The sequence below is a fragment of the Diuraphis noxia genome, unplaced genomic scaffold, assembly GCF_037042655.1.
Source record: "Diuraphis noxia isolate RWA-SAM2 unplaced genomic scaffold, SU_Dnox_SAM2 contig0004, whole genome shotgun sequence".
Taxonomy (NCBI): domain Eukaryota; kingdom Metazoa; phylum Arthropoda; class Insecta; order Hemiptera; family Aphididae; genus Diuraphis; species Diuraphis noxia.
The window spans coordinates 41287254-41392628 of record NW_028301714.1 but is presented as its reverse complement, the minus strand read 5'-3'; the positions used below and the strand labels follow the sequence as shown (position 1 = coordinate 41392628).

The 105375-nt window shown below is 28.6% G+C and overlaps 4 protein-coding genes across 6 annotated transcripts; 2 read left to right on the top strand and 2 right to left on the bottom strand.

Annotated features, from left to right (window-relative positions):
* Positions 1–3856: 3856 nt before the first annotated feature.
* LOC107167397 (uncharacterized) lies at positions 3857–13201 on the bottom strand. The gene is made up of 6 exons (XM_015516422.2): positions 12888–13201; positions 10204–10332; positions 9195–9402; positions 8379–9124; positions 7975–8305; positions 3857–7914 (listed from the first exon to the last, which is right to left on the bottom strand). Exons 4-6 carry the CDS (start codon positions 9103–9105, stop codon positions 7833–7835), a joined length of 1140 nt encoding a protein of 379 aa, XP_015371908.1. The 5' UTR covers positions 9106–9124; positions 9195–9402; positions 10204–10332; positions 12888–13201; the 3' UTR covers positions 3857–7832.
* A 15192-nt stretch (positions 13202–28393) lies between these two features.
* Positions 28394–73124, top strand: LOC149056068 (uncharacterized). 2 transcript variants are annotated; one of them, XR_016191595.1, is made up of 3 exons: positions 28394–28488; positions 31657–31772; positions 71548–73124. XR_016191595.1 is itself a non-coding variant. In XM_089226995.1 (3 exons), the coding sequence occupies exons 2-3, from the start codon at positions 31659–31661 to the stop codon at positions 71916–71918; spliced, it is 447 nt and encodes a 148-aa protein (XP_089083121.1). In that variant the 5' UTR covers positions 28394–28488; positions 31657–31658; the 3' UTR covers positions 71919–73124. The 2 variants fall into 2 exon arrangements, 1 of the variants encoding a protein (XP_089083121.1); XM_089226995.1 differs by having other exon boundaries at positions 71586–73124.
* A 10940-nt stretch (positions 73125–84064) lies between these two features.
* LOC107169083 (very-long-chain (3R)-3-hydroxyacyl-CoA dehydratase hpo-8-like) lies at positions 84065–86784 on the top strand. Of its 2 annotated transcripts, none has more exons than XM_089227309.1 (5): positions 84065–84592; positions 84650–84767; positions 85662–85888; positions 85968–86146; positions 86527–86784. In XM_089227309.1, exons 1-5 carry the CDS (start codon positions 84534–84536, stop codon positions 86616–86618), a joined length of 675 nt encoding a protein of 224 aa, XP_089083435.1. In that variant the 5' UTR covers positions 84065–84533; the 3' UTR covers positions 86619–86784. The 2 variants fall into 2 exon arrangements, with proteins under 2 accessions (XP_089083435.1, XP_089083434.1); XM_089227308.1 differs by having other exon boundaries at positions 84070–84573.
* A 1975-nt stretch (positions 86785–88759) lies between these two features.
* Positions 88760–93137, bottom strand: LOC107169082 (myotubularin-related protein 9). Its single transcript, XM_089227480.1, has 8 exons — positions 92931–93137; positions 92646–92806; positions 92187–92334; positions 91981–92120; positions 91422–91547; positions 90449–90939; positions 89961–90378; positions 88760–89807 (listed from the first exon to the last, which is right to left on the bottom strand). Exons 2-8 carry the CDS (start codon positions 92790–92792, stop codon positions 89646–89648), a joined length of 1632 nt encoding a protein of 543 aa, XP_089083606.1. The 5' UTR covers positions 92793–92806; positions 92931–93137; the 3' UTR covers positions 88760–89645.
* Positions 93138–105375: the final 12238 nt, after the last annotated feature.

The window sequence follows — 105375 nt, the reverse complement described above, 5'->3', positions numbered from 1 at the left end:
ACCTAAAATTATCAAATCAATGGTAAATTGCACTTACCTACTAAAAAAAAAAATGCATTTCTTAATTTAAAATTAGGACATAACTATCAATTAGTTAAAACTAATACTAGCTGTGTAATTAAGTTTTAACAAACTATCTACATATAATTAATAAATATTTTTACATTCCCTACCTAAATGAAAGAAAACATGTCGAAAACAAGATTTTATCACTAATATCTACCAAATGTTGAAACAAAAAGTAGAAAAATTAAAATCTCCCCCCCCCCCTCCCCTTAATAAATAGCTGCTGAAGCCCTAGCATATGTCTACGCGATTTAATCATTGTAGTCGTAAATATTTCAAAAAAACGCAAATTATAGGTTAAAGTAAAGTAATTTTCCGTATAAATCACTGATTTACATATATTTAGGTACAGTATAAAAGTAAATGGTCAATTCTATAAGTTACACTAACTTAAAGTGATATTCGTCATTCGCATCCTTTCCATTTATCTATAATTATACACGTTAAACGATGAATGCATCATGAATATATTATTTATTATTTTTTTTCCTCATCATTTAGATCATTGACCTGTGCTGTAGGTGTCTAAATCGTGGCAAATCGATTAGGAAACCCTGACAACCTGTATAAGACAATTCAAAGATCTATTGTTATACCTAAATAATAAGCTCATTTTATTGCATCCGGTGAAATTACCCCGGTAACACTCCAACACAGGAATCGTGAAAAGGAAGCAGGATATATGTTTTTACTTATTATATTCAATTAACATAATCATGTATTATACACGCGTCATTAAACAGCTACGTTTTACTTACGATTGATGGGACAAGTATAGAAATTGCGACAGTAAATACGTGAGATTTATAATAAGTATGCAACGATTCTTTGGATACAAGAACAAGGCAGGAAATACGATTATGTTTTGTGTGTTCATGATAATTATAAATGACTAAATATTAAATAATTATTAGCCGTTGCTCATTAGTTATTCGTTTAGGTACTACTATAATTAGTAATTACCTACGTCTTAAGTACTGGCAATTGACTATTGGTATTATTTTTATATTGTTTGTCAAATATTGTATGATATACATTATACTTGCATGATTTTTTTAATATTCGAATAATTCAAGCTCCCAATATGTGCAGTGTCTTACACTAGTGTTTATTAAATTTTGAATTGAAGTTGAAACACAAGTAATTCCTCAGTCTCCCGACGTCGTTTAGTAAAGTATAAAAATATTGAACTAACAATTTAAAATTATGTGGTGATTTGCTATACTATCCCTCTAAAATAATTGATAAACGTGTTGGTGGATAATGGAGCTAAGCCATTCCAAGTATAAATGTATAAATTATAATAAACGCTGTATACTCGCGACGATTAAGAAATAAATACTATGACAAAAAAACATTTGATTCGTTATGACTAGGGCTGGAATTTTGATGCAAAGCTATCCTTTTTCCTGGTGTTTTGAAACATTGATCCGTAAGTCTTAAATGTGTTTTGAGTGATAAAGAATTATTTTAAAGTATCTTTTTTTTAGACAGGCCATCATGTTGACAAAGAAGTGGACGTACCGGGATCCAGTGTTGTTAGAAGGGGGGGGGGATACAGTTCCTTTACTAAAGAAGGTGCGATACCTAGGACTTTATCTTGATCTACACTTAACCTTAAGTGGACACTTTAAGACCGTCTCGGGTAAGGCGTCCAAGGCAGCTTTGACTATAGGGCGACTTATGCCTAACTTTGGAGAGTCCTCCCAATCCAAGAGAGCGCTGCTAATGTCTTTGATCAACAGCAGACTGCTGTGCGCCTCATCGACATGAGCAAAAAGAGCAATAAAGTACCTACGCTATTTAACAAAACTTTATAATTCTAGTTCAGAGATTGGCGACTCTCAGAGTGACGAGGGAGTACCGCTTCGTTTCTGCTGCGACAGCTTTATTCCTCGCGGGAACTCTTCCAAGCGTTCTTTTTGCTTTGGAACACAAGAGTTCGGGGCAAAATGGATGACCCAGATAAAGTGAGCAGTGAGCACTAAGGATGAAATCCAAGAGGAAGAGCGAGACATCCTGCTTGCTGCCAATGGTCCATTAGATGGAGAGACGTTAGGAACGCAGCCTGGACGCGAAGATCCTTCCGGACCTAATAAAATGGGTGAGAAGACGTCCCAAAGATATCACGTTACGCACGCTCTTATGGGACATGGGTGCTTCAGGAACTATTTGAACCGGAGGAATCATGCCCCTGATGCGGCTTGCCTCTATTGTCAGCACAAGCACCTGACGAATACTACTGAACACACCATATTTTACTGTCCCCAGTAGGAACCGATGCGGCTTGAGGAGAACGGGTTCATAAGCAGCTAAATATCACTCCAACTAGTTTCCAAAGGACATACAGGACCTGCTGTGTCGTCCCAATTTGCATGAACGACTGAATACTGACTGTCTCTCAACGTGGGCCTTCAATGAAATGTTTGAAGACATTCTTAGCTACAAATAACAATATGAGAGGCTGAGACCGAAGCAAGAGCTGCTCAAAACGACGAGCTCCCTCCGGAAAATTAGCAGAACGGGATTCCAGGCTGGCGGGTGAGTGCTACACCGGTATAAGATTGTATTATATATTAATATAATTCATTTTTGGCATTTTAAATGTACTTAAATAAATGAAATGAAATGAAAATTACGCGCAATCGGACCACTTTAAACACAAGAAACAAACACGACTAATGTATGATTCACGAAAACCTACTCAATAAAAAATTACAACTTGACAGTAGAGTGTAAAATTGTACCAATATTGTACAGGAATATTTTTGGTTTCTATTAACCAGCACATAAATCATGTTTTGAATTCTCAGGCTTTTAGCTAAAAAAAAATTTTTTTTCAACAAGTTTATAGATACAACGAAATACAAAAACACTACATCGTGCGAAAAATGTAATGTGCAGCATAAATCTCCGTCAATTTGGATTTCTCCAAATTGCTTAATTATTTTTATATTTTTATCTAGTTAAAATATGATTCTTTCTTTTAAAATCCTCGTCAATCTTGCTCTATGGTTGCTCATTCAGAATTCAGATTATATACTGTTAAAGATTTATCATTTAACTTTAAATATGGCTTGAAAATTACATTTGAAAATAACAAATATTGTGCATTATTCAAATACATATTTAATAGCTTCAGATTTTAATTTTAAAAATTAGCATTTGATTCAACTTGCAAAATTACACTAATGTCATATCCTCAAAAATGTTATAAAATCACGTATTATTAAAATTACTTTAGTAATACGTGATTTTACTCTTAAGATTACTCATAATTTTTCAAAAATGATTTTACATTAAAGCGCTTTATCTATGTTACACATGGATTTGAACGAGAAAAACAGATGTTTCATCCTCTTAAACATAAATATTGCAAACCCCATTTTTCAAAACAAGGTAGACGTGGTTAGGTACTAACTTAAATATACCGATTTTTGTAACTTAAGAAATATTCTTTTAAATTTATCATTACTGATAACAAATTAATTACACAATACTTACCCGCCAGTTATCTATTTTATGAACAAACAGAAGAAAGATTACAAGCAGATCCATTTACATTAATAACTGACCTCCCTTACAAAATTACAAGCTATACATCACAAATTCACAACAAGATATTAAGCATATCTTCTAATCTCTACAGAACAATAATATTTGTTTTAAAATTTAAAATACTGGGTAAATTCAGATTTATCTGTTGGAATCATGTTACCATAATGTTGTCACACAAACTGATCTCAGAGGGTATACTGAAATAATATAATAATATTAACATAAATAATAATACTCCGCTCATAGTTACTTTATTAAATCAATTTTCTGACTACATTATTAAAACATTATCATTTGTCTCATATCCATTGTCCAACCAACTAACATTATAAATAATATAGAGTACAATATATTATATTAATGTTTTATACATGCAATAATAATATTAATATTTACTTTGAACATTTAAAAATAAATATTAAATATCAAGTGTAAATTAAAATGTCTAAATTAGATTACTAAAAACCGATTACATCATATATATTCATATTAACTTAAAATCAAAATTGCAATAGTCAATTTCTTTTTAAATTATTAATCATGATTGAACAAAAAACAAATCATATTTATGCCTATCAAATACACGATTGAAAACAAAAAATGCACCTAATTCGCCAAAAACATGATTTTTATAATATAATATAGTATTCTTACTTTAAATTTGTAGCAAATGTTATATGATGAAAAGGAAAAATTACTTTATATTGGAAAATAAACCTGGAGTACAATACAATAAATAAACAGGCAAAGACATAGCTCACATATAAATTCAAGTGCACAAGGGAGGATTACACTTGAAATGTTAATATATTATGTAATATATCCTATATACTTTATTCAAAAATTAGATTGTTAGATAATTACAATACAATTTAATATTCTAAAATTAAAAATTAAATGTTTGATTTAAATATTTAAACCTTTTTCAAGTTTTCAAGTTTTGTAATTTAACTGTACATAATATCATAATATTAAAATCAGGGAGATTACATTAAATTAGTTTCTATTATTTACTATTTTTTTTTTTATATATATATATAAAAATTAAATTAAAACATACAATTATAATTTTATGTTTTGGACTAGATACATTATAGAGGATATATCAAACTTGTATTATAAATATTATATAGGTATTCATCATCATAGTGTAATATTTCAATTATAATAAAATATTAAGTCAATTTAGCTATTACATTCCTCTTAGTTATTATTTTATTATTAAATAAAATATTTTTAAATTTAAGTTATAGTATAGTAATTGTAATTGTAAAAAAAATTGTTAACCAAATAAGATTACATTTTTTGAAAATTTTTTTTTTCTTTGCAGAGTTCTAAAAATGAATTTCATTGGAATACAAAATTTACAATTGGCATAATTTTATATTTTAATCATAAGAACTGATGGGAGTCGTTTTTTACAAGGTTTGTCAAGTGATAAATATTCTACAATATGATAACATTTAGTATTAAACAACAACTAAAAATAAAAAAACAGATTATCTAACTAAATGAATTTAGAAACTAGAATAATATCAATTGTATACTTATTAGAATGTTTTTTAAAAAAACTTAAAAAATAAAATGTTTAAGTCAAGATATTTGAATATGGATGATACATTTCTCACATTTTTTTAACCTTCAAAAAATGAAATATTTTTATGATTATATAAACCATATATTTAAGATCTTAAATTAAAAATGTCGAACATATGGACTTTGAAATTAAGAGTACGTTTGATATTGGTAATTTAAATATTTGAATAACTATTTATTTTTTTAATAAGATATAATGTATTTTAAAAATTCATATTGATAATATATATTGTTACCTCAACATTAGAACAAAGTTAAAATAATATTCACTGATAAGGATAAAACAAAATTTTAATTAAAAATTGCATAAAATGATATTTCTTGTAAGAATCAAATACCATTTATTTATAAAATTAAAATTGTTACAAATAAAATAAGAATATAAATTTAGAAGCTGTTGTGATATTCAATTTGGATAGTAAAGTTGATTATTTTAATCACATTTATACAATATAGTATTAAGACTTTATATTCACATAAAAAACAGTGAGTTTACCCGAGCTACCTAAAAGAACTCAGACTTCTGAGGTACTGTGGTGTACATCACCATTGTTTAATAAATAAAATTTTTTTTTAATTTTACAAATTTTAAAAAATAATTCATAAAACTCTTTTCTTTTAAATACTTGAACGGTGCCATTCAAGTGAAATAATTCATATGATACTTGCAATTTGTAAGACAAATTAAAAAAAAAAATTGTACATATACATTTTTCTATAAATTGTGATTTCATTTTGTCCCATTTCTTTTTAATGCCCTAAAACTTTCCACTTAATTCTTTTTGAAATAAAACTCTTTAAATTCACATACTAAAATATGAACCTACATTTTGTGTATATATATAAATATACATACATACATATATATATATATATATATTACTAATTACCTAAAAAGGTCTTACAACCTTTTAAGTACTTTTGTTTACATACTATACAGATTCATTCAAACTTGATAAACATAATATTTGTTCTTAACTGTCAAGACAAATCAAGGTAGAGTATAAAATAACAAAAGCAAATTTCCTTAAAATTTTGTGCTCCATCCCTTGTGAGATGTATTAAAAACATTTTAAAATAAATAACAACTTTAACAAAACAAAAGCACAAGAACAATATTCTTTCGGCCTTGTAAAAAAATTATAAATGTATATGTGTATAATATACTTACATACATATAGAAGCAATAAGAAAAAATATTTATGTATATTATGTGGGTATCGGTGTATATGAATTATAATACATACATAAATATTAATTAAAAGGGGGTGCGCGTCTTTTGATATTTTATTCGTGTATTTATCGGCTTTAATTCAGTTACATAATAATTAATAACCGATAAACAAAAGAGCGATTGAATCAGTCATTGACCCCCTCAGCAAAATGAAAAATTCAAATTTTATACATGTTTCTAAAAGGCACTTTGGTTAACTGAGTGTAATAAACAAAAAAAAATAATAAAAAAAATTGGTTAGTGTTAAATAAAACTCAAGGCGCTTTTTTATTAAAAATCAGGGCCGAAAACGGTTTTCGGGCTGTTTCATTAGAAAAAATAACTTTTATTTCACTTTAAACTAAAAAAAATACATATATGTATGTGTGTGAGTATATAATATATATACTAGTGTCAAATAAATTTTTGGGCGCCATATTTAAAAAAAATCAGGACCCATCTTTTTGATATCTTCTAACTGAACTGGACCAACTTATGGCTAGGACTTACAGATTCAAAAGAAAAATTATTTTAATATGAATGGTGATAACTGATTGGTTATAAACTCCAAGAATGAATATATATTTTAAAACTTAATATGACCCACAATATTTATCAATTTAAAATAATTTTAGGTATGTTTTAATCAAATAAGATATAAAACTTTTAACGTCAAGTAATTTAAAATACATTTAATTCACCAAAATAGTCTCCCAAAAAAATCCAGAGAAGTTTGTCCAGTTCCTCACTTTTGAATAGAGTATGTACTTCTCTCAGACACCTAATCTAACTCTTAATAACTTGTTAGATTCAACTTTGGGTAATTCTCCGTTTTGGAATTTTATAATCTTTTTACTTCAAAATAAAATTAATTAATAACAAAATATTGCTACCATTGGCTAATTAAAATGATTAATTCTTAAAATGTCTTGACAGTTTTGAACACATTAAAATGAAATACATCATTAATCAAAGCAAATTATTTAAATGGGATAATTTCTTTAAGCTAAGAAAATAATCCATAAGGTTATATTTTAGAGCCTTAGGTCTATCCATAAGATATAAATATATATTATTATTGTATGTTTATTATATATATAAATAATATATACCTATATTAAATATTTTTTTTTTTTTTTTAAGGGTTTTTGACGTTTTGTTCTTTTTTTTATTTTGTTTTTAAATACAATTTTAAACAAATAACTTACTGACCAAAACTATATGTTATAGATCATACAAATTTAAAATATTATAGTTTTTTGTCCCAAAGAAAAAATATGTATAACCTAACCTTAATGAGTCTAATATGTCTCGACAAAAAACACAAACGGTGCACGGCAAAACAAAATATAACAGTGTTGATTTAATCTTGCAATTTCCAAAATTAATTATGCCTTTTTTAAGTTCGCGAATAACGGAATAGTGTACCACAATTATTGTCTATATCATCTGAACTTTCTGAACCACTATCTGACTGCAATCTAATAATAAAAACCAATGTTTTTAGATAATTACATTGAAAATATAATAATTCACCTTACATTGTGTAGGTAGCAGCCAGTTCATTGCATGTTGTTGGTATGTACAAGTTTTGTTCTGGATAAGCATCAATTTCATTGTACAAAGTTGGCTTATCCCATATATGTTGCATACCCATAATGTTACGAAGCATATCTATCATTTGAGGTCTATCATCTATGATACCTCTGACTTCACGTGCACGTTGTGGATTACAAAAGTCACTAAGCAGATCTTGATTATCGCCTGATTGAGATGTGTGCCAATTCTGGAATATTGGAAAATGGTAATGTCGTCTAGCAGTACGTGTTACTAAAACATTTTCATCATCGTCCCAATTATCTGTTTGAGTACCTAAATTCAATAAATGTTTTATTATAGAATATATTTTAATTTAGTAACTACTAGAAATTAAAAAATAATTTACCTTTATCTTGATTACAGACTTTATACAACAATCCATCATCTGTCCGTCTAAATTCATCTTTACCAATGTATAATTTCCCTTCAACTTCAACAGCGTCAAATGCTTCATAAGATAGATCGATTTCAAATTGTGAGCCATCTGGAAAAACTGCTGCACCAGCATCGACCAATTGATTAATGGGTTTGAATTTATCTTCTTTGGCTGGACGCTGAATAACTGCCCATGACATTGGCTCCTTTTTGGTATCAGTATTCAATTCTTTCCATGTGGTTTCTTCTTTAATATCCAGTGGCAAAAAAGCATCAGGCCAGCTATCATTACCAGAATCTTGTGCCCAAATACTTTTATCCATGTAAGAGCAATTTGTTTTTGAAAAATATGAAAATGATTTTGGAGAATCTTCAATACTAGAACCACGTCCTTCATCAGTAAATAACGGAGGATTAATGGGTGGACCACTAAACAACTTATAAGTGTCACATTCTTGTTTAAGATATTTTTCAATTAAAGTGTTGTCTTCATTAGAATCAATTAAAAAACGTTGATAAGATTCTTTAGGATGATAATCAGTTTTAGGTACATTCCGGGCCGTTGGCAAAAAAGAATAAGCAGGAGATGAAGATTCAGGTTTTTCTGTACATGTTGAATCCATTGTCCACTCAAGTTCAGACAACTTCTTACAAAAGCTAGGGAAGTTTTCTTTGGTTAAAAAATGACTATGGGACATACTTTTGATGTTTTTCTGACTGTAAAAAATGATATATTATTATAAAAATAATGATAATGTATCATTTAATTATATTTAAATTAATTTACCTGGTAATTTCAGTTTTCAAATAAAATTATTTTATTTTAAAATGTATTGGAGTATGAATAAAAAAATTAAGTTGTAAGTTATACTAAATAAAAAAAAGTACAAAACAGCCAAAAAGATTATTTATTGAGCTGATGAGTTTGTAGTTGAATATCCCATCTTTTTAAAGAAGGGATAGATGCTTAGTGGAGCATTTTTGGTTTCCTCTGGCTGAAAAAAAAACAAAAACAATAGTTATCGTGCTGTGTATTTTACTGTTGTACATACTAGGTATATTAACTTATATTAAAAACAAATTTAGTGATAACATTTTTTTTAAAGTAGTTAAAAAAATAAAATAGGGACTACTTGAACAAGTAGCTATAAATTAACATCATTAACATCTAGTAGTACCTACTTAGTCTACAACTTGAGTTATATTTCTCCTATATATGTATTGATTTTTATTCAATTTAATTTTAATTGGTTACATTTTCAATAAACTAAAAAAATTGAGTTTCTACTTTTAAAAGGAAAGAAAAAATTATGATACCAAATATAATTTAAATAGTAACTATATGTATTATGATTTTCTAGTAAGGTGACTATACCATAATTTAGTTTTAATAAATATTAAATTACTAATGCTTTATTGGTAAGGACAATGCTTAACTTAATTTAAACACTAATACCAAATATATGTTTTAACTTAGTACAGTTAAAATTAAGGCCAAATAACATACATGCATGCCAAAACCAAATACCAAATCATATTTGCACAAGTGTTTTTAAAACTCTTTAAAAATGGTTGCAAATAGAAATGTCTACATATTATATTCTTTGAAATGACAGAAACCTGATATTTTATATTAATAACTGAAATTATGATGCGTAAAATATTTAAATATTACACCTATTGATAAATCATTAACGTTTTATCCGTTAATTGAACATTTATTGGCATCTATGTTGAAAGTTGATTTTACATAGATAATAATAGACTAGACAGATTAATAGGTAGAAGGTACTTACGTATTACAATTCTGTTGGTCGCTGAATGCAGCGAACAGCGTTTAATAAAGTGTATTGGAATTCATTTTTTTTTTTCAATCGTTTTCTGTCTTCCTATTTGATGAATATTCAGGAGGCTTGTTATGAATACTAAAAATAAAAATAAAATAATTTTACCAACAATGTAAACTAACAAAATAAATATAAAATATATAGACATATAGTAGTAACAAAATATAAGTATAAGAAATATATTTATAGATATAATTAGTTGCTTAATTTAGTTATTACAGCATTACATTCTGTTTTTCAATTTTTTTTATATACAGCTATATACAGCTTTATACCTTAAAATGGCAATTTCCGACCTTTAATATTAAATTCAGATTATTTTTGGAATATCTAAATATTTTAATAATCAAATATACTATATACATGTATCAATTAATCTAATATTAAAATAATTGATTATTACTTAATAATTATAAATGTTTAAATAATAGTGTGCAGTTAAAGATTCAACAGTTAATATAGGGGTTAATATTTAGGTAGGTAAGTAGAAAAAATAATGAACACCCTAATTTATATGATCTCCTGAATTAAATTACAATTTTTAAACAATATATAATAATAATTTAAAAATAAATGATAGTAGGAAATTCCAAAAAGTAAAAAACACTTTTGTGGTACCTATTCAAGCATCCTGACACACTAAACAAGAAAATGGCTAAATCAACAACTACCATACTACCGATAGAATAAATAATAATAATATAACCCATTCCAATTTCCTACTCATAAAAATAATTTGTATAGCTGAAAGGTACTTAAATAAGTGCCTAATATTAAATACAACAATTCTGGATACAATTTAGATAATATTAAAATTAATTTAGGTAAGTACCTAACTAAACAATAATAAATAAAATACAACTCTAGGCAGTAATCTTGTTTTATATGATTTGTGTTATCTAACATGTATTCAGTATTAGTTATTTAAGTTATTACCTAATTATTATGACTAGAAATGGTCTGATCAGTTTGACATTTTAATTTAACTTTTTAGACAAAAATATTTAGAGCTCATAAGAACATTTTATAATCAAAGCCCACAATAGACATAACATATTTTGAACACAATGTCAGTAATATTTAGATTAGATAACAAAACAATTTGAGACTTTGGAATAATGAAAAAATATAATAACAGATTCCAAAATGTGTCCTATATAATTAGAGTAATTAATTTGAATTATACATAGAACATACAATAAAATATTAATGAGTAAATACTTTAATAATATGAACTTTATATTAATATAAGTAATTACATTACAACAAGTACACTATTACATAATACATTAACTTATCAATTGTTTGTTATTATTATTCATAAAAGGAAAATTATTTACAATATCTAATGTGTGTTTAATTTTAATATAGAAAAATTAATATTTACAACATAGGTACAGTTTCAGGTTTTTTAAATTTAATACATGAAATATAATATAGGAAAGAGATAATTTAAGGTTGATACCTATATTCAGGTCTATATTAAAATTGAGATATATACAATGTGTACTCTACACTTAACACATAAATTAAAAATTAATTTGTTGTCAGTAGATTCCTTAACAAACAGACTACTTATTGAGAAAATCAATCAACATATTTGAAGGTATGACAGAACAACAGAAAGTTAAATTTTTTGTAGAAACAACACAGATAAAACTTATATTTAAATCCACTAGAATAAGAAAAAAAATTATGAAATCTAGATGATACACATCTAAATAGTAACTACTAGTTAGACAAGCCTACAATCAAATTTATTGAATAAACAATTACCTAATTCTAACTAGTCTTAAGAATTGAAATTTATAGTTTAGGTAGGTAAAAATGAATTTTAAAAGAGAAAAGTTTAAAATACAGTTTTTGTATTCATAATTTTCAATAGGTACCAATGGGAAATAAAGAAAACAATTACAATAGACTTTTACTCGTGACAGAATTGTATTTATTTTAAGTGCCATACAATTTATAACTCTTCATTAGGTATTTATGGCTTATCAAGTAATACACTTATATGCTATATTATAATATAATATTATGCTCGTAATAATATTATGTTCCTGCGGTCTGCAAAGGACAACGATCACTAAAATATAATATAAATAAATCTATCTATGAAAAAACAAACTTAAATTCAACTCAATGTTCTGGTCCAAATAGCGAGAACACAAGACTTAACGCCTAAATAAAAATAAAAAAAAGTCGTCTATCAAGTGGGTCTTAAAAATCTTATCAATGTTTGTTTGAGAGTTGTAGGCTCAGTTGTTGGATAGAGATTTAAGTGAACGGTCTATTTGGTCACGGTTGACTTATGATTTTAGCAACAGACTCCAAACTTTGATCAGATTCATTAGAAAGTAGAGAGGTTCTCGAACTGATAAACGAAAGTAGCGACGGTGCTGTTAAAATGGCGCGAACCCATCGCGCGCAATGCAGGTGGTGGCCATATTGGGCCCGCGGCGGTACCGAGATGCGCGCGCTCGTACGTCAGACCACTATCACCACACCATCGATAATGCACACCTTCGACATTCCTCAGAACCATTTCACGGCTAGGGCCAAATGCGGACATTTGACGTTTGCGGGTTAATCAACTTATCGTTATAATAACAATCAGGCGTCGGAAAACTCACCTAGAACGTGACGGTAAGACGTTGACGACGACGTAGTACAGCTGCAGGTCCTACCGTGTGTATTTGTCCGGCCCCCGAGACGAGATCTGCTGCCGCCGTTGGGCTGGTCACGCACGCCTGTCTGTCCGGGGAACGCGAAGCGCGACGGACCGACGGAAATGTGTAGAATTCCAGCTCCGACGATTGACGACTGGGAAAAAAGTTAAAAGGAAAAAAACGAGTTTAAAAAAAAAATTCCAGTCGAAACGACGACCCAGAATGTTACGGACGGGCCCACTGAAGGACGAGGCCGCAGTGTTGTTGTCGGCGCGCGCGGTGAATGCGCGAAACGATTTGGATGGACAGGAGGGCAAGCGGAAGTTCGATTCCCGACCTCCGCCCATCGTAGCGACAGTGCTACCAACCATCCAAACATCAGAGGGAAATCCGAGTCGGCAGCGATGCACGCGCGCGAAATCGAATAGGGAAAAACTCGCACACGTCTACTGCGCAGTACCTACATAGTACCTACGCAATTTATAGTATGGTGTATTGGTGTGCAAGTGACAAGTACATTATAAAGTATAAACTGTTACTTACTTATGAAATGTCAGAATGATAGTAAATAATAATGATATACAGATTTAGATGTGCATGACCTAAGTACTGCGCTTTATACCACCACTTTTTTTAATCTACAATAATGACTTTGACTTAAAATCTACAACTATCAATTAATAACGTTGTAGCACCGACATAATATACCTGAACCTCTGTACAAGAGAGTGAGCATGACTAACAATGGCTTCCACGTTGGGGTACACGGGGGAGGGGGAGCATGCCACAACGTTATGACAGTTAAAATTAATTGTTTTATCACTTGTAAAAAAATTTATATTACTATTGTGCTCAGTGCTGCATCAGATGTTTTTGATTTCGCCCTCCTCCCCATTAGCTTATATTTCTGAAATCGCCTTTGATGACAACTAGGAATATAAAATCCTGTTTGTCGTTAGAGTAAGTAAATTAAAAGACACTAAACAGTTTACCTCAACACGCTTTTACATTTACTACAAAGGGCTTAACAAACATAACATATTATACACGCATTTACGTAGCAATTATAGCAACTACGTTCATTGTATTAATAATACATACACGTGTATCACTGTTGGACCAGAAATATATTAGGTAGGTAGATAGAATAGATAGATGTTTCTTGTTGTTGATTAAGCCAGTATGGCTTCATATGTTCATCATTTAATATGTAACTATTGGAACCAGGAGATCATTTTACTGCGAAAGTCTTGTCTTCCCGTCGAATGTTTATTTAAATCTTAAATGTATTTAATAATTATTTGAAATCATTGTAAGTTACAATGTCTTTAAATATTCAGTGATTAGTTAGAAAACCGGAGGTATTGGAAAATCTATAGGGATTAATAAGTATCAAAAATTCATTGAGACAATCTAATATAAATTAATATTTGTCTTAGTTTATTATAACATTATACTTGTGATGGTTTTAAATCGCAGGTCCCACAATTCATTTAAGTCAACTTACGGATTTCATTGTAAATTAAATTGTAGTCAATTAAATAGACTAGCGACTTATTACCGTGCATGTCGGGCAGTTATTTCTGTTGCTGTCACTGCAGCGGCCTATGCCAGGCGCCGGCGCAAGCCGCAAGGTACAGGCAACGAGGCAACACAGGCCTGTTGTCTGTGGCCTGTGCCTCGGTTCTAGGGCAGCATTTTCTTGGTAGGTATGTTGTATAGCAGATGGCTATTATTAGTTCAGGGAGCAAACTTACTTAGAGGCCCGTTTATTATTTTTTTTTAAACTCACTAATATTAAGAAAGAATTCTAAATTACAGGGATGCTACTAGGGATGCTGACTTATTAAAAAGACAATTTTTCATAACAACAAAAATAAATTGTTATATTACCTATAATCAGTTATATTTTACCAACGTGATCTTTACTTCTCTGCATTTAGTGGACATTCCGGATATAAATACTATCGTGAAGGAATCTCCTTAGGGCCGGATTTAGGGGAGGGCTGAGTGGGCTGCAGCCCAGGGGCCCCCACAAATTCAGGGGCCCACTAATGTTATGATATTTAAATTAAGATACAGAAAAAATATTTTATTTATATTAAATACTTATATTTACACGTCATATGCAATTAAATAATATTGAACATTATTTGGACATTTAAAAGATTTAATTTTACTAACTATAATGATAAATGTATTCGCGTTTTTTGACAATGAACGGTATCTAAGAATTATTTAGAATAGATAGGTTTTATGCCATCCGTAATCGGTGTTGATTTTCAAAACGTTATTGATAAGTTTGTACAAATGAAATTAAGAAAAGTTCCAGGCATTTTATTTTAATTATCTGACATTATTATTTTTATTATTCTTTATTTAATTACTTACACCTAATATTATGACGATATTACTTATACTATAGTTATATACTTGATTTGATTGTTTTTATAATTATTTTTTATTAAATAAGTAGTTAAATTGTTACTACTATAGTACGAGTAGTATACTAAATATGATAATAAATGTTATTTAATAAGTAAAAAAATATATTTTCTTATTTATATGTAAGAGGCACCCACAATGCATTCCGCCCAGTGGCTACCACATACCTAAATCCAACCCTGAATCTCCTCATTATATTTTGTTCAAAATATCAGCTTTGTATATTATGTAAAACGTACATTACCAAACACCAAGATATATATTAAATAATAAAATATTACCTACTGATAACCGTAATTAAAATAGGTAAAAATAACAGATTATATTGTATTACTCATGGACTTAGACAATAATATTATAATAATATTGTTACTTAATGATTTAAATATGAAAATAATAAATAAACTAAATAATAAATAATAAATAAACTAAATAAACATTGTATCTATTGAAAATTTTAAAACTTAATAAAATATTTTACCTTTCGAGATAGTCAATGGACAGGGGTGTAATTTTAGATTTATTAAGTTCGCAAGATTTTTAGCAGGTCATTTTGAAATTTCGCCAGACCAGGCAGACCATACAAAAAATAAATATAGGTACCTATCTGTATATTATACAGTTTTTAATTTTGTCCATGGTTACCATAACTGAATCAACATAAATAGTACCAAAATATGCAAGCAATGCATTAAAATTAAAAGCTTGAAGAAGATATTTTTTAAATTTGACAAATACTTCTACAACGACTGTTAATATCAATGCATAGTAAAAAATGACATAATAATCCAAACGGTTCGTATTTTATTAAAACGCTGTGATGCTGATTGCTGACGGATGACGTGTGAGTTGAAAATATAAAACTAAATAATGTAGGATCTTACTAGTGCGTCATTAGCATAGTAAATAGATTTTCGCGAAGATTACAAGTACGACAGCATTATTTTTAATTGCGTTTAAGCATAAAATATAATTATTTGTACTGTATTATAATTTATATGTACAGTAGCCAGTCAGTAGGTACGCAGCTGCACTTGATTTGTAATAGTCCCGTTCGATTAACCTACTTATGGACTATATTATTTTTATCTCCCGTGTGACGACATCTCTGTTGTTCTGGCGTCGTCGCATCAGATATCTGACAGAACGACGTAGCGACTATGATGATATAGTGACATACGAAGACACGTCGTAGTTGTGTTCTTTGGTGTAGTAATATGTATTTGTATCGCCAAGGTCAAAGTAGTTTGTGTCTGTTTTTCCCGTTCGTTCTTAAGTCAAAACAATCCGTCGTGTTTCGTGAATCGTGATGACGTTCTGTAGAATAGTGTTTAGAGGTTCAAAGTATAAATAGCTTAAAATAAGTTAAAATATTTTGAAAAATTGTATTTTGTGTAGATAGTAATAATAAATACAAATTGTATTAGAGATAGCTGAACTTTAAGTCTCTATATTAACACGTTTTTTTGTATTTAGTTTATAACAAAACAACAAATATTGTAAATTTATAGAATAATAATAGAATAAAAATTCAAACATTTAAAACGCTCTCTGACTTTTATAAGAATGTATTATTTTTGGTATGGGCCAATTTTTTTTAAAAAACATGGAGATTAGTTATGCTTATTCGGATATTCTTCAAAAATATTTTTTTTAAATTTTAATGGTTACTAATGATATTTATTTTATTACTAATTCTAGTTTAAATTTAAATTTGAGAAACTCCAACACAATAGCTTTGTTTAAAGGAGATAGATAATCGAAAATGTTATTTTCAATAATAATAATCAGGGCTGTTAATTAAATGCATTTGCATGTTTTTTTTGCTACACTTTATAAAAAAATGGATTCGGCCAAAATTTGTTTTGACTTATTTGTAGTTCAAATACCAAATTTTATTTTGCATATTTCATGGGATAGGGCATATAAATGAATGTTTTAATAATTTTTTTGTTTAAATGCTTTTTTTTCCTAATATTTACATTTTCTCTGTCAATCTTATAGTATAAACTATAACTTTTATAGTTTTATCGAAATTATTCCATTTTTACTCGGGTATTTAACGAGTAATATTATTGACTATTGTACTATTGAAGTCGAGATTAAATTAATTTACTGATATCAACTCGACGAAGACCAAGACTAGTTAAGATCAATAACTCATATTATACTCATACCTATATAGAAGTAAAAATACTAATATTTAAACTAAAATTAATAAAAAAATTATACTAATGAAAAAAATTTAAATAAGTTTAATTTTTGTAGTTTTTTTGCATCTTTTAAGAATTTTTAGAGCATATTTTGTCAGATTTTAGTGCATATATGCATGCATATTTAATAGTTTTTAAGTGCATTAAATTCACAGCCCTGATAATAATGTATGTAATTGTGTCTTTTCGTTAAAAAAAAATTAAAAAAATGTACAAATCAAAGATAATAATGCAAAATATTTTCTATTTAGTATTTTAGTTATAAAAACTCAAGTTTTTGAAAAATGTCAATTAAAAGCTCAATTTGAACAACTATGGCATACAATCATGAATAACATCATATTCTTTAATAAAATACAATTTTAATTTTAAAATCGGTAGTTCTAATATGCAAAAAAATAAATTCAATCGATTTTTGAATGTTCTTGGCCTTTAATTTATCAATTTATCATAGATAGCTTGAGTATATATGTAACCTAACTCAAATACCTTTTATCTAACAAAATGTAAATAATGAAGTACAATACAATTTCAAATAATTTGTTTTATGTATACCTACCTGTTGTATATACCTAAACCGTAAACCCCCGTCCCCTCATTGAAAAATCCTGGTTACGCCACTGTCCAAATATTTGACTGTAAATGTTTATAGTGCTTATACATTTACAATATTGATTTAAATTTAATAAATCATATTTGATTTCCAAGTAGTAGCGTATTAGTACTAATATATAACAAATATTATTACCTATATCTGACTAACAATCGATATATGTTGTATTAACTCAAAATAATATTGAAAACGTAAAGCGCAACTGGTGGTTAATATTTATTAAATTTTAATATTTTTTTGAAAACAAATATTATTATACTAAACGATTATTTTGAAAATTCCAAAAATTGAAACTGCTTAGAAATTGTATTATTTATTTTCAAATTTACGCCATCAAATTGAATTTTATTATAGTTTGTTCAATATAAATAACTTAATGTATACTAAAATTCACATAGGTAGTTGCAAATAACCTTGTTTTAGATTCTGAGCGGAGCGATGAATGTATTGATTTTACCATGATGTGTGTTTTTATTTTATTTTATTTTATTTTTTGTGTCTGTCATCACTAGGGCTGGGATTTTAATGCCCTAAAAATCCCCGAAAAATGTCCTAAAAAAAATGCTTTTATGACCTAAAAACTCTAAATAATGCCCTAAAAAAACCCGAAAATGCCCTTAAAAAATTAAACGGTAATAAATCGGTAATAAGTAATAAAACGGTGTTAACCACGATAAAACTCGTACTGAACGTCGAACGATATCATCGGACGTCGATTTTACCGATTTAAGATTATTTAACAGGAAATGCGGGTAGAGGTTACTCGATAATACTCCGATAATGGCGACAAACCGATAATATAATACGAATTACGAGTACCTACTTATAATCTGTTATATTTATTTAAAAACCATGTTGGTGTAAAAATCTTAAAATAAAATTTCAAATTCATGCACTTGGTTTCCAAAAACTCAAAAAATGCTCCAAAAACTCTAAAATGCCCTAAAAAATTAAGAAAATGACCTAAAAACTAAAAAATGCAAAATAAACTTTCTTATTCTTATTCAAATGTACATAAAACAAATTTGTGACAAGATGAGCATTGCACAGTAAGCTTTGAAAAACAATGCTAAGTGCATCGAAATCCCAGCCCTAGTCATCACGTTTTGGGGCAGTAAAAATGCTTCGATTTTTGACTTCAGTACCTCGTTCGATCAGAAAGTGAATCTAGTTGGTACTTTGGGTGGTCAAAAGTAAAAAACGCTTAATACTTTTCTAAATAATTGAGAAAAACAAACTAAAAATTAAGGGAAAAACATTATATTTACAATCTGTATTTACAGTTATACAATAAGTGAATGTGATGGTGATTGATTGGCAGGAAGGGGAAGTCTCCCAGTGACGGCACCCCGTGAAAAGTGAATTAAGGAGAGAGTATAGATCCCTACACCAGTTCCTTTTCAGACGCCTGGGTGGATTACCTGGAATTTTATTGGATGAATGTTGGATGATTATATTACTTTTGGCGTGATCATGACGACGTCCTACCGCTTACATGATCATTAATCACAGTGCGCACGCCGAACTATTATGAGTAACGAAAGTATGTTATAGGTTACTTTTCGCGTGACGATGACGACGTCGGACCGCTGACATAATTAAACACTGCGCGTACGCCTACTAGCTATTGCGAATAACTCTAAATTGTTCTTGGTTACTTTTCGCGTGATGATGACAACGTCCGACCGCTGATAATCGAAACCATTATACGGTTAGTGCGACCGGTCGTAGGCGAAAAAACGTATCGTTCGAATGGGAATCATAATAATTTAACACTGCGCGCATGCCTAAAATTTCGAGTAACTTGAATTTGTTATAGGTTACTTTTCGCGTAATTAAGACGACGTCTGACCTCTGACATAATTAATCACAGCGTGCACGCTGATCTATTGAGAGTAACGTGAATTTGTTATAGGTTACTTTTCGCGTAATTAAGACGACGTCTGACCTCTGACATAATTAATCACAGCGTGTACGCTGACCTATTGAGAGTAACGTGAATTTGTTATAGGTTACTTTTCGCGTTGCCATGACGGCGTCGGACCGTTGACATAATTATAATCTCAAAGTGCACGCCGAAAGATAGCGAGTAACTCTAATTTGTTATTCGTTACTTTTCGCGTGAAGATTACGAAGTCGGACCGAGGACATCGTTAATCACTGCGCACACGCCGAACAATTGCGAGTAACGTGAATTTGTTGAATATCTGTGGATTAATCTAACTGATTTAATGTAATAATATATGATGGCGATTGCCAAAGTCGATTAAAGATTCTAACATTTCAATTAGATAGGTAGCAAAACAGTAATGAACGAAAAACATCCTGCTTTTTGTAAACTTTTAGTTTTTCATAGATCACATAATATAAAGACTTTAATACAGCAGTATCTGATGCATTTCGGTGTCACCGTCGGAGTGCATATACACGTATAGCAGACTCCAACAAAACCCGAAATATTTGATATTTAAGGTAAGTTTGTTTTCATACCTATTCTTTTGCGGATTATTAAATTGTAAAAAAATTATGTAGACGTTCAAACACTTTTTCAATGGTGATTTTTGCAGAGTTCTTTACCTATGCATTTGATACTAAAAACTTAAATACTCGCAAAGATTATGACTTTTTTAAATTATTTTTTTTTTAAACTTTATTTTAAAAACACACAATCTGTAAATTAAGTTTACAATAACGATGTCGAACCACTGATAATCAAAACCACGCGGTTGACGCCGTACTATTGCGATTAATACGAATTTGTTAAAGGTTACTTTTTGCATGACCATGACGACGTCTGACCTCTGACGTAATCAATCACGCCTTGCACGATGAACTGTTGGGAGTAACGCGAAATTATTGTTGTTCATTCATTTTTACGCGACGATGACGACGTCGAACCGCTGACACAATTAAACACACCGCAAAGCTTAACTATTGTGGGTAACGCCAATTTGTTGTAGGTTACATTTCGAGTGACCGTAACAGCGTCCAACCGCTGACACAATCGATCACATCTCGAATGCCGAACTATTAAGAGTAACGCGAAATTTATTAACATTACTTTTTGCGTGGCGATGACGACGTCGGACCGCTGACAGCCCAAACCATGCGTTTGACGCCGTATACTATTGCCAATAATGAAATTTTAATTATATAATGCTTTTCGCGTGACGATGACTACTGCTTCAGTCCGCTTGAATATCCAAACCATGCGGTGGTCCACGTACTATTGGGAATAACTCGAATTTTTTGTATACCATTAATTTTCGAGTAATCATAACGACATCGGACTGCTGAAATAAGCAATCATACGGCGCACGCTCAACTATTGTGAGTAACGCTAATTTGTCAAGTGTTTTATTTCGCGTGACGATGACGATGTCGAACCACTGATAATCAACACCATACGGTTCGTGTGAATTTTCGTAGGCAAAAAGAGCGTCAGTCGAACAGAGTCAAACTAATCATCACTGGAATGAAGCCGTACTATTGCAAGTAACGCGAATTTTTTGTACATTCCTTTTCGCGCGATCAGGGGCGTAGGTAATAGGTATAGATTATTAATGGGAGAGGGTTCGACTTAAGTTATTAGTAATAGGCTAACGTGAAACAAACCAAATACAAAAACAGTATAGAACCCGTTTAAGACGCTCTTCGGGGGACCAGTTAAAAATAGCGTCTTAAGCGGGAAATCGTATTACGCGGGAACAATAAATTTTATTTTTTACTTAGCACAGTGAATTATTACATTTATATTAAATATTACTTTATATTACCTATTTAAAAAATTCATCTATCTTTCTTTGTTTCACATTTTTTATGTTTTTTGAATACAAGAAGTTTTCGATTTTATTAAGATGCTATAACATTTCGTAAGCATTGTCAAAATATGCAATTAATCTTCTTAGCTCATTAACATGATCGAGTGCATTTGTTACTGGAAGAATCTGTGTTGTATCATCCTATTAACATCATTAACAAGACGAGCGTCTTATCCAGGAACATAGAGCGTATTATCCAGAGTTGATTACATGTTAAATGTTGTCAAAATCAAGGGACTCGTAAAAATGAGCGTATTAGCCGGGAAATCGTCTTAAGCGAGGTACCGCCAATTTGTTATAGGTTACATATCACGTTACCATGATGATATCAAACCACTGATGATCAAAACTATACGGTTTGTGCGAATTTTCGTAGGCAAAAAGAGTATCGTTCGAACAGAGTCAAACTAATTACCACTGTGACGAAGCCGTAATATTGCAAGTAACGCGAATTTGTTATACATTACTTTTTGCATGACGATGACGACGTCGAACAGCTGACAATCCAAACCATGTGGTAAACGCCGTACTAATGCAGTTAATAAGAATTTGTTATAGGTTACTTTTTGCATGACGATGACGACGTCGAACAGCTGACAATCCAAACCATGTGGTAAACGCCGTACTAATGCAGTTAATAAGAATTTGTTATAGGTTACTTTTTGCATGACGATGACGACGTCGAACAGCTGACAATCCAAACCATGTGGTAAACGCCGTACTAATGCAGTTAATAAGAATTTGTTATAGGTTACTTTTCACGTGATCATGAATTCATGACGACGTCCGACCGCTGACATAATCAATCTGGCATCACACGCCTAACTATTATTGCGAGTAATGTAAAATTGTTATACATTACTTTTTGCGTGACGATGACGACACGCTGGACCGCAGAATATCCAAACCATGGTCTAAGTCCAAATTGTCGTATGTAAAAAAAGTGTTGTCAAACAGAGTCAAACTAATTTCCACTGTGATGACGCCAAACAATTGCGAAAATTGCTAATTTAATGTACAACAGTTTAATCATTAGAAATAAAAGAAGGAGGGATTGGCGCCCATAGGCAAATATTTTTCAAGAATCAAAAAAAAAAAGCGGGTAAGTGGATGTCACTCTGCTGTACATTAGGGGGTGGGGTGGACCTCTGACTAGGGTAGGTTAGATTTGAATGCAATGATAGGTATCATTGTATATACGAAAAACGATTCTGAAAGGAGATGATTTGTCAGTCTAGGATATATTATATTTAAATATTGTCATATATTATTCTATTTTGAAACAAATATTTTATTTTTCAATTAGGACGCATTTTGCATAGGCATGGTTAATCAATTTTTCCAAAAACATTGCATGTAGTTAGCATAATTCATACTACCTTATATTATCATAGATATACATATATCTGGTTAAGGATAAATCGTTATCATTACGCGATTTCATAAAAATTTAAAAATCAAACGCTCAAAACATTTTCCTATAATGACGCTTCAAATTTTCTCTATAGCTATTTGAAACAAAGCTTATGGAAAACATAGTAGTGTATCATGCCACAATAAATTCAATTTTAGAAGTAGAAAATCTATATTCTATACATTACAGAAATAGCATTCGTAAAGCATAATCTTTATAATGAATAATTTCTAATTTAAAGAAATTTTAATATTCATATTGATAATACATTACACATTTACACTAATCAGTAGGTAATGAGGTTTATCTATAGATATTAGTATAGCTATATAAACTATTGGATATTTGATATTAATAATTTGTTGTTGTATAGAAAAATATAGATAAAAACATTCATTATTAGGTCCAGGAATATAATATAAGACTGAGTGAGTAAAAACTATAGATAGGTACATTCAAATAAAATACAAGGACAGATATTATTGATTAAAAATTGAAAACAATATATTTTTGCAAAGGTGAATTGTTGGATCCCTGCCTCATTACCTATATATTATTAACAGAGATTGATATAGCATATTACTATATACTTATATAACTTATAGTTTAAATAAATGCTAGCCTAGAGGACCATGCACGCTCTGCAGCATTGTTAGTCTTAACTGTTAAGCTTTTAGAGCTGTCTAGTTTTAGCAACAATTATATACCTACAAAATAAATCTTTTTTGCTTTGTAATTTGTATTATAACTTATAAGTATTCCTTAATTTGTTCTTGATAGTTGATAAAAAGAATGTCAGTTTTCTGTGTGGTCATTATAATTGTTAGTACCTACTTCCATCAAGTATTATTAATAACGCCAGTGCACCGTTTTTATTTTCAAAAAGGTTGTTGAAGTGTTGAACATAATATATTTATATCTAATTATATTACACCTACAATAAAATATTATTATATACCTACTAATTAATATATTAATATATTATGTATAATTTGTTCTAGGGTATAATGTATGTAAAATAATATACAATATTAGCTATCGCAGTATCACTATTTAATGAATTTAAAAAAAATGATTATGATAACGCTTATTCGTATAAATTCGGCTTTAATAAGTTTCTGCTGAAATACTGTCGTCTGTAATATTGATTAATGTAACACAAAAAAAAAAAAATAAATAAAAACACACATCATTCTAAAATCAATACATTCATCACTCCGTTCAGAATCTAAAAGAATTCACTACCATATTATATTTGGCAAGATTTCAGTAGTGAAACTGACTATTGCAACAGACATGTCTGACATAAAAATTTTATACCTATAAAAACCATGCAATAACTCATTTAGTCCGAAATGCGTATTCCAGATTTTCTTATCATTTAAATTAAAATTTTTTTATTAACATAATATACAAATTCGACACCTAAAATAACTGAAAGAAACAAAAGAAGCTATGATTGGCATATTGGTGGCTTTTGCCGTAGATAATTAATTAATAATAATAAATAACAAATTTGTAATTAATTATTAGTTTCGTATTCGGAGAAACCTTTTGACTTGGAATTTTACTAACTAGCTGTCGCTCGACATGGTCGGTACGGAAGATTAATGTGTATACTGTTTAACTTAATTTTAACTTTAAAAAGCAGTAATCACATTTATTTAATAGTTCATAAAGAAATATATTTTAGTAAAAATATGCATGTGCTTCTAACATTTAAACACCATCTTAAATATTCTTAATCGATAATAAATAAATAAATTTAAAAAAAATAATTAAAATAATACCAAGGTACTTTATTTTGTTATACATAATGTTATAGATAATGCCCTGCAATAAACAGTGTATACAAGGGCATCGTTGATATAAAAGTAGTATTATAATATTATATACCTAGGTATCTATGGATTTCTCTTATTGATTTAGTACAATATAATCCATGGCGATTGTCAAAGTCGTTGCGGAGGACGCAGTCTATTAAAGATTCTAACATTTCAATTAGATAGCAAAGTAAACATGAACGAAAAACATCCTGTTTTCCGTTTAATCTTTTTTTTCATAAGTCACATTATTTTTAGACTTCAATTCAGCAGTATCTGATGCGTTTCCATTTCAGCGTCGGAGTGCATACACGTCGCAGACTCTAACAAAGCCCAAAATAATTGATATTTAAGGTAAGTTTGTTTTAATAACAATTCTTTTGCGAATTAATATTATAAAAGAATTGAGGTACACGTTCGTACACTTTTACAATGGTGATGTTTGCAAAAAGTTCTTCACCTATGCATTTGAAACTAAAAATTACAATAGGCACTTTAAACATACTTTATATTGTGACTTTTTCAAATATAATAAAATATTCCCTTGAACCCAAAAAGTCAGACTTATTATGGCCTTTTACAATTTTTTAAGTAAATGCAAGACTATCATATTTTGATATGTGGCTGTATAGCATACAGAAATTGATTTTCAGACATACCAAAATATGGCAGTATTGAATTTAAGCTATGTTTATTTTTGTGTCATATATCCAATTATGGCAGTATTGAACTTTAAATTATTAATGAATAATTATCATGGCCTTATGTTTAATAATATTATGCTACCTATGTCTTTGAAAATAAATAAATAATAAGTCTAATTTTATTATATAAATTAATCACCATCTTCATAGTTTTTTATAATTATTATTATTTTATTAGTATTTGTTATAAGTATTATCAATTTCAGATATTTTTAAGTTTTTATGAAAATGATAATAAGTATCTGGAATAAGTTTTGCTTTGCGCGATAAAATTAAATCTTTTATATTTGTAAGATTCTAGGCTTTTCAATAAATGCAAATTTCATATGTAATGTATATTGTTTGATAATTTTATTTTTGAATTTCTATTTTTCTTTAAAACTATAATTTATTGATAATTTGCTTGTCCATAAGTTGATTAAATTGTTGTAAAAACAATTTACCAGGGAATTCTTTTTTAACTTTAATTAATTTAATATCTCTCTATAAAACCGTTTTACCGATAATATTTTTATTAAAGTTGTTACAAAAATCTTTACTATGACACCTTGTTCTAGTTAAAATGTCATCAAATTCTGATTTTAGACCTTTCTTATGATGTTCCTGAGCTTTTATTTTCCTTCCAGTCCTTGTCTTTAATACTATCATCAAAATCTTCATTATCTAAATCTGTAAACAGAATACAAACTGTGTTGTAACATAAAGTTCATATAAACACGAGATCATTGAGATCATCATAAAATTATTATTTATTATTAGAGTCAGTTATTTAATCACACTAAGTTTCCATTGGCACCTACTAGCTCAATGAAATTTTGTGAACTTTCATTTGATTTGTTAGAATGTGTCATGTGTGGTTTTCAATAGTAAATCGTCTAAAAAAATATTATAATAATATAGCTTGTAAAAAATTGCAACTGTGTAGCTGCTAAGTACCTACTTTCTGTTCTCATATTCATGTACTTATCACTGAAGATGTAGTATTTAACTATCCAATATTACTTTATTTGTAATATTAAATTCTGCATTTTTAATAGCTGTTAATATTTTCATAGAACAATAACACAATTAAATTAAAATTTATGGTTGATAAGGTTTTGTACATTAGAAATTATCAGAACATGATTAATAGAATTCCATTCGGTATTTATTAGGGTATATAATATTATACAAAATATATACAATAAGCAAACAACTGACATAGATTAATATATTATTAACTATTTATACATTATATTTATAATGCATATTACTTAAAAGTTAAACCAATTAAAATTAAATTAAATATTTACAGATTTATAGGTAAACAATTTTATATATATATATATATATATATATATAATATATATATATATATATATATTTTATTGAGCATATTCACACCGACAACAAAGGCCATTAGTTTATTTATTTATTTATTTACAATTATTATATAATATAATATGTAGGTAATGATACAATGGTAAGTTATTTAATTAGGATAAAACATTTTTTTTTTATATATATAAGATTGAACAATTTTGTTTATCTTAAAAAATTATGTATGTCTAGGTTTTTTTCATGAATACGTTATTTTATATTTTACGTAGGTACCTAATTCAATAATTTATTAAAATTGCATTTATTATTTATTTTCTAAAAAAATACAATATATCAAAAATTAATAAATAATAAATTGGAATAATATTTAAAAAAATTATCGAAGTAAAATAAATAAACATTAATACAAGTAATTATAATTAGGGGGCTGGAGGAGAAGTACTGGGGGCTGGAGGAGAAGTACTGGCACCATAGTTCCTCCTCCAGTCCTCGATACCATAAGGAGAAAAAAAAAAAAAAAAAAAAAGTAATTATAATTAATCTTTACGTTATTAAAATAAAAACGAACCGGTAGGTATCCGAGTTTTAGTAGATAACTTGTTGTGGTTAGTGAACTAGTGAAGAAATAAGATCTTTAATAAAATATTCAAAAAAAGTAAATTAACACATTATATAACTAGGTAGGGAAGATAAAAATTAAACATTAATCGGATTATTTTAGATATATAATACCTGTGATGCATAAAAGAAGCATGATCGTAATCAATAATCAAACAAAAATAGGCTAAGAAAAATAATATATTATATTATAATTTAAATTTAAAATTACAAATATTTTTGGTTATTGTTGTATCATATTTAATTAATTTATAATTATGAACATTATTCATAAACGTGAACCTCCTTGGTAATAGAAGATTTATTGGAATATTACATATCTTTGGATTTATCCTATTAGCGTAACATAATACAATCTATGGCAATTGTCTTTTCAGAATCAGAAGTGGCATTCGATTAAAGATTCTAAAATTATAATTTCAATGAGCACTAGAGCAAACATGAACTAAAAATATTCTGTATTCCATATAATTTTAATTTCATAATTAATAATATTTTCAGACTTCAATTAAGTATCTGACGCGTTCTTACGTCGGTATCGGAGTGTCACGTCTCGAATTTCACTAAAACCCCGAAAAAGAGTCGATGTTTGAGGTAAGTTTATTTTCATATTCTTTTGAGGCTTGAATCTTATGTTAGGCTTTAAATAAATATTTAACGTCACGAAAAATATATTCCCAAGTTCCAAGTATCGTTGACGCATATTTTATTTCTAAGCGCAAAATTAAGAAATAGGCGAGATCGAATAATATAAACGCGCTGCGTCGTTTTTCAGGTTGCCAGATGTTTAATAATTATAATCTCATAATTATAACCTAGCTATGTGTTTGTAATCGATATTTTTCTCAATTTTTGTTTAGTTAGTTAATTATAATATCCGTTTTAACTGATAACTCTAGTCTCCAAAACTCATAGGGATCAATTTTAATTCGTAAATGGTAATTTGTTCGAAATCCAACGTTAGAAGTCAGGAATTTAGAATAAAATATATTTTATTTCGATAAATTATTATGTATATTATAGATATTTATAGTTATTTATAACCTTTATTCTTTATCTTATATCTAATATCATAGGTACTTATTAAGTTATTGCATTGTAGGTACACCTATAAAGCCCTATGACCTAAAGACTAAAAGAATTGATCACTGAGTGGTGAACTAAGCGGTTATGAAAAATATATTATAACTTAGTTATCATACATATAATAAATATCTGTTAAAATAGTGTATCTACCTAATACATACACACATGAGTTATTATTTTCTTTAAAATTGTACAGTCATTATTTATTATGAAGTTACGTATGGTTAAGTAAATAACCAATCTCAAATTTATTGCAATCGAATTTTTATTCATTTTATAAAACTCAATCTTTCAAAAATTATTATAGAATAATAATTATAATATTCACGAATTCTTGAAATAAAATAAATAAACAAACTAAAATACGCAATAATAATTAAAGTTAAACTAGAGTTTTTATAGCCATATAAAATTAATAAGTTCTTGTCTCTTGAATAAAATAATCAAAACACATAATAACATTAAATGGATTGTTTAGCTATATATTATTATCTGTAATGATAAAAAAAAAGTGGGTAGTGGATGTCGCTTGTTAGCATAATTCATACTACCTTATATTATCATAGATATACATATACCTGGTTAAGGATAAATCGTTATCATTACGCGATTTCATAAAAATTTAAAACTCAAACGCTCAAAACATTTTTCATATAATGACGCATCAAATTTTCTCTATAGCTATTTGAAACAAAACTTATGGAATACTTAGAGTTAAATTTCATAACCTTAGATATAAATACAAACAATTATGAATTTTGAAGTGCACAGTAAATTGCAAATATTCACGGTTTTGACGAATTTTTGTCAATATTTGAAATTCAAATGCTAATTAAAATTTAATTTGAATTTCCGTAAAACATTTTTATTGTGATAAAGATTGACAAATTTGTAAGGAATCTTGTATTAAATTTTCAAATCTTAGATTTAAAAAGAAAATTTTTATGAATTTCTAGCTTAAAACAATTTGCGATTTTTTGTGATTAATACGTATTTTGTCAAAATTCAAAATTTGAATGATTATAAAAATAATTGTGACTATGAATTTATATTATTTTTCAACTGCTATTGTAACAATATTTTAAGAGCCTTTTATTAAATTTTCAAGATTTTCTACCCAAAAATTAAATTTTATCGATATTAATTTTAAAAAAACTAATAATGATCGAAAATTGCATATACCTATGAATAGTTCAACTTAAATCAACATTTTTTGAAAATTTCATGGTGGATAGAATATACCTATATAAACATTCGGTGAACATTTCATGTATCAATGGTCATTTGTTTTAAAAATACATCAAAAATCAAATTCGATTTTGTCGAAAAGTGATTGTTCGTAAAATTTCCCGTTTTTCCCTTAATTTTTAGTTTGTTTATCCCAAATATTTACAAAAATATTAAGAATACTTTTGACCACCAAAGTACCAACTAGATTCACTTTCTGATCGAATAACGTACTGAAGTCAAAAATCGAATCACTTTTACTGCCCCAAAACGTAGTGACAGACACAAAAAAAAATATATTCATGGTTTTGACGAATTTTTGTCAATATTTGAACTTAAAATGCTAATAAAATAAAAAATGTTGCCTAGGTATTCTTATAATTTTTTAATCACTATAACAATAACCTATGAGAAACTTTATATTAAAATTTCAAGTATTTTGATAGGGCCAAAAAAATTTATCGACACTTCAAAAAAATTTTTCAGTAAAATTGAAAATTTCAGTTATCTATAAATATCTCAAAAAATGTCAAAATATTTTGAAAATTAAATCATATAAGAAAATGCCAATCTAAATAACTGGTAAAATGTTCAAGGATCTACGACTTATACTTTTTGAATGATAACAAATATTTAAAATCGTTTGAGGATAAATCGTTATCGTTATGCTATTTCGTAAAAATTTAAAATTCGGACGCACTTAAAATTTTTCCTATAATGATGCTTCGAGTTTTCTCCATAGCTACTTGAGGGAAATCGTATGGAAAACTTAGTGTTGTATTTTTAATCCTTAATTGTTAATTATAAACACAAACATTTTTTGATTTATCAACTTCAAAATTGCTTGCAAATTTTCGCGTTTTCGACAGATTTCGTAAAAATTTTAACTATAAACGCTTATAAAAAAAAATTGTGCCTATGTATTTTTATAATTTTTTAATCACTATAAGAATAACTTATGAGAAACTTTGTATTCAATTTTCAATTTATCGACACTTCAAAAAAAAAATTTTCAGAAAAATCTAAAATTTCTGTGGTCTATAAATAACTCTAAAATTAAACTGTATATAGATTACACTAACATAAACATTTGTTGAAAATTTCAAGTATTTACAGTGATTAGTTTTTGAATTACAACCATATAAAAAAAATCGATTTTGTCAAAAACTGGTTTTGCTTAAAAATTCCGTTTTTCTGTAATTTTTTTTTTGTTTTTATCTTTTTTTTTGAAAACTGTTAGAAAATTTTTACTTATGACCTCTATAATGCACCAAGGATATTCACTTTTACATCGGAAATCACCCCCAACGTTTGAAGTTGAAGCATTATTTCGACTAGTTATGCTGTACAGACAAAAAAAAAAAAAAAACACACACACATCATTGTAAAATCAATAGGTTAAAATGAATAGGTTAGAAAATATTGTTGAATATTTTATTGAAATTTCAGAGATGGTATTCGTCAGTGAAGATTTGCCAACTAAATATCATATTCGTTGTGAAGCCTGTGTGAAATGTATTAACAATGTTTCGAAGATGAAGTTTTATAGTACATTCAGATATTGGGTAAGTGATTTTCTATTTTTCAGTAGGTTTATTTTTATTTTATTAATCTATTAATTGATCAGGGGATAGATTACTTTCAATTTTTAAATTATTCGTTTTGTAACCACTGGTATAACACTATTCAAGTTATCAATAAAATCATGATAAAAATTAAGAAATTGGTCAGGTATAATATTTAAAATTTTTTTTTTTAATAGTTTCCTCAATGATATTTAAATATTTTTCCAATTATCAGGTACGATGACCTGTAGGCACTATAGGGACTGGGAGTGTGAGATTGGGGGCATAGAAGGGTAAAGATATAGGGGGAGAGAGAGAGAGAGAGAGAGATAGTGAGAAGTAGTGTAGAGAGATGGTAGTGAAGCAGAAGAAAAATCGAGTGAAAAAGGGTGAGAAAGAAAAGAAGGGATAGTGTGAGAGGGAGAGAGAGGTAGATAGGATGAAGGATAAGGAGATAAAGTGAATGAGAGGGTGCAAGTGTGAGAAAAACGGGTAGAGGGGGAATGTCAGACGAGTGTGTGTGAGAGAGATAAGTGAGGGGGATGGTGTGAAAGTGATAAGGTGAGAGATAGGTAGTGTCAAAGGGAGATGATAATGTTAGGTGTGGGAACATAACAAAAAGCGAGAGAAAATTGTGAGAGGTTGTGAGAGACAGTGAGGTAGGTGAAGGGGAGAGATAGGAAGAAAGAGGGGTAGTGGCAGAGAGAGAGGATTAGGTTAGGTGGGGGAAGGGAGATAGTTAGGTAGAATAGTTATGTTAACAATTCTGAATATGTAGGAAAGGATCTTAATTGCAAAGGTCACTTGACCCTTTGAGTGATACTACCAGGTTAGGTAAGGTTTACAACCTTCGACTTATGGGATAGAATAAAAAGAGAAGGTTGGTTAGGCCGATTAAGAGGATGTCAGTGAAATTTTTTTTCTCCGACTCATGCGCAATATATCAAATTTTTTGTTCACTATAATCTTAATAATTTCTAAAATTAGAGAAAAATGAATGGTTAGATTTTTATCTAGGGCATATCATAGGCTTATTAATTATTAAGTGAGTTATGACTTATGAGTATTTTAAAGTATTCATAACTCGCTTCAAATATAGCCTATAAGATGCTCTAGGTATTAATCATAAGTATCTTAAAATTTTAAAAAAGGCCATTTCACTCTAATTTTAGAAATTATTATGATTATAGGGAACGTAATATTTGCTATGTTGTGCGTGGGTCAGAGAGAAGAAAAAGAAATGCACTGACATCCTCTTAAGTGTTATCAAGTCAAAAAAGCTCTTGATTGTTGATTGTTTACATTATTATAAGTCTTGTAAAAAGTATGACTTTGTCATTACATATTTTGTTAAAATATCACATCAATCAAATGAATATTATTTTTAAAATAACAAATTTTATTTTTATATACAAATTTACAATTTCATTAAACATATTATAGTTAATAGTCTTATTATGAAAAGTATTGTAATGCTCAATAAAAAAAAGGTACTAGAGTTGTGGCTTGATAAGTAAAAGAATTTAAATATTATAAATTCTCATTCTCAAAATATTCAATTTCAAAATAAAATATTTGAATACTTTTGTTAATATTACTTTACAAGATTGTATTATGATTGTGATTAAAAAAATAAAATTGAAAGTAGGCATGATTGGAAGTAAAAGTTATAATTAATAACTGTAGAGCTATAGGACTTTTATGTACTTACTAATAATTCATCAAATATATACAGTTAGATATGCCTTAAAAAAAATTACATTCTTTTATTACACTATAAAAATTACTTAATTAAATATTTTATGCATTTTATCATATGTTTATATATATATACCGTGTGTCCCACAAAACAGGGTAGGTACACTTTATCACTCATTACCCTTTAATTATACCCTGTAATCAATCATAAATTCCTATATGACTTAAAATTCTTTTAACTCATATATTTTAGTGGTATCCATACAACTTGGTTTTGTTGTTTTTGTGATTGGCGTGGACTTCTAATTTTTGTTTCCCATGTGTATCTTTTTTTTTTTTATATATATATTGTTATGTTGTTTATTCACGAGACATTGTGTTAGATTAGTAAAATGGCATGCTAATATTTTGATACTTGAATCAAAAGTTTGGTATAGTAGGGATATTTAATGGATTATATTTTATTTATTATTAATCGTCGTTTGGACTATAACTTTAATTTTATTTGATATTATATTAATATATTTATTTGATCTTTATTTATTATTAGTCATCATTTGGACTATAATATAGTTATAATAGATTTTTATTTTATTTGAATCTAAACATCTCTGTGTGATTATTTATATTTTATTTATACTTCTTAGTTTTTTGGTTTGGTCTCCAGTAAATTTGGATTTTTTTATAGTGTACAATGGCATTATTTATTTTGTAAATTATTGAAAATTAAATAGTTTTTTTTTTTGTTAGTCCGACATACTAGATTGGTATGATCAGAAGAGCCCTTCCTTGTATGAGAATTTCATGATATCGAAATATGATATTTAAAATAGGTATTTCCATTTAAAAAGAATGAAGAAATACATGACTTATAAGAATTTTATGTCATATAGGAGTTTATGATTGATTTGTCTAGTTTAATGCCCAACAAACAGAATTAAAGATATTTACAGGTTAATGACCAATAAAATGTACCCTGTTATTTGAGACACATGATATATTGTATAATTTGTATATATTAAAAAAAAAAAATTAAAGTGCTAGTAAAAATTTCATTTTTCTTTTATATTTAATATAATTATATTTTGATCCATAAAAATATTTACCTAAGTGCTTGATTTTCGATAAACTATCAAAAGATGCACTTAAAACATTTAGAATTTTATCACTTAAGTTTTTAAATATACTATGTACTACTACTAACCTAGAAATAAGCATACAATAAAGTTTACAAAAAAGAAAAAATATATAAAATGTATAAAAAGTCTTTGCTCTAGAAAACATAAAATGTTTTAAAATAAAAATTTGTTATAGTAATTTGTCCAGATAAAAGAAAAACAACTTTTGAAGGTGATAAAGAGTTAAAATAATTTCATTATGAAATTGAAAGCAACTTATATTAAAATTTTTTTTAAAACTAATCCAAATCTCTAATGCTGTAAAGAAGAAATAAGATCTGGTGATAGGTAATTTTTCTGAGAAATACAATCATTTTTAAAGTATTATTTTAGCTGAGTGTTGGAATCTATACTAGTGTTAATCGTATACTTTTTCGACTAGTCTAATGGAATTTTAAAATTTAAGATTTTAGAAAAAAAAAATTTTGTTGTTTACGTATGTATTTATTACCTAGGTTTTGAATATTTTAAGTGACATACGTGTTGTTGTTATTATTAGCTATAAAAATAAAATAAAATTCTTGAACTTGATGAAAAATAGACGTACAAGTACTAATTGTCTCATCTAATAGATATGGTTTCTATATGTTAAAAAGTAAATATTGGACCTAAAGGTCAACACATCGACTGTCGTCGCTAGCTCCCGGATGGGCAACCACCTGGGTTCTTAGTGACGAATCCTCGTCATATTTACATGTGTTTAAAACCAAACAGTAAAATCAGGTTATGCAGTTGATATCTTGAAAACAAAAAAAATTGCCTCAGGCCTGGTATATGCACTGCACACTAGTCGTATACTGTATTTTGGGGTATGGTGTGGCGCGGTGGTTTGCCGTGGTCAAACATCGCCTGGCGTCACTAGCCCCTGGATGGGTGACCACCTGGGTTCTTAGTGACGAATCCTTACCCCACATACTCACGTGTTTCTAAACAAACACACGCAATATGGATATATAATTGCCGAAGGATTCGTTTTAAAAAAAAAACGTATATAAAAATATTAAGAAACCAATAGTACATTGTTTAAGTCTATATGAGATATTATACTTCATACTATAACTTTTTAATTATAATAATTAACAATAAGTATGTAATTTGAGATATTTTAGATGATTAAACGTCTTGATCTTTGTCACATAAAATGTACAAACATTGTGATGTAAAGATTACCAATCACACAGCAAAATGTTATGTTGAAATAATAAATAATAATATTTTATTGTAGAAAAGATTGTGTAAACATTTTTTTAGATCGTTTCATTTAAAAAATATTAAAAATTGTAATAATTCAATTTCTGGTGTCTAGGGTGGTTTTTATTAGGTACCATGTAAAAATAAAAATAAAATTACCATAATGGTACCAACCGACGTTTTTGGGCCCCAAAAAGCATGATAACTATAATTTTAGTGTGTTAGAAGAGGAAATAATTTAGATATTACACAATTTATGTAATAATAATTCAAAAGTTGTTATGCTTTAATGAGGATGTCGTACTCTCATTCTCTTCAACAGGACTTTTGTAAGTCGGAGACAATACAAACACATAAAACTTTAATAATTATTAGTTATTACTTGTACAATTTACATCCAATCATACTTGCGAGTTAAGATGACAATTTTCGATTAAGACTTGATAGAACGTAATACTATGGATGTGTTAACAACAATTCCCTACACGTATACTCATTTATGCACTCATCGCGGCCAGACACTCGTCGTCATATAAATATGTGCTTAAAGTTATATATATCAAAAAAATAGGCATGGCTCTATTCATAGGTAATATATTATCTAAGAAGCAGTTGCACCGAAGTCCTAAAAATCTAGTAGGGGGAAAAATATTTCTAGAGGCTCAACATCTTAATAATAAGAGCTATTTCTAAGAGGTTAACAATCAATAGAACAACTTGATAAGTAAACACTTATATCGGAAATCAACTAAGGATCTTTTTATTCAAAGTGTCCTAGTTAACCATCCGTTTGTCACGCGTTACCCGAATAGCATTTATTGTTCTACGATCATTTAGATTGATACTTATTAAACCCAGTGTCGTAGTCAGCCTTCCCGAGGGGTATTGGGTGTATAGTACTGTATACACTTCTTCCCTCCTCAAATCCTAACCCTGGCTACGGCACTGCCTTCCCCGCGGACAAGTAGATGGTTACCTACATAAGTCATCAGAAGGTTAGTTTAGGTTAGGTACCTATAGACAATGGTAAGTTGAGCTCAAGTGATGATAGATGACTATCATCACTGGTCGTGACCTTTGCATAGATCTTTTCTTACTAACTAACAAGGTATTCGAAATTGTCAACATACCAATGAAAAATATTTAAAAATTAACGAGGAAAATATTAATACTACATTTATACTTAACTGTAATGTATTCTTTTTTTTTAAATTTTTTTTTTTTTAGAATTTATAATGAATAATTAATACTTAAAATATTATATATATCTGATTAATAATGTCATAATTTGGATCACGGTTATAAAGACATACGAGAATTAGTGTTATACCAGTATTTCATATGAACTAATCACAAAAAATGATGTGTCCTCTGATCATAATTTGTTCAACAACCTACAAACAAATCTAGTTTATTTTTGTGTTCACAATTTTCAAACTTCTTTAAACATTTTCAACTGAAAAACATAATTTTATCAGGATTTAACTATCCTTCTTTTGATTTTCTTGAGAATACATGGTGCAGTCTTCATTGTGTATTCCATGACTTTTTCCAAATTTCTTTTTTGATCCTTAAAAATCATTTGCCTGCAGGCGACAATACCCCCTTTCCATTTTTATTTTCAAAATATAGCTCTACTTTATTTTTGTGGACACAATTTTTAAACAATATTAGCCACTTGCAAATAAAAAACATAATTTTTTCATGATTCAATTATCCTTCAATTTTTATTTTATGTATTTTTCTAGAAAATACATAGTGAAGTCTTCATTTTTTCTCAGACCATAATTTTTTCCAAATTTCATTATTGATCCTTAAAAATCATTAGCCTGCGGCGGCCAATAACCCCTTACCATTTTTCTATTCCAAATATATCTCTTGTTTATTTTTGTGGACACAAATTTTAAACTTTACAAGCCACTTGCCACTAAAAAAAATAAGTTGATCGTGATTTAATTATCCTTCATTTTTAATTTTATTTATTTTTCTTGAAAATACATAGTGCAGTCTTCATGGTGTATTCTAAGACTATAATTTTTTCGAAATTTCTTTATTGATCCTTAAAAATCATTTGCCTGTGGGCGCCAATACCCCCTTTCCATTTTTATTTTCAAAATATAGCTCTAGTTTATTTTTGTGGACACAATTTTTAAACTTTTTAAACCACTTGCCCCTAAAAAACATAATTTTATCATGATTTAATTATCGTTTTTTTTTTCTTGAGAATACATATTGTAGTTTTCATTGTGAATTCCAAGAATATTATTTTTTCAAAAATTTTTTTTTGATCCTTAAAAATCATTTTCCCGCGGGCGCTATTACCCCATTTTCATTTTTATATTCAAAAAATAGCTCTAGTTTATTTTTTTGGACACAATTATTAAAAAATATTAGCGACTTGCCACTAAAAAACATAATTTTATCATGATTTAATTATCCTTCTTTTATTTTTCTTGAGAATACATAGTGTAGTCTTCATTGTGTATTTTAATACCATAATTTGATCAAACTATTTTTTTTTTTGATTCTTAAAAATCATTTGCCTGCGGGTGGCAACACCCCCTTTCCATTTTTATTTTCAAAATATAGCTCTTGTTTATTTTTGTGGACACAAATTTTAAACTTTATAAGCCACTTTCCTCTAAAACCCATAATTTTATCATGATTTAATTATCCTTCTTTTATTTTTCTTGAGAATACATAGTGTAGTCTTCATTGTGTATTTTAATACCATAATTTGATCAAACTATTTTTTTTTTTGATTCTTAAAAATCATTTGCCTGCGGGCGCCATACCCCCTTTCCATTTTTATTTTCAAAATATAGCTATTTTATATTTTTGTGATCACAATTTTCAAACTTTTTTTAACCATGTTCAACTTCAAGATATAATTACATCAATGATCCTTTATTTGTTTTTCTTGAGAATTCATAGTGCAGTCTTCATTGTGTATTTTAATACCATAATTTGATCCAAATTTTAGTTTTTGATTCATAAAAATCATTTGCCTGCGGGCGCCAACAGCCCCTTTCCATTTTTATTTTCAATATATAGCTCAAGTTTTTTTTTGTGGACACAGTTTTTAATCTTTATTAGCCACTTGCCCCTAAAAACACAATATTGAGAATACATAGTGCAGTCATCATTGTGAATTTTAATACCATAATTTGATCCAAATTTTTGTTTTTGAATCTTAAAAATCATTTGCCTGCGGGCGCCAACAACCCCTTTCCAATTTTATTTTCAAAATATAGCTCAAGTTTATTTTTGTGGACACAGTTTTTAATCTTTATTAGCCACTTGCCCCTAAAAACACAATTTTGAGAATACATAGTGCAGTCATCATTGTGTATTTTAATACCATAATTTGATCCAAATTTTAGTTTTTGATTCTTAAAAATCATTTGCCTGTGGGGGCCAACAGCCCCTTTCCATTTTTATTTTCAAAATTTAGCTCAAGTTTATTTTTGTGGACACAGTTTTTATTCTTTATTAGCCACTTGCCCCTCAAAAATACAATTTAGAGAATACATAGTGCAGTCTTCATTGTGTAGTCCAAGAAAATATTTGATCCAAATTTTAGTTTTTGATTCTTAAAAATCATTTGCCTGCGGGGGCCAACAGCCCCTTTCCATTTTTATTTTCAAAATTTAGCTCAAGTTTATTTTTGTGGACACAGTTTTTATTCTTTATTAGCCACTTGCCCCTCAAAAATACAATTTTGAGAATACATAGTGCAGTCTTCATTGTGTATTCTAATACCATAATTTGATCCAAATTTTTGTTTTTGAATCTTAAAAATCATTTGCCTGCGGGCGCCAACACCCCCTTTCCAATTTTATTTTCAAAATATAGCTCAAGTTTATTTTTGTGGACACAGTTTTTAATCTTTATTAGCCACTTGCCCCTAAAAACACAATTTTGAGAATACATAGTGCAGTCATCATTGTGTATTTTAATACCATAATTTGATACAAATTTTAGTTTTTGATTCTTAAAAATCATTTGCCTGCGGGGGCTAACAGCCCCTTTCCATTTTTATTTTCAAAATTTAGCTCAAGTTTATTTTTGTGGACACAGTTTTTATTCTTTATTAGCCACTTGCCCCTCAAAAATACAATTTAGAGAATACATAGTGCAGTCTTCATTGTGTATTCCAAGAATATTATTTTTTCAAAATTTTTTTTTGATTCTTAAAAATCATTTGCCTGCGGGCGCCAATACCCCCTTTCCATTTTTATTTTCAAAATATAGCTATTTTATATTTTTGTGATCACAATTTTCAAACATTTTTTAACCATGTTCAACTACAAAACAAAATATAATTACATCAATGATCCTTTATTTGTTTTTCTTGAGAATTCATAGTGCAGTCTTCATTGTGTATTCTAATACCATAATTTGATCCAAATTTTTGTTTTTGATTCATAAAAATCATTTGCCTGCGGGAGCCAACAGCCCCTTTCCATTTTTATTTTCAAAATTTAGCTCAAGTTTATTTTTGTGGACACAGTTTTTATTCTTTATTAGCCACTTGCCCCTCAAAAATACAATTTAGAGAATACATAGTGCAGTCTTCATTGTGTATTTTAATACCATAATTTGATCCAAATTTTAGTTTTTGATTCTTAAAAATCATTTGCCTGCGGGCGCCAACAGCCCCTTTCCATTTTTATTTTCGAAATTTAGCTCAAGTTTATTTTTGTGGACAAAGTTTTTATTCATTATTAGCCACTTGCCCCTCAAAAATACAATTTTGAGAATACAAAGTGCAGTCTTCATTGTGTATTCCAAGAATATTATTTTTTCAAAATTTTATTTTGATTCTTAAAAATCATTTGCCTGCGGGCGCCAATACCCCCTTTCCATTTTTATTTTCAAAATTTAGCTCAAGTTTATTTTTGTGGACACAGTTTTTATTCTTTATTAGCCACTTGCCCCTCAATAATACAATTTAGAGAATACAAAGTGCAGTCTTCATTGTGTATTCCAAGAATATTATTTTTTCAAAATTTTTTTTTGATTCTTAAAAATCATTTGCCTGCGGGCGCCAATACCCCCTTTCCATTTTTATTTTCAAAATTTAGCTCAAGTTTATTTTTGTGGACACAGTTTTTATTCTTTATTAACCACTTGCCCCTCAAAAATACAATTTAGAGAATACATAGTGCAGTCTTCATTGTGTATTCCAAGAATATTATTTTTACAAAATTTTTTTTTGATTCTTAAAAATCATTTGCCTGCGGGCGCCAATACCCCTTTCCATTTTTATTTTCAAAATATAGCTATTTTATATTTTTGTGATCACAATTTTCAAACTTTTTTTAACCATGTTCAACTACAAAATATAATTACATCAATGATCCTTTATTTGTTTTTCTTGAGAATTCATAGTGCAGTCTTCATTGTGTATTCTAATACCAAAATTTGATCTAAATTTTTGTTTTTGAATCTTAAAAATCATTTGCCTGCGGGCGCCAACACCCCCTTTCCAATTTTATTTTCAAAATATAGCTCAAGTTTATTTTTGTGGACACAGTTTTTAATCTTTATTAGCCACTTGCCCCTAAAAACACAATTTTGAGAATACATATTGCAGTCTTCATTGTGTATTTTAATACCATAATTTGATACAAATTTTAGTTTTTGATTCTTAAAAATCATTTGCCTGCGGGGGCCAACAGCCCCTTTCCATTTTTATTTTCAAAATTTAGCTCAAGTTTATTTTTGTGGACACAGTTTTTATACTTTATTAGCCACTTGCCCCTCAAAAATACAATTTAGAGAATACATAGTGCAGTCTTCATTGTGTATTCCAAGAATATTTTTTCAAAATTTTTTTTTGATTCTTATAAATCATTTGCCTGCGGGCGCCAATACCCCCTTTCCATTTTTATTTTCAAAATTTAGCTCAAGTTTATTTTTGTGGACACAGTTTTTATTCTTTATTAGCCACATGCCCCTCAATAATACAATTTAGAGAATACAAAGTGCAGTCTTCATTGTGTATTCCAAGAATATTATTTTTTCAAAATTTTTTTTTGATTCTTAAAAATCATTTGCCTGCGGGCGCCAATACCCCCTTTCCATTTTTATTTTCAAAATTTAGCTCAAGTTTATTTTTGTGGACACAGTTTTTATTCTTTATTAGCCACTTGCCCCTCAAAAATACAATTTAGAGAATACATAGTGCAGTCTTCATTGTGTATTCCAAGAATATTATTTTTTCAAAATTTTTTTTTGATTCTTAAAAATCATTTGCCTGCGGGTGCCAATACCCCCTTTCCATTTTTATATTCAAAATATAGCTATTTTATATTTTTGTGATCACAATTTTCAAACTTTTTTTAACCATGTTCAACTACAAAATATAATTACATCAATGATCCTTTATTTGTTTTTCTTGAGAATTCATAGTGCAGTCTTCATTGTGTATTCTAATACCATAATTTGATCCAAATTTTTGTTTTTGAATCTTAAAAATCATTTGCCTGCGGGCGCCAACACCCCCTTTCCAATTTTATTTTCAAAATATAGCTCAAGTTTATTTTTGTGGACACAGTTTTTAATCTTTATTAGCCACTTGCCCCTAAAAACACAATTTTGAGAATACATAGTGCAGTCTTCATTGTGTATTTTAATACCATAATTTGATACAAATTTTAGTTTTTGATTCTTAAAAATCATTTGCCTGCGGGGGCTAACAGCCCCTTTCCATTTTTATTTTCAAAATTTAGCTCAAGTTTATTTTTGTGGACACAGTTTTTATTCTTTATTAGCCACTTGCCCCTCAAAAATACAATTTAGAGAATACATAGTGCAGTCTTCATTGTGTATTCCAAGAATATTATTTTTTCAAAATTTTTTTTTGATTCTTAAAAATCATTTGCCTGCGGGCGCCAATACCCCTTTCCATTTTTATTTTCAAAATATAGCTATTTTATATTTTTGTGATCACAATTTTCAAACTTTTTTTAACCATGTTCAACTACAAAATATAATTACATCAATGATCCTTTATTTGTTTTTCTTGAGAATTCATAGTGCAGTCTTCATTGTGTATTCTAATACCATAATTTGATCCAAATTTTTGTTTTTGAATCTTAAAAATCATTTGCCTGCGGGCGCCAACACCCCCTTTCCAATTTTATTTTCAAAATATAGCTCAAGTTTATTTTTGTGGACACAGTTTTTATTCTTTATTAGCCACTTGCCCCTCAAAAATACAATTTAGAGAATACATAGTGCAGTCTTCATTGTGTATTCCAAGAATATTATTTTTTCAAAATTTTTTTTTGATTCTTAAAAATCATTTGCCTGCGGGCGCCAATACCCCTTTTCCATTTTTATTTTCAAAATATAGCTATTTTATATTTTTGTGATCACAATTTTCAAACTTTTTTTAACCATGTTCAACTACAAAATATAATTACATCAATGATCCTTTATTTGTTTTTCTTGAGAATTCATAGTGCAGTCTTCATTGTGTATTTTAATACCATAATTTGATCCAAATTTTAGTTTTTGATTTTTAAAAATCATTTGCCTGCGGGCGCCAACAGCCCCTTTCCATTTTTATTTTCGAAATTTAGCTCAAGTTTATTTTTGTGGACACAGTTTTTATTCTTTATTAGCCACTTGCCCCTCAAAAATACAATTTAGAGAATACATAGTGCAGTCTTCATTGTGTATTCCAAGAATATTATTTTTTCAAAATTTTTTTTTGATTCTTAAAAATCATTTGCCTGGGGGCGCCAATACCCCCTTTCCATTTTTATTTTCAAAATATAGCTATTTTATATTTTTTTGATCACATTTTTCAAACTTTTTTTAACCATGTTCAACTACAAAATATAATTACCTCAATGATCCTTTATTTGTTTTTCTTGAGAATTCATAGTGCCGTCTTCATTGTGTATTCTAATACCATAATTTGATCCAAATTTTAGTTTTTGATTCTTAAAAATCATTTGCCTGCGGGCACCAACAGCCCCTTTCCATTTTTATTTTCAAAATTTAGCTCAAGTTTATTTTTGTGGACACAGTTTTTAATCTTTATTAGCCTCTTGCCCCTAAAAACACAATTTTGAGAATACATAGTGCAGTCTTCATTGTGTATTTTAATACCATAATTTGATCCAAATTTTAGTTTTTGATTCTTAAAAATCATTTGCCTGCGGGCGCCAACACCCCCTTTCCATTTTTATTTTCAAAATTTAGCTCAAGTTTATTTTTGTGGACACAGTTTTTATTCTTTATTAGCCACTTGCCCCTCAAAAATACAATTTTGAGAATACATAGTGCAGTCTTCATTGTGCATTCCAAGAATATTATTTTTTCAAAATTTTTTTTTATTCTTAAAAATCATTTGCCTGCGTGCGCCAATACCACCTTTCCATTTTTATTTTCAAAATTTAGCTCAAGTTTATTTTTGTGGACACAGTTTTTATTCTTTATTAGCCACTTGCCCCTCAAAAATACAGTTTTGAGAATACATAGTGCAGTCTTCATTGTGCATTTCAAGAATATTAGTTTTTCAAAATTTTTTTTTGATTCATAAAAATCATTTGCCTGCGGGCGCCAACAGCCCCTTTCCATTTTTATTTTCAATATATAGTTATTATTTATTTTTGTGGTCACAATTTTCAAACCATGTTCAACTAAAAAACATAATTTTATCAAGATTATAGTTTATTTTTGTGGACACAATTTTCAAACTTTTTTTAACCATGTTCAACTACAAAATATAATTACATCAATGATCCTTTATTTGTTTTTCTTGAGAATTCATAGTGCAGTCTTCATTGTGTATTCTAATACCATAATTTGATCCAAATTTTTGTTTTTGAATCTTAAAAATCATTTGCCTGCGGGCGCCAACACCCCCTTTCCAATTTTATTTTCAAAATATAGCTCAAGTTTATTTTTGTGGACACAGTTTTTAATCTTTATTAGCCACTTGCCCCTAAAAACACAATTTTGAGAATACATAGTGCAGTCTTCATTGTGTATTTTAATACCATAATTTGATCCAAATTTTAGTTTTTGATTTTTAAAAATCATTTGCCTGCGGGCGCCAACAGCCCCTTTCCATTTTTATTTTCGAAATTTAGCTCAAGTTTATTTTTGTGGACACAGTTTTTATTCTTTATTAGCCACTTGCCCCTCAAAAATACAATTTAGAGAATACATAGTGCAGTCTTCATTGTGTATTCCAAGAATATTATTTTTTCAAAATTTTTTTTTGATTCTTAAAAATCATTTGCCTGGGGGCGCCAATACCCCATTTCCATTTTTATTTTCAAAATATAGCTATTTTATATTTTTTTGATCACATTTTTCAAACTTTTTTTAACCATGTTCAACTACAAAATATAATTACCTCAATGATCCTTTATTTGTTTTTCTTGAGAATTCATAGTGCCGTCTTCATTGTGTATTCTAATACCATAATTTGATCCAAATTTTAGTTTTTTATTCTTAAAAATCATTTGCCTGCGGGCGCCAACAGCCCCTTTCCATTTTTATTTTCAATATATAGCTCAAGTTTATTTTTGTGGACACAGTTTTTAAACATTATAAACAACTTGCCCCCCCCCCAAAATTTTTTTAATATTATTTAATTATCCATTATTAGTCTTTCTTAAGAATACATAGTGCAGTCTTCATTTTATATTTTAATACCTTAATTGAATCCAAAATTTTTATTTTTTATTCTTAAAAATCATTTGCCTGCGTGCGCCAATACCACATTCCGTTTTTATTTTCAATATATAGTTATTATTTATTTTTGTGGTCACAATTTTCAAACCATGTTCAACTAAAAAACATAATTTTATCAAGATTATAGTTTATTTTTGTGGACACAATTTTCAAACTTTTTTTAACCATGTTCAACTACAAAATATAATTACATCAATGATCCTTTATTTGTTTTTCTTGAAAATTCATAGTGCAGTCTTCATTGTGTATTCTAATACCATAATTTGATCCAAATTTTTGTTTATGAATCTTAAAAATCATTTGCCTGCGGGCGCCAACACCCCCTTTTCAATTTTATTTTCAAAATATAGCTCAAGTTTATTTTTGTGGACACAGTTTTTAATCTTTATTAGCCACTTGCCCCTAAAAACACAATTTTGAGAATACATAGTGCAGTCTTCATTGTGTATTTTAATACCATATTTTGATCCAAATTTTAGTTTTTGATTCTTAAAAATCATTTGCCTGCGGGCACCAACAGCCCCTTTCCATTTTTATTTTCAAAATTTAGCTCAAGTTTATTTTTGTGGACACAGTTTTTAATCTTTATTAGCCACTTGCCCCTAAAAACACAATTTTGAGAATTCATAGTGCAGTCTTCATTGTGTATTCTAATACCATAATTTGATCCAAATTTTTGTTTTTGAATCTTAAAAATCATTTGCCTGCGGGCGCCAACACCCCCTTTCCAATTTTATTTTCAAAATATAGCTCAAGTTTATTTTTGTGGACACAGTTTTTAATCTTTATTAGCCACTTGCCCCTAAAAACACAATTTTGAGAATACATAGTGCAGTCTTCATTGTGTATTTTAATACCATAATTTGATCCAAATTTTAGTTTTTTATTCTTAAAAATCATTTGCCTGCGGGCGCCAACAGCCCCTTTCCATTTTTATTTTCAATATATAGCTCAAGTTTATTTTTGCTGACACAGTTTTTAATCTTTATTAGCCTCTTGCCCCTAAAAACACAATTTTGAGAATACATAGAGCAGTCTTCATTGTATATTTTAATACCATAATTTGATCCAAATTTTAGTTTTTGATTCTTAAAAATCATTTGCCTGCGGGCGCCAACACCCCCTTTCCATTTTTATTTTCAAAATTTAGCTCAAGTTTATTTTTGTGGACACAGTTTTTATTCTTTATTAGCCACTTGCCCCTCAAAAATACAATTTTGAGAATACATAGTGCAGTCTTCATTGTGCATTCCAAGAATATTATTTTTTCAAAATTTTTTTTTATTCTTAAAAATCATTTGCCTGCGTTCGCCAATACCTCCTTTCCATTTTTATTTTCAAAATTTAGCTCAAGTTTATTTTTGTGGACACAGTTTTTATTCTTTATTAGCCACTTGCCCCTCAAAAATACAATTTTGAGAATACATAGTGCAGTCTTCATTGTGCATTCCAAGAATATTATTTTTTCAAAATTTTTTTTTATTCTTAAAAATCATTTGCCTGCGTGCGCCAATACCTCCTTTCCATTTTTATTTTCAAAATTTAGCTCAAGTTTATTTTTGTGGACACAGTTTTTATTCTTTATTAGCCACTTGCCCCTCAAAAATACAATTTTGAGAATACATAGTGCAGTCTTCATTGTGCATTCCAAGAATATTATTTTTTCAAAATTTTTTTTTATTCTTAAAAATCATTTGCCTGCGTGCGCCAATACCTCCTTTCCATTTTTATTTTCAAAATTTAGCTCAAGTTTATTTTTGTGGACACAGTTTTTATTCTTTATTAGCCACTTGCCCCTCAAAAATACAATTTTGAGAATACATAGTGCAGTCTTCATTGTGCATTCCAAGAATATTATTTTTTCAAAATTTTTTTTTATTCTTAAAAATCATTTGCCTGCGTGCGCCAATACCTCCTCTCCATTTTTATTTTCAAAATTTAGCTCAAGTTTATTTTTGTGGACACAGTTTTTATTCATTATTAGCCACTTGCCCCTCAAAAATACAATTTTGAGAATACAAAGTGCAGTCTTCATTGTGTATTCCAAGAATATTATTTTTTCAAAATTTTTTTATGATTCTTAAAAATCATTTGCCTGCGGGCGCCAATACCCCCTTTCCATTTTTATTTTCAAAATATAGCTATTTTTATATTTTTTTGATCACATTTTTCAAACTTTTATTAACCATGTTCAACTACAAAATATAATTACATCAATGATCCTTTATTTGTTTTTCTTGAGAATTCATAGTGCAGTCTTCATTGTGTATTCTAATACCATAATTTGATCCAAATTTTAGTTTTTGATTCTTAAAAACCATTTGCCTGCGGGCACCAACAGCCCCTTTCCATTTTTATTTTCAAAATTTAGCTCAAGTTTATTTTTGTGGACACAGTTTTTAATCTTTATAAGCCACTTGCCCCTAAAAACACAATTTTGAGAATTCATTGTGCAGTCTTCATTGTGTATTCTAATACCATAATTTGATCCAAATTTTTGTTTTTGAATCTTAAAAATCATTTGCCTGCGGGCGCCAACACCCCCTTTCCAATTTTATTTTCAAAATATAGCTCAAGTTTATTTTTGTGAACACAGTTTTTAATCTTTATTAGCCACTTGCCCCTAAAAACACAATTTTGAGAATACATAGTGCAGTCTTCATTGTGTATTTTAATACCATAATTTGATCCAAATTTTAGTTTTTGATTCTTAAAAATCATTTGCCTGCGGGCACCAACAGCCCCTTTCCATTTTTATTTTCAAAATTTAGCTCAAGTTTATTTTTGCGGACACAGTTTTTAATCTTTATTAGCCTCTTGCCCCTAAAACACAATTTTGAGAATACATAGTGCAGTGTTCATTGTGTATTTTAATACCATAATTTGATCCAAATTTTAGTTTTTGATTCTTAAAAATCATTTGCCTGCGGGCACCAACACCCCCTTTCCATTTTTATTTTCAAAATTTAGCTCAAGTTCATTTTTGTGGACACAGTTTTTATTCTTTATTAGCCACTTGCCCCTCAAAAATACAATTTTGAGAATACATAGTGCAGTCTTCATTGTGCATTTCAAGAATATTAGTTTTTCAAAATTTTTTTTTGATTCATAAAAATCATTTGCCTTTGGGCGCCAACAGCCCCTTTCCATTTTTATTTTCAATATATAGTTATTATTTATTTTTGTGGTCACAATTTTCAAACCATGTTCAACTAAAAAACATAATTTTATCAAGATTATAGTTTATTTTTGTGGACACAATTTTCAAACTTTTTTTAACCATGTTCAACTACAAAATATAATTACATCAATGATCCTTTATTTGTTTTTCTTGAGAATTCATAGTGCAGTCTTCATTGTGTATTCTAATACCATAATTTGATCCAAATTTTTGTTTTTGAATCTTAAAAATCATTTGCCTGCGGGCGCCAACACCCCCTTTCCAATTTTATTTTCAAAATATAGCTCAAGTTTATTTTTGTGAACACAGTTTTTAATCTTTATTAGCCACTTGCCCCTAAAAACACAATTTTGAGAATACATAGTGCAGTCTTCATTGTGTATTTTAATACCATAATTTGATCCAAATTTTAGTTTTTGATTCTTAAAAATCATTTGCCTGCGGATGCCAACAGCCCCTTTCCATTTTTATTTTCGAAATTTAGCTCAAGTTTATTTTTGTGGACACAGTTTTTATTCATTATTAGCCACTTGCCCCTCAAAAATACAATTTTGAGAATACAAAGTGCAGTCTTCATTGTGTATTCCAAGAATATTATTTTTTCAAAATTTTTTTATGATTCTTAAAAATCATTTGCCTGCGGGCGCCAATACCCCCTTTCCATTTTTATTTTCAAAATATAGCTATTTTTATATTTTTTTGATCACATTTTTCAAACTTTTTTTAACCATGTTCAACTACAAAATACAATTACATCAATGATCCTTTATTTGTTTTTCTTGAGAATTCATAGTGCAGTCTTCATTGTGTATTTTAATACCATAATTTGATCCAAATTTTAGTTTTTTATTCTTAAAAATCATTTGCCTGCGGGCGCCAACAGCCCCTTTCCATTTTTATTTTCAATATATAGCTCAAGTTTATTTTTGTGGACACAGTTTTTAAACATTATAAACAACTTGCCCCCCCCCCAAAATTTTTTTATTATTATTTAATTATCCATTATTAGTCTTTCTTAAGAATACATAGTGCAGTCTTCATTTTATATTTTAATACCTTAATTGAATCCAAAATTTTTATTTTTTATTCATAAAAATCATTTGCCTGCGTGCACCAATACCACATTCCGTTTTTATTTTCAATATATAGTTATTATTTATTTTTGTGGACACAATTTTCAAACCATGTTCAACTAAAAAACATAATTTTATCAAGATTATAGTTTATTTTTGTGGACACAATTTTAAACTTTTTTTAACCATGTTCAACTACAAAATATAATTACATCAATGATCCTTTATTTGTTTTTCTTGAGAATTCATAGTGCAGTCTTCATTGTGTATTCTAATACCATAATTTGATCCAAATTTTTGTTTTTGAATCTTAAAAATCATTTGCCTAAGGGCGCCAACACCCCCTTTCCAATTTTATTTTCAAAATATAGCTCAAGTTTATTTTTGTGGACTCAGTTTTTAATCTTTATTAGCCACTTGCCCCTAAAAACACAATTTTGAGAATACATAGTGCAGTCTTCATTGTGTATTTTAATACCATAATTTGATCCAAATTTTAGTTTTTGATTCTTAAAAATCATTTGCCTGCGGGCACCAACAGCCCCTTTCCATTTTTATTTTCAAAATTTAGCTCAAGTTTATTTTTGTGGACACAGTTTTTAATCTTTATTAGCCTCTTGCCCCTAAAAACACAATTTTGAGAATACATAGTGCAGTCTTCATTGTGTATTTTAATACCATAATTTGATCCAAATTTTAGTTTTTGATTCTTAAAAATCATTTGCCTGCGGGCACCAACACCCCCTTTCCATTTTTATTTTCAAAATTTAGCTCAAGTTCATTTTTGTGGACACAGTTTTTATTCTTTATTAGCCACTTGCCCCTCAAAAATACAATTTTGAGAATACATAGTGCAGTCTTCATTGTGCATTCCAAGAATATTATTTTTTCAAAATTTTTTTTTATTCTTAAAAATCATTTGCCTGCGTGCGCCAATACCACCTTTCCATTTTTATTTTCAAAATTTAGCTCAAGTTTATTTTTGTGGACACAGTTTTTATTCTTTATTAGCCACTTGCCCCTCAAAAATACAATTTTGAGAATACATAGTGCAGTCTTCATTGTGCATTTCAAGAATATTAGTTTTTCAAAATTTTTTTTTGATTCATAAAAATCCTTTGCCTGCGGGCGCCAACAGCCCCTTTCCATTTTTATTTTCAATATATAGTTATTATTTATTTTTGTGGTCACAATTTTCAAACCATGTTCAACTAAAAAACATAATTTTATCAAGATTATAGTTTATTTTTGTGGACACAATTTTCAAACTTTTTTTAACCATGTTCAACTACAAAATATAATTACATCAATGATCCTTTATTTGTTTTTCTTGAGAATTCATAGTGCAGTCTTCATTGTGTATTCTAATACCATAATTTGATCCAAATTTTTGTTTTTGAATCTTAAAAATCATTTGCCTGTGGGCGCCAACACCCCCTTTCCAATTTTATTTTCAAAATATAGCTCAAGTTTATTTTTGTGGACACAGTTTTTAATCTTTATTAGCCACTTGCCCCTAAAAACACAATTTTGAGAATACATAGTGCAGTCTTCATTGTGTACTTTAATACCATAATTTGATCCAAATTTTAGTTTTTGATTCTTAAAAATCATTTGCCTGCGGAAGCCAACAGCCCCTTTCCATTTTTATTTTCGAAATTTAGCTCAAGTTTATTTTTGTGGACACAGTTTTTATTCATTATTAGCCACTTGCCCCTCAAAAATACAATTTTGAGAATACAAAGTGCAGTCTTCATTGTGTATTCCAAGAATATTATTTTTTCAAAATTTTTTTATGATTCTTAAAAATCATTTGCCTGCGGGCGCCAATACCCCCTTTCCATTTTTATTTTCAAAATATAGCTATTTTTATATTTTTTTGATCACATTTTTCAAACTTTTTTTAACCATGTTCAACTACAAAATATAATTACATCAATGATCCTTTATTTGTTTTTCTTGAGAATTCATAGTGCAGTCTTCATTGTGTATTCTAATACCATAATTTGATCCAAATTTTTGTTTTTGAATCTTAAAAATCATTTGCCTGCGGGCGCCAACACCCCCTTTCCAATTTTATTTTCAAAATATAGCTCAAGTTTATTTTTGTGGACACAGTTTTTAATCTTTATTAGCCACTTGCCCCTAAAAACACAATTTTGAGAATACATAGTGCAGTCTTCATTGTGTATTTTAATACCATAATTTGATCCAAATTTTAGTTTTTGATTCTTAAAAATCATTTGCCTGCGGGCACACACAGCCCCTTTCCATTTTTATTTTCAAAATTTAGCTCAAGTTTATTTTTGTGGACACAGTTTTTAATCTTTATAAGCCACTTGCCCCTAAAAACACAATTTTGAGAATTCATTGTGCAGTCTTCATTGTGTATTCTAATACCATAATTTGATCCAAATTTTTGTTTTTGAATCTTAAAAATCATTTGCCTGCGGGCGCCAACACCCCCTTTCCAATTTTATTTTCAAAATATAGCTCAAGTTTATTTTTGTGAACACAGTTTTTAATCTTTATTAGCCACTTGCCCCTAAAAACACAATTTTGAGAATACATAGTGCAGTCTTCATTGTGTATTTTAATACCATAATTTGATCCAAATTTTAGTTTTTGATTCTTAAAAATCATTTGCCTGCGGAAGCCAACAGCCCCTTTCCATTTTTATTTTCGAAATTTAGCTCAAGTTTATTTTTGTGGACACAGTTTTTATTCATTATTAGCCACTTGCCCCTCAAAAATACAATTTTGAGAATACAAAGTGCAGTCTTCATTGTGTATTCCAAGAATATTATTTTTTCAAAATTTTTTTATGATTCTTAAAAATCATTTGCCTGCGGGCGCCAATACCCCCTTTCCATTTTTATTTTCAAAATATAGCTATTTTTATATTTTTTTGATCACATTTTTCAAACTTTTTTTAACCATGTTCAACTACAAAATATAATTACATCAATGATCCTTTATTTGTTTTTCTTGAGAATTCATAGTGCAGTCTTCATTGTGTATTTTAATACCATAATTTGATCCAAATTTTAGTTTTTTATTCTTAAAAATCATTTGCCTGCGGGCGCCAACAGCCCCTTTCCATTTTTATTTTCAATATATAGCTCAAGTTTATTTTTGTGGACACAGTTTTTAAACATTATAAACAACTTGCCCCCCCCCCCCCCAAAAATTTTTTATTATTATTTAATTATCCATTATTAGTCTTTCTTAAGAATACATAGTGCAGTCTTCATTTTATATTTTAATACCCTAATTGAATCCAAAATTTTTATTTTTTATTCTTAAAAATCATTTGCCTGCGTGCGCCAATACCACATTCCGTTTTTATTTTCAATATATAGTTATTATTTATTTTTGTGGTCACAATTTTCAAACCATGTTCAACTAAAAAACATAATTTTATCAAGATTATAGTTTATTTTTGTGGACACAATTTTAAACTTTTTTTAACCATGTTCAACTACAAAATATAATTACATCAATGATCCTTTATTTGTTTTTCTTGAGAATTCATAGTGCAGTCTTCATTGTGTATTCTAATACCATAATTTGATCCAAATTTTTGTTTTTGAATCTTAAAAATCATTTGCCTGCGGGCGCCAACACCCCCTTTCCAATTTTATTTTCAAAATATAGCTCAAGTTTATTTTTGTGGACACAGTTTTTAATCTTTATTAGCCACTTGCCCCTAAAAACACAATTTTGAGAATACATAGTGCAGTCTTCATTGTGTATTTTAATACCATAATTTGATCCAAATTTTAGTTTTTGATTCTTAAAAATCATTTGCCTGCGGGCACCAACAGCCCCTTTCCATTTTTATTTTCAAAATTTAGCTCAAGTTTATTTTTGCGGACACAGTTTTTAATCTTTATTAGCCTCTTGCCCCTAAAAACACAATTTTGAGAATACATAGTGCAGTCTTCATTGTGTATTTTAATACCATAATTTGATCCAAATTTTAGTTTTTGATTCTTAAAAATCGTTTGCCTGCGGGCACCAACACCCCCTTTCCATTTTTATTTTCAAAATTTAGCTCAAGTTCATTTTTGTGGACACAGTTTTTATTCTTTATTAGCCACTTGCCCCTCAAAAATACAATTTTGAGAATACATAGTGCAGTCTTCATTGTGCATTCCAAGAATATTATGTTTTCAAAATTTTTTTTTATTCTTAAAAATCATTTGCCTGCGTGCGCCAATACCTCCTTTCCATTTTTATTTTCAAAATTTAGCTCAAGTTTATTTTTGTGGACACAGTTTTTATTCTTTATTAGCCACTTGCCCCTCAAAAATACAATTTTGAGAATACATAGTGCAGTCTTCATTGTGCATTCCAAGAATATTATTTTTTCAAAATTTTTTTTTATTCTTAAAAATCATTTGCCTGCGTGCGCCAATACCACCTTTCCATTTTTATTTTCAAAATTTAGCTCAAGTTTATTTTTGTGGACACAGTTTTTATTCTTTATTAGCCACTTGCCCCTAAAAACACAATTTTGAGAATACATAGTGCAGTCTTCATTGTGTATTTTAATACCATAATTTGATCCAAATTTTAGTTTTTGATTCTTAAAAATCATTTGCCTGCGGAAGCCAACAGCCCCTTTCCATTTTTATTTTCGAAATTTAGCTCAAGTTTATTTTTGTGGACACAGTTTTTATTCATTATTAGCCACTTGCCCCTCAAAAATACAATTTTGAGAATACAAAGTGCAGTCTTCATTGTGTATTCCAAGAATATTATTTTTTCAAAATTTTTTTATGATTCTTAAAAATCATTTGCCTGCGGGCGCCAATACCCCCTTTCCATTTTTATTTTCAAAATATAGCTATTTTTATATTTTTTTGATCACATTTTTCAAACTTTTTTTAACCATGTTCAACTACAAAATATAATTACATCAATGATCCTTTATTTGTTTTTCTTGAGAATTCATAGTGCAGTCTTCATTGTGTATTTTAATACCATAATTTGATCCAAATTTTAGTTTTTTATTCTTAAAAATCATTTGCCTGCGGGCGCCAACAGCCCCTTTCCATTTTTATTTTCAATATATAGCTCAAGTTTATTTTTGTGGACACAGTTTTTAAACATTATAAACAACTTGCCCCCCCCCCCCCCAAAAATTTTTTATTATTATTTAATTATCCATTATTAGTCTTTCTTAAGAATACATAGTGCAGTCTTCATTTTATATTTTAATACCCTAATTGAATCCAAAATTTTTATTTTTTATTCTTAAAAATCATTTGCCTGCGTGCGCCAATACCACATTCCGTTTTTATTTTCAATATATAGTTATTATTTATTTTTGTGGTCACAATTTTCAAACCATGTTCAACTAAAAAACATAATTTTATCAAGATTATAGTTTATTTTTGTGGACACAATTTTAAACTTTTTTTAACCATGTTCAACTACAAAATATAATTACATCAATGATCCTTTATTTGTTTTTCTTGAGAATTCATAGTGCAGTCTTCATTGTGTATTCTAATACCATAATTTGATCCAAATTTTTGTTTTTGAATCTTAAAAATCATTTGCCTGCGGGCGCCAACACCCCCTTTCCAATTTTATTTTCAAAATATAGCTCAAGTTTATTTTTGTGGACACAGTTTTTAATCTTTATTAGCCACTTGCCCCTAAAAACACAATTTTGAGAATACATAGTGCAGTCTTCATTGTGTATTTTAATACCATAATTTGATCCAAATTTTAGTTTTTGATTCTTAAAAATCATTTGCCTGCGGGCACCAACAGCCCCTTTCCATTTTTATTTTCAAAATTTAGCTCAAGTTTATTTTTGCGGACACAGTTTTTAATCTTTATTAGCCTCTTGCCCCTAAAAACACAATTTTGAGAATACATAGTGCAGTCTTCATTGTGTATTTTAATACCATAATTTGATCCAAATTTTAGTTTTTGATTCTTAAAAATCATTTGCCTGCGGGCACCAACACCCCCTTTCCATTTTTATTTTCAAAATTTAGCTCAAGTTCATTTTTGTGGACACAGTTTTTATTCTTTATTAGCCACTTGCCCCTCAAAAATACAATTTTGAGAATACATAGTGCAGTCTTCATTGTGCATTCCAAGAATATTATGTTTTCAAAATTTTTTTTTATTCTTAAAAATCATTTGGCTGCGTGCGCCAATACCTCCTTTCCATTTTTATTTTCAAAATTTAGCTCAATTTTATTTTTGTGGACACAGTTTTTATTCTTTATTAGCCACTTGCCCCTCAAAAATACAATTTTGAGAATACATAGTGCAGTCTTCATTGTGCATTCCAAGAATATTATTTTTTCAAAATTTTTTTTTATTCTTAAAAATCATTTGCCTGCGTGCGCCAATACCACCTTTCCATTTTTATTTTCAAAATTTAGCTCAAGTTTATTTTTGTGGACACAGTTTTTATTCTTTATTAGCCACTTGCCCCTCAAAAATACAATTTTGAGAATACATAGTGCAGTCTTCATTGTGCATTTCAAGAATATTAGTTTTTCCAAATTTTTTTTTGATTCATAAAAATCATTTGCCTGCGGGCGCCAACAGCCCCTTTCCATTTTTATTTTCAATATATAGTTATTATTTATTTTTGTGGTCACAATTTTCAAACCATGTTCAACTAAAAAACATAATTTTATCAAGATTATAGTTTATTTTTGTGGACACAATTTTCAAACTTTTTTAACCATGTTCAACTACAAAATATAATTACATCAATGATCCTTTATTTGTTTTTCTTGAGAATTCATAGTGCAGTCTTCATTGTGTATTCTAATACCATAATTTGATCCAAATTTTTGTTTTTGAATCTTAAAAATCATTTGCCTGCGGGCGCCAACACCCCCTTTCCAATTTTATTTTCAAAATATAGCTCAAGTTTATTTTTGTGGACACAGTTTTTAATCTTTATTAGCCACTTGCCCCTAAAAACACAATTTTGAGAATACATAGTGCAGTCTTCATTGTGTATTTTAATACCATAATTTGATCCAAATTTTAGTTTTTGATTCTTAAAAATCATTTGCCTGCGGGCACCAACAGCCCCTTTCCATTTTTATTTTCAAAATTTAGCTCAAGTTTATTTTTGTGGACACAGTTTTTAATCTTTATAAGCCACTTGCCCCTAAAAACACAATTTTGAGAATTCATTGTGCAGTCTTCATTGTGTATTCTAATACCATAATTTGATCCAAATTTTTGTTTTTGAATCTTAAAAATCATTTGCCTGCGGGCGCCAACACCCCCTTTCCAATTTTATTTTCAAAATATAGCTCAAGTTTATTTTTGTGAACACAGTTTTTAATCTTTATTAGCCACTTGCCCCTAAAAACACAATTTTGAGAATACATAGTGCAGTCTTCATTGTGTATTTTAATACCATAATTTGATCCAAATTTTTGTTTTTGAATCTTAAAAATCATTTGCCTGCGGGCGCCAACACCCCCTTTCCAATTATATTTTCAAAATATAGCTCAAGTTTATTTTTGTGGACACAGTTTTTATTCATTATTAGCCACTTGCCCCTCAAAAATACAATTTTGAGAATACAAAGTGCAGTCTTCATTGTGTATTCCAAGAATATTATTTTTTCAAAATTTTTTTATGATTCTTAAAAATCATTTGCCTGCGGGCGCCAATACCCCCTTTCCATTTTTATTTTCAAAATATAGCTATTTTTATATTTTTTTGATCACATTTTTCAAACTTTTTTTAACCATGTTCAACTACAAAATATAATTACATCAATGATCCTTTATTTGTTTTTCTTGAGAATTCATAGTGCAGTCTTCATTGTGTATTTTAATACCATAATTTGATCCAAATTTTAGTTTTTTATTCTTAAAAATCACTTGCCAGCGGGCGCCAACAGCCCCTTTCCATTTTTATTTTCAATATATAGCTCAAGTTTATTTTTGTGAACACAGTTTTTAAACATTATAAACAACTTCCCCCCCCCCCAAATTTTTTTTATTATTATTTAATTATCCATTATTAGTCTTTCTTAAGAATACATAGTGCAGTCTTCATTTTATATTTTAATACCCTAATTGAATCCAAAATTTTTATTTTTTATTCTTAAAAATCATTTGCCTGCGTGCGCCAATACCACATTCCGTTTTTATTTTCAATATATAGTTATTATTTATTTTTGTGGTCACAATTTTCAAACCATGTTCAACTAAAAAACATAATTTTATCAAGATTATAGTTTATTTTTGTGGACACAATTTTAAACTTTTTTTAACCATGTTCAACTACAAAATATAATTACATCAATGATCCTTTATTTGTTTTTCTTGAGAATTCATAGTGCAGTCTTCATTGTGTATTCTAATACCATAATTTGATCCAAATTTTTGTTTTTGAATCTTAAAAATCATTTGCCTGCGGGCGCCAACACCCCCTTTCCAATTTTATTTTCAAAATATAGCTCAAGTTTATTTTTGTGGACACAGTTTTTAATCTTTATTAGCCACTTGCCCCTAAAAACACAATTTTGAGAATACATAGTGCAGTCTTCATTGTGTATTTTAATACCATAATTTGATCCAAATTTTAGTTTTTGATTCTTAAAAATCATTTGCCTGCGGGCACCAACAGCCCCTTTCCATTTTTATTTTCAAAATTTAGCTCAAGTTTATTTTTGTGGACACAGTTTTTAATCTTTATTAGCCTCTTGCCCCTAAAAACACAATTTTGAGAATACATAGTGCAGTCTTCATTGTGTATTTTAATACCATAATTTGATCCAAATTTTAGTTTTTGATTCTTAAAAATCATTTGCCTGCGGGCGCCAACACCCCCTTTCCATTTTTATTTTCATAATTTAGCTCAAGTTTATTTTTGTGGACACAGTTTTTATTCTTTATTAGCCACTTGCCCCTCAAAAATACAATTTTGAGAATACATAGTGCAGTCTTCATTGTGCATTCCAAGAATATTATTTTTTCAAAATTTTTTTTTATTCTTAAAAATCATTTGCCTGCGTGCGCCAATACCTCCTTTCCATTTTTATTTTCAAAATTTAGCTCAAGTTTATTTTTGTGGACACAGTTTTTATTCTTTATTAGCCACTTGCCCCTCAAAAATACAATTTTGAGAATACATAGTGCAGTCTTCATTGTGCATTCCAAGAATATTATTTTTTCAAAATTTTTTTTTATTCTTAAAAATCATTTGCCTGCGTGCGCCAATACCACCTTTCCATTTTTATTTTCAAAATTTAGCTCAAGTTTATTTTTGTGGACACAGTTTTTAATCTTTATTAGCCTCTTGCCCCTAAAAACACAATTTTGAGAATACATAGTGCAGTCTTCATTGTGTATTTTAATACCATAATTTGATCCAAATTTTAGTTTTTGATTCTTAAAAATCATTTGCCTGCGGGCACCAACACCCCCTTTCCATTTTTATTTTCAAAATTTAGCTCAAGTTCATTTTTGTGGACACAGTTTTTATTCTTTATTAGCCACTTGCCCCTCAAAAATACAATTTTGAGAATACATAGTGCAGTCTTCATTGTGCATTCCAAGAATATTATTTTTTCAAAATTTTTTTTTATTCTTAAAAATCATTTGCCTGCGTGCGCCAATACCTCCTTTCCATTTTTATTTTCAAAATTTAGCTCAAGTTTATTTTTGTGGACACAGTTTTTATTCTTTATTAGCCACTTGCCCCTCAAAAATACAATTTTGAGAATACATAGTGCAGTCTTCATTGTGCATTCCAAGAATATTATTTTTTCAAAATTTTTTTTTATTCTTAAAAATCATTTGCCTGCGTGCGCCAATACCACCTTTCCATTTTTATTTTCAAAATTTAGCTCAAGTTTATTTTTGTGGACACAGTTTTTATTCTTTATTAGCCACTTGCCCCTCAAAAATACAATTTTGAGAATACATAGTGCAGTCTTCATTGTGCATTCCAAGAATATTATTTTTTCAAAATTTTTTTTTATTCTTAAAAATCATTTGCCTGCGTGCGCCAACAGCCCCTTTCCATTTTTATTTTCAATATATAGTTATTATTTATTTTTGTGGTCACAATTTTCAAACCATGTTTAACTAAAAAACATAATTTTATCAAGATTATAGTTTATTTTTGTGGACACAATTTTCAAACTTTTTTTAACCATGTTCAACTACAAAATATAATTACATCAATGATCCTTTATTTGTTTTTCTTGAGAATTCATAGTGCAGTCTTCATTGTGTATTCTAATACCATAATTTGATCCAAATTTTTGTTTTTGAATCTTAAAAATCATTTGCCTGCGGGCGCCAACACCCCCTTTCCAATTTTATTTTCAAAATATAGCTCAAGTTTATTTTGTGGACACAGTTTTTAATCTTTATTAGCCACTTGCCCCTAAAAACACAATTTTGAGAATACATAGTGCAGTCTTCATTGTGTATTTTAATACCATAATTTGATCCAAATTTTAGTTTTTGATTCTTAAAAATCATTTGCCTGCGGAAGCCAACAGCCCCTTTCCATTTTTATTTTCAAAATTTAGCTCAAGTTTATTTTTGTGGACACAGTTTTTATTCATTATTAGCCACTTGCCCCTCAAAAATACAATTTTGAGAATACAAAGTGCAGTCTTCATTGTGTATTCCAAGAATATTATTTTTTCAGAATTTTTTTATGATTCTTAAAAATCATTTGCCTGCGGGCGCCAATACCCCCTTTCCATTTTTATTTTCAAAATATAGCTATTTTTATATTTTTTTGATCACATTTTTCAAACTTTTATTAACCATGTTCAACTACAAAATATAATTACATCAATGATCCTTTATTTGTTTTTCTTGAGAATTCATAGTGCAGTCTTCATTGTGTATTCTAATACCATAATTTGATCCAAATTTTAGTTTTTGATTCTTAAAAACCATTTGCCTGCGGGCACCAACAGCCCCTTTCCATTTTTATTTTCAAAATTTAGCTCAAGTTTATTTTTGTGGACACAGTTTTTAATCTTTATAAGCCACTTGCCCCTAAAAACACAATTTTGAGAATTCATTGTGCAGTCTTCATTGTGTATTCTAATACCATAATTTGATCCAAATTTTTGTTTTTGAATCTTAAAAATCATTTGCCTGCGGGCGCCAAAACCCCCTTTCCAATTTTATTTTCAAAATATAGCTCAAGTTTATTTTTGTGAACACAGTTTTTAATCTTTATTAGCCACTTGCCCCTAAAAACACAAATTTGAGAATACATAGTGCAGTCTTCATTGTGTATTTTAATACCATAATTTGATCCAAATTTTAGTTTTTGATTCTTAAAAATCATTTGCCTGCGGGCACCAACAGCCCCTTTCCATTTTTATTTTCAAAATTTAGCTCAAGTTTATTTTTGCGGACACAGTTTTTAATCTTTATTAGCCTCTTGCCCCTAAAAACACAATTTTGAGAATACATAGTGCAGTCTTCATTGTGTATTTTAATACCATAATTTGATCCAAATTTTAGTTTTTGATTCTTAAAAATCATTTGCCTGCGGGCACCAACACCCCCTTTCCATTTTTATTTTCAAAATTTAAATCAAGTTCATTTTTGTGGACACAGTTTTTATTCTTTATTAGCCACTTGCCCCTCAAAAATACAATTTTGAGAATACATAGTGCAGTCTTCATTGTGCATTTCAAGAATATTAGTTTTTCAAAATTTTTTTTTGATTCATAAAAATCATTTGCCTGCGGGCGCCAACAGCCCCTTTCCATTTTTATTTTCAATATATAGTTATTATTTATTTTTGTGGTCACAATTTTCAAACCATGTTCAACTAAAAAACATAATTTTATCAAGATTATAGTTTATTTTTGTGGACACAATTTTCAAACTTTTTTTAACCATGTTCAACTACAAAATATAATTACATCAATGATCCTTTATTTGTTTTTCTTGAGAATTCATAGTGCAGTCTTCATTGTGTATTCTAATACCATAATTTGATCCAAATTTTTGTTTTTGAATCTTAAAAATCATTTGCCTGCGGGCGCCAACACCCCCTTTCCAATTTTATTTTCAAAATATAGCTCAAGTTTATTTTTGTGAACACAGTTTTTAATCTTTATTAGCCACTTGCCCCTAAAAACACAATTTTGAGAATACATAGTGCAGTCTTCATTGTGTATTTTAATACCATAATTTGATCCAAATTTTAGTTTTTGATTCTTAAAAATCATTTGCCTGCGGATGCCAACAGCCCCTTTCCATTTTTATTTTCGAAATTTAGCTCAAGTTTATTTTTGTGGACACAGTTTTTATTCATTATTAGCTACTTGCCCCTCAAAAATACAATTTTGAGAATACAAAGTGCAGTCTTCATTGTGTATTCCAAGAATATTATTTTTTCAAAATTTTTTTATGATTCTTAAAAATCATTTGCCTGCGGGCGCCAATACCCCCTTTCCATTTTTATTTTCAAAATATAGCTATTTTTATATTTTTTTGATCACATTTTTCAAACTTTTTTTAACCATGTTCAACTACAAAATACAATTACATCAATGATCCTTTATTTGTTTTTCTTGAGAATTCATAGTGCAGTCTTCATTGTGTATTTTAATACCATAATTTGATCCAAATTTTAGTTTTTTATTCTTAAAAATCATTTGCCTGCGGGCGCCAACAGCCCCTTTCCATTTTTATTTTCAATATATAGCTCAAGTTTATTTTTGTGGACACAGTTTTTAATCTTTATTAGCCACTTGCCCCTAAAAACACAATTTTGAGAATACATAGTGCAGTCTTCATTGTGTATTTTAATACCATAATTTGATCCAAATTTTAGTTTTTGATTCTTAAAAATCATTTGCCTGCGGGCACACACAGCCCCTTTCCATTTTTATTTTCAAAATTTAGCTCAAGTTTATTTTTGTGGACACAGTTTTTAATCTTTATAAGCCACTTGCCCCTAAAAACACAATTTTGAGAATTCATTGTGCAGTCTTCATTGTGTATTCTAATACCATAATTTGATCCAAATTTTTGTTTTTGAATCTTAAAAATCATTTGCCTGCGGGCGCCAACACCCCCTTTCCAATTTTATTTTCAAAATATAGCTCAAGTTTATTTTTGTGAACACAGTTTTTAATCTTTATTAGCCACTTGCCCCTAAAAACACAATTTTGAGAATACATAGTGCAGTCTTCATTGTGTATTTTAATACCATAATTTGATCCAAATTTTAGTTTTTGATTCTTAAAAATCATTTGCCTGCGGAAGCCAACAGCCCCTTTCCATTTTTATTTTCGAAATTTAGCTCAAGTTTATTTTTGTGGACACAGTTTTTATTCATTATTAGCCACTTGCCCCTCAAAAATACAATTTTGAGAATACAAAGTGCAGTCTTCATTGTGTATTCCAAGAATATTATTTTTTCAAAATTTTTTTATGATTCTTAAAAATCATTTGCCTGCGGGCGCCAATACCCCCTTTCCATTTTTATTTTCAAAATATAGCTATTTTTATATTTTTTTGATCACATTTTTCAAACTTTTTTTAACCATGTTCAACTACAAAATATAATTACATCAATGATCCTTTATTTGTTTTTCTTGAGAATTCATAGTGCAGTCTTCATTGTGTATTTTAATACCATAATTTGATCCAAATTTTAGTTTTTTATTCTTAAAAATCATTTGCCTGCGGGCGCCAACAGCCCCTTTCCATTTTTATTTTCAATATATAGCTCAAGTTTATTTTTGTGGACACAGTTTTTAAACATTATAAACAACTTGCCCCCCCCCAAAAATTTTTTATTATTATTTAATTATCCATTATTAGTCTTTCTTAAGAATACATAGTGCAGTCTTCATTTTATATTTTAATACCCTAATTGAATCCAAAATTTTTATTTTTTATTCTTAAAAATCATTTGCCTGCGTGCGCCAATACCACATTCCGTTTTTATTTTCAATATATAGTTATTATTTATTTTTGTGGTCACAATTTTCAAACCATGTTCAACTAAAAAACATAATTTTATCAAGATTATAGTTTATTTTTGTGGACACAATTTTAAACTTTTTTTAACCATGTTCAACTACAAAATATAATTACATCAATGATCCTTTATTTGTTTTTCTTGAGAATTCATAGTGCAGTCTTCATTGTGTATTCTAATACCATAATTTGATCCAAATTTTTGTTTTTGAATCTTAAAAATCATTTGCCTGCGGGCGCCAACACCCCCTTTCCAATTTTATTTTCAAAATATAGCTCAAGTTTATTTTTGTGGACACAGTTTTTAATCTTTATTAGCCACTTGCCCCTAAAAACACAATTTTGAGAATACATAGTGCAGTCTTCATTGTGTATTTTAATACCATAATTTGATCCAAATTTTAGTTTTTGATTCTTAAAAATCATTTGCCTGCGGGCACCAACAGCCCCTTTCCATTTTTATTTTCAAAATTTAGCTCAAGTTTATTTTTGCGGACACAGTTTTTAATCTTTATTAGCCTCTTGCCCCTAAAAACACAATTTTGAGAATACATAGTGCAGTCTTCATTGTGTATTTTAATACCATAATTTGATCCAAATTTTAGTTTTTGATTCTTAAAAATCATTTGCCTGCGGGCACCAACACCCCCTTTCCATTTTTATTTTCAAAATTTAGCTCAAGTTCATTTTTGTGGACACAGTTTTTATTCTTTATTAGCCACTTGCCCCTCAAAAATACAATTTTGAGAATACATAGTGCAGTCTTCATTGTGCATTCCAAGAATATTATGTTTTCAAAATTTTTTTTTATTCTTAAAAATCATTTGCCTGCGTGCGCCAATACCTCCTTTCCATTTTTATTTTCAAAATTTAGCTCAAGTTTATTTTTGTGGACACAGTTTTTATTCTTTATTAGCCACTTGCCCCTCAAAAATACAATTTTGAGAATACATAGTGCAGTCTTCATTGTGCATTCCAAGAATATTATTTTTTCAAAATTTTTTTTTATTCTTAAAAATCATTTGCCTGCGTGCGCCAATACCACCTTTCCATTTTTATTTTCAAAATTTAGCTCAAGTTTATTTTTGTGGACACAGTTTTTATTCTTTATTAGCCACTTGCCCCTAAAAACACAATTTTGAGAATACATAGTGCAGTCTTCATTGTGTATTTTAATACCATAATTTGATCCAAATTTTAGTTTTTGATTCTTAAAAATCATTTGCCTGCGGAAGCCAACAGCCCCTTTCCATTTTTATTTTCGAAATTTAGCTCAAGTTTATTTTTGTGGACACAGTTTTTATTCATTATTAGCCACTTGCCCCTCAAAAATACAATTTTGAGAATACAAAGTGCAGTCTTCATTGTGTATTCCAAGAATATTATTTTTTCAAAATTTTTTTATGATTCTTAAAAATCATTTGCCTGCGGGCGCCAATACCCCCTTTCCATTTTTATTTTCAAAATATAGCTATTTTTATATTTTTTTGATCACATTTTTCAAACTTTTTTTAACCATGTTCAACTACAAAATATAATTACATCAATGATCCTTTATTTGTTTTTCTTGAGAATTCATAGTGCAGTCTTCATTGTGTATTTTAATACCATAATTTGATCCAAATTTTAGTTTTTTATTCTTAAAAATCATTTGCCTGCGGGCGCCAACAGCCCCTTTCCATTTTTATTTTCAATATATAGCTCAAGTTTATTTTTGTGGACACAGTTTTTAAACATTATAAACAACTTGCCCCCCCCCCCCCCAAAAATTTTTTATTATTATTTAATTATCCATTATTAGTCTTTCTTAAGAATACATAGTGCAGTCTTCATTTTATATTTTAATACCCTAATTGAATCCAAAATTTTTATTTTTTATTCTTAAAAATCATTTGCCTGCGTGCGCCAATACCACATTCCGTTTTTATTTTCAATATATAGTTATTATTTATTTTTGTGGTCACAATTTTCAAACCATGTTCAACTAAAAAACATAATTTTATCAAGATTATAGTTTATTTTTGTGGACACAATTTTAAACTTTTTTTAACCATGTTCAACTACAAAATATAATTACATCAATGATCCTTTATTTGTTTTTCTTGAGAATTCATAGTGCAGTCTTCATTGTGTATTCTAATACCATAATTTGATCCAAATTTTTGTTTTTGAATCTTAAAAATCATTTGCCTGCGGGCGCCAACACCCCCTTTCCAATTTTATTTTCAAAATATAGCTCAAGTTTATTTTTGTGGACACAGTTTTTAATCTTTATTAGCCACTTGCCCCTAAAAACACAATTTTGAGAATACATAGTGCAGTCTTCATTGTGTATTTTAATACCATAATTTGATCCAAATTTTAGTTTTTGATTCTTAAAAATCATTTGCCTGCGGGCACCAACAGCCCCTTTCCATTTTTATTTTCAAAATTTAGCTCAAGTTTATTTTTGCGGACACAGTTTTTAATCTTTATTAGCCTCTTGCCCCTAAAAACACAATTTTGAGAATACATAGTGCAGTCTTCATTGTGTATTTTAATACCATAATTTGATCCAAATTTTAGTTTTTGATTCTTAAAAATCATTTGCCTGCGGGCACCAACACCCCCTTTCCATTTTTATTTTCAAAATTTAGCTCAAGTTCATTTTTGTGGACACAGTTTTTATTCTTTATTAGCCACTTGCCCCTCAAAAATACAATTTTGAGAATACATAGTGCAGTCTTCATTGTGCATTCCAAGAATATTATGTTTTCAAAATTTTTTTTTATTCTTAAAAATCATTTGCCTGCGTGCGCCAATACCTCCTTTCCATTTTTATTTTCAAAATTTAGCTCAAGTTTATTTTTGTGGACACAGTTTTTATTCTTTATTAGCCACTTGCCCCTCAAAAATACAATTTTGAGAATACATAGTGCAGTCTTCATTGTGCATTCCAAGAATATTATTTTTTCAAAATTTTTTTTTATTCTTAAAAATCATTTGCCTGCGTGCGCCAATACCACCTTTCCATTTTTATTTTCAAAATTTAGCTCAAGTTTATTTTTGTGGACACAGTTTTTATTCTTTATTAGCCACTTGCCCCTCAAAAATACAATTTTGAGAATACATAGTGCAGTCTTCATTGTGCATTTCAAGAATATTAGTTTTTCCAAATTTTTTTTTGATTCATAAAAATCATTTGCCTGCGGGCGCCAACAGCCCCTTTCCATTTTTATTTTCAATATATAGTTATTATTTATTTTTGTGGTCACAATTTTCAAACCATGTTCAACTAAAAAACATAATTTTATCAAGATTATAGTTTATTTTTGTGGACACAATTTTCAAACTTTTTTAACCATGTTCAACTACAAAATATAATTACATCAATGATCCTTTATTTGTTTTTCTTGAGAATTCATAGTGCAGTCTTCATTGTGTATTCTAATACCATAATTTGATCCAAATTTTTGTTTTTGAATCTTAAAAATCATTTGCCTGCGGGCGCCAACACCCCCTTTCCAATTTTATTTTCAAAATATAGCTCAAGTTTATTTTTGTGGACACAGTTTTTAATCTTTATTAGCCACTTGCCCCTAAAAACACAATTTTGAGAATACATAGTGCAGTCTTCATTGTGTATTTTAATACCATAATTTGATCCAAATTTTAGTTTTTGATTCTTAAAAATCATTTGCCTGCGGGCACCAACAGCCCCTTTCCATTTTTATTTTCAAAATTTAGCTCAAGTTTATTTTTGTGGACACAGTTTTTAATCTTTATAAGCCACTTGCCCCTAAAAACACAATTTTGAGAATTCATTGTGCAGTCTTCATTGTGTATTCTAATACCATAATTTGATCCAAATTTTTGTTTTTGAATCTTAAAAATCATTTGCCTGCGGGCGCCAACACCCCCTTTCCAATTTTATTTTCAAAATATAGCTCAAGTTTATTTTTGTGAACACAGTTTTTAATCTTTATTAGCCACTTGCCCCTAAAAACACAATTTTGAGAATACATAGTGCAGTCTTCATTGTGTATTTTAATACCATAATTTGATCCAAATTTTTGTTTTTGAATCTTAAAAATCATTTGCCTGCGGGCGCCAACACCCCCTTTCCAATTTTATTTTCAAAATATAGCTCAAGTTTATTTTTGTGGACACAGTTTTTATTCATTATTAGCCACTTGCCCCTCAAAAATACAATTTTGAGAATACAAAGTGCAGTCTTCATTGTGTATTCCAAGAATATTATTTTTTCAAAATTTTTTTATGATTCTTAAAAATCATTTGCCTGCGGGCGCCAATACCCCCTTTCCATTTTTATTTTCAAAATATAGCTATTTTTATATTTTTTTGATCACATTTTTCAAACTTTTTTTAACCATGTTCAACTACAAAATATAATTACATCAATGATCCTTTATTTGTTTTTCTTGAGAATTCATAGTGCAGTCTTCATTGTGTATTTTAATACCATAATTTGATCCAAATTTTAGTTTTTTATTCTTAAAAATCACTTGCCAGCGGGCGCCAACAGCCCCTTTCCATTTTTATTTTCAATATATAGCTCAAGTTTATTTTTGTGAACACAGTTTTTAAACATTATAAACAACTTGCCCCCCCCCCCCCAAAATTTTTTTATTATTATTTAATTATCCATTATTAGTCTTTCTTAAGAATACATAGTGCAGTCTTCATTTTATATTTTAATACCCTAATTGAATCCAAAATTTTTATTTTTTATTCTTAAAAATCATTTGCCTGCGTGCGCCAATACCACATTCCGTTTTTATTTTCAATATATAGTTATTATTTATTTTTGTGGTCACAATTTTCAAACCATGTTCAACTAAAAAACATAATTTTATCAAGATTATAGTTTATTTTTGTGGACACAATTTTAAACTTTTTTTAACCATGTTCAACTACAAAATATAATTACATCAATGATCCTTTATTTGTTTTTCTTGAGAATTCATAGTGCAGTCTTCATTGTGTATTCTAATACCATAATTTGATCCAAATTTTTGTTTTTGAATCTTAAAAATCATTTGCCTGCGGGCGCCAACACCCCCTTTCCAATTTTATTTTCAAAATATAGCTCAAGTTTATTTTTGTGGACACAGTTTTTAATCTTTATTAGCCACTTGCCCCTAAAAACACAATTTTGAGAATACATAGTGCAGTCTTCATTGTGTATTTTAATACCATAATTTGATCCAAATATTAGTTTTTGATTCTTAAAAATCATTTGCCTGCGGGCACCAACAGCCCCTTTCCATTTTTATTTTCAAAATTTAGCTCAAGTTTATTTTTGTGGACACAGTTTTTAATCTTTATTAGCCTCTTGCCCCTAAAAACACAATTTTGAGAATACATAGTGCAGTCTTCATTGTGTATTTTAATACCATAATTTGATCCAAATTTTAGTTTTTGATTCTTAAAAATCATTTGCCTGCGGGCGCCAACACCCCCTTTCCATTTTTATTTTCATAATTTAGCTCAAGTTTATTTTTGTGGACACAGTTTTTATTCTTTATTAGCCACTTGCCCCTCAAAAATACAATTTTGAGAATACATAGTGCAGTCTTCATTGTGCATTCCAAGAATATTATTTTTTCAAAATTTTTTTTTATTCTTAAAAATCATTTGCCTGCGTGCGCCAATACCTCCTTTCCATTTTTATTTTCAAAATTTAGCTCAAGTTTATTTTTGTGGACACAGTTTTTATTCTTTATTAGCCACTTGCCCCTCAAAAATACAATTTTGAGAATACATAGTGCAGTCTTCATTGTGCATTCCAAGAATATTATTTTTTCAAAATTTTTTTTTATTCTTAAAAATCATTTGCCTGCGTGCGCCAATACCACCTTTCCATTTTTATTTTCAAAATTTAGCTCAAGTTTATTTTTGTGGACACAGTTTTTATTCTTTATTAGCCACTTGCCCCTCAAAAATACAATTTTGAGAATACATAGTGCAGTCTTCATTGTGCATTTCAAGAATATTATTTTTTCCAAATTTTTTTTTGATTCATAAAAATCATTTGCCTGCGGGCGCCAACAGCCCCTTTCCATTTTTATTTTCTATATATAGTTATTATTTATTTTTGTGGTCACAATTTTCAAACCATGTTCAACTAAAAAACATAATTTTATCAAGATTATAGTTTATTTTTGTGGACACAATTTTCAAACTTTTTTTAACCATGTTCAACTACAAAATATAATTACATCAATGATCCTTTATTTGTTTTTCTTGTGAATTCATAGTGCAGTCTTCATTGTGTATTCTAATACCATAATTTGATCCAAATTTTTGTTTTTGAATCTTAAAAATCATTTGCCTGCGGGCGCCAACACCCCCTTTCCAATTTTATTTTCAAAATATAGCTCAAGTTTATTTTTGTGGACACAGTTTTTAATCTTTATTAGCCACTTGCCCCTAAAAACACAATTTTGAGAATACATAGTGCAGTCTTCATTGTGTATTTTAATACCATAATTTGATCCAAAATTTCGTTTTTGATTCTTAAAAATCATTTTCCTGCGGGCGCCAACAACCTCCTTTCCATTTCTATTTTCAATATACCGTGTGTTCAATTTTAAAGGTAACAGGAAATATTTCGAACGCATGACCTTGAATTTGATTCGGATTTTTTTACAGGATACAGGACATATAATTACATATTTTTTTGATAAATTAAAATTTTTAACTTTTTTTATATCTGCGCATGCGCAGTAAAATAAAAATTCCTTAAATAGGAACCATTATTTTTGACACTGGATTTGGATTGCTCTATTTTTTTTGAGCAACTTTGATCTTTACAGTTTGTTGATATCTTCAAAATTGCTATTTTTATGACGGTCGAAAGTTTTAAATCAGTTAATTCGTAAATATCGTATTTTTCAACGCTCTATCTTAGTAACACATTTATAGGTATTATTATAACAATTTATTTTTATTAAAACTACAATGTGTATTTATTATTACATAATTTTTATAAAAAAATATCATTACAATTTATTCGTTGAAAAATGCGATTTTTACGAATTAACTGATTTAAAACTTTAAAAATAGAGCAATCCAAATCCAGTGTCAAAAATAATGGTTTCTATTTAAGAAATTTTTATTTTATTGCGCATGCGTAGATATAAAATAGTTAAAAATTTTAATTTATAAAAAAAATATGTATTTATATGTCCTGTATCCTGTAAAAAAACCCCGAATCAAATTCAAGGTCATGCGTTCGAAATATTTCCTGTTACCTTTAAAATTGAACACACGGTATAGCTCAAGTTTATTTTTGTGGACACAGTTTTTAAACATTATAAACAACTAGCCCCTAAAAAACATAATTTTATCATTATTTAATTATCCATTATTAGTTTTTCTTAAGAATACATAGATCCGTCTTCATTGTATATTTTAACACCCTAATTGAATCCAAAATTTTTATTTTTTATTCTTAAAAATCATTTGCCTGCAGGCGCCAATACCACATTCCATTTTTATTTTCAAAATGTAGCTATTTTATATTTTTGTGATCACAATTTTCAAACTTTTTTAACCATGTTCAACTACAAAATATAATTTCATCATGATCCTTTATTTGTTTTTCTTGAGAATTCATAGTGCAGTCTTCATTGTGTATTTTAATACCATAATTTGATCCAAATTTTTGTTTTTGATTCTTAAAAATCATTTGCCTGCCGTCGCCAATACCCCTTTTCCATTTTTATTTACAAAATATAGCTCTAGTTTATTTTTGTGGACACAATTATGCTAAGCAGTTCACGGGCGACGACTCGTCGACTACCGTGATCGCTCAACCGGAGGAACCCTCCAGCATTGGACTGGATGAGATGAAAATAATTGCAGACAACGTGATTGTTGCGCCGCCCGTAGAAGAAAATATTAAGCGAAATGACGAAGTGTTGGACGTTACGCCAACCAAGGGAAAGGATGTCACTCTCCCTTTTTGGGACTCGTTCGTCAGGCTGGACCCGGGAGTCACTCCGGCAATACCCGAACCTCCACGAGCGGGCATCTTGATGCGAATCATCAACGCCATGTGGAGAGGCATGAAAAGTGCCGTACGCGTATTTTGCTGTTTTTTTTTTTAGTTTTCTCCCGAAGTGAAACCGTACGAGAGTTCCCCTCTTGGTTGAGGACAGCACACAAAGGCGATGCAATTTGGGGACAAGGAAGTTACGCGACAGAGCACATTTAAGTGGGTGTTCGGCGGTAAGTCACTTATACACGTTATTCGGTCACCGGCGGTGGCGCGACGGGATTGCGGACGTCGGGCGCTCGGGATCGCCGACACGCGAGACCCTCTGGCGGCGCGGCGGACGCCCAGCCACTTCGGTTGCAATCGACGAGGACGACACGACGACGATAATAGGCTAGCTGTATCGACGCGGACAACGACGCCGCCCCGACGATACCACTGACGACATGCAATGCACGAATACAACTCGTTGCGGCTTTGGCGGCGACGGATACCACGGAGCTCATAATGGATGAGTGACGGATGACTTTAATTTATGTACAGGGTAGATAGGAACACGGATGTCAGTATAGCACTGGACTCGAAGAAACGAAACGTTTCAGAGTTCCGGTGGTGCGCGACTCCACGGCGGGACCATCCGGTGCGCAGACTGCATGGTGCCGACCGGTGTGGCCAGGGCGAAAATCAAGGAGAGTCTCTCACCACAGATTCTCTCCCCTTTTCGTCCAGTTGTGTCTGACACTGTCGGCCGAGTCACGACGCCTTGGCTAGGTCATCGCCGATTCCGCAGTACCCATCATATATTTTATAGTCTTCGTCGCTCGCTCCGAGAGCTCTGCAGGTTTTAGGTAACCGGTGTCGTCGGCACAACGGCCATCGTATTCAGCACCTGCAGCAGTATCGTCAAGCGCATAACACGCGCACTAGTCGCTCGTCATCGATCGTCGTTCGTCTCGCAACCGTCGTGGTCGGGCTCCGTCCGCTGCCTTGGTCGTCTTCTCGAGTCGGGCAAACGCGCCCGCGATTCTCGAACGCCCCGCAGGACCGACTGAACAACGTTGTAGAAATGACCAGTAGCCATGTACTTACTAGCAACATATTCAATTATCACCCCATCACCATTACGTACCACCCAAATTGCCTCGTCTTCTCTGATGCCTTTTTTTTGTTATAATTATTATTTATTGTTTTTTTTTTTCAACTTGCATTGTATTATATTGTATGTCATATTTCGGCATAATCTGCTAAAATTTTTAAAGCAGACATTAATTATTATGTTTACATTGTTTGTTAAATTGTTCAATAAAACATATTTTGTTTACACACTGTAAAATTTTGTTTTTTATTTTTCGTATTAAAAAGTACGATTTCGTACTTTTATATTAATAATCGTATTGAAATCTCACTCCCACTAATAATCGTTTTTCAACTATAATACATTGGCGAACATGATGGTGTGATGGTGAGTTATGAAATTACTGAAATGTTGCCCCTTAAATAGTAGCCGTATTGAGGCCCCTTAATAGTATTTATAATCCACGGTAGTAGGTATCTACAAAAATTATCAATCTAATCGAAAATAATGGCCTTAAAGTTTAAAATTTAAATACATATCTGATTTAACAGAATTTGAAAATGTTAATTTTTAAAAGAAAAACGGAGGCGTGCCTGCTTGTTGAATCATCTTGTAAGTAAACAATATTCTTGAACATTATAATATTCAAATTCAATGGTAGCGCAACTAATATAAATTATGTATGTACACACACTTTACGTTTATATAATTTATATTTTAGTGCACAATTCATAACGTACACCAACATCAGCAATCAGCATGGAGTATAATTTCGTATATAATACACCTATACCTATATACGCGTATTATAAACGTCGACGACGACTTTTTCATCGTTCACGACAGACACACACACACACACATCCACTCGTAATAAATAATATACATCATAATTCATAAGTCATAACGTATGTATAAAAGACTAAAAGTGATTTATTAATTGCCGTTCGACGACGAATTACATGTCATAACGTAACGTGTATAATATGTTTTATTTTACAGACATCATACTAGTGATATATACATACGTACTGCAGCATGGCACGCGAACGGAGCAAAATGGAAATAGGACGTATTTTGGTTTCCATCCACGTGAATGAAATCGAGAAAAAAATCTTCTTAGGCCATCAAAATTATCTTGGACATTTTAATAGGTTATATTAATAGGTTAGGTAATAAGTGCTATATTTTTGAGAAATGCTTTGCTCTGTTTTTTCCCTATCTATAATCTTGAATCATCTAACATAAAACGTAATATTGATTTTACACTTATCTGGGTAGCACGAGTCATCATAATTTAAAGTAATAATTAGGTAAATATTAAGTAATTCAAACATAGCCGGCATCTAGGGGGGCATGAGGGTGCAGTTGCACCCACGAACATTTTTCTGGGGGGGGGGGGGGGGGGGGGGGGCAAAAGTATCATTTTGCACCCACACACAGACAATCATAACAGTAAAAAATATTTTAATTATTTTATTGTTAACAATTATACTGATATTGATATAATGTAATTTTGATAGTAAAAAATCGGGAAAATGGATGTCGCTCTGCTGTACAGTAGGTTACAGGTGGGTTACTGTAATGGATGGAATTAAATTTGAATCCAATTATATCATTGTATACGAAAAACGATTCTGAGCAAAGACGGTTTATCTGACTAGGATATATTATAGATTATTAAAAATTTTCAAATCTTCGATTTAAAATAAATTTTTTTTATGAATTTCTAGCTTAAAATAATTTGTGAATTTTCGTGATTTTTACGTATGTTGTCAAAATTAAAATTTGATTGCATGTAAAAAAAAATTGTGACTATGTATTTCTTTTATTTTTCAACTGCTATTGAAACAATATGTTAAGAGCCTTGTATTAAATTTTCAAGCTTTTCTGCCTAACAAATAAATTTTTATCGATATTAATAGGAAAAAAAAAACTAATAATGATCGAAAATTGCAAATACCTATGAATAGTTTAACTTAAGTCGAAATTTTTTGATAATTGCATGGTGGATAGAATATACTTATATAAACATTCGGTGAAATTTTTGATGTAACTTTAAAACAATTGTTTTAAAGTTACATCAAAAACCAAAATCGATTTTGTCGAAAACTGATTGCACGTAAAATTTCACGTAAAACATTTTTTTTCTAACTACATTAATTGTTGTAGCAATAGTTATATATTTGGGGGGTACTGGGGAGCATTTTCCCTATGGATTTGTGAATGTTATTACCATAAACGTTTGCACCCACATAAGTTTCTACCAAGTGCCGCCTATGAATTCAAAAACCGATTGTATATACACTAGAGTCCCGCTAATCCGGACTAGATGGGACCGGACTCTCTCCGGATTATCGAAAATCCGGATTAAACGAAATGACGTTTTTTTTTAACTTACTCATTAATAAACACTATAAATAATAACACAATAAATATACTTATCTTAATTATGGGTATTCCCGAATATATATATTATACATGAAATAATATCACAATACATATGTACCTAATCGAAACGATAAGTTTAAACCATATCTTAATTATGGGTATTCCCGAATATATATATTATACATGAGTAGGTACTAAATACGAAACATAAATTGTCCGGATTATCCGGATGTCCGGATTAGCGATGACCGGATTAGCGGGACTCTACTGTAATATAATTTTTCGAAATGTCACGCGTTTGTTGTTACCGTTACCTAGGTACGTAAAAGAAACTCACTATAATAGGAGGCCCTGTTGCCGTTTTTGTATTTTTCAAACTATTAAAATACCAAGAAAAGAATCTCATAAATGAAGAATAAATAACATGACATTTTTAAGTCGTTGTTCTTCTCGTGATGTAATATTATGTTTAGCGCAGAGCCCTCGCAGTACCGTTTAGCGGTAACGCGTCATTGGTAGGTATTTATACCTATACAATATAATATACAATAGCTACGGAATATTACGTGCATGTTTTTATCAGCTTATGGTTCGCGCTCACAAATATTTAGCGTTTTAACATTTCATGCAGTGGCGTGGTGAACGACGTTTACCTAATGCAATTGCTTAGCCCTAGAACAAACATTCAAAATTTTTATACAGAAAACTATACCTTTATGGAGGGGGGGGGGGGGGGGGGGGTCATAGTATAAATAATTTGCTTAGGGTTTGAAAGATGTTCGCCACGCCACTGATTTCATGTACAATCATTGTTGTTTTTAATATTATTATTTTTATATTACGATTATGATGTATTTTTCACGTGAAATTCGTCCGCGGGCTATGCATCACCTGCATTTGTTATCATAATCCGACTGTCATGTCTTAAGGAACAAAAACATATCAATTTAATATGAAGGATTTAGTTTTATGAAAATGTAATATACACTTATTTCTGCTTTACCTATTATTATTTTTTTCACTCTGACGAGATTCCGTTTAGTCACCACGGCTATACGTCATTATTATTGCATTACATTTAATACTAGGTCATATAACTAATTTTGTATTCAGATTCATCGTATACTAACTATACTTCAAACAAACCATTAGTCAAAATTATACTTACTTTCTGTTAATAGGCAATTTAAACACAAATATATTTTTCTATATTTTTTGTAATAACATTCATTCAATATTGATTTAAGTATAATATTATACGAGACTGGGTCAATATATTATAAACATAATATTATTTTTATTGTTTTTGCCTATTTGTATATTTTTCAGGATTGTGTTTTAATACTTCGTACATTTAAAATATACTTATTATCCATAATGTTCATTGCGGTTTTGTTACTTTTACAAACATGGTTTTCAATAGATACTAATATTTATTTTAATAAAGACAAATTAGTACAAAATACAACTTATAACTACTAGCTGATTAGTATATAATATATGTCAAAGTACGAAGAATTAATTTGTTTAACGCGTAAAGGCATAGATAAAGTTGCATGATGTTAGCCCTCCCGTATCGTCATATTTACTTCAAACCTTAACCGATATTTTGAAGATAAATTAAGAGGACGTTTCACCCGCATGTGTTGTCTCCGTCTTACAAGTGCGTAACATTGCAAAAACTGTTTTGCGCGGGAAAGAACAGAGAAAGATACAGTTATAACTAAGAAACGAAATTTTCACCACATAAAAAGGTGAATTTTGTCTGTGCAATATCGTTTTTATTTTTTCGATATCACTTATACAACAAAAATTCTTATTGTTTTATAATACATTAATTTTGCGTTTTTTAAGCATGAATAACTTTTTTTGTAGTTCTGATATCGAAAAAATAAAAACGATATTGCACAGACAAAATTCTCCTTTTTATGTGATGAAAATTTCGTTTCTTAGTTATAACTGTATCTTTCTCGGTTCTTTCCCGCGCGTAAAAGTTTTTGTAATGTTACGCACTTGTAAGACGGAGACAACACATGCGGGTGAAACGTCCTCTTAAGTATTTGAAATCTAAATTTTCAAAAAATTCATTAACACTTTCAATGATAAAAGAATCACCTGGTATAATACTTGTAGGATTTAAAACTTTAATTCAACTATAAACGTACTTTTCTCCAACTCCCCTTATATATTTTTGAATTTACGGTTAAACCAGTATTGCACAAATTCTGAAATTAGTCACACTAATGGCACACTAAAGTTTAGCAAAAAAAAAATTCAAAAATCATACTGGTTGGGGGGGGGCTGGCAAAATGTACGTCAATTATAATATTTTTTACTGTACAAATGTACAATGAATCTAATATATTATTAAAATTACTGGATACTATCGTCTACCAATTACCAACACTACAATATCTACTTCTAGGCTTATGTCGCCGAGGGTATATTTCGTTTAGTAAAAAAAAATAAAAAAATATCTACTTCTAAAATCAGTCAAATAATATACAGTGCCCCGCGAGGATTTATCCATTGCGATATTTTACGAAATTATGGAGATATCAAAATTCTGGTTTTATAATATGATTCATAGGTATATGAACTACAATTACTTCATTTTTAAATTTATTTTAATGTTTTTGTAAAAAAATTATGAAATATATTTTTTTTTATTTAATTATTTCCAAAAAAATTAAAGATGGCCATTTTGAAGAGTTTATTTTTCTAAAAATATTGACGTTTCAAAATTTTATTTTCATTAATTTCCTGATTTTTAATATTTTTTCTAGTTTTGAAGAAATAAAATATGATTATAAATTTATAACCATTAGGAACATGGAAAATATTCGGCCGGCCGTATGGGAATGCATGCGGCGCGGCGGGTCACATGTTTGATAACATTACGGTGTTAAATAATTCACAATTTTTCTCGAAACTAAAAAAAATATTAAAAATCAGGAAATTAATGAAATTAAAATTTTGAAACGTCAATATTTTCAGAAAAATAAACTCAATAAAATGGCTATCTTTAATTTTTTTTTTTGAAATAATTAAATAAAAAAATATATTTTTTAACTTTTTTACCAAAACATTAAAATAAATTAAAATATGAAATAATTGTAGTTCTTATCCCTGTGAGTCTTATTACAAAACCAGAATTTCGATATCACCATTACTTCGGGAGATATCGCAATGGGTAAATCCTCACGGGACACCCTGTATTACTAATATTGTATGTAGGTATGTAAGTATGATCATTGATTCTAACCACCGAACCTCTGACATCTTGTTTTTAAAAATTACCTAAGTTATGTATAGATAACCGTAGTTAATACAGATGAAGAACTTTCATTACGTGTAGATAACGGTTTTTTATATTTGGGGGGGGGGGGGGAGTTCGGAGAAAAAGTTTTTAGTTGTATTTTGTAAACACCTATGTGAAACAAAACGTTGTGCTTGTTTTAAAGTTTCCGTCAATTAGTGGAACAATCTTGGCCTTAACATTTAATTTTGTAATAATAAATTATAATACCAAATGTAACATTATAGCAATCATTATAATTTTATCAATAATTAATAGATAAAAAATGTATATAATTTTTTACAAATTTAAACTCTAGTCATATTTTTACATTATTATATAGTACGTTTTTACGTATTTCAAAGTATAACATACAAAACTTGTATAATAATTATTAAGATAAGATGAATATTATTTAAATTTCACGAACGTAGGTATATGAATATGCGGTAATTATATTAATTAGTTTAAAATACTACATAAATAGCGTAAAATAAAGGTGTATATTTCATGAAAGAGATAAAATCTATGTTCATTTCAAAAACTTAAATATGACTTATCCATTATAAAATGCAATTACACCTTAGCATTTAGATTATATGGTAGTATAATATAATCTAAGGACTAAGGATCACATTGATTCGAAGAGATGTGCTGACATTAATCATATTATGGACTATAAGTGGTAACATATATGGGTCATTGGTGTAATAACTTTATTTCTATATATTATATTATATAAAGAACGTCAAATCATTTTAATTTTTAATTGCATGCACAAAATAAAATCCACTTTTTATCACATATGCGGAATTCACGCACAGTCTAAGTTAGACAAAATGAAAAGGATAATGAATTGATAAAATACTGCCCACATGTATCCCAGGATATAAAAAAGGTCACCAACACATTTATAATAATAATGATTATTTTATATATGTATATATAATAATAATATATACCTACAAAGATAAATAAGTTCTTTTAATTATTGAGTATCCTAATCTAAAATTGCCTATACTAGCCCCTTTTATACAATTAACAATATAATAATAATATAATAATAAATTATGACATTATTTTATTATAATATTTTGTATTCTATTATCTTCCAATCTATTGATAACCCATAATATTTTTATTTTCATAAGCAATTATTAATAAATTTCAAACTTTTCCTTGGTATATTTTTCCGGACTTCTACGAGGGTAGTGGACTGCTGCATATTGGGTCACCATATTAATTTAGAAAATGAATGGAGTTGTAACTGTTTAATTGATTTGATAAACAGTTAAACCATTATAAGTGTAAATTAGAATTACTCTGTCTGTAAAGAATAAAAATAAAAATTAAAAAATTTAATGATTTCGAAATGATCATTGGAAGTATGGCTCATCTAAAATGTTTAAATGTCCAACATTCTATTAATGCCACTTAAAAATATGCTTATAATTAGGGCTGGGATTTCGATGCACTTTGCATTGTTTTCCAAAGCTTACTGTGCGATGCTCGTCTGGTCACAAATTTGTTTTGTGCACTTATGAATGAGAACAAGAAAGTTTATTTTGCAATTTTTGGGATTTTTTAGTTTTTAGGTCATTTTATTAATTTTTTAGGGCATTTTAGAGTTATTGGAGCATTTTTTGAGTTTTTGGAAACCAAGTATGAATTTAAAATTTTATTTTAAGATTTTTACACATTTACACCAACATGGTTTTTATATAAAAATAAGTAGGTACTCGTAATTCGTATTATATTATTGGACAAGGTTTGAGTAAACACTATCCGTATTTCCTGTTAAATAATCTTAAGTCAGTAAAATCGACGTCCGATGATATATTGTTCGACGTTTAGTACGAGTTTTGTCGACTTAAACACCGTTTAATTACTCTAGTTAATTTTTTTAAGGTCATTTTTTTCGGTGTTTTGGGGTTTTTAGGTCATAAAAGCATTTTTTTAAGGGCATTTTTGGGGGTATTTCAGGGCATTAATATCCCAGCCCTACTTATAATATATATAACTTCGATATTCTTAACTTAGTATAATAGGAGTAATAATATGATTAGAAAAGTGAAAAAATATTATAATTTCTATTAAATATTATATATATATATATATTATAAATCTCTACGGTCTTTCTGAATTATAACAAAACAAACAAATCGATTTTTTTTAAAACTGGATAGCACTTATTTCCTTATAACTGGCATTTTTCATTATTTTTTGTAAATTTTTCTGAATTATTAACAAAATTACTTGTTTTACATTCAAAAATACATAATAGGCACTAGATCAAATTTGCTACCATAAATTTTCCGCACTATATTCTATGTCTATAACATAAAAACACAATATACTAAAACCAATACACTCCTCAATGATCGTTATTCGTTCTGCTTAAAATCTTAAAATCTTTCTCTAATTATATAGTTTTTTTTTAAACTAATAAAGTATCTGCCTAACATGGTTTTTATAGAAATATATTTCTAAGTTGTAATATAGCGTTTTACTTTGATAAATTATCGATATATGTATTAAGTACACTTATACATTTATTAAAAATTGATTACTAATAAATTTCAATCTGTGGATGTGAGACATATAATATAAACAAAATTATATAATACATTTATAAGTAAATCTTGAAAATCTGATCAATGAGAGATTTGTTAAGTCATTATTATAATCTCAAGCACTTATAAATGTCCTGAATAAAGATGTTAGGTACATTCCAAAAAATAATTTTAAATCTGAATAGATAAGACTTTAAAATATATATATATTAGTGTTTAAATATTAAATGGTTTAAGGCTTACATTTTCTGAATTCAAATTTCAAAAATTTGAACTTATAATTCAAATACTAAAAAGCCTGCTATTTGAAATTTTAAATCATTTTTAAATGTTTAATATATTTAACTACTAATATAGTATTTTTATGGCATTATTATAAACACCTTTCCTAATGTTCCTATAAAAGTATAATAAAATAATTTAAAAGTTAATATTTTAAAATTTTTACTGATAACAATAAATATAAATACATGATAATAAATATTACTGACTATATATTAATATAATATTATATACTTTGCTCTATGAGTCATCACTCATTATGATAGATAGATAGATTAATAAATAATTTTATACTTCACTGGTCATTAGTAATTAATAATAAATATGTTCCTTTGATTTTAATTATTAAATGGAACTGGTTTTATTAAATTTATAGTTTTTAAGTTAGAGAATAACCATTTATTAACAAAACATTACTTATAAATTTAAATTATATTATATTGTATTTATAATATGTGCCTAAAATGATTATAAGAGATCGGACAAACGGCAATAATTCCATAATTTCGTCCTATAATAATAATAGTCAATAATTATGACTCATAAGTCATTACCTACCAACAATAATTAATTATCTAATATATAGGTTTTGATTTTTGGCTACTATAATTGAAACAAAGGAATGGATTAGACTGATTACAGAAACACATCGATTTTATAGTGGTGTCCTGAAATCAATCTTGTAGAAGATACTTTTTCATTAAAATAATCATAGACCTACAAAACTGGTTAGCTGGTCTGGCTTTAAATAGGCTCTACTTATGCTGCGGTACATGGCATCAAAATCAGAGGAAGGGCGCATGGTTGCCTGTTTATATATTTAAAAAGAAGGTGAAGGGCGCCGAAATAATACTAGCACTAGACGCTGAAAAAGCTAGAGCCGATCCTGCTGGTTTGGTCAGTAGTTCAAATTTACAAATTCATATTATATTTATTCATAACTTAGGGTGTACGGTGTACCACATAGCACTTACCAACCAGTTTTGTATAATGCCAGCCAGTAGTCAGCCTTGATTAGAAAAAAAACATAATACGTATCTATAGGTTATTACATTATAGACTTATAGTTACAATTTATAGTTATAAACATTAAACCAGTTGCATATAATTGTTTGCTCTTCATTTTATTTTTACATATACCTATAGGTTCTTTAGTTTCACGTCTCTACGAGTTATTCGTGACGTACCTATAGGTACTTACTAAAATTAAAAATATAAAATAAAAGCCTATTATATTAGATAGCCCAGGAAACCTTAAAAAAAATATTTAACCACTACATTACAGAAAACAAACATACAGTCATCCGGCAGTAAGTTTTATTATTGTTCTATATGTAGATTGTGACATTGTGCCCGGCAACCGCGTGGCTATATGAATGAAAGCCAAGTTTGATTATATTATTGTTTGTTAGGATTCGTTAGGATATCTCAAATAGTTGTAAATCGTAATTCGTAGGTGATTAATAAAAATACATTATTCCCAATTTCCACCTTAATAAAATTATATTTTGATTAAATGTTTAATATAAAACAGTTCGAAACCACTTATTTGCAATACCTAATTAGCAATTTACAAATTATCTTAAGCTTAACACGATTTCTGTTGTTACTGTAATCTTAGGATGGTTAAGTAAAAATGCTATACTATAAAAACAAGCACGTAAAATCAATTTATCCAATTATGCTTACCTATAAATAAAATTTAGGAAAAGTGACTATAAGCCTCTTTTAAATTTCAAAATAGAACACTGGTAGATAATGAATACAATAATTTATTATCTAATTACTATATCTACCTACGTAGGTAGTAGATACCTTTCGTACCTACCTATAAACTATAAAAATTTTTATATAATCATCATAACTTTATAAGACTTATTAATTTATTATATAGCTATAGCTTATAAGATATAAGGTATTTTAATTGCAATTTATAGATAGTTGAATAGTTCTATGGTGGAAAAAGCTTGGAGGTAATAGAGCTCAGTGTCGTATTTACGATTTTACGAGGGAAGATCCAGGGGTATAATAACGTCTCCTCATTTAGAACCAAAAATAGGATAACTAGTAACTACTATAATATTCCTACGCCAGAACTATTTTTTAAAACTAGTAGATCAATTTCTAACATCTATTGATAAGAATTTTCTATTTATGTAATCTTTATGACTATAATAATATACTATTTTCTAATATCAATTTAAGTACCTATGGAATAGGTATTTGAATTTAAAAAATGTCGGGCTCCCAGAAAAAAGTTTAAAATACGCCACTGCTAATAAATAGGTATTACTATAAGTTTATGAATACCAAGTACCTATCACGAATCATGATAATATACATAAATATATTATACATATTTAATTTTGGTACCTACTATCATCAATACTATAATTTAAAATATATACTTGAAAAAAAATAGTTTGCTAAATTAGTTTATAGGCATAATAATAACTTACGGTTCACCACATTACCGACCAAAGTCCAAAACTGTTACGTGACGTCGTTCATCCGTTTGTGGACGTACCTTAGGTCTTGCGCCGCGTTACAGCTGGCCAAATGGTGGGGATGAAAAACTCAAACACGTCGATGCCAACTACTCAGGACGTCTCAGCCATCGGGCGTCCGTCATAGAAAAAATAATGATAATTAAATAATTAAATAATAATAAATGTCCGTGTAATTCGTATGATCAAGGTAGACGATGTAGGTACATATCCACCTTGGGAATGATATACGAATCATGATTTCCCACTGTGATTTTCAATCTGATAGCCGAAACTCGGTGATAGTAATTCAGCGATAGTTGTGCGCCTAGTTGCTCATTATTGGCTATTGCTGTACGCTCCGGCTACACGCTCGTAATTTTGTACAGTTGTAACTTTTAAGTCGTCGTCACTCCTCGTCCGCGTACGTTGTAATGACAGACGACTCGACACTGCGTTGATCTCATAGTTCATACGTAACGAGGTTGTCGAATTTGCCTACTTTTAAAATTTACTTTAGTACTACCTATTCTTGTTATTTGTTATTTTCTTACCACATAATACCGTGTTATAATGGCTGCGACCAAAGGAAAAACGAACAAAAAACCTAGTCTGTTGGTAAATGTGTATTTGTTTGCATACAATTTCATTCAAGTTTTGGGGTAATGTTATATTACTAAGGTTATAGTATTTTTCTTGGTCGAGCGACAGAATGCTTAAATAGAAATTTTTTTTCAGATGGAGTTATTTATTATTTCAAATTGTTAATTACTATGTGAACCCACCCCAATCTCAATCGTTGTGGGACGTTGTGAAGTATACAGTTGGAATATTCCAAAATGCTGCAGTTATTGAGGTTTGTATATGCATTTTTAACTGAAATGAAATATAAACTTGTTGAAAAAATAAATAGAGCAATTTTGAATTAAGGTTAATCCGCATATAATATCATTTAATTAATATTTGTTTTTTGTGTAGGAATGAAAAAAAAACATTCTTAATTTCAACTATTACATTTTAAATAATAAAATAAAAGCATTAGGTATTAATTTTATGTAATTAGATATCTATCTTTTTCTCTGATGAAGTGATGAATAAATAACAATAAATGTAGTATTAAGTGAAAATTATTTAATATCAAACAAATGACATTGGGTAAGTTACCTATTATTCAGAATATTCACTATTTTAGGTCATATACAAGGTCAGCAGTTCCTTGTTGGTCTATAACAAGTTTTAATTTCCATAAACTATATCATTTATACCTATATAATCTGTTGTTATTGCATATAAGATGTAACAACTATTTAACAACAGGTTTTATTGTAGTGTTCAGTATGACATATTCAAGCCAATTATTATTACAATATTTAATTTTATTAACCATAAATCAATAATATAATGATTGGAGATAGAAATACTCTCACTAGCAATAGTGTGAATGTAGAATATTATAATATGCAGCCCTTCATCTTATAGTTTTGTTTTGTTTATAAAATATATAAATATCATTTATATTCATTGATAGGCTTATAATTTTTCTTAAGTATACACTTACTTAAATACTTAATTTGATTGTCTTACTAGTAACTAACAAAGTTATATATTTTTCTCTCAACAAGTATGCTGACTAATAACACTTACTTACTGAATTCTTGGTATTTGATAATTTTTAGTCAAAAGATAAACTATTTGTAGATTTTCTTGAAGTTGTGTTTGTTTAATTGAATTTTATTTATTATGAATATAGATATTAAATGTAGCTAGTGGTTTGGTGAAATCTAATTTGGCAGTTACTATTCAACAAGTTCTATCACGTGTTGCCATTGTCGCTGCTATTGCATTTATACCAGAGACATCGGGCTCACCAGGTTTACCATTGGCCTTAACTGCTTGGTGCTTTGCAGAAATTACCAGATATTCATACTATGGTTTCAATATTATTGGTTATATCCCTTATCTAATTATTTGGGCGAGGTAATAACTAACATTTATTATGTTAATCCTATTAATGGGTTTATTAAAATTTGTACATTGATAATGTCATTTTTTTCAGATATACTTTCTTCTATGTTCTGTATCCAGTTGGTGTTAGTGGAGAATTATTAGTTTACTGGACGTCATTAGGATATGTTGGAAGAACCAAAATGTGGAGTATTGAAATGCCTAATAAACTAAATATTGCATTCAGTCTATGGTCTGCAATTGCCATTGTTATGCTGATTTATATACCATGTAAGTTTATTGATTAATGAAATATGAAAACTATAAAAAAATCTTCAACAAAATGTTATTTCCTGTCTAAATTATTTAATTTTATCACATATGTCCTGGGACAGCATGGGAAAATGTCAAGCTAGAAAATTTTATTTGTTCTTATTTAATGACATGTAATGTCTTCACTTTCTTACCTCAATATCTATTACTACATAATATCACTATTTATGACATTTTGAAGGGGGGCAACTAATTATAATTTATGAAAAAAGGTCAGGTCACCAGGAATTATTTGATATCTGGTGGGCTAAGCTGTCTAAAAATTGTATCCAAAAATAGTATCTGTTATATTTCCTTTTTGAAAGAATTTTTAAAAAAAATGTGTAATTTTTTTTTAGTATTCCCTCAAATGTACATGCATATGGTATACCAAAGAAAGAAAACACTTGGAAGTCCAGAAACAAAAAAAATACAAAAGAAAGTTCAATGATTAATTATTTGTATATTATACAAGTATACAACTACTGGGTACTGGGTATTATGTTATTTTTTGTAAATTATTGCCGTGTCTTTGCCAATTTTTTTATAGACTGTTTTATGTATAGTATATAATTTAATAATTTCAAAAAATAAAGCATTGTTTAATTGTGATAACATTTTAATTGTTTTTGTGTTCCTATAATATTTTTCGATTTTTAAGATGAATATTAAATATTATATTATTTCAAATTGAAATAATTACTTATTATGTAACATACTTTTCTTAAAATAATGCAACTGTGAACTAGTTCAACTAATAAAATAATTATATTTGTTTATTTTAAAAATAGTTGGTTGCAGTGATAAAAAGATTAACAATGTGACAATGATATTAATATTAAATACAAATTTTTAAAATTATTTTGGTTTAAGAGAATTGTATACCTATATGTGTTGTCACTGTCTTTTAAGTGTATAACAAATCAAATTTTGCGTTTAGGCAAATTATGTTTAGCACCGTTAGTTAAATAATTAGAGTGAATTGATCTCTTATAAAGGCAAGAGTATTATTTAGACGACCTCATGGGCTTTTTACTATATTTTAATTTTGAAGCAAGTTCTAAATATTTCCTTCTTCTTCTGGTATTTCTACTCTCTAAGATTTTTCGCTGCCATTACTACACTAAGTAAATTGTAAATTTTTTGTGCATCCTAAAATACTTAAAACTCACTTCAAAATTCAAAAAATGTCATAAGCTCATGAGGGTGTTACAATCTAATGAGAGATTGATTCACTCAAATTTTTAAACTAATGGAGCTAAACGTGATCTGCTGAGCATAAAATTTGGTATGTTTAATGTTACGCACTTGTAAAATAGAGACAACACATGGGTATCATATCCTCTTTAATGGCATGTTATAAGTAAACTGAGTAAAAAGTCGGGTGTACATCAACTGCGCCAAAATTACCTTTTTACCTGTAAAAAATCTATTGATTGGAGCGCATATTGACTCTGCTGAACTTTTTTACATATTGATTCTGCCGATTATCAATCTCCTAAATATTTGTAAATTACAAATTTACACGCATTACAACATAAGTTAAAGTATAATGTATAAAATGTATGACCAATAGATTCTCTTACATAAAGCTGGCTTAAAACCACTATTTTACTTATATTATTATTTACGACAATATTATTAATAATCATTTAAATTACATGAAATTAACTGTATTTTTTATTATTTTGAATATTATATTATATAAACCTATTTAAAAATATGAGGTATTAGAATTATATTATTTTATTATTTTAATAATCACTGTTCTTTTTAGATAACAATGTTTAGATTGTTTTTTAAAATGTTTTTATCGGTTATTGTTTAATAAACAGTTGGCGTTGGAATCAACATAAACAATTATTTGGTAGAATTGATATTAATGTGGCAGAGTCTATAAAACTTTAAAAAATCATATGCCGTGGTTTGATAATAATCAAAACTTATTTTACTACAGATAAGAAACCACTTGAAACATTTAAAAATACATACATACAACATTTCTTATGTTATTATGCTCTTAAGTTTCAAGTTAATTGTGTAGTATGATATTTAATAATATTATAAATGTTAATTATCCAATAAAGTTGCTATTAAAAGATACTAAATTAGTAAAAAATTATCAATTTACTTTAATTTTTGGATCTTGGTGAATCCGAAGAATGTTTTGATTAATGATTTTAAAATGGAGTTTAAAAGAAAATTATTGGGTGTATTGTGTATACATAATAAATATTTGAAAAATGTTTCGAGTTTTAATTTTAAAAATGGTTTCTAGTAGCAAATTGGATTTAATTTGATGTCAAAATTAAAAATTACTTTTTTCAAGATCAATATTGTATTTTAGGTGAAACTCAAAACAAAAAAAATTATTGATACTTAAAATACTTTATCAAATGTTTATATCTGTATTTTATGTACATGACAAAATTTAAACATACTTTGATGTATTTTAAGACATTTGACATTTCCCATTTTTTTAAACGTCAATACATTTTATGCTAGATTAAAACTTTAAAAATTGAATACAAGGTTCTCTGTAAATTGTTCATACTCATTTTTTTAAAGTACATAAAAAATTCATAACCACAATTTATCATAATAAATAGAACTCGAATTTATTTGCAAAAGCATATTCTTCTACAGTTCACCAAGAATAATTTTGTTTACAAATGTCAATGTTTTGTAATGTGTAGATTAAATAGTTAATTTTTATTTTTATATATTTTCGCATATTTGAATGAAAATGCATATTAATTGAATATTTTTTGATAGTTGCATATTATAGACAACAGAAGATATATAAATTAAATTATCATAGATTATAATTATTGTTAATTAATGATAGAACCTAAATATTATTTATAACTGATAGTTGTTTTAATTAATAATGAATACATTTTTTTTTTTTTAAATTAAATATTTATATTACATAATTGATAATATTATGCAATATTATTTAATGTATAACAAGTATTACTAGTTAGTTGTTTAGCTAAATGTAATTGATATATCAAAAAGCTTAAAAATAGTAATAACAAAAACAGAGAAAAAAATTATAATTTAAATACCTAAAATAGAAAAATATTTATGATGGATATAGACAAACTTTTTAATGATAACTAGTCGTAAGCAATTCTTACCTAATTAATAAAAACAAAAATATATTAGGTATAACATGAATTAATGTATTAAATAAATAATGTTTTCTATAATTTGACTGGTAAATATATAAAAAAAATTATGACCTTTGTTCTTTAACACTTTAGTTGGTAATCAAGTTGTTTATTTTCAGGTAAATTGATACAATATTGAATATAGGTTCAATGGAAATAAATAATTATATACAGTAATAAATATATTATATAGTTTCTAAAGTTGATTAACAAATTAAATGGCATAAAAAAAAAATAATAACATATCATTCAATAATTGTTTGGTACCTGTATTGAATAAAACAGAAAATATAATTAATTAGTTATGTAGATTTGTTACCAGTATCTTGATTCTCGTTGAGTAATTTTGTAGCTAAGACTTTTAATTCCTTATTTCGTTTTACTAAATCATCAATTGATTTTTTATACTTTTTTTGATGTGTTTGATCAATAGACCATCTTAAGTACATATCTCGCCACAATTCCTAAAAATTTGGTTAGATTAAATAATTACAAAAAATTTTAAAATACAAGCTAATATACTTATTATAACTAAATTTAAATTTAATTTAAAAGAAATTTTTATTAAATTTTATCAAAAGTAATATTTTGTAAATCATGATCTACTATATACTTACTATACTAAATGGAGCAACAGAAGGCCATATTACATCATTTGTAGGTAGGTATAGTGGATTGATAATTTCATCAATTTTTTGATCAAAGTGCGACCATAAATTAGGTTTTCCGTATTGATTATTTTTTCGATCAGACTCACAATTACCATAAAATGTACTAAAATCTGAACAGTATGAATGATCAACAAGTGATGATAAAAAATTTGAGGAAAATTGAAAACAACATGGAAATTGATTGTGTATTTGCCATGTACAGTCAAGAAATAATAAAAATGTGGCGCCTGATCCATGATGGAAAATTTTTGATGTAGTAGACGAAGATACTTTTGTTCGAGCTGCATTGTAACAACCACTTTTATGGCGAGTTTCAAATGGGTGTCCAGCTTGAAGCCATTCTCTCTCAATTAATGATTCAAATCTATAAATATTTATCAAAATCATTATTCAATACACACAATTAATATTAAAATAATATTACAAATTCTTACCCTACAATTGTTCGACATTCTGGATTTAATATCAATTGAGTTAATGATATTAATACCAATGTCGCATCTGTGCTCTCTGATCCATGTACCAATACTGAAGCTCTCTCTTTATTTAAACATTGTGCAACTAAACAAGCTGCATTTAATGTATCTTTAACATGGGACAACCACTCACTCCCATTTAACTTGTTAAGCCATCGATCTATAGTACATGTTGTATCATTACAAGCTTCAACTATTTTTGACAAGCTGTCCAATAAAACATTATGACGTTCAAGAGCCGAATTTACTCGTCTCCACTGAGGATAGTGAGCTTCCATTTCGAATCCACCTCCACGAGCTCTAGCATTTGTAGCATTAGCAACACTGCGGGTATCAATTATATACCCTCTTTTTCCAGGACCAAGTACAGAGTTTATAACACGTTCATCTTGTTTACAACGTTTAGAACTTGAACCAACTAAAGGCTGACTACTTCTCATTAACACACTCTATAAATTATACATTTATTAAGTTTTTTTAAACAGTTAACAATAAAATTATTTATTTTAGATGATATTTTAATCTTTTTAGGTGTACGAATAATAAATTCAGATTTTTTTTGAAAATGGTATTTAGGGATTTTCCAGTGGTCTAGCGCTATGTTAATCAGTCATTAATAATGTATATAAATAGGAAGATTTATAAAAAAAACATAGTGGACAACTAACTGAGGAAGAGAAGTTCTATGTCCCAGTTTGTATGGACCATCTTACATGGAATATCTTTTATTTTCTATAAATGTCTATTTATGTTTATATTAGTATAATTTAAGAATAAGGAGTACAGAAAAATAGTAGCAGAAAAACCACTAACCATGTTTGTGGAATCCATTGACTAATCTTAAATTATAGTAATGTTAACTAAAATTCTCAGTAAAATAAAATGCACTTTTAAATTTTTGACATGAAAAAAAAATTCATTAAGAACTTACGCCTTTTTCGTGACGATAACTCAAAACTGGAAATCGACCATTTTGACGAAACTTAGCAGAAGCAATCAACATGGTATCATCAACATTTGATGGAACAACAGTCAATTCTGGGTAAGTAGCACAAACCTAAAAAATTATAAATTTGTGTTTAAAAGTTGGTAATTTATGAGTAGGGCTAGGATTTAAAGTTTATATTTTAAACAAAAAACATGAATTTTATTTTTTTAAATATTTTTAATTCTACATAAAATAGTTGTTATATAAAAGAAGGAAATTAAGCACAATTCAGTATTTTACCATTAGTTTCTAAATCTAAATTGTTTATATAAATATTATACTAAAATGTAATTTAAGAAACATAAAATTTAGTACTTAACTGCACGGCAAACACTCGTCATATTAATGATTAGTTAACGTTCCCGTTAACCACTAAATCTACAAGTTTTTTAAGATAAAATCTTATCTTTTACTCAATATAACCGAATGCTTTAAGTTATAAAAATAATTTTATGAAAATTAAAACAGTAATTACAAAATAATGACAAATTTAAAAACATACTCTATAAGATTTATTGACATGAGATATTCTCCACATTGAATCACCAGCAACTAGTTTTTCACATTGAGATTGTACATCAAATGGAAAACGATATTCATTACTTTTATTTGAAAACATATGGTGTAGGTAATCTGCTTCATCTAAAAATTACACAAAAAAATGTACAAATTTTTTGTAGAAAGTTCATATTTTGATAATTTATAAACCTGTCATTATGAGTGATTCAATAGAAGCAGCAACAGAGGTAGCTTGTTCAATATATGGCATATCAAAAACAATAATTCTAAAGTCCTTACATTTTAAAGTAATTGTATTAAGTTTTCTCTCCACAATGTCAATATTACGGTTCAAAATCTAAAAATATTAGTACTTAATATTAGAATAAGTGGTGTACATTTTTCAGCTGGGACACTAATTGTAGTAAAATCAGAAATAGTTATTACTCATTATTTTGTTGTATAAATATAAATTTATAATTTATTTTTATAATTCTTTAATTATATACCTGTTAAAAAATTGTAGTCTCTTGCCTAATCTAAAGTAGACAATTTCAACAATAAGAATAAAAAACTGAACATTTAAAATTAGGAAATATTGGAGAATTATATATTCCAATATCTATTTTTGATATTTGATAAAAAAATATTGACCAACAGATTATTTACCCATAATTCTACATCTTCAGATCTTGATGAAAATATTAAATGATGACCAGTAATGACTAGTGTTCCAGTACTAGTGTTGGATATGTGTGGACCTCTCATTGTAACGCCGTTCAACTTTGGTATTCTAATTTTGTCAGCAAACTCCATTTTAAGTTCATTTCCTGATGATCAAATAAAGATAACAAATTGATTGGACATTACACAAAACCACTTTCATATCAATTGTTGAATGACATCTATTTTTTTTTTTTGGATTTATAGCATTATTATTATTGTTGTTGTTACCTGCTTTCCGTAATGCTTTCTAAGACAGACTTTAACTATAAATAATCACATAAAAACCATAACAATTATTGGTGTAGGTGGGTAACGTCAATATTTTTTGTTCTAATGCATATTATTCGAAATTCTACAAGCTCTACAAGTGTTTTTGTTTTTAATGATTTGATTTCGCCCTTTTTACCACAGGCACATACATAACAACTTACTGTTATTATCAATATTGAACAAACAATCCGTTTTATCACCAGAAATCGGCGATATATTCACATAGATAATATTCAGTATAATATTGAGATAATAGAAAAATATCTATGATATCAGCATCCGGGCACTGTATTTTTGATTTCTCAACTGGACAGCCTGAATGACTAGTCAGTGAATAGACAGTGTTTCTTATGGAAATGTGTGTGCTTTTTTAACTTTCAACTCCGCCGTTTTAAATTTAAATTCAGTTTAGTTTTAGTTTATAAGTGAACTAATTCTTACGATCAATCTATTCAGTTAATAAAATTGAATTAATTATCAGAAGCAATACAATTATTCGACGATTATTTTTACGTTCATATTTCAATATTTGATACTTCATACGTTTTGAAAAGTAAAGACACTAAAGACGATGTTTTTTGATATTGAAATTCACCAGTTGGCACGAATCACAACCCACACACCATCCATCGACCATCATTAATCATCTAAAATTTCTAACGTGTCTATTTACTGCTTTATAAGTTAGTTATACAATATAAATATATAATCTTTATCTACCAAGTACTTGGAGCTTGCAGTTCTAACATAAATACACTTTACAATATAGCCAATTATGGACTGTCATTTTTGTAAAAACGGTTTAAAAAATGTAAACCGTTTTAAAAGTTGAAACGCTCACACTATGTACTTTAAAAATTTAAAACCGATTTAATTACAAACCGTTTTAACACCATCATATAAACGTAGAATATATTACTCAATGAAAGTAAGAAATACACATAACTAAACAACTACCTCCAAATTATTTTAAGGAAGCAAGTTTCCTTTTACAGTTTTGCTCTCGAGGATATGTGCGGAATGTGCCATTGAATAGCAAATCTTCGTTAGTTACGTAATAGTATGTAAATTACATTCGATGCATTATTATAGGTAGGTACTTATTACTTAGCATTCTTAAAAAGACGATCTTTTCCACTTAAGTATTATTATCATATCGCATTTTCGAACAATCTTTAAAAATTATCTATGAGTCCCCAGTTTTCATAATGTTTTTGGAATATTTACTTCTTCCTACTTACTTCTTCTGTTATATATCTTGTAAGTTGTCACTAAAAAATGGTTTATTATCTACACCTACATGTTTTTTAAGCAACAACAAAATCAATAGATTTATTAAACTTTGAATCTTCTACTATGTATATATATATATAGAAATGAAAGAATGCATTTAACATAGAAATTAGGATTAATATTTTTTTCCCTGAATCATTGCTTAAGGTACAACATATTACCTACATTTATTTTACATTTATTTGCCCATAATATGTGTTGACGTATTGTCAACGTTTACTCATTTTCCGGGTTAGAAAAATAACCCAATAGGCAATAATAGTCAACATGGATTGTTGTCAATCCACTATCCACTTTACCAACAATAATAACATAATTTTATAAATTATGTTTATAGCATTTCAGGATTAACATCATTTGTTTTTCAAAGCAATTATATAGCAACCTTTTTTTTAATTAACTTAATATTATTTAACTTTATGGATTCCAACGATTTGTTTGTATGCCATACTACGATGTCACACTGAGTTTAAATGATTTGTGTAAACAAACCATTAGTTTTTATGGTTCCGAATTTTGTGAACAAATAATTGTGCCTCCTATAATGCTATATAGTTTTTTACTCAATTTTGCCACTGCTTATGCTAATATAATTTAACAGTTTTTTTCACCTTCTGGAATTTTGTTTAGTATTGTCATTGATTTTTAATACCTAGATCAATGGTATTATACTATTATAATAAAGGCGCAGTCGCTACCAAAGTTTATTTACCGGATAGCATACAACACGTTCTCCGGAAATAACAAAACATTTTTTAATACTTTTTACCAACCTTTAAGACCAACTGATTTGGCATCATTGATTGTTGATGACAATTCTTAGCATTCATTGTAACATATATAATTAAATGCTGATGATAATTTTAATTCTTTTTAAAACAAAATAGAAAATTTGTGAGGTCCATTACTCCCCAGAAATTGACTGAAGTTTAAAAAAAAAATACATCATAATCAATAATATTATACAGCCAATTCTTAAGCGAAATAGGACGAAAAGGAAAAAACTTGTAAGAAAATAAATGTCGGATATAAAGTTTGAATAAACCAGCGGAAGCACAAAAAAATAAATTTTTTATTATTGTTTAGTTTATTTTATTACTCAATTGTACGTTCTACGATTTACATTAAATAGGAAATATTGCTCCCGAATTATAGATCCCGGATTGAACGAGATCAGATAACATTTGTTGTATAATGAAATGTCCTAACCTACCTAATATCTGCGTAAACCTATACTTGGTCAGTTTTCAACGAATTAAAAATCTGAAAATTTAACAAAAACCGTTGCAACGTCGCAGTCTATCCTACAATATTAAATAGTTCAAAGTGTAGTAGTAAAATATAGATGACGCTACCGTTATGGTCGGTCAAACGCGTTGGTGGCTGATGGGTGCAGTAAAACAAGATTCACAACTGCCATCATCACAAGAGTGTTTAAAAGAGATACATAGGAACACAAATTGCAAGATACTATATATATCTGAATTAATTTTTATTCCAGTTAAATTAATTTTCCAAGGTCTAATAATACATAAGCAATATAATTGAACGTATAAATATGTTTAGCATTTTTATGATTTAGGAATTTTTTTTTTGATGATACATTTATAATATTTGAATATTTAAAACTAAACTGTGATTTTATGTTTTTAATTATTAAATATTTAATATGCTGTGATTAAAAAAAATTAATTTATAGTAAAAAGTAAAATATAATTTTGTATTTATATTATTTATAATATTTTGTTTTTAGTTTTAAACTTATGAAGTATACTAGTAAAATATTATTTAATTATTTAGGTACATTTTTCTAAAATATACTTGATTATTGTATTTAATTCTACAAAGATAATATAATACAAATACATATATGTATATAGTAGCTATATTAGGTATACCTATATATATATATATATAACATATATTATATATATGCACTTTAAAGCCATAAAAATGCACAATGTAAGGCTTATTATTGGTGGCATAACTTCCTCCCCCTCACCCCCTTAGATAATTATTGCCTACTTATTTGGGGACTTGAATTATAGCAATTATTCTTCAGAGTTCAGGGGTTTAAGCTCATCAAATCTCAAATGCTATTTGCGTCGTTCCTTTTGGTGTAGATAATACGTGTAATTGCGATGTCGGACAATTAGATTAATTATTTTTGATTAACTTCCAGTGCCTTGCAATTTATATCAAAATTTGAAAAGTTACTCAAATTGGAATAGTAACTGTATACAATATACAACGTATATGTATAATATAGTATGCAATTGTATGTAATGTACTCCATCATCACCGATAAGAGGTTATCCTCAGTGGTGAGATGGGCCATCTTACCAAATTATGTATATAATCAATGATTACTTATTGAAATTGTATTTTTCTTTTGGCCAATAAATATTATTATTATTATAATTGGTCACTGTATAATATCCTATGGTTAAAAAATAACAAATAGCAAAAATGCAAAAGTTATCGATGGGACGACAATATTATAAATATCGCGCGTGATTATAAATGATGATAAGTCTCTCTCTCTCTCTCTCTCTCTCTTTATATATATAATAAACGCTGTTACAGCACGATTCCAATGTTTCGCTTAAGCATAGATAGTATTATAACTTTATAAGGTACAAGGTGTGTGTAGAGGTACCTATAATACGACCTATATCTATATAATATAGGTATACAATATTTTATACCGTATGACTGCTTAACTACGTACTGAGTCTGTACGCGTAAAACGTTTCCGGTCAACCTCATTATAATAATGATAATAATAATAGTATATTATAATATATAGGTACCTATAACAAAAATACCTACTTTAAACGAGTGTATGTGTATATACAAAATTTATATTACATATGTAATAATATATAATACGACTATATAACGAAAATGAAAAACCGTGACATTACTTTGTGCGATTGTCGGTTAGTATAGTTAGTACGAACTAGCGCAAGCGCGTTTACTGAATGACCTATTTCGGAAAATATACCGGTTTATCATTATTATTATTAAAGTCATCATTTTTCTCTTAAATAAAAGCTCGAAAACTTCGGCAGTACGTGTAGATCTTCCCGAGGTTTGTCGCGAGGATGAAAATATGAAATTTTTGCAATAAATACTAAAACAGATAATTTATGTCAAGAAACAATGCAGTTAGTTTAGTAGGTTCCTACACACATTCGCAATATATATATATATATATATATATAATATATATAAAACAATCAAAAACATTTATCGTCGAACGCGATCGACCTAGAAGTTCTAGAATACCAGAACAAAATAAAATATAACAAACATAATATTTAAACTGCAAGTTCAACATATTCGGAGCCCTCAGGTATTGTTAACGTACAGGCGTACAGGGATTATAGTATTTTATAGAAATAGTTGTATTTTAAATAAATGATAATATATATACAGAAAAAACTATAATGGACAGTGCTATATTGGTATAGCATTCAATATTTTATGTCTAAACTATACTCTACTCTATACACCTATACAATAAGTTTATAATAACTAATAAGTAGTAACCTTAATATAATCACGATAAAATAACCACAAAAAAATAGTCGCGATAAAATACTGCACGATTAATAAGCATGCGAAAAACGTCAACGATAATATTTGGCGCGATGAACTGTCGCGGAACTATAATAAATATAACAATAATTAAAAGGCTCGCAAGTGCCATCAAGATGACCATAGCGTATTCAATACATGCACGTTTATTTCATTTGTTCGTATATCGTTTGTCATCCAAATATCTAATTAAAAGGTATATAAATTAATTTCTTTGTAGTTGAGTTTTTCATAATTACATAAAAAACATATTAAATAGGTACTGGAGAATCTGTATAATAATAGACAGAGTACATGACATTAAAGACTAAATACAAATTTCAAAGGATTGCCAATCATCAGAAGTTAGTTAGACGGTGCTCTTTTAAAGAATTTCATGTTAACACGTTAACGACTGCATGTCAACATAATTTGATACATGATGTATGTCTTAAACATGATGTCAACATTGTCAACTAAATGTCTTGATACAATATAATCACGAATAAAGCAGAACTACTAGAAAATAGATTTAATAAATAGTGAGTTGGTTAAGAGTGGATGTAGATGTAAAGAATATTTTTTATAATAAAATACAAGGCGGTAGTTATAACTTATAATACATGGGAGACATCCCTAAGGACTTTACAATCAAGACTTCGTAAGCTAGTCACGACCCCAAAGATATTGAATGCCATAGAGTGGGCTAGTTGTAGGATGATTAAAGATATTTAATATAAAATGAGAGAATGAGAATACAAATGGATACTAACATTGAAACGACAGACGACCAATTCAGTTTTATACATCAGAAAAAGGAACAAGAGTGAATTGTTGAATTAAAAATATTAGGTACTAGAAAAAAGATAAGATCTTAACAGGCGCACTTATGTCTTTGTGGACTTAGAGGAGGAATTTGATAACGTTTATTAGAAACTCTTATTGAAAACTATATGAATGAATGAAATACTCGTATAAAGGTACCAATTGATTTGAAGGATAGATATATTATTATCAAACAGTGACAAACACATACCTATAAATAACGAAACTTAAAAATTTAAGTAATTACCTGGGGTGAACTTCAATAAAAAATATTGAGATGCTCAAGCCTCCTATTTTTAGTTAGTCGTATATGATATATTCGTGAATTGCATGAGTAATAACTTATTAGACCTCCCCTCTCTCTCCACCAATTCAATATAATCACATATTCAATAGTGGCTATGTGTACAACGGTAAGCACAGAGTAATTAATTTATATAAAATAATAACTACTTAACCATAAATGGCATGAATTATGAAGGTGTTAAACTCAAAACTAGCATTTACTATGCAAACTTAAACCTCCTACAAAGTACAAATGGTACCCATGTTAATGACGTGAAAAATAATGCTTTCATTGATTTAGAAAAGAAGTAAGATTGAATTATTTGATATAATTGTTGTTTTATAATATGTTTATCGTAAAAGCATATTATACAAATTTCAAGTCTATGGGTAACAAACAAATAGCATAAAATTTGCAGACGGAATAGTAGAAGTAATTAACGGACAATGTACATGATTTAAGCATTAGGCATATCTAATAATAAACTTATCAATCATTTTAGGAGAGCTTCATCTGAAAATAAATTCTAAAAAGGTAACAATATTGATAGTGAACAGATATACGCCTAATACGCAATAAATTAATAGCATTATGTGAAGATAATGTAAAATGTATCTTCCTAAAAAGCTCTTAAATTTCGTTATTTTACTTAATGGTATTGATTAAGTGAAAAGTTAAATCTAGCAGCCTATTAAAATTTTAATTTAAAATTTAACTTTGATTTTTCTCTACTGTATACATTTCAGAAAAAGTGACTTGGCAGTTGGCGGTGCCTTTTAAAATAGAACGCCCGTGGTATATTATATGTATATGACTTTTGCGTTGGTTTGACATACCGATCTCTACATAATTTGCTCATATATATTGCTATCATATTATATTGTTGTCGGTATATATATAGGTAGGCAACGAAAAATCGTAGGTAAATACTTTTTACTTGCATAAACACGACATTGGCATTAAATAGTATTTGACTATGTATTATTATCACAATATTATCTATGTAGACTATAATAGTTTCAAGAAAGTAAAAAATAAAGGTAAGAATTAAACATATTTATACCCATATTTTATACTGATTATCCGTGTGTATAATATAGTAACTCTTTAGAAATAATATTATGTATACAAACCATATTGTACTGTATTACTGGGATAGACGAGGATTTGCTGATGTACGAGATTATGGTCAGCTTTGGTGATCACTGATCAATGATAACTGGTATAGTAGGTATAGTATCTATATTATATTATTTTTATATAATATAATATACTATATACCTATATAATATACAGAACGCCTTGCCTTCCACCAAATTTGAAATTACATTATAATATAATATATATTGTGTTTATAGAACGGTTCAAATAAAATTTCTGACTCATCAGGTACTTTGTAAGGGCATCCGATAACGTGATGCGTCGTAGTTCAAAAATACCAAATATATCATTTATTAACTCGTGTGGCGATGATACCTAACCTTAGGGAAGAGTTAAATAAAAACACACGCGCATAAATCTAATCGAGTAAATGTCCAGGCGGAATTCCAATACGACGACGAAAACGAAACCAACAATTATTATTATTGCTCGGCGAGTTCACGCCTACGGACGTTACGCGCGAGAGGCATATATAGTCACACGCGCGACGTGTGTGGAAACGAAACACCATTTAACCGTAAAAATGGAATATGAGCTGAGACATTGACCTATTTGTTTTTGGAAACCTAATATGTAATTTACAATTATTATTGTACTCTCATGTTTATACCGAAAATGTACGTATAAATGTATAATAAGTAAAACTTGACTATACATATATACATTACACAATAATCGGTGGCGTAACGAGGATTTATATGAATGGGATTTTAACTTTAAGTATAAGTTAAAATTGAATACTTATATTTAATTTTGTTGGATTTATTTTAAAAAAGTATTTAATTATATTAAAATTCAAAAATATTGTCTATTACCTATAATAATTGCGATTTTCTTGTTTTGATCACAAATCTATTTTAGAAATCATCAGGGTATTTTCATATCATTTCCAAACCATTTAATCTATTTTCATTCGTGAATCATGGTGTTTGGCAAATGTGCTTTTAATCTTTTTAAAGATGAAATGTAACGTTTATACTACATGCAGTTTGCAACAAGAAGAGCTACTAAAATATAGCAAAAGTTTGAGCAAACATTGAAAAATTGTTTTATTACACTGTTAAAGTCTAAAAAGCATCATTCAGTGAAATTGGTCACCTTATTAGTGTTCATCATCGTTATAAATTACTTCAACCATGTATGTTTAAATTTTCAATTCTGCACCTCGAGGCGACGTCCGCGGCGAGTGGATTGAGGATTCTGAGTGGTTAAATGAATATTAAATAATTATTTTTAAAAAAATACAGGGACTGACTCTGCTGTATAACAATAGTTATGATTGTACCTATACCTCATCCATGAGTAAGCCACTAATGGATATGTTGAATTTTAATTAAGTATTAAGAATTTTTATGTGGAACGTTTTGAACGGAAAGAATTTCAACCATTATAACATACATAAGTATATATACCTATTTAAATAAATTATTATTATTAGAAATAAGTAAATTTGGTAATAGGGTAAATTTATTTTTGCCCAAAAAGTTATAACATAGTATAACTTTATTAAATTATATTATATAATAATTAATATTATCGTTATGCATATATAACACAATATGTACTAATGTGTTGTAGAATAGTATAATAAATTAATTCGTGTTAAAAAATAACTTAAAATAAGCTTAAATATTTTCAAGATGTATTGTATTCCGAAAAGATAATATAATATTTTATTGTAAAAAGTTTAAAGTTCAATGATATTTTTTGAATTATAATAAAATAACCGTTTGAGATGGAATCGTTAATTTACGCATGTAAATAATATTAAATTTCGTCAAAATTTTAACTTAAAAAAAAAAAACTTTCACAGTAAATTAATGTGGCTTTACGTTCAATAAGAAAATAATTTATGAAGTTACAAAGAATCTTGTGTTAAATTTTCAAGCCTTTGGTATTAAAATGTTTAAATAATATTAATTTTTAACATAATTTGTAATTTTTACAGCTTTCATTTAAATTTAAACTTCATGTTCATATATTATCATAAATTATATAAACAACATTATTATAATAATCATTTTGTAATATATTATAACAACGTCATATTATTATGTTTAATTTGTCTTTGTACTTAGTAGATATCCCTCACCACCACTAAATTACTAAACGTTTATTTTATTCACTATTATTAAAAAATTAGATAACTAGGTCGAGAGTTGAGACAAAAATTTTTTAAGATACAATACAAAATATAGTAATTATTACTTAGTATTTGATAATACGTTTTGGCTATAAAATATCAATTATAATTATAAATATTTATTATTTTAAACTCGATTATAAAATACTGACAGTGGTATAATAAAGCACAATACAACGCTTATTATTTTTCAATAAAATTATATACTAATTACTAATTAGTCACATTTATTTTCTACTGAAAACGTATTTTCTTTTGGATAATTATTTTTTTTACGTTCATGGACCATAATGGTTAACAGTTTTTAAAACTGTAATATAGGTAATAGACTCTCACTCTAATACTCAATTATAACAAATAGATACAATCATGTTTTATACCGGTAATAAATGCTTACTACTGCAGTTACTATAGATAATAGGTATGGTTTATAAATTATGAATAATATATAGATAATCATAATATCTATGGTAAAACGCTCGCAGTAAAACATTTCTTGAATAAAGAATATTTTTTTTTGGGTGCACACTGCTATCAACTTCTGATTGTCTCCACGACTCACTTATGAGCTTAACAACTCTGATAATAAGGCGGTAATGACCCAGTTAAAAGTTATTTTGTCTAGTCATACACTTACAAATGTACAATAAATGCATTTTGTAATTTACATTCGAATGTGAATTAAAAAATCCTTGAATTTACCAAAATTTGTTTTATCATGGCCAGTGGCTGCTTCTGTTGCAGTATACACAACTCAATAGTGTTTATAAATGTACCTTTCGCGAATTACCTTATAAGTTTATGTTCAATTAAAGTTATAGTTACGTTGAGTACTTGAATATAGACTATACATAGCACTAAAAATTGTACAGTGGAACCTAACGCTATACAATGATGGCAACAGATTTTTATGACTAATTTAAATAGTGTAGTAGGCCACTAGGTTATATGGTAAATCTGCTGAGAGGTTGATACAATAGTTATAAGGTTTATGTAATTCCAAAACGTAATTAATAGAATAAATATATAAATAAAATGTCTGAAGTGCATTATTTGAAGAATTTATTGATTCTTGCCGGCCGCCGAAACTATAAGAAAAATATTTACTTATATTGATCCGCCGAAACTAACGGCTTTAGAAAAAGATACATATACGTATTTATATTGACTTCGCTGACCATTTTGATTTCACAGGCTAGTGTTTATAATGTCATTTAAAGCTATAGTTACATATTGATTCCACTGGATATTGCACGTACCACGTACCACCAGATATTGTTCATATTAGTACTTACTGCCTACCTACTATAATACCTAGTCTTAATTTTTTTTAAACAAAAAAAAAAAAAAATCTAAAAATTAACGACGGTTATTGAGTTATTAATAAGTATACAGGATATTTTTTTTATATTATTAATGAAGAATCACTCATTATATAAACATTTTATTTTTCATAATAATTGTGAGTAATAAAAAATAATATTTCTTACTGTTTTCTTTTTTTTGTTATTATTAGCTTCAAATGTAAGTATGATAGGTTAACAATTATCAAAATATAACAAAGACAATTAAGTTATACAGATTTAGCACATATTAAGGCATGCCGGGATCAATACATATAGGTACATATAATATGAACAGTTTCTGGTGGGATCGATATGTAGATATTATCAACAGTAACCGATATACTAAATCGACAGAATCGATATAAGCCCCACTACGACACTACCCATATTTAATACGTTACCATGACAACCACATTAGAAAAGCGGTATTCCCGGGAAGTGATTTAGGTTACGAATTCCAAATTTCCAAATGTGCGATTACGATTGCAGGTTATATGAATCGGTTATTAAATTCAATTTTTGAGAAAAATTTCATTTTGTGTTGCTTTTGTTGTGAGAATACCACGTAGTCAACACATTATAATATTATATAGTTTGGTTTTTATTTTTATTCTGTTTTAAAAATAATACAGATGGTACATATTTTGTATTAAGAAAAGTTGAGTTTAAATGTTTTATTTTATTTTATTGTCCTGTATGGACTGGCATAAGATCTGAACATTTAGTAGGTACAATAGATTCCTTATAACAGTTGTTATATCTGGAATTGAAAAAAACTTGACCGTAATCAAATAAATATTTTTATGAGCATCTTAAGTTTAATTTTTGACAAAATCGGATGTTTGCGCGTAAAATAATGACTTTTAGCATTAAACGATTGTCTTATTTTGTTATGTGATTTAAAAGCCAATACCATATAAATATTATAAATACGTAAAATTTTCACCAAGTCTTTATATTGGCATTTTATGTAGGTACACCTTATTGACATGGATTCTTTTTCACATTTACAATGTTATAAGTTACGGATACAACACAATAGGTGGGCAAATAAGTAAATTTAATATTATTTCCATAACATTTATTACCTAATAGGTACCTCCTACCTATGTATGAAGTTTACTATGAGCAAAAATTACTAGCTAAAATACACAAAATGTGTTCGTTGGCCCTTCAACCTCAATAAAATGAACGTTTAAATATATAATAAACTGCAGTTACATATTATTATCTAATCAGAACACTACCATTAGTTTCGATTATGCCTTTAACGACATATCATTACATATCTACATATTTTGTTATTTTTATTAATTTAGATGATATACATTTAATTGCCTATAACAAAATGTAATTAAATCGTATATTTATAATATAATATGTACATTACACGAATACCCATAATGAGTAATGATATACTCTTATATAGCCAATAGTCTTAGGCTCTTAGTATAAATAGCCAAGTAGGTACAAAAGTACAAAATTGTGTTGGGTAATATAATATAATCATTAATCAGTTTACACATATAAATGTGTAATGTACATTTTAACTATTGACTGTGTACAAATAAAGTAATTATAATAGGTTTTACATTTGCAGTGTAATACTATAATCAGCTGAAAGAACAATACCTACTCAATAAATAACAATACCTGTAACAACAACCCCAGTGGGATTGATCTTGAACAATCGAATTATTTTAAAAGTAATTATTATTATAATATTAACAGGTACCTACTATATTATACTATTATGTAATTATTTAA

Coding starts and splice junctions, on each gene's coding strand:
- LOC107169082 (XM_089227480.1), bottom strand. CDS start 92,792: ATGGAGTTTGCTGACAAAATTAGAATACCAAAGTTGAACGGCGTTACA. Junction 92,121..92,186: donor TGAATCACTCATAATGACAG/GTTTATAAATTA, acceptor TGTAATTTTTAG/ATGAAGCAGATTACCTACAC. Junction 91,548..91,980: donor ATGTCAATAAATCTTATAGA/GTATGTTTTTAA, acceptor ATAATTTTTTAG/GTTTGTGCTACTTACCCAGA.
- LOC149056068 (XM_089226995.1), top strand. CDS start 31,659: ATGGTATTCGTCAGTGAAGATTTGCCAACTAAATATCATATTCGTTGT. Junction 31,773..71,585: donor ATAGTACATTCAGATATTGG/GTAAGTGATTTT, acceptor TATGCTAAGCAG/TTCACGGGCGACGACTCGTC.
- LOC107169083 (XM_089227308.1), top strand. CDS start 84,485: ATGGCTGCGACCAAAGGAAAAACGAACAAAAAACCTAGTCTGTTGGTA. Junction 84,768..85,661: donor AAAATGCTGCAGTTATTGAG/GTTTGTATATGC, acceptor TTATGAATATAG/ATATTAAATGTAGCTAGTGG. Junction 85,889..85,967: donor TATCTAATTATTTGGGCGAG/GTAATAACTAAC, acceptor CATTTTTTTCAG/ATATACTTTCTTCTATGTTC.
- LOC107167397 (XM_015516422.2), bottom strand. CDS start 9,105: ATGTCCCATAGTCATTTTTTAACCAAAGAAAACTTCCCTAGCTTTTGT. Junction 8,306..8,378: donor AGTCTGTAATCAAGATAAAG/GTAAATTATTTT, acceptor TATTGAATTTAG/GTACTCAAACAGATAATTGG. Junction 7,915..7,974: donor CTGGCTGCTACCTACACAAT/GTAAGGTGAATT, acceptor TTTTATTATTAG/ATTGCAGTCAGATAGTGGTT.